Source organism: Sphaeramia orbicularis, chromosome 24 (assembly GCF_902148855.1).
Source record: "Sphaeramia orbicularis chromosome 24, fSphaOr1.1, whole genome shotgun sequence".
Lineage (NCBI taxonomy): Eukaryota > Metazoa > Chordata > Actinopteri > Kurtiformes > Apogonidae > Sphaeramia > Sphaeramia orbicularis.
This window is the reverse complement of record NC_043979.1, coordinates 33,219,581-33,341,476: the sequence shown is the minus strand read 5'-3', so window position 1 is coordinate 33,341,476 and position 121,896 is coordinate 33,219,581. Positions and strand designations below refer to the sequence as shown.

The window sequence follows — 121,896 nt, the reverse complement described above, 5'->3', positions numbered from 1 at the left end:
TAGGCTGATTGCTGTATTAAGTTACTGATAAAGGTGTAAAAGCACTGAGGGGTAGGATTAAATAAGTTTATACATCTTCCTACTCCTTTTCGACCATGCAATATTCAGATTTGTATGTGCTCGAGGATAGATTCTGTCCATTTGAATGTTATTTTGTTTATGTCTTGATTTGCTTTGTTTTGTCTTATTTTTCTTTGCATGTTCGAAATATAATAAAAAATAAAAATAAAATAATTATTTCTACAATTACCAAATATCATTATTTTTGTCTTGCTAAGATGTAATGATAACCTGTTTCTGTCAAACCACATTTTAAGTTTGTTCATTTCTATAGTAACTTCCTCCTGCAATTTTTGCAAGTTATCCCCAGAGCAGAAAATATTTGTATCATCAGCAAATAACATGAAGTGCAATACCTTAGAAATTTTACATATTTCATTTATATACAGAAGAAAAAAATTAGGCCCTAATACTGACCCCTGGGGGACCCCACAAGCAATGTCCAAACATAATGAATCACAGTCACCCAATTTCACAAACTGCCGTCTGCCACTTAAATAACTTTTTACCCAGTCCAGCACAATCCCCCTTATGCCAGTTGTGCTGAAAAAAAAAGATACCAAACATGGGTATAGTAAACATTTCTTTATATAGTATATAAAGGCAAAATCAAAAGTACTCTGAAACAGCCAAAATAGGCTCAGACCCCTAAGGGTTAACTAGAACACATGGAAATACTGGACATGTTAGATATTGTTGTGTGTATGAAAATCTAATAAAAAGATGTATAAAAAAAAAAAAAATACTAACACAAATTCTGACAAGGCGCTGCAAGTATCAAAGAAAAGGAAATTTAAAAAAAATCCTGAACTCCCGGGAGACTTCTTTTTCTATGCGTCTTTGTTTCTGTTTCAGTATGAACCACTTTATTTTGCCTGAGGAACAGCAGTGAGCGTCACACACATCACTATGCACAGTCCATGTTCTTCCAGTGTTCCTCATGCCTTTTAGTCCCTGTCTTTACTCGTACATTAGATGGATCAACACCTCGTCCTCTGTGTTTGTGTATTTGCCTGAGGTGGTAGGATTCGCAACGCAAGTGTTGTCAAGATGATGATGTTTCCCAGTTGTGTTTTGTCTAGTCCAGGGGTGTCAAACATGCGACCCGGGGGCCAAAGGGTCCAGTTCGGCCCCTGGGATATTTTGCCAAGTGCAAAAATTCCACAGTCTTGAATTGAATTAAGCAAAAAAAAAAAAAAAAAAAGAATAGCTTGAATTAAAGAAAAAAATCTTGAATTAAGCCAAAAAAAAAAAAAAAGAAAAAAGAAAAAAAATCTTCAATTAAGTAAAAAAAAATCTTCAATTAAGCCCCCCCAAAAAATCTCAAATTTAGCAAAAAATCTTGAATTAAGCCAAAAAAAATCTTCAAATTAGTAAAAAAAAAAAATTCTTGAATTAAGGAAAAAAAATTTCAATTAAGTAAAAAAAATCTTGAATTAAGCAAAAAAAAAAAAATTAAATTCAGTAAAAAAAAATCTTGAATTAAGCAAACAAAAATAAATAAATAAATAAAAATCTAGAATTAACAACTTAAATTTTTTTTCTTTGTTTTAATGCAAAAAATAACATGAAATTATGCAAATATTTACATTTACAAACTATCCTGTAACACTAAAATGTGAATAACCTGAACAAATGTGAACAACCTGAAATGTCTGAAGAAAATGAAGCACAATTTTAACAATTTTTCTGCCTGTTCCTCAGTGTTTAATGTCTTTATAGATCTGATCCTTACAACTTATCTTATTTTGTCTTATCTTATCTTACTTTCCCTTATCTTATCTTATCTTATCTTATCTTATCTTATCTTATCTTATCTTATCTTGTGTTACTTTACTTTACCTTATCTTATCTTTACTTATCTTATCTTAACTTGTCTTATCTTATTTTACCATATCTTGTCTTATTTTATCTTATCTTATCATAACTTGTCTTGTCATGTCTTGTCTTATCTTAACCTGTCTTATCTTATCTTATCTTATCTTATCTTATCTTATCTTATCTTATCTTATCTTGTCTTTTTTCTTTTTATCTTTTTTCTTCTCATCTCATTTCAACGTATCTTATCTTATCTTATTTTATCTTATCTTATCTTATCTCATCTTACTTTCCCTTAATTATCTTGTGTTACTTTACTTTACCTTATCTTATCTTAACTTGTCTTATCTTACCTTGTCTTATCTTATTTTACCATATCTTGTCTTATTTTATCTTATCTTATCATAACTTGTCTTGTCATGTCTTGTCTTATCTTAACCTGTCATATCTTATCTTATCTTATCTTATCTTATCTTATCTTATCTTATCTTATCTTATCTTATCTTATCTTATCTTATCTTATCTTATCTTATGTCTTTTCCACTCATACAGTTATGGGGGGAGTTCACTGTGAGTCCAAACCCTTTAAAAAACACAGGGTTACTCTGGGATACTGCACAATAATTCTAAATCCTGACATGGCTCCAAACCTCAGTGGAAGGTTACGGGGGTGGTGGGACGGACGGGGGGCGGAGGGTAGAGGGTGGAGGGTGGAGGATTCCTGTAGTGGGTGGGAGGACTGGAGGGGTAGGGGGAGGGTAGGGGTGGTGCTGAATGAACAGCTCCTCTGCTCCTCATAAAGTCCTGTCAGAGCTCGTCCGCTCCGTCAGAGCAGACACAGCCATGAGCCAGCCCAGCTCCCCGTCCTCCAGACCCGAGCTGAACCTCCGGCCGTCCCCCTGACACACAGCACGACACCATGAAGAGGCAAAACGTGAGGACCCTCGCCCTCATCATCTGCACTTTCACCTATCTGATCGTCGGAGCCGCGATTTTCGACGCGTTGGAATCCCAGAAGGAGACGACCCAAAGGAGGGAGATGGACCTCCGGAAAGGGGAGCTGCTCAGGACCTTCAACTTAACCCATGAGGACTTTGACGAACTGGAGAAGGTGGTGCTGCAGCTGAAGCCGCACAAAGCCGGGGTGCAGTGGAAATTCGCCGGCTCCTTTTACTTCGCCATCACTGTGATCACCACCATAGGTAAGAGTCCAAAAGAACTTCAGGGGAAATGGGATGCATGGTGCAGATGTGCAAAGTGGGATATAAAAAAAACTTTTACAAACATCAGAATATTTATAGTGTCACGCAAGAAAATCAAAGTTTTTGCTTTTTTTTTTTTTTTTTTTTTTACCCTTTCATGCATGAATTATGAGAACTTTAACCCTTTCATGCATAGTGGACAGCTACTCAAAGCTCCTGTTGTATATTCATGGATTTTATTGTTTTACACTCTCAGAAATAGAGGTACATGATCAGAACATTTATGTACCTATAAGTACATTTTTTAAGAATGTTCTCTCAAAAGTACAATATTGGTCTTTAGGAGGTCAGAATTGCACCTTTAGACTATGAAAAAGGGTCCAAAGTTATGTAAAGTACAAATTTGTACTATAAGGTACCCTGCAGCATTAAAAAAATGTGTGTAGACCATGAGAATAGGCTATAGGCTAGGAGAACTGAACTGTAGGACTAATTATAGTTCAAACATTAGGCTTAGCACATTATTTATTATATATCATACTGTAATTACTCTAAATTATATTTAACCCTTTCATGCATACTGGTCACTACAGTGGACAGCTATTCAAAGATGTTCTCTCATATATTCATGGATTTTGTTGTTTTAGTTCCATATCAGCCAACACAGTGGACGCTTATGCATCATCCCATACACTGAAATTCATACCATTACTGTAACTTTGCTGTTCTTGATAAACCTGATCCACAGTAACCTGTTTGAGTGTGAATCATTTGCTTGTTATTGTTAATAGACTGTAATTAACTTTTTTTTTTAAACAAAAGGTTTTTTTTTTGCATATTATCTCCATGAAGTGAGTAATGACCAGTACTAGAGTATGATAAAATATGAGAAAACATCAGATTAGCTGCATTAGAAATTTTTTTTTTTTTTTTCAGTTTAGTTTGCACACAATACATCAGTAAATCCATTTTTCTTTGCTTCAAATATTAAACACATGGTGTCCAGCTGAGTGGACATTTTTGCAACTCCATGAAAAATAGGTTCATAAGAAAATGTTCAATTACATTGTTTTTTTCATGCCTAAAGAGGAATAAAAACACTCAGGAAAACGATCTTGATTAAGGTTCTCAAAATTCATGCATGACAAATTTTTTTCCTGAGTGTTTTTACTCCTCTTTAGGCATGGAATAAACAATGCGTTCCAAAAAATTTTTTTATGAACCTATTTTTCATGGAGTTGCAAAAATGTCCACTCAACTGGACATCATACATTTAATTTTTGAAGCAAAGAAACATGTATTTACTGGCATACTGTGTGAAAACTATGAACAGTTTTTTAAAATGCTGCTAATCTGATGTTTTCTGATGTCACATTTTAACATACTCTGATACTAGTTATTAATCACTTCATGGAGATAATACGATAAAAAAAACAACTTTTTGTGTAAAAAAAAACAAAACATGTTAAATACAGTTGAATAATAATAACAAGCAACTGATTTACACTAAAACATGTCAGTGCAGATGAGGTTTATCAAGAACAGTAAAGTTACAATAATGATATGAATGTCAGTGTATGGGATGATCCACTGTTTTGACTGATATGGAACAAAAACAATAAAATCTGTGAATATATAAGAGAACAGCTTTGAATAGCTGTCCACTGTAGTGACCACTATGCATGAAAGGGTTAAATAACTGAACTGATTTCAAACATGATGCAACAGTTTTTTCCAGACACATTTTTTGTCCTTTGCAGTTTCTGTATTTTGTCTCCTACACTGGACAAAAATATATTGAAAATTGTTAAATAAAGACAAAAAAAGAAAAAAACAACAACATATTCACACTAAAAAAAGTACAACAGGTAATAATAATAATAATAATAATGATAATAATAATAATAATAATAATAATAATAATAATAATAATAATAGCTTTATTTGTATAGCACCTTTAAAAACAAAGTTTACAAAGTGCTTTGACAGACAAAGCAGAGGGCACAACAGCAGGATACAAGACGCAAGTAAAAACACTAAAACAGAAGCAACACAATAGGAGAGATGTGTACAACAAATGCAAAAAACATGACACTTTGTATAAATTAAGTGAATCGGAGTAAAGAGGGCATGGATAACGTAGCATGATGCTGTCAAATCAGTGCAAAAAATGAAGAAATGAAATAAAAAAAACATCTTGTATGAGAATATAAATTAATAATCAAACAGGATAAAAATCAGATTTAAGAAATGAAAATTAAAAATTAAAAAGGGACAGACATCACATAAAAGCAAGTCTACAAAATGTGTTTTAAGAACAGGTGTCATAACAGCCCCTCACACCTGTATTTTATGGTCTAGAAGCCATAAAAACCATAAAAATCTAATATTTAGCCTATTTACAAGCCCACAATGTGATTATAGTAAGGTTCCATCGTGTCATAAATGTGATAACATAATGAGACTAGCTTACATAAGTCCAGTATCCTCCAGAGACCCAGCGATGAATTTTTGTCCTCGGTAGGAGAGAAGAGTTTCACAGCTTTACTTTAATACTGTCCACTGTAAAGGACATTTCATAAAAAATGAATAATGTATTTGTTGTATTATATGGTTTAAAATCAAAAGAATTATTTAATGTGTATAAAAAAATAACCAGGAGGGTCTCAGGAGGACACTGAACACAGAGTCCCAGAGGAGCATTTTTGCAGCATCATGAGGCGTCGGTAGCGTCATGAAATATGTTACAGCTGCACATTTTTTTTTTTTTTTTTTGCAACCTCTGCACAAATAAAAATAAAATCTACAAAGATGCTGTTATTGGATCTTATCTTAAAAGAGGTGTTTTATTCAGATGAAGCGTGACAAAGGGCTGGGTCAAAGTCAAATACACAGAAACGAAGGCAAAACTTAAGGTCAAGGATGTGCAGATGTGATTCCAGCTCATGAGTGGAGACTGTCATTAGAGAAGACGCCTCAGGAAACTGAAGTTATGACACATTTGCTTTCTCTTGTGCTTTTATACTCATTATTCCTGCTCCAGAGGGCTCCACATACTACAAAGCCCTCAGCACTTTTACTCAATGTGCAGACTTAACTTTATACACAGACTTAAAAAATGAGCTTGTTTGCTTTAGTGATTTCATTACAACTTCCCTTTAGGTGTTTGCAGCCACTCTGCTTTTAGTTATAATCGCTCTGAACATGTGTTTTATTAGATGAGATATTGTAAATACAAGACAATTAAACAACAACTAAATGATCCAATCCAAATGATCTAACCCTCTGGTATCCCGTCCAGCAAGGCCCTTACTAAGCACCAAGTGTGCCATTTTGGCACACTTGTGGAATAATGTCAAAACAATTTTCATACAGTTTGTTTTTAATTCTTTTACTCTTTTTTCTGTTTCATCAACTTAAGCCGTAAATAAAAATACCAAATACTCAATAATTGTCACATTTTTTTAACCCTTTAAATACTGTGTTTGTAATGTAAACAAACCATTTTTTTGGATGCAAAAAACACAAAAAAAAATATTTTTTTTCAATATACTACATAAAAAGTGGATCACACATTATTTGATTTTTGCATCCTGGCATATGTCAATTAACGCCAACATTGGTTAATTTGCATTATTATTTTTGGCGCTAGGTCAAATGTTCAAAAAATACTAGCATCTGTCACCAAGTGTGCCAAAAAGGCACACCTGTAAATCAAACTATTAAATATTATATATTGATTTATTTTTTTTTATGGAAGAAATAGTGTGTTTTAGGCACACTTGGGAGACAAATGCTAGTCTTGTAATTTTCTTTTGTTTACAATGTGCACATTTTAGTTGGTGGCCAGAATTTTAAAGATCACGCAAAAATGAACAACTTTTGAAATCTAACCTTATTTAACCCTTTCGTGTATGAATTATGAGAACCTTAATAAAGATTTATTTTCCTAAGTGTTTTTATCCAACTTTAGGCATTAAAAAAAAAACAAACAAACAAAAACAATGCGATTGAAACTTTTCTTATGTATCCATTTTTCATGGACTTCCAAAAATGTCCACTCAGCTTGACACCATGTATTTAGTTTTTGAAGCAAAGAAACATGTATTTACTGATACATCATGTGAAAACTGTGAAATAACTTTTTTAATGCCGCTAATCTGATGTTTTCTCACATTTTAACATACTCTAATACTAGTCATTACTCACTTCATGGAGATAATATGCAAAAAAACCAAAAAACCCAAAAACCTTCATATAAAAAAACTTTAATAATAATGACAAACAATTGATTTACACTCAAACATGTTACTGCAGATCAGGTTTATCAAGAACAGCAAAGTTACAGTAATGGTATGAAAGTCAGTGAATGGGATGGTGCATAAGTGTCCACTGTGTTGGCTGATATGGGACTAAAATAACAAACCCCATGAATATATAAGACAGCAGCTGTAGAATAACTGTCCACTGTAGTGACCACTGTGCATGAAAGGGTTAAATTGTGAAAAATAATATGAAGTTTTTTAACAGGAAGTGCAAAGTGTGCCTAAAAGGCGCACCCGGATACCAGAGGGTTAATTCATTTTAGCCAAACTTAAGGTTTTTTTTGTTATCTGTGTCTCTTATCTGACTCTTCCTCTTGTAGTTCCTGACTGCGACTGCTGTCAGTAGTGACCTGTGACTTGTAACCCTATCAGATGTAGGCGACTAATTGCAAACAAACCCAACCCGGGTGTGTGTAACCGCATTCTGTAATTGTGAGCCCAGAGGCTGCTACAAACACAGTGATTGGCGTTTCAGCCTGCCATTAAGTATTAATGACAACACCAGACCCACAGTGTTCCACTGGCCTCCTGGCACACAACATGAATACTGTAAATACTGTACTGCATGCACAATCACGCAGAAATGTCATGTTTTTATGAAGCGAACAGGAGCTACACCTGTGATTTATTTCAGTTCCGTTGAGAAAAGTGACATTGAAACAGATTCCGTCACCGGCAAAAGTCTAAAAATAGACATCGACGTCTCATTTCCGGTCATATTCTTTGAAATTATAATTAAATCAAGCATAGTCATTTTAGAAATGAGGCCTCAGGACATTCATATCCAACACAGGACACCCCCAAGGACCAGAGCTGGTGCCAAAACAGTGTGTAACAGAAGAAGGAAGTATGTTTGGAAATTCATATGCTATATAAAAACATACTTGCAATTTCAGGAGGACAAATATTATCCTGGAAAGCTATGAATAAATATGCAGTTGAAATTCCATTTGTGAACTGAGATACCGCCTCTTGGAGTGGAAACAGCAAACACATGATAAGAGGTGGCCCCAGCATGCTCTACTAATAATTTAACATAAGTGAAGAAGGGAGGAGAAGCCACCATCAGTAATCAGTCATCACTTAGGGCGGAGGAAAAAGGGGATGCTGAGGGCAGGGTGTCCATTTACCCGACAATTACAGCAGGGGAAGAATGTGAGAAACAAAGCAGGGGAAAATAAAGGAGCTGGGAGGAAGAAAGCGCTCTGAGACTCCTTGTACGGGCGCCAGGTTTGATAAAAAAATCCTGCATCTCAAGGGGGGGGGGGGGGGGGTGTCTCCTGGTGAGTAAGATCACAATCATCCTCCCATTGTTCGCCCCCCTCCACCTTTGGGTGAACGTCTTGTAAATGTCAGTCACTACCCACGATGCAGTTCAAGGTCATCCGGACAAACACACGACACGAAACATTGTCTTCCCGATGATGCGGTTCATATCATCTGTGTGTTATCTGATGTGAAAAGGCAGAGAACATGTGATTCCGGAACATGTGAAGCAGCTGCGCTCTTTATTTTACACCTGTTGACATACAGTACTGTACAGTCTTACTCTACCATGCAACATGATATTCCATTATGTTGACACAAGCTGAAGTAAAGGGCTTGTCCACTAAATGAATAAAAGCATCTGTAGTGCAACAATTCTCAGGAGAGGATACTTGGTTGTATTAGTACGAGGAAAGAGCAAAGAAACACTGCACACTAGTTAGCAATAATATGTAAAATATATGTATTAACCCATAAAGACCCTGTGGTACTTTTGTGGCAGTTCCCAAAATAAATTTTCTTTCTATCAAACCTTTTCCGAAGTGATTTATCACCCTTTATTGTAATATTATCCTCTTTAGTTTGAGCTTTTTCAGTGCAAATCATATATTTTCCCATATTTAATTCACTGATCATGTAGATGTTCATAAAAGCTCAGATAAATCGAAAAGTTATTATATTAAAAATAGAGAAAACTGGAGAAAAAGTGACTTTTTGAGCAAAGATATCAATAATTGAGCATAAAAATAAGTGTCTCCATCCACTGTCCTTGATCCAACTCCATGGGTTTTACTGGTGAATCAATGTTGTAGAAGATGACGGTGTTTCCACGTTCACTACAGAGCCTCTGAATGTCCAAATGAGTCATATGTGATGACCACGCAAAGATGACGAACTGTATTTTACACCAATTATTTACATGTATTAATAGGATTAGTGGATCAAAAGATACTAAATGAGGTCATATTTTGCTAAACCCACTTCTATTAGTCTTTGGCTCATTGATTTGTGTATTTGGACCCTAATAGTTCATAAAGTTTGAATTTGAACTTCCGACGAATATTTCTCCAAGTACGACATAATTGTTTGTCAGCAGCAGTGGTTGTAGTAAAAACTGAAAATATGTCCAAACTTCGAGCCGATTACGTAAAATATTCAGTTGTTGGTTGTATTAACGAAGACAAGTGGTTGAACAGGACAGAGAAGCACAGTCAACAACCTGGAGGGGGCGGGGCCTGAAGTGGCTCATGTGCATTTAAAGGGCCAGCGCTCAAAACGTCCTTTCTGGTGTCATTACTCAGAAATAGGGTTGAAGACGGACCTGTGGAGTTGAATTAATGAAGAATTCAGACCCAAGCAGAGCATTTACAGTTGATGTAGACCACAGGGAAATGTTTTAAAATGCTTAATTCCATTTAAAAAAGCAAAATATCACTCCTTTAAGTGATTTATCACCATTTATTATATATTATCCTCTGTATTTTGCATTTTTCAGTGTATATCTTGTGTTTTCCTATATATAATTCACTGATCGTGTAGATGTTCATGAAAACGCAAATTAAAGTTGAGAGTTATTGAATTGGAAACAGAAAAAAACTGAAGAAAAAGTGACTTTTTCACATTAGTGTCGCACTAACCCATGTGTTTGTATCATTGTTGTTAACACAGGTCACTATGCTAGTTTATTTCTGTCTGTTTTATAGGGATACTGTAGCATTTGTCTGCACTAAAATATTCAGATTTAGTTGACATTAACTTGCAGATTTTGAGTAGTTTGTGTTTCTAAGTGGATCTAAAGATAGATCCACTGTGATCTGTAAGTTATGTAAATAACACTGGGTTACAAAAAATGTTTTTTGCAAGTTGTCTAGGTTTTTTCAACTGAATTAGGACCATTTTGCACCGCTAAATCCAAAAATGACATCTGTTTTTCTCAATCAGGTCAGGTTTTTTTTGCTAATTTGATTTTGAAAAATTTGATCTTCTCAGAAAATTGATTACATTTTTGTGACTTTATCAGTTGATTTTTTATATAGTTCTCACCCAAAATAGGTTTTAAGAGACAAAAAATCATTTTCTAACAGGACTCCTGTTAGGTACAATGGTGTATTCACTGCAGATGTAGCAGAATACGTCAGGCTTATTTTTGCAAGATCTTCTAGTCGAAGCCATTTCATTCACCTGTAATATTAAAAAACCTATTAATCATAAATTGGCAAAAATAAAAACTTCAGAACTCGTTTATTGCAAGAAATATGAAAGAATTTTGTATCATATGATGTGAAAATGCCCATAAATGTAAGCAAAAATGTTAAAAAAAACCAATATGTAGCATAGTTCAGAAAGTTGACCTGATTGAGCAAAATTAATGTGATTTTTGGATTCAGCACACCAAAATTATCCTAAATCAGCTCAAAAAACGTAAACAATGAATTTGTTGTTGACCAGTGTAATTAGCTGAAACATAATATTGTTGAGAAAATTTTGGAATATTATTCATGGTTCACAGATCATGGCTCCTGAACTAAAATGAGGTTAACACCCCGGCTTTATGGTCTCATATCATTACTATTATCAACTTTTACCATTACTTACAGCAATTTTATTAGAAAGAAAAGACATTAAGTGAGTATATGTGAATAAACATAATGTGAGCTATCAATAGTGAAGCAGTATCTTATCAATATTGTTCTTAACAGGTAGTTTTCTTCTATTTATTTATTTATTTTTTAAAGAACCTGTCCACATACTGAGATGATATACATTATATTTATTATACATGATATTCTCTGTTCACACAACAGCACAGAAACAACTACACACTGACACAAACATTTGGACAAATCATTGTTTCTTTTGAAAAACATTAAATGAAGCAGATACAGAGGCTTTAGTCTGTCATGAGTTCATTTAAAGTTATTATAAAGTTAACTTATAACCACAATATCCTACAAATGTTGGTTCAGGTTGTGTATGCTTTATAGCGTGTAGATTACATCATAACACTGGTTCTTTGTCTGGTCTGGTCCGTGCCCCAAATGTGTCCATGCTGACCTTGATCTCCTGCAAGTACTACACCTATATGACCTATATTTGATGTTTCAGATTTGCAGATTTGTAACACAATGCAACAGTCGTCATGTGTTAATTGGGGTGTGGCGCCCTTGTTTTCTAATCTCTTTGTTTTCCACATGGATAGATACAAACCACAGTTAAAAATCTCCCTGTTTGCAACCTAAAATGACATTTTAAGTTGCAAAAAATGACATTGCAAAATATGTGCATTAGTGCCAGTTGGTGGTTCTTTTTTTTTTTTTTTTTTACTTATTTAACTCTCTCAAGTGTGAAAGAGAAAAACAAATCATGGATCGGCTCCAAAACTGAATGGGTTTGTCTTTGGTCCTTGTCTCATTGTCCCTCCAAAATTACATAATAGATGGACAGACAAGCAGAGAAACAGATGGGAGTGATCACATAATGTCCTCGGTGGAGGTAATAAAAATTTAACACACTACCTCGTCTGTAAACATGTTTTTTGTCTCGATTTTCATCTGTAGTAGCGGTGAAAACATCAACTGTCATGATTCCAACTGAGAGAAAATAAACACTGTAGCTTTAAACATGTAATTATTAATATTACATACATTATACAATGTTTGTGCTTGAGAGGAAATCAACTCTCAAATGCATGATCATATTAAACTGTCACTTTAGAAAATCTGACATTTTCTGTGTTTTTTTTTTTTTTTTTTTAAATTAAAACTTTATTTAAACTTGGGAAATGTACAGAACTAAAGTTTTATGTACTTCTAATTGCGTAAAAAAACCAAAGTAAAGTATGAAAATGCTGGAATAAAAAGTGACAATGCAGAAAAAACCCATCATTAAAATGCGAAACAAAGGATTCTTCCATAAAAAGTGATAATGCAGAAAAAACCCAATATGCGCCATCATTAAAATGCAAAACAAATGAGTCTTCTATAAAAAGTGATAATGCAGAAAAATCCCAATATGCACTGTCATTAAAATGCAAAACAAAGGATTCTACTATAAAAAGTGATAATGCAGAAAAAACCCAATATGCACCATCATTAAAATGCAAAACAAATGATTCTTCCATAAAAAGTGATAATGCAGAAAAAACCCAATATGCACCATCATTAAAATGCAAAACAAATGATTCTTCTATAAAAAGTGATAATGCAGAAAAAAACCAATATGCACCATCATTAAAATGCAGAAAAAAACAATATGCACCATCATTAAAATGCAGAAAAAACCCTATATGCACCATCATTAAAATGCAAAACAAATTATTCTTCCATAAAAAGTGATAATGCAGAAAAAACCCAATATGCACCATCATTAAAATGCAAAACAAATGAGTCTTCTATAAAAAGTGATAATGCAGAAAAAAAAACAATATGCGCTGTCATTAAAATGCAAAACAAATGATTCTTCCATAAAAAGTGATAATGCAGAAAAAACCCAATATGCACCATCATTAAAATGCAAAACAAATGATTCTTCCATAAAAAGTGATAATGCAGAAAAAACCCAATATGCACCATCATTAAAATGCAAAACAACTGATTCTTCCACAAAAAGTGATAATGCAGAAAAATCCCAATAGGCGCTGTCACTAAAATGCAAAACAAACAACTCTTCCACCATTTTGTCCCGAGTTGCAGGTGCACTGTAACTAAAACTTGATTTTCCAGTCTCTGTAAACCTGACACCATCATCTGAGCGAGTATGATAAGAGGCCACATTAAAAGACAATAGTGATATGATATACAGGGATATAAAACCAGTAAGAGCCTAATGAATAAATAAAACCTGTTGACTATCATGTCCGACAAAGATGGAGGGCCCCTGCACCTGAACATACAGCTCACAATGATGAGTGGTATAATCATAAGGCTGAAATATCCAGCTTTTGTCAGCGACACAAAAGGAAAAATACAACTCAAATAAGGCACGGCAGCTCTGTTTCACATGAATTCACATCTTTTCATTTTATATTAGAACAAAATAGCTTTAAACCATCATATTTTTGATACAATGAAGGGGTATAAGCTGCTGATTGGTGATATTTGGACTGTTGTTTGATGCCCTGTCCACACTGATGCAGAAATTTTGCAAGAGACTGTAAAACAACCACATTCTACACATTTTTGCGTACTGAACTTGCACCTGAAACATCAAATCAAGGTGTATAATTCAATGTATGACCTGCAGTAGAGCGAGGTCAGCATGGATACCTGTGGGAGACTGGACCGGACCGATGTTATGGACAAATCTACATGATGTAAAGAATACACTTACACAACCTGAACCAACACAAGTAACTTCAGTTTATAAATGGACCTATTATTGGTGCTCACGTCCAGTATTATCCATGTTATCCACAGAAACAGTGGTTTGTCAAGTTTGTTGTCATTTTTAAATTGTCATGTAGACAGACATTTGGTAAAAACAAGGACTTTTGTACATAATTTTTGTTTTTACCCCGGGAGGCAAGGGGTATTGTTTTTGGTTTGTTTGTTTGTTTACACTCTAGCAGCAAAATTATTGGTTGAATTCATACCAAGTTTGGTTTAGAGATTGTCAGTGACCCAGAATAGATCTCATTACATTTTGGGAAAAGTTGGTCAAAGTTTAAATTTTTATTTATTTATTTATTTATTTATTTATTTTTTACTTTTTTTCCCCCATTTACGTATAACCGGCAAAATTCCACATATCTGTAGCAACAAAACTATTGGTTGAATTCATACCAAATTGGGTTTATAGATTGCCAGTGACCCAGGATAGATCTCATTAAATTTTGGGAAAAGTTGGTCAAAGTTCAAATTTTTTATGATTTTTTAAAAAATATTTTTTTCCGCCATTTACTTATAACGGGCAAAATTTCACATGTCTGTAGTAATAAAACTATTGGTTGAATTCATACCAAATTGACTTGAGAGATTGCCAGTGACCCAGAATGGATGTCATTACATTTTGGGAAAATTTGGTCAAAGTTTACATTTTTATTTTATTTTATTTTATTTTATTTTTTTACTTTTTTTCCCCCATTTACGTAAAACGGGGAAAATTTCACATGTCTGTAGCAACAAAACTATAGGTTGAATTCATACCAAATCTGGTTTATATGTTGCTAGCTACCCAGAATAGATGTCATTACATTTTGGGAAAAGTTGGTCAAAGTTTACATTTTTTATGAATTTCTTATTTATTTATTTATTTATGTATTTATTTATTTATTTATTTATTTATTTTTTTTACTTTTTTCCCCCCATTTACGTATAACTGGCAAAATTTCACATGTCTGTAGCAACAAAACTATTGGTTGAATTCACACCAAATTGATTTTATACATTGCCAGTGACCGAGAATGGATCTCATTACATTTTGGGAACAGTAGGTCAAAGTTTAAATTTTTTTGAATTTTTAAAATGTTCCCATTTACTTATATTGGGTGAAAAAGTAAAATTACATGAAAATGGTAATATTATATAAGCTTTCTTCACACACACAAAAAAAAAAAGTGAACAACATGAACAAATATGATCAACCTAAAATGTCTTAAGAGAAGTAAGTGCAATTTTACCAACATTCTGTCTTTTACTAAATGTTTTGTGTAGTTTTAGATCCACTGTAATCTGGAGGTTGTAATGCACGTGTGTCAATGAGAAGCAGAGGCATAAAATTGCTAAAATTGCACCTGTTTTTCTTAATAAAATTCAGTTTGTTCATAGTTGTTCATGTTATTCACCTTTTTTTAAAGGCTAATTTATAGATGTAAACATTTTCATTATGGAATTTTACTTTTGATTTACTCTAAAACACAGATAAAAGTTTAAAGTTGACATTATTTATATATTATTGTGTTATTATTTTACTGGCTTCCAATTATGTTGGGCTGAATGTGGCCCCTAACTAAAATGACTTGAGATGACAGTGTTTCCACATTCACTCCGAAGCCTCTGATGACCATGAAAACACAACAAACTGTATTTTACACCAATTATTTACATGTATTGATAGAATTAGTGGATCAGAAGTTATTAAACAGTTTAGATCAGTAGATGGTTTTGGTCGTCGGTGACTGTTTGGGTTTTTATGGGTTAATCTTGCTCTGGGACACACTCTAGACTACCTTATGAATAAATTTGAGTTTATCTGAGTTGAACTGAGGAATTCAATACCCCATATTGTATTGGTTGCAGGTAGAAATCTCAAAGTCACCTGCAGTATAACCTGCGTAAACAACACTGATATCTGTATGGCTACACCAGAGGCTAGTGAGAAGATATGTTTTTTTGTAATACGAGCGATCCGATTCTTTAACTATTGATTGATTCGTATTAGTTTTCCATTTTTATTAAATCTAGCTGTTTTGTGATAGCAGTGAAATAACTAACAATAACGTTACATCATTTCTCACCTTTATCTTGGTGACAAATGTATCCTGATAAAACATAAACTCACCATATGGCGACAGAAACACATTTTTTTTCATTGCAAATCACCTCCTGTTGCATCATTTGGCGTTGTGCCTCTTGTTGATTCAGAGGATGTAAGCTCAGTGACAAAGTGCACCGCTGTGAAGCTATACACTTATCATCTGAAGTCTATGAATCCGTAATCTGTAGAGCAGACGGGAGCTGAATATAAATACGTACAGGACATGCAATCTGGACAGTGGGTTTTTAATCCTGACGTGTAGCATCCGGTCATGGTTAAAGCCTGAGACAGGTGAAGAAAATCTGCTCTTCCATCACATTAAAAATAGGCAAAGCAAGGCAAGGCAGGTTTATTTCTATAGCACATTTCATGTACAAGACAATTCAAAGTGCTTTACATAAAACATTAAAAGCATTACAGCAGCAGTATAGGCGTGAGGGAAAAAGCAAACATAAATAGATAAAACAGATAAAAATTTTAAGCTTAAAAGAAACAGTGCAGGTCTGAACTGATGAATAAAAACTCTGTTCAAATGCAGCTGAGAACAGGTGGGTCTGTCACCTGGATTTAAATAAACTGAGTGTTTCAGCTGATCTGAGGCTTTGTGGAAGTTTATTCCAGACATGTGGAGCATAGAAGCTGAACACAGCTTCTCCATGTCTGGTTCTGACTCTGGGAACTGAAATACCCCTTACACTGTAAGCCTTTGTATTTACTGCAAGGCTTTAATTACAATGTGTAATGATGATTGATGAAATGATTTAAATTTTATTACATTACTATAAAATGTTAAGTATATTCTACTAATTTGTAGACACAGTCGAAAGTACAAAAAAATTTAAGCTGAATGGATTTAAATCACTAAGTTTAGTCATGACCACACCTTTTTATCTCTGCATTGCATTGTGGGTATTGGGCATGTTGTTGAAAATGTGTTCTTTTTCTGTGCAGGGGTTCAGTGGGGTTGTGGTGTTAGTGTTAATTTTGACTTAATGTGTGTATGTCAGTGTTCATTGGCCTTTTTGTATTTGTTTTTGTATTTTTGTAGAGCTGCACCATGAGTCAGAGCCATAGGAAGAACAATGGCTTTACTGTTCATCTGTGATTTACGTAATTTTTGATGACTTGCCAAATCTAAGGCATTACCTGTACTGGAATATCACATTGAACAAACTTCTAACCTTATGCTGCATTCTAGGCAACCTGTAACTTGTGTTTGTCCAACCTGCTATTGGTGAAAATGCACTGGAATGTCAGTCAAACCTGTGACTTCCCACCTGTGAACTTGTACTAGTGATGGGACTTTTGACTCTTTGAAGGGAGCTGTTCGATCAGGAGCCGTTCACTGAAAAGAGCCGTTCAAAAGACTGGCACTTTTATGTTTTTTTGCATTATTTTGAAACACCAATGTTTAACTGATTAAATAGGCTACATGTGATGATTGACATTACATTTTAAAGGTGTTTAATTGGCGCGGCAGTAAATATTATCTTACTGTAAAAAAGAATAGTTAGTTCAAATGTGTGGGCTAAATACATGACATGAGAGGTGACATTAGACAAATGCTGGAATTTGACAAAAAAAACATCACAGTACATTATGTGGACTAGTCTGTAGCCTACAAACGAAGAAGAAAATAAAACATTTTCTGATGAAATAACATTTTATTCTCCTCAAAACAAGAACAATAAATGTGTGTAAAAATTGCACAAAACACAACAGTGATTAATCACTGCAATTACTTAAATACCTGAACTATAGTGCATTTCTCAGAACAAGAACAGTATGTTCCACGAGTACATTCAGGAGCTGAGTTTTCAAATGGTGGTGCAAATTATTCGTTGACCCAGACTTGAAAGTTATATTTTTTTGCAAATATTGCCAGTTGCATGTCCATCTTTTCTTTCTGAAAAGTGCATCCAAATACTCCTCCTTTTTCTTTGGCTCATTACTCACAGGTGCTCACTCACTCACTCATTCACTCTCAAACTTCTCTCTGGTTTCGACCAGTCTTCCAGCTCCTCCTCCTCCAGTATGCTCACCTCACGCTTCAAACTGTTGTTTTTTTGCTAACTTCTTGCCATGAGACATGCACAGTGCACTCTTTTTTTTCTGCTCAAACATTCTCCTCCTGCCCACTGCCTCCCCAGTGACGCTAAATTGACAGGCAATCGAACACTCCCTCCTTAAAAAAAACCCCAAAAGAACGGCTCTTAACAAAGACTCGGTTCCCATCGTTCATTTCAAAGAGCTGTTCAAAAGATTCGATTTCTTCGATAACATCACATCACTACTTTTGGCAAATTTTACAAGAGAAACAAAAAAAACTGTTTATGACAAAAAAAATATCTGTTCCTTTAATGTTGGTACTTATGATGAAATGTAAACAACTTTCACAGGAGACTGAAATTTGAAGCTATAATAGGGGAGAAAGCAGGTTTTTATTCCCAACCAAAAATGTCACTTGGCAGGTTTTATCAGGAAGCTGACGAAATTATATTGCAAAAGATTTTAATTTGAATCAACTTGGAATGAATACAATGAACTGATGATATTAAGTCTAATGATTATACAAAGCAATTGACATAGCAACAAATTTTAAGTTAAATTAACTTGGCATTTAGTGTGTTGTACTTAAAATAGCAATTCCATTCAAATTATGCACTTAAGTTTAATACGCTCAAGTTTTCATTACTCATCACTTACATTTTTTAAGGCAACCAGTTTCCTCAAATTTTTGAAGTAAACTCAACTTCTCTGGTCTTGAGGTGTATTTTGTCACCATTTGTACATCAGTTATGCTTGTGTGGAAACATTTCAGCTCCTAAATGTGAGGTTGGGGCTGTTGGTTGAAGCAGACAAATCTTCTCTGGGTCAGTGAATGTAATGTTTCTATAAGTGGACTCACAATGAATAAAATATCAGCTCTTTTTTTTTTTTGTGTGTGCGTTTTTTGACACCAACTTTGACAGCAGGCATGAATCCATCTCCAGCAGATACATAAGCAGAGGGAACATCCTGAATTATTAATGGTAATTACTTACATTAGTATAATCATTATTATTCAGTTGGCTTAAAAGGCTAGCGCATAAGTGGTTGAGTGCACATGGACGATAACTTTCACCAGTGATTCAACACCTATCGTCAGATAGATGGAGATGAATACACACAGCAGAGATGGGAGGATGTTGCCACCAAAAAGACAAACAAATACATAAATTAAAAAAAAAAAAAATCACGGCAATTAAGACGGTTTAGTACCGCAGCTGTGAAACGACGATGTGTTTGGTCAGTGTGATGATGAAAATGGGGGTAAATTGTGACTGATTGAGGGGAGATGTAAACGATTTTCAACATTTGTGCTGAAAATAGCTCTAATGGGCTCGGGTCAAACTGTAGCTTTAATTAGAAAGGTACAATAAGTGCTTTCATAGACATTTTACGGTCTCTGGCGTCCTGAGTGTATTTGTTGTATTAGTTGGCACAGCGTCAGTGTTGTTTTACTCATTTATAGTACAGAAATAGCAATCATTATGCACTATTTTCTTTATTTATCCTCTTTTACCATCTTTTACCATCTGAGAAAATAAAGAGTCTCATCCACGACTTCCACAAAAGACTTCAAACTGTTATTGATGTTAAAGGGGCCGATACAGAGGATTAAGAACTAGGGGATGGAAACTTTAGATCAGGGTCATTTGGATAATTTCTGTTGTCAGTATAATTTAAAAAGAGCAAATGCATGTGTTGGATAATAAACGTCTTCATCCAATCACTAGCCATGAGTGAAAGAAAAGTTTTGGTGACACTTTATAATAAGTACACACTATGAAGCATTAGTTAAACATGAACAAATACTGAATTCATCATTTATAAAGTATATTTTGACATGAATGCTCATTAATATATGGTTTATCAGCACAGTTATAAATGTTTTACTAATCATTCATAATCATAATCATTCAATCATGCAGTTTGTTTGATAATCCCATGTGCTGTGTCTTTCCTTTGTTAGAATAACTGAGACTTTTGTGAGTCTTTAGGCATTGCCAACCTTTAAATCTCATTTGTAAATGCTTTATATGTCATAGATAGTGCACACTTTAGATGAGCTCACACCATAGACTTAATTAATGAGTAGTAAGTGCTTTATAACTACCTGAAATAATGAATTCCTGTATTAATAACTGTTTATAGGACATCTATTGGAAAATAAATGTGTGAGTTAGTATAAAATACCCACGAACATATTCACTAACCATTAGTACATGTCTGAATAGTGTATGTGTGAGCATAAATGCACATCATAACTGGTTTGTAAGTGATGCAATACTAAATTTTAAATGCTGAATCCATCATTTATAAAGTATGAAAATACAATCATTAAGCACATTGTAGATGAGCTTGTTAATGAAGAGTAAAACCATTATAATTGTGTTTATAAACCATATACTAATGAGTATTGATATCAGAAATATGCTTTATAAATGATGAATACAGTATTTGTTAATCCATAACTAATGTTCTTATTAATGATGAGTAAAACCATTATAACTGTGCTTATAAACCATATACTAATGAGTATTCATGTCAGAAATATCCTTTATAATTGATGAATGCAGTATTTATTAATGCTTAACTAATGCTTCATAGTGTCTACTTATTATAAAGTGTTACCAAAGTTTTTTTTATTATTATTCATATTCTCTTAAAAATGGCCAAAGAATCATAATTTCTGCTAGGGTACATAAATTTATGAGCATAACTGTACATGATCGGTGAATTAACCCTTTCACGCATAGTTGTCACTCCAGTGGACAGCTATTCTCCAGCTGTTCTCTTGTATATTTGTGGGATTTGTTGTTTTAGTTCCATATCAGCCAACACAGTGGACACTTATACACCATCCTATACATTGACATTTATACCATTACAGTAACTTTGCTGTTGTTGATAAATCTGATCTGCACTAACATGTTTGAGTGTAAATCAATTGCTAATTGTTATAAGACTGTAATTAACATTTTTTTTAAAACTTTTTTTTTTTTTGCATATTATCTCCATTAAGTGAGTAACAACTAGTATTAGAGTATGTTAAAATATATGAAAACATCAGATTAACAGCATTAAAAATGGTTTTATTTCATAGTGTTCACATAGTATATCACTTTCTGATGATGGATTTTAAATATGTTTCTTTGCTTTAAAAATTAAACACATGGTATCCAGCTGAGTGGACATTTTTGTAAACCCCATGAAAAATAGGATCATTAAAAAAAAATTAAATCGGATTGTTTTTTTCACACCTAAAGAGGAATAAAAACACTTAGGATAAAAATCTCAAAATAGGTTCTCATAATTCATGCATGAAAGGGTTAAATACAGGAAAAAAAGGATGAATTTCACTGAAAAATGCAAATTGCAGGCAATAATATTATAATAAATGGTGATAAATCACTTAGGAGAGGTTAAATGTAGGGGGAAATTTATTTGGAAGTCACCACAAAAATAGCTTGATGTCTTTAAGGGTTATATTCTTTAAAAAAAAAAAAAAACATTAACTAAGTGGACATGCGTTAGATGTGTTGTGATAAATATTCAGAATGACTAGTTTACAGTCAACCAGAGACGTTTCACGTTACAGTTTAATTGAATTAAGGGTGATCTGATCCTGTGTCTGCTCTGGAGCTGCTGCTGTAATTTGTGGGATAAGGTAACTCTAGCTGTCCCTGGTGTTAGCATAAAAGAGCCCCAAAACAAAGCAAATTATCTTGCATAACCCAGTCTACTCCGCTGCGAGGTTCAGCCCTCATCGCTCATCATGGATGCAGTTAAACATAATGTGACAGAGCTGCCTCTTTTAAAAAAAAAAGAGGCAAAAAAAGTGCATATTTTTGTAACTGATCCAGGTCTTTTTTAAGAATCATCCAAAAAAGGTTGCATAACCCTGTACGACATATAACACAATACTGCCACGGGTCTGAACCCAAAAGGAAGAGCAGTGTTTTTAACGGGTTTTCTAAGTAAAATATTTAACAGCAGAGTTTATTTTCCACATTAACCCTTTCATGCGTGAATTATTAGAACCTTAATCAAGATTTTTTTTTTTTGTTTGAGTGTTTTTATTCCTCTTTAGGCATGAAAAAAAAACCAATGTGATTGAATTTTTTTTAAATCAACCTGTTTTTCATGGAGTTACAAAAATGACCACTCAGCTACACCATGAATTTTATTCTTGAAGCAAAGAAACATGTATTTAAAACCCAATATCATAAAGTGATATGAAAACAGTGAAATGAAACCACATTTAATGCAGCTAATCTGATGTTTTCTCACATTTTAACATATTCTAATACTAGTTATTACTCACGTCATGAAGATAATATGCAAAAAATAAATAGTAACAATTGATTTCCACTCAAGAACCAATCAACAACAGCAAAGTTACAATAATGGTATGAATTGCAGTTTATGAGGTGATGCAAAAGTGTCCACTGTGTTGGTTGATATGGAAATAAAACAACAAAACCCATGAATATACAAGATTAAAGCTGTAGAGTAACTGTCCACTGTAGTGACCACTATGCATGAAAGGGTTAAATAGTACAAGGATGTTCTGTGAAAGAGTTCGTAAATTATGCCACATTCAGAGGTAAGAAATGTAACAAAAAACAGTGACTGAAGCTGCAGGGTGAGCATCATTTTTAACATCATGGGTTAGAAAGGAACTCACAACAGCTTTATTTCAAATAAAAAAATTGAAAAAGCGTAAAATATTATTGCGTTGTGCTCATCAGAAGCGTAGTTCGATCGCCCTGCAGTGTTTCGGCGGCTCCAAAAGGGCAACAAAGGCAAACTGTCTCAACATCACTTGCTGAGAAATCATGAAATGCAGTGTAGTGGCAGTAAATGTCAGTGCACACATGAATGTTTGCAGATGTCTGATTGTTTTATGACAAATGAAACAGCAGGAATTACACAGATCCTGTTGTGATGATGACTCTGCTTCTCTCTGGATGGATGGAGCGTTTCTTCACAGCTGTTTTAGAGGCAGTTTGCATTGTACTCTTCATCCTGTATTATTTATATCATCAGCTAATATCCCATAAAAACGCCAGGTAGTAACTTTGTCACTGATACACAATACTTTTCGACTTCCTTAAAAATTCAAACCAGATGTAGACTAATATTATGAAACAAGTTTGGAAGTTTGGTTTATTTTAAAAAGAAATGTAATGTGACTGTAAATACTATAGTCCTCCTACAAAAACGAGCCATACGTATTATTAATAAGGCCGGTTACTGTGAATATACTGATGAATTTTTTATGAAATCCCATATTATGAAATTTAATGATTTGGTTTACTATAAAATAATGCAAATAATGTATAAAGCCAAATTAAAGTTACTTCCCGTCTGTGGACAAAGGTTCTTCTCAACACATGAGTCTAAATATGATTTGCGAGATGTTGGTAAATTTGTTGTACAAAAAGCTAAAAAAGAGACTAAAAGAAGACGTATATCTGTTGTTGGAGTTAAACTATGGAATGAGGCCAGCATGGATTTAAGAATGTGTAGCCCATTTTGATATTTAAAAAATGGTACGTAAGGTAATGTTTGAAAGATACAATTGTTAAGATCTAATAAGTAATAGGTAAATAATTTATTTTTGGTTCTACAGGGTGGGGAAGCAAAATTTACAATGAACATTTAGTTGTTTTTTCTCAGCAGGCACTACGTCAGTTGTTTTGAAACCAAACATATATTGATGTCATAATCATACCTAACACTATTATCCATACCTTTTCAGAAACTTTTGCCTATGTGAGTAATCAGGAAAGCAAACGTCAAAGAGTGTGTGATTTGCTGAATGCACTCGTCACACCAAAGGAGATTTCAAAAATAGTTGGAGTGTCCATAAAGACTGTTTATAATGTAAAGAAGAGAATGACTATGAGCAAAACTATTATGAGAAAGTCTGGAAGATACTATTAAAGAAGAATGGGAGAAGGAAGTTGTCACCCAAATATTTGAGGAACACTTGCGCAAGTTTCAGGAAGTGTGTGAAGGCAGTTATTGAGAAAGAAGGACACACAAAATAAAAACATTTTCTATTATGTAAATTTTCTTGTGGCAAATAAATTCTCATGACTTTCAGTAAACTAATCGGTCATACACTGTCTTTCAATCCCTGCCTCAAAATATTGTAAATTTTGCTTCCCCACCCTGTACATTAAATTATCATTAATTTGGTGGGTTAAGTTTTCTATTTTTCTGGTTTAGTTTCACTTTTTTATGTTTTTGGTTGTTTGTTTGGTTGTATGCATTGTTGTTTTTTCTTTTTCCTATATTGAATGCTGGATAGCTGAATTTGTTCTGTAGGACAGACATTAGTATAAGCATTCTGCTTCTGCCTGTGCCTTTTCAGTCACTAACCTGTTGGTAATGTTTGTAGTGTTGACACTGGTTGTATTATTATGTGATGACTGAATAAAGAATTTCATCATCATCAAAAAATACTTACTGAGATAAAAGAGAAACAATTTTTCAGATAAAACATATTTTATATTATTTTACATTATATGTAATACAAAAATCTGCATGTAACACGGCCAAAAGGAAACGAAAATTACGCACTACTTTTTTTTTTTTTTTTTTTTTTTTTTATCTCTTTATTTTCTCACAAGCACATTTTGGGAATTGAACTAATTATGCAAGGCAGAGTGTTTGACAAAAATGACCGCTGTTGCAAAATCATGTCATTTATTTGTGTTTAAATGGGCAGGTTCTGCATGTAACGCAAGTGGACACGATGGGTTCCATACAAAACCTGGAATAAGACTGCTGATTCATGAAAAATGTGCATGTCTGGGTTAGAAAAAAAACTAGGATCATCAAATTTAACACAGTGTCTTTATTTATAGCGGTATATAAGACCATTTCAAGCCATGTTTTCCAGATCAAATGCACTGACACCTAGGTAGCTTTTAATGTCTCAATTTTGGTCCTATTTTTGGCCCTAATATTTATTAAAAATTCATTAATTTGGGATGGCTCAGAGCAAGAAAATATATATTTTTTTCCATTTATCTGAAGTCATCATTAGGTACATCCTGGGGGAAAATCCTACTATATAATGCACGTTGTCCGTCCGATCGATGTTGCAGCAGGGGAGGGTGTTTGTACAGATTTTCCTCAGCCTTCACCGGCCCGATCGCTGCCAAACTCGTCAAATGAATAGAAACATTACCTGACTATCTACTACGAACAATTTTATATCTGTATTCAAATGTTGGGAGGTACTCTGAGCGATTTTGGGAATTGAACTAATTATGCAAGGCAGAGTGTTTGACAAAAATGACCGCTGTTGCAAAATCATTTGTCATTTATTTGTGTTTAAATGGGCAGGTTCTGTATGTAACACAAGTGGACACGATGGGTTACATACAAAACCTGGAATAAGACTGCCGATTCATGAAAAACCTACGTGTCTGGATTAGAAAAACCACTAGGATCATCAAATTTAACACAGTTTCTTTATTTATAGCGGTATATAAGACCATTTCAAGCGACTTCCTACCCTATTTGTCACACTCAGCTGTAGCCATTAAAAGAGAATCATTTCTTAAACAATTTTCAGCCTCAGCCACCTTAATACCCATTTATACACACACATGCACACATATACTAGTATTATTAGCAGCGATCAGAATTACAAATGTGGGAAAATGAGCAGCTGCACAGACGTTTAGTCCGTCAGAAGAATGAAACGGACAGGAAAATACATCATAAGCAGATGACAGCTATTGAATAACCTCCTCTCTTTGTTTTGGCGAGGCAAATGTTGCTGTATTGATCTTTAATGTGCTTGATGAAGATTGATGTTTTGCTCTCAGCGGGCTGCAAACATGGCTGACGAGGATAACTATCTGTCTTCATACTGCGGCCGGTGCTAACTGTGATTACATAAGACTGAAATATTCTCCCTGAAGCAGATAAAATCAGATAGGAGTGGAAGATAAATTCAGCTGATGCCTCTCCAGTCGGTATTGGGTCCTGTTTCCGAGTGGCTAAAATCCCAGAACGTATTTATTTCCATGCACTTGGACATAGAAAAAAAAAGAGCATGGAAACATATTTAACCCTTTAACCTCTGAGAAATTATTCCAGGTAAATGTGCTGCTGAGAACTTGTGTCATAAAAGCTGCTGTGAGTATGTACTTGTGATTTTTTCCTTTGTTTTAGGGTCAAAACAGGGTGGAATAACAGAAAAAGACAAAGAGAGGAATTGAGTTTGACAGGTTTTTACTAAATAAGGCACTGAGAATGTACAGCAATAAGAAATTTAATATGTTGAGCATGAACTGTGAACTTGAACAAACTGAACAATAACAAGTATTTGAATTTTGGCCCAGTAGATTTTTTTCAGTCCAGCTGCTTTTCAGCATCTGGTTGAACTCCAAAAACCAGTTACACGGTTAAAACTCGATAAAAACACAGTAAAAAAAAATAAAAATAAAAAGGAAAATCACATGAACACTGCAAACAACAGTAAAAACAAAAAACGACAGGAAAACAGTGGGAAAAAAAAGCCCAAACCGTCTATTTTTATAGCAAATCAGTCTCACTCACTGCTCTGTGTTTTGCCCCCCCCCCATTCCACAGGCAGCAGGGGTTGCACTGAGCATGCTCAGATGTCTATGAAAAGAACAAGGCCTATTCTATCAGCCCGTTTTGACATTTTTCCTACTGAGCAACCAGTTGAATTTTTATGAATATTTAAAATTAATCATACATTCAGAATGCTCACCACAGACACGTCAGGAGCTAAAGAGATAAGCAACACAGTGCAGTTAAAACTTTTTTAGTGATGGTTATTATATGGGCACTTCTATGAAACTGGTCCCCGAAAACAGGACAGAGGGGCTAAAAATTCAAACCAGATGTAGACTAATGTTATGAAGCAAGTGTGGAAGTTTGGTCTATTTTAAAAATAAATACTTACTGAGATAAAAGAGAAAGTATTTTTCAGATAAAACACATTTTTATATTATTTGACATTATATTTAATACAAAAATCTGCATGTAACACAGTCAAAAGGACACGAAAATTACGCACTACTGTTTTTTTTTTTTTTTTTTTTTTTTTTTAAATATCTTTATTTTCTCACAGGTACATTTTGGGAACTGAACTAATTATGCAAGGCAGAGTGTTTGACAAAAATGACCGCTGTTGCAAAATCATTTGTGATTTATATGTGTTTAAATGGGCAGGTTCTGCATGTAACACATGTGGACACGATGGGTTCCATTCAAAACCTGGAATAAGACTGCTGATTCATGAAAAAATGTACATGTCTGGGTTAGAAAAACCACTAGGATCATCAAATTTGACATAGTGTCTTTATTTATAGCAACATATAAGACCATTTCAAGTCATGTTTTCCAGATCAAATGCACTGACACCTAGGTAGCTTTTTCTGTCTCAATTTTGGTCCTATAAAAATCCTATAAAAAATCATTAATTTCGAGATGGCTCAGAGCAAGAATATAATTTTTTTTGCATTTATCTGAGGTCATCATTAGGTACATCCTGGGAGGAAATATGTCTAAATTTCTCTTTTCTTATTGGGTCTAAAAAGCTGGAAAAGTGTCAGGTACTAAAATGTACCCAGTTTCATAGAAGCACCCATATGTCCCACAGTTGAAATTGCACCAACAGACACGATAATGTTATATGTTTATCACCTGGAGGTTGAGTTTATTTCTCTGATTCACTGCTAACTATAGATGGCTGATCGTGTTGTTTTTCATTTCTGCATATTAAGTACAGAACATGAGAAGTGTGGATCTTCAGGCTTTAGTTTTGACAGACTTAAGTAACAAGGGGATGTAATTTTATACCCTTGTTAATAAATACTTAACAAAGTCATATAAGTAAGTTGTTTTTGCTGTTTTTAAGCTACATTTCAGTCAGCATGTTGGTCTCATTGAGCTATAGTGACAGTGAGATCACAGTTTTAATATTTTAATTTTCTTATTTTTTTATTTTTGTGTTAAATAACTGTAAAAACAGCACTTGAATCCAAGACACATTTCCCCAATGGGACCATAAAGTGTATTGTATCCTGTCGGAATCAGTTTTGTCCGCACTAATACTGATACTTTACATGTTTCTTTAAGTTTGCTTCTCTTGTCCACATGTAAATAATGTTTTAAATCACTAAAAATTCCAGATTGTGTGTACCCATTTGGAAAATTAGATTAAATTAGAAAAATAATGGTGTCATGCCCTAATTAGCACATGCATATTGTTGCTTTGTGTAATGAACAAACACCTGAAATATCACATGTAGGTCATATAGGTGTGGAATCTGGTCTAAGCTGCAGAGGAGTCTTGGTGAGATACAGTTACAATTCATGTTTTGTATTCAATACATTTTTACAGTTGGAAAATTCGATGATTTTCCCACAAACTCTGACTTCTATGTATAAAAGCCTTTACACACCAGAGGCTTTTTTTATGCAATTAATTCCCATGGGTGGAATGTTCAGGTCGTGAGTAGTTTCACACAAGCTGTAAATATTATGTAGTAATCATCCTACATGTAATATATATCCATGTGTGAATATTAATCACCCTGTGCACTATAATTATTCTGTATCTATTCAACCATCCAGTGCAATACATTTTAACATTTTTAATATTCTCATTTTTATCCTTTTATCTAATTATTTGTATAAAACACTAACTGCACTGTCTTGTAGGACTTTATCTTGTACATATTTTGCACCTTATATTTTATATATAGTTAGGAGAGAAAAAGGAGAACCTCTCCAATCTTGTACATTCAGTATAATGACAATAAAGGCTATTCTATTCTATTCTATTCTATTCTATTCTATTCTATTCTATTCTATTCTATTCTATTCTATTCTATTCTATTCTATTCTATTCTATTCCAATTTATTCTATTCTATGGATATAAATCTTCGTCAGAGGTAGAATGACAGCACCTTGATAACATGGAGTATTCTTGCATCACCAGTAAATATTATTGCAGCAGTAAGGGTAACATAGGTTCCCATCTTTTAGTAAATATGGTTTTCTGAAAATAAAAGCATTTTTAATGCTGCTAATCTAATGTCTTCTGGCATTTTAACATATTCTAATGCTAGTAATTACTCACTTCATGGAGATAACATGCAAAAAAAAAAAAAAAACTTCTTGTCTAATAAATAACAATTGATTTACACTAAAAAATGTTAGTGCAGATCAGGCGTACAAGAACAGCAAAGTTACAGTAATGGTATGAATGTCAGGGTATGAGATGGTGCATAACTGTTCACTGTGTTGGCTGATATGGAACTAAAACAACAAAACCCATTAATATACAAGAGAACAGCTGGAGAAGAACTGTCCACTGGAGTGACTTATGCATGAAAGGGTTAATAACAGAATGCTGGTAAAATTGCATTTACTTCTCTTAAGACATTTCATGATGTTCATATTTGTTCAGGTTATTCAAATTTTTTTGGAAAAGTATAGTTTGTTAATGTAAACATTTTCATGTAATTTAACTTTTTTACACCACAACAAAGAGAAAATTTGCAGCTGTCATTATTTATAGGATATTATGATAATATTTTACTGCTCTGATCCACTTGAGAACTAACTGGTCTGTATGCAGCTGCATGTGGAACCTGAAATAAAATGATTTTGACAGCACTGATTGTTAATTTCTTCAGTGTAATTTTTGCATTTCACAAATTCATCCCACGGGCCGGATTGGACCCTTTGGCGGGCCGGATTTGGCCCCCGGGCCGCATGTTTGACACCTGTGCTCTAACACATTCATATCTCAAAATCTGTACAAATAATTCGACTCATTTATGTCTGATTATTGTATATTCTAAGGGGTTTCCAGCTCTTGCAACAGTCTGGTGGCTGTTTAATTAAAAGCGCCTCACGGTAATGCTTATATTTTTAGGATCAGTGGCCCCGATAAGAATGAGACTGCATCGCTCTGAACTTAAGATGCAACGAAACATCCACTAGTTTCAGAGAGTCTCCTGGTTTTGTGGATGTGAGGAGGGTGGTGGTGGTGGTGGGGGTAACGTCTGAGAAAGTTGATAGAAGTGACTCTCATTGCCGCTGGCGCTCGGTTCACATGCCCAGAGTATGTTTACCTATTGTACGTCTGCTTTATACTGCGTGGCCTCAGTGGAAAGTTGAATGCTTGCCTGACTCACTAAACAAAACATTACTTTGTATTTATTAGACTTCATAATCCAGAGGGGGGCGGACTGGACTGGGACCAAATAAAATAGTACACAGTAGTGAGATCTGAATCTGCTTCACTTAAACGTACTCAATCCATCCCACGAATGTAAATATACACTGCACCGTGACGTGAGTGTAAGCAACATCGGGGTGAACTGAATGTTGAGGTTTATTTGATCAGGAATAAGAGCTCTTTTCTGTATTTTTCTCTGAATGGAAGAATGCCTATAATCCTAATAATGTCCTGCAATATTGAATTATGCACCTCTCCACAACCCGGGGCTTTTAGTGAGGGCGGGACTCGGCCGTTCGATTAATGTCCTAATCCTTCCAGTGGAAATTTGAGATTAACTGAGATGTGTCCCAGCTCTCCAGATGCAAAAGATGACAAAAACCCCATCAACACTATGTAAAAAGCCAAAGAAATTGGATGATACTGAGTTATTTTTAGTGTTTTTTATGGTTAACTCTTTAACCCCGAGATATTATATTTCAGGGCTGTTTCAGTGTCATAAAAGCTGCTGTGAGTATGTGCTTGTGTTCTTTTTCATCAGTGGTTTTGTTTTACTGTATGTTTTACGCTGGGGCGCCGATAAGTGGGGGTGAACATGACAAATTCATGGGGCCCAGCATTTGTGGGGGGCCCATAGAGCAGAGGAGGTCCAGTGGATACAGCGTAGAAGTTGTGAAAATTTCATGTAAGATCCGCTGTATAAGAGAGACATAGAAGTCGGGAATCGGATGTTGAAAGCATGTTAAGTTTCAGTTATTTATTACAAAATGCACTTGACATATTTTTATTTTCAGGAGAATGTAATGTGCTAAATTAATCTTTAAACTGTGTGGTTAAAGTTCTGATTACATTACCTGTAGCTCCTGTGACTAATTTCTTCTAAATTGCTCTGAAATTATATTAATTTGGATTGTTATTACATAATGAACCATGTTATTACATTTTTTTTTAATAAAAATGTGTCGAGTGCATTTTGTAATAAATTTCTCGAATTGTAATAACTTACTACATAATGTGAAAAAGTTTACTATATAATGCGTTGATGTAGTTTATTACGAAATGCGTCAGTTTATTACATAAAGCGGCTTTATTACAAGGTGACGTGACATTCTTATTACATTTTGAACTTTTATTACATAATGGGAATTTATTACACAATGCGGCTCAACAGGAGCACATACTATATAGCTTTATGTTCAAGCACCGGGGAGTTGATAATGACCCCCTGAAAAATGCCTCAAAACGCACTTAAATACATCAGAGATGATTTGTTTACGTCTTGGAAAGTGTCTAGAACTGTTTTAAAGTAAAATAAAATTTTTACCAAAATTTCACTTTTTGGAGCACATACTATAGCCATATGTTTGATCACCGGGGGACTTAAAATAACCCCCTGACAAATGGTTTAAAACACACTTAAATACGTCAGAGATGACTCTTTGACCGAATTTTATGAAAGGGCCCACGACGTTTAGCTTTCATGGTGCCCATAATTGGTAGCGGCGCCCCTTTTTTTAAGGGTCAAAACAGGTGGAATAACAGAAGAAAACAGAGGAATTCAAGTTTGACAGGTTTTTACTAAATAAGGCACTCAGAATATACATCAATAAGAGATTTAGGATGTTGAACCCACTGAATAACAACAAATATTAGAATTGTGGCCCAGTAGTTTTTGTTTTGGAGCTCTTTTTTTTTCTAAATCCAGCTGCTCTTTGGCACCTGCTGAACTCCGAAAAACAGTTACATGGTCAAAACTGGGTAAAAATGTAGTTAAAAAAAAAAAAAAAAAGGAAAATCATCACACCACTACAAACAACAGTAAAAATAAGAAAAAAAGACAAAGAAAATGGTGTAAAAAAAAAAAAAAAAAAGCCCAAACCATGAACTGTGAAACAGAACACACTGAACAATAACTAACATTTGAATTATGGCCCAGTAGTTTTTGTTTTGGAGCTCTTTTTTTTCTAAATCCAGCTGCTTTTTGGCACCAGGTTAAGCTCCAAAAAACAGTTATATGGTCATACCTTGGTAAAAGTGTAGTTAAAAAAAAAAAAAAAGGGAAAATCACTATAACACTACAAACAACAGTAAAAACAAGAAAAAAAAAGACAAAGAAAATGGTGTGAAAAAAAAAAAGCTCAAACCATGAACTGTGAAATAGAACACACTGAACGATAACAAGTATTTGAATTTTGGCCCAGTAGTTTTTGTTTTGGGCTCTTTTTTTTCTAAATCCAGCTGCTTTTTGGCACCTGGTTGAACTCCAAAAAGCAGTTACATGGTCAAAACTTGGTAAAAATGCAGTTTAAAAAAAAAAAAAAAAGGAAAATCACCGCAACACTACAAACAACCGTAAAAACAAGAAAAAAAGACAAAGAAAATGGTGTAAAAAAAAATAATAATAAAAAATGCTCAAACCATGAACTGTGAAACAGAACACACTGAACAATAACAAGTATTTGAATTTTGGCACAGTAGTTTTTGTTTTGGGCTCTTTTTTTTTTTTAATCTACCTACTCCAAAAAGCAGTTACATGGTCAAAACTTGGTACAAACACAGTAAAACAAACAAAAAAAAAGGGAAATCACCACAACACTGAAAACGACAGTAAAAAAAAAAAAAAAAAAAAAAAAAAAAAAAGGAAAACAGTGTTTAAAAAAAAAGTCTCACTTACTACTCTGTGATTTGCCCCCCATTGCATAAGCAGTGGAGGGGTGCACTGAGCATGCTCAGACGTCTATGGAAAGAACAAGGTCTATTCTCTCAGCATGTTTTGAAATTTTTGTAATTGGGCCAACGGTTGAATTTTCATGAATACTTAAAATAACTCCTACATACAGAACGCTCACCACAGACACATCAGGGGTTAAAGGGTTAAATAGTGACTGATGCTCATGTGCGGTTTGACTCAGTCCTTTCTGTGGAATAAGGCCGTGTCTCTGTGTGTTTCTGCTCTGGTGACCTGAAAAGGAAAGGTATTGGAAACATTGAGCAGACATTTGGGATCTCATTCAAGAAACAATGCTAATAATAAAGCTGTGGCTACTGCGGCTCATTGTTTTTGTAATGATGATGACGCTGATGATGATGCTGATGAGGATGATGATGCTGATGATGATGATGATGATGAGAAAGCCTTTACAGGAAAAAGGTTGAGCACATTTCCCACTGGTCATTATTCAGAAACATACTGAAAAGTACAACTTACCACATATCCAGTCCCTGTTGAAAAGCTATGACATCATTACATATTTCGAGGAAGTATCCAAAATAACAATAATAATCAGTGATTGAAGCGATTGATTGATTTTTTTTCTCTTTCGTTATGGCATTAGGACACACTACTCTGTAACGTGAGGAGGTAGATTTAGTGGAATAACAAACCTGCTGATTTAAACATAAGAGACTGGTGTTTGTGTCCCATTTTTGGCCATGTCTGTGTTTGTTCCTGTATCCATGGCATTGTGTGTCATTTATCTTGTTGCTTGTAGAGTGCTGATTCTAAATTAAACAGGTTGAAGGTTCCAAGCTCATGCAGTTAATTAGCTTTAACTTCATGTGTACCGTTGTGAGCAAATGTTCTCCGATATCACCTAACATTCTCCTGATATCTACGACAGTCTAGTGTTGTGATTCAGCAGACCTATCCAAGGCGGTGTGTTTGGTTTCAGTGATAAAGTAAGCAAAAGGACGTAAAAGTGCATGTGTGGTCGGATACTTGGCGGGCGGTTGATCTGCTGTAAATGGGCCCCTTATGTCGGAAACATACCTTAAGCTGTCACTTGACTCATAAAAGTGGGATTCTGTTAGTTTCCAGGTCGTATCAGGCGACATCATAGTTCGGGAGTCTATGGATAAGACGTTAAAGGTCGTTACAGAGGTTGTGTAACTGATAGAAACGCAGTAGTTTTCACAGAATAGTTGTTTATGCGCTGGTTCCTTCATCCTGCACAGACTTAGGCTACGTTCAGACTGCAGGCAAATGTGGTCCAAATCGGATTTTTTTTACCCATATGTGACCTGTATCCGATCTGTTAAAGACAGTTTGAACAGCACAAATCCGACTCAGGCCACTTTCATATGCGGTCCTAAATCTGATATGTATCTGATATTTTGCAATGAGACTTCAGTCATTCCTTTTATCCGACCTTTATGTCATTGAAATGCAACAAATGTCACTAGTCTGCATCCCGGGGGGAGAATCAGCGTGAAAAACATATTTACTTCTGTAAACACAGTGTGGTCATGTATTACGTCAGGACCTCTTTTGTGCATGTGGGTCACTTCAGGGTCATATTCAGGTCATACTCAAAACTGATATAATTCGCATTTAATGTGAAACATGAATGAGCACACAAAAAAAACGATAACCGAAAAATCTGAATTGTGCATTCAGACCTGCTGTCTGAACATAGCCATGAAGACACTGATGGGCTTGGACTCTGTAGTTGCATTGTTTTTCCTCATCCGTTCTCCAAGAACAAGAAAACTGCAAACAATTATACATGTCATTTTAGAGTCACTGCTTATTGACCTGTTTTATTGTTACCCTGCACGCTAAAGCCAAACAGTGTTTTATTTTTGCTCCATATTGGTTGTGTAAAAACGTACTAACATATATGTGACCTGTATCCAATCTGTTAAAGACAGCTTGAACAGCACAAATCCGATTTTTTCAAATCCAACCCAGCCCCCTTTCATATGTGATCCTAAATCAGATACATATCTGATATTTTGCAACGCTACTTCAGTTTGAACGGCCAGGTCGCATTTATCTGACCTTTACGTCATTGAAATATGACAAATGTCACTAGTCTGCATCCAAGGAGGAGCATCAGTGTGAAAAACATACTTCTGTAAACACAGTGTGGTCATGTATTACGTCTGGACCTCTTTTGTGCATGCGGGTCACTTCAGGGTCGCATTCAGGTCATACTCAAAACTGATAATAGTCACATTTAGTGTGAAATATGAACGACCACACAAAAAAATCAGATTTCACCAAAAAATCTGAATTGTGCATTCAGACCTGCCGTCTGAACATAGCCATAAAGACACTGATGTGTTTGGACTCTGTAGTTGCATCGTTTTTCCTTATCTGTTCTCCAAGAAAAAGAAAACTGCCACCAATTCTACATGTCATTTTAGAGTCATTGCTTATTGACCTGTTTTATTGTTACCCTGCACGCTAAAGCCTAACAGTGTATTGTTTTTGCTCCATATCCATTTGTGTAAAAATGTACTAACATATATGTGACCTCTATCCAATCTGTTAAAGACAGCTTGAACAGCACAAATCCGATTTTTTCAAATCCAACCCAGCCCACTTTCATATGTGATCCTAAATCAGATACATATCTGATATCTTGCAACGCTACTTCAGTTTGAACGGCCAGGTCACATTTATCCGACCTTTACGTCATTGAAATATGTCAAATGTCATAATTCTGAATCCCAGGAGGAGAATCAGTGTGAAACACATACTTACTTCTGTAAACACAGTGTGGTCATATATTATATCAGGACCTCTTTTGTGCATGTGGGTCACTTCAGGGTTGCATTCAGTTCATATTCAAAACTGACAGAAGTTGCATCTAATGTGTAATATGACTGAGCACACAAAAAAATCGTATTTCACCGAAAAATCTGAATTGTGCATTCAGACCTGCTGTCTGAATGTAGCCATAAAGACACTGATGTATTTGGATTCTGTAGTTGGGTTGTTTTTCCTCATCTGTTCTCCAAGAAAAAGAAAACTGCAAACAATTATACACGTCATTTTAGAGTCACTGCTTATTGACCTGTTTTATTGTTAACCTGCACGCTAAAGCCGAACAGTGCGTTGTTTTTGCTCCATATCCATTTGTGTAAACACTTACTGATATATACATCAGTCTTTAAAAAAATGTCTTTATAAAACTGGTTTGTAAAATTATAATGTTTTTCTAGATATATGGGAAGTATGTACAGCAGTAAAAACTAGAATTTCAGGAAAAAAACAAAACAAAAAAACAGCTTCTCTAAACCAAAGTGGTAGTATTTAGTGTGACCTGCCTTTGCAGTCAATATGTTTTTAACCCTTTTGTTCAGATAATATGAGATTTACTGCATTAATTTTCATACCAGCTTTCATTCGAATAATTTTTTTCCACGACTATAAATGTCTTCAGGGTGATTCAAGTCCTGTTTCAGCCTATCTTATTTCACAATAACAACTGTTCACTGTATATTATCTCTTACATATCAACACAAATAGCTTCCTTCGTAGCAAAAACTACTTCCAGCTGTTTCAGAGTTCAAGAAAACACCAGATGAAGCTCTGTGTCGGCTGTGCAAAACCAAAGAGCCAAAATTACAACAAGCTTCTGCTGCTATAAAAAGGCAAAACACATCAAGTCACACAACCACACCAGAGAAATTCTCCCTGGGGAGCGCACAGTGTCATGAAATACAGCCCTCACACATTTCTTGCAGATGGGAGGGGGCTTTGTACCAGCCGGCTGAGTGTTGATCATATGCCCAGAGCAGTGAGCTGTCTCCCCATGCAGCGTCCAGAGGTGGTGCAGCCTCAGTAGCCTTTCTGCCTCAGTACATACAAACGCCAGAAGACAAAAAAAAAAAAAAAAAAATCTTTCCACATCAAGCGTAGTAGGCTCCTCAGCAGTGTGGAAAGTGTCTAAACACTGAGGTGAGAGGTGAGGAGCTAATACTGTATGTTTATGGTTCAGCAAGAAAATGGAGAGAGTCCTTATCATAACAACCTCAAGTGATTTTCTCACAACTTACTAGCTCTGACGGCTTCTGCAAGTCCAGAAAGGAAAAGGGGGGGGGGGGGGGTTGAATGCTTTGGTAACTGGGTGTTTTGTTAACCCTTTATAGGATACTCAGAAATACTCTGAAATTCAAGATTTCAACCTTGATGTGTTGTTGAAGGACCTACAAGACTTTATTATTTTGGTGACATTTAAAAAAAAAAAATTATTAGATAAATCTCTCCCCCTATTTAATGTTTGCAGAAATTACCAAAAATAGTCACTTGCCCAATAAAGGGTTAATGAACATCTACATGATCAGTAAATTAACCCTTTATAGCACACACATTGAAATACTCTGAAATTAAAAATGTCTACCTTAGTGTGTTATCGGAGGGCATAACAAGACTTTAGTACTTTTGTGAAAATTTTTAAAATTCTTATTGTTATGTGGAAAATTAAGTTACCATATTTGGTTCGTTACCCATAAGTGGCAAAATTAAATAAATAAAATCTTCAAAATTCTTTATTGTTATGTAGAAAATTAAGTTACCATATGTATTTCACATATAAAAATTATGGATAAAATTCCCTTCGTTTTCGTCTTTGTCAACGTTAGATTGATACGAAAGCGATTTGTTTTGCTCTAGCGATTTTAGCTAGTGGCACCATACGGTACTTCACGGTCCATCACTTCTGGTCCCCACTTTACTTGAAAACATGGAGACTAAAGTTGGGAGAAGGCAGCAGAGTCCTGTATGGGATTTATTTGAATAGACGGCGAAGAAGATAAAAGATACGACAAAACTAAAATTAATATTAAAACTAAGCATTCAGAAAAAAATTAGTGCTGGGCAGCGATTACAATTTTTAATCGCAATTAAGCTCATGGATTTCTGTGATTAATCATGATTAATTGCATAGTTATGGGGGGGGGGTTGCTGGCATCAACAGTATGTATTGCCTTTAAGTGATATTTCAGACTGGAAGTACTCCGGTGATAAAAAATAATTCCACACTGCAGTGCTTACAAACAACTTTGTCCTTCTCAACCCCACCATCTGAAGACATTTCAAATGAAAATGTCCATGGAAAAGACCGGTACTTTTCTCCACGTTTATGTCCACACCAGTTTATTTCCGCTTGTGAGTGACTGACAGGAGTCTTAAGCCCACTAATAAGTACTAATACTAATAAGCCCAATAATATGTGATGTTCAGTTGTTAAAAGCAAGCAAAGGGGGCCCTGTAGTAGTCGGAATAAATTGCACTAATGTATGTTTTGTCCTTGCGGTGTTACCGTAGCCAGTTCGGACATAAGAAGGAACTAACAGACATTTTTCTTTCTCTTTGTTTGTATGGCCCGAAAAACGTTTGCCTGTGAGTATTTTATGTTCAGTTTTTGTAAGAATGAATAGTATAAAATATCTCTGATGTGAACTTTTGTTGCTGGATAAATAGACGTAAATCTTAAATTAACCTGTAAATGCTAATCGTTAGCGTGTCTTTGGATTTTCCCATTCAAGTTAGCATCGAGCTAGCAGTCTTTTCCCATTCATTTAAATGTATAATGCCATGTAAATGTACTAAGGCAATGAACAGAACTGAGACATATTTTTTATGTATGTTGCAGTTTTACAGTGAGTCTCAAGTAAAAAATTTGGAGAGAAGTTTTGGGCGTCTGGCTTTTCCTTGGAAACCTGTTGTCTATCTGCCGAGCTAATCACTACACGCAGAACACAAGCAGAGGCAGAAGAATAGGAGTTAGAATGAAACGGCATTAACGGGAGATAAAAAAAAAACTGACGGCGTTATTTAATGAATGCGGTAATAATGCGTTAACTTGCCCAGCCCTAAAAAAAAAAAAAAAACGAATAAAAACTAGCAAACCTGCTCTAAAAACAAATTAAAACTAACTGAATTGGAGAAAAAAAAGTTAAAACTAAATAAAACCAAACTATAATGAAAAATCCAAAACTATTATAACCTTGGTGGAAATGACCAAAAATAGTCACTTGCCCGATAAAGGGTTAACTGTACTGTAGCCCAACTGGCTCCCAGCTCAGGCATGATTCAGCCAAAGGACTCTAACTCAGTCTGGCTTTTACACTGTCTCCCAGGGGAATTTGTTTTCCAATTTGTTTTCAGCATCTGTTTAATCTCTCAACAAGCCAACCTGGATGAAGTGGACTGTCACACACGGCGGCCTAATGATAATAACAATAACAGTGATAGGTGAGTCGTGTTTACCCCCGAGGGCTGTGATCAGAGCACGAGCTTATGAGGGCACATTTAATATCTATACAAAAAGCAAGCACCCTGCCACAACCTTGGGCTAAAACAACAAGCTGCTAACCTATTTTCCCTGAAATAATCCTAATATCACAGCTGTCACAGGTGATGCATGCATTGGCTGTGTGTGGTGGAATATAGCGTCGGTGTATTTATTGTTCACAACAGTTTACATTATTGGATATCAAAGCAACCTGATTTGTTTAACATGCAATTAAAGCTTTTCAACAGTGCTGATGGGAGCAGTGATGTATTTGGGTGTCATGTTATTTTTGGTGAAGTCTCTGATTATTTTCCCATAGTTCACCTCTATATGAAGGTTTACATTGTGTTTTTAACCCTTTCATGCATAGTGGTCACTACAGTGGACAGCTATTCTACAGCTCTTCTCTTGTATGTTCATGGATTTTGTTGTTTTGTGTTTTTGCACATATCTTTATTAAAGTTTTAACACATTACATATCTTTTCTGACATGAATTGGTAACACTGTGTAGATCTCCCCTGAGCATAATAGTTATAGTTTTCACACAATTTATCAGTAAATACGTGTTTCTTCGCTTCAAAAATTAAACACATGGCGTCCAGTTGAGTGGACATTTTTGCAACTTCATGAAAAATACAGGGTGGGGAAGCAAAATTTACAATATTTTGAGGCAGGGATTGAAAGACAGTGTATGACCAATTAGTTTATTGAAAGTCATGAGAATTTATTTGCCACAAGAACATTTATATAATAGAAAATGTTTTTATTCTATGTGTCCTCCTTCTTTCTCAATAACTGCCTTCACACGCTTCCTGAAACTTGCGCAAGTGTTCCTCAAATATTCGGGTGACAACTTCTCCCATTCTTCTTTAATAGTATCTTCCAGACTTTCTGGTAATAGTTTTGCTCATAGTCATTCTCTTCTTTCCATTATAAACAGTCTTTATGGACACTCCAACTATTTTTGAAATCTCCTTTGGTGTGACGAGTGCATTCAGCAAATCACACACTCTTTGACGTTTGCTTTCCTGATTACTCATATGGGCAAAAGTTTCTGAAAAGGTATGGATAATAGTGTTAGGTATGATTATGACATCAATATATGTTTGGTTTCAAAACAATTGACATAGTGCCTGCTGAGAAAAAACAACTAAATGTTCATTGTAAATTTTGCTTCCCCACCCTGTAGGTTCATGAGATTTTTTTTTATTACAATTTTTTAATGTATTTTTTAACTTTTTTTGTTATTATTTTAAAATGTATTTTATTTATTTTTCATAAGAACATTTTCAATCACATTGTTTTTTTTTCATGTTTAAAGACAAATGAAAGCACTCAGGGAAAATCTTAAGGTTCTCATAATTTGTGCATGAAAGGGTTAATGTATTATTTCAGGAGATATTCACTCAGTGGTTCCCAATCTTTATTGGCTTGTGACCCTGTTTCAACATCACAAATTTCTGGTGACCTCAGACATTCAAAATGGAGACTTTTTTTTTTGCTAAAATTAATTTGTTTTTGATCATGTAATAGTTTGTTACAATATGTTGCAAATAGATGTTAATTTCAGAGGACATTTAGTCTAGATAATATATATTATTATGGACGGAGGCAGAAAAGCCAGGTTGAGATTACTGCACAAAGTGGATATGTACAGTCAGTCCAGCTCGTATTTACAAGGCTGACAATTAATACTGAACAAACAATAACTCAAACTATGAATTATGAAAGAGCTGCAGCATCTGAAACTGACCACAATGAACATTTGACAGATAAACAGAACCACAGTGCTTCAGTTTCACACTCACAGTGTGTCATGTCTTTTATGTTTTGTGATTGTCTCTCTCAACTCACTATATATGTTTTTATTAGTAAGTTTTTGTTTTATTTGTATTAATTACTAGAAATTTCAGGCCACCCCATTTGAATTCCAGGCGACCCCACGTGGGGTCCCGACCCCAAGGTTGAAAAACACTGTATTCACTTGATCACTGGATCTGACATGATATTGACATTTGAGCAGACAATTAACTGTATATTGATTATGATTCATTCAATACTACAACTGTGTAAGTCTGATCATAGTTGAATTATGCTCTTACATATGCAGAAAAATATACATTTGGGTTAAGTCACACGCCTATTGACTTTGAATCAAAAAATCTGAATTGAGATAATGATTTCAAACTTCTTGCAGTTCAATAGTAAAACATCTTAAGTTTCTAAATCCATTCAAATTTTTTCCAAAAATGGATTTTCAAGAAAATTACAGAACTTTTTATATGAACTAAATTCAGTCCCTCAGAAAGTTCTCTAAGAATGAATAACAACATAACTTATCATTGCTATAATTTGAAATCTCAATCATATATTTCTATTTTCAATATAGTATTATGACCTCTTATACACCCTTTAATCATTATAAAAATCATTTTGTCTGAAAAATTGGTGTGAATTGCTTTTTTAAGCATTTTAATATCAGATGGTGCCGGTTATGTAGGGAATTTCACTTTTCTTAAAAAACATTTTTTTTTAAATCACAAATTAATCAAAGGAGCTAAACCAGGGGTGTCAAACTCATGTTAGTTCTGGGGCCACATACAACCCAATATGACCTGCAGTGGGCAGGATCATTAAAATAATAACACAATAATACAAAAATAATATCAATTCCAAAATTTGTATGTCTAATTTCTATGTTTTAGAGTGAAAAAAGTAAAATTATATAATCAAAATTTTTACATCCTTTAAAAAAAATGTGGAAATACATGAACAACCATGACCAAAAGGAAAATTATTCAGAAAAAAAGTGCAATTTTAACAATTTATGCCATTATTGGGCCTCAGCTTCTCATTTTCACGTTCATTACAACATACAGATCACAGTGGATCTACAAATGCACAAAATATTTAATAACAGACAGAATATTGGTCCAATTACTCTTAATTCTCTTAAGACATTTCAGATTGTTCATATTTGTTCAAGTTTTTCACATATTTTGTAAAAGGCTAGTTTGTAAATGTTAACATTTTTGTGTAATTTTACTTTTTTTTTTTTACACTAAAACAAAGAAAAATTTGTGGTTTTCATTATTTATAGGTTATTATGATGGTGTTTTACTGGTCTGACCCACTTTAGATGGAACTGACCTATAATTATTTTGACATCCTTGATTGTTCATATCTTCAGTGTAATTTTTGTGTTTCACAAATTCATCCCAAGGGCCGGATTGGACCCATTGGCGGGCCAGATTTGGCCCCCGGGCCGCATGTTTGACACCTCTGAGCTAAACCAATGGAAATTTCTGAAAGTAATCTTTGAACCCTCTGCTTAAGCATGTCTTCATTGGAATTCAAGATTATTTTGCCACTAATCTAAAAAAAAGATTTATTTTTTTCCCTACATAACCAAAAATAGGTCTCGACATGAAATAGCTAGCTTGAGAAGGATTTTTTTCTTTCATTGTATTGATTATTTTTCTTTCTTAATAAAAATCTAACATCAAAGATATGACATAACTAAAAAATACATGTTGTGGAATTGGTGTTAGGTTCAAGTGTTTTTATACAGTTGAAAGAATACAATTATCGCGATTCTGGAAATGATTTTTAAAAATAATGTGATAGTTGTGACGGGCCTGTTGAATGCCAGGATAAATGGAAACAGTTCTGGCGGCCAATGATTAAGGCCACTGTGACCTCATGTCAACGTCTCAGGAACATTTTTTCCATTTTTCCTAAAGATTTTTCTTTCTACACAAACATTCAACAGACTTAATGATGAACTGCTTTGATTTCGATGGCAAGATGTCAAAGATCAAGGTTACTCTGACCTCGCAAAACACATTTCTGACCGTAATTTCTCATACTTGATAGATCTGCAATAACAGATTGGGATGCAGGGCCTGCGGACACATCTGATTCTAGTTTCGAGTTTATTAGATTCAGACCGTCAACATTTTCCAAGGCCTGCAGTACACATTTCCTCTGGTTCCATAATATTATCAAAGTGTACAGAAACAAAAAATTAAAAAAAAAAAAAATCCAAAATGACAGAGTTCTATTTTTTGTGATGCAGTGTTTTTGTCACTTATCAAAAGCTAGCCGTCACTTTTTATCAATATAATTTATTTGGCAATAGCAAAGATTAAAGAACTACTTTGAGTACATAATGAAGGAAAAGACGCTCTGTTTCTCCGTTGCCTTCAAATAATATATTGAATTTCAGTCCTTTCAGTCCTAAAGCACTAACTATAACTAAAGTTTTCCTTCTTTTGTCAGTTTTGTTGTCAGTTGGCGCTGCTTCATTTAAATCACTTCATTACATACAGAGTTCTGTTTATTACTATTTATTCACCATCACGTACTTTCACTGTCACTTTACTCAAATTGTTACTGTTATTGTTTTATGTGATCGCACTTTAATGTTAGTTTTTAATCTTGTTGTACTGCTGTGCAATGACAAATAAATAAATTCAGATTCTGACTGCTTAAACTGTAACAAAGATCTAAGTAAACCTTGGTTTAAACTGCACCTTTTTTTTTCCAGTCATTTTTATGAATCTGTTCTTACGCTGAAAGGGCTTTTGTCCAAACCTTATCTCTCAACCAAATTAAAGTAAATCGATGCATTAGTTACCACGTAGCCTCACTGGCAGAGGTAATTTGAGTTATAATATACACTGAAAAAAATATCCTGTTATTTTTACAGAAAAAAAAAACAAAAAACTGTCAGCTGTGGTTACCAGAACAATACTGTAAAAAACACATCAAACTGTAAACATACAGTATTTATGGAGAAATATGTAGATTTAACATTAGAAACAGTAAATAGACTGCACTTATATAGTTTATTTTATACACCTTCATGATGCTCAAAGCACTGGAGCCAGGAATCGAACCGATGACCCTTTGGTCATTGGACGACCTGCCGTAAACACCTGTTAATGTCCATGTTTAAAATGTTAAATTATTAAATGTTTATTTTTTATTACTCTTATTTAAAAAAAGAAAAAAAAAAAAAAGAAAAAAAGCACATACCATGAAGCACCTTCACACAGATCAAAGACGCTGTAAGGGACGGTCTGCGGGCAGTCAAGAATGCCATTGAAGACAATCTGTTTAAAAATGATATACATATGTGTGTGTGTGTGTGTGTGTGTGTGTGTACATGTAGCACCTGAGTATTCATAAAATATTCTCCAGAAAAAGAAATCAAAATTAAACTGTCCTTTTGCATTATTTTAATGTATTCACACATCATACATAAAGGCTTAATTCAGATCCTGTATCAATAATGTTACAATGACATAACCATCTGGACTATTGTTGCTTAACAACTGAATACTGATTACATATGTACAGGGTGGGGAAGCAAAATTTACAATGAACATTTAGTTGTTTTTTCTCAGCAGGCACTACATCAATTGTTTTGAAACCAAACATATATTGATGTCATAATCATACCTAACACTATTATCCATACCTTTTCAGAAACTTTTGCCCATATGAGTAATCAGGAAAGCAAACGTCAAAGAGTGTGTGATTTGCTGAATGCACTCGTCACACCAAAGGAGATTTCAAAAATAGTTGGAGTGTCCATAAAGACTGTTTATAATGGAAAGAAGAGAATGACTATGAGCAAAACTATTACGAGAAAGTCTGGAAGTGGAGGAAGCAACAAAAAATGTACCAAAGCTTTTATTAAAGCTCTCAAATCCAAAATCCTAAAGGATCCAACCAAATCCATGAGAAAAATGGCAACTGAACTTGAGGTAGACAACAAGAGCGTTAGAAATGCAGTAAAATATGATTTGAAGTTAAAATCTTACACAAGAACACCAAAACACTTGTTGACAACAGCAACAAATCCAACTTTAGCAATTTTCGGGAATCATGTTTATGGCCGCCTTCCAGCCCAGATCTAAACCCTCTGGATTCTGCTGTTTGGGGCGTTTTAGAACATGCTACCAATAGAACATCACACAGCAATGTCGACTTTCTTAAAGATACTATTAAAGAAGAATGGGAGAAGTTGTCACCTGAATATTTGAGGAACACTTGCACAAGTTTCAGGAAGCGTGTGAAGGCAGTTATTGAGAAAGAAGGAGGACACATAGAATAAAAACATTTTCTATGATGTACATTTTCTTGTGGCAAATAAATTCTCATGACTTTCAATAAACTAATTGGTCATACACTGTCTTTCAATCCCTGCCTCAAAATATTGTAAATTTTGCTTCCCCACCCTGTAGATATCTGCAGTACATATGTACTTAAAATATCTGCAGTATTTGCATGCTTCATATAGTTCCCCCATTGGAATAATGCCATACTACAAACTGTGGGCATTTGTCTCTTTTTTCATTAAGGTTGTGGGCATTTGTCTTGTGGGCATTTGTCATGGAATCGGAATTTGTTCTGCTGTACAGAGATAAATTAGGCCAACTCAAAAAGATTAAGGCAACACTTGTATGGCCATTTTTGAATAGACTAAAAGTAAAACAATAAGTCAGTATAACTAAATGGAGTAGTTTTAACACAATTAAAATTAAGTTGGTTCAACTTAATTAAGCTTGTAGAGTAAAAAGCAAATCATGTTGTTTGTACTAAAGTAATAGTGTTTACCTAACTAGAGAAGTCTTGTGGCATTTAAGCAATTTACCAAGTTGAAATAACTTAAAAAGATTAATGGAAATTGTTGCCTCAATTTTTTACGTTGAGCCAACTTATCATTTTTTAGAGTGTATGGTCTTAAAGTTTTCATTGACTGTGAGTGTACATCCCCGTCACAGGGAGAAGGTCTCAGGTTTGACTCTCCTCTGGACCAGAACCTTTCTGTGTTGGGTTTAACTCTTGGTTTTCCTCCTGTTCTCCGGTTTCCCTCATTCCTGCCACGGGTTCATTCTCATTTAGCGCTGATGAAAATCTAGAGTTCGGTAGCAGCTCACATCTCCTAATGTGCTACATGATAATGCTAATGCTAATGTTAATGCAAGACACCGTGTGTGTAGTGGGATGGGTAATTAAGGTGGACTAAATTTCCCTATGAATAAGATAAAGCAAGAGTAATCTCCTCTTTGGGTTCATGCAGTAAGTACAGGGTATTTGAGCTGATACTATATAATACACATGGTAACAGTGGTAAATATAAGGCAGTTCTTTAAGTTCAAAAACAGTGTGTGGGATTTAGTGGCATGAATCAGAGAAGTTGTAGATTCCAACTAGTCCAAGAGTTTCTACTTGTCTTTTCTGGCGTAATATAAAACCCTCAGGTGTTAATACTCAAATACAGGCGTGTCAAACTCTTTTTAGTTCAGGGGCCACGTTCAGCCCAATACGAGGAGGGTCTAAGGACGTGGGATGCCCAGGACATTAATCCATTCCCTTCTTCTACTGTTTATTTGACTGTTGTTTGTTTTCATATCTAACTAATTCTGTAAAGCCCTGTGTGTCTTTTTTAATTTTTAAATTTTTTTTTAATGTTATATACCCATTGGGAAGCACATTGATTCTGCCTTGTGCATGAAATGTGCTCTATAAAGAAAGTTGAATTGAATTTAATTGAATGATGTGAATTTGGCTGAACCAGTAAAATAATAACAGTGAAAAAAGTACAATAATATTATGAAAATGTTTACATCTACAACATTTACCTAAATATGTGAATAACATGAACAACCTGGAATAACTGCAATTTATCAACTGCAAGTTTATCATTTACACATGTGCATTACAACTGATAGATCAAAGTGGATCTAAAAATGCACAACATTTAGTAACAGGCAGAATATTGTTAAAATTACACTGACTGATCTTAAGAGAATTCATGTTCATATTTTGTTCAGGTTATTCACATTTTTTTGTGAAAAGATAGTTTGCAAATGTGAGTATTTTCAGGGAAGTTTACTTTTTTTGCACTAAAACAAGCAGTTTTGATAATTTTTAGGTTATTACAATAGTATTTTACTCATCTGACCCATTTTAGATCATATTGGTCTGTATGTGGCCCCTGAACTAAACTGATTCTTAATATCTTCAGTGTAATTTTTGCACTTCACAGATTCATCCCAGGGGTTGGATTGGACCCTTTGGTGGGCTGGTTTTGGCATGGGCCGTATGTTTGACACCTGGGCTTCAATGAAACCTCCAAACTGTAAATACTATATCCCTATTTCTGCTGATAGATCATCCAAAATCTTACACACTGGCCTTTTAAGCAATTTTTTCCCCCTAACTTTGGTCAAATCCAATTTTGAGAAAGCCTAGTAAGTATTAGTTTTGACTCCAATGCACTAATAAGGCAGCACCTTCACTCGGTATGATTCAAACAAAAAGCAGAGAGCTTTTGAATTCCTTCTTTGGTGCTGAAACAAAAACACATCACCATCAAGACATTTACACCAGTTTGCACGCCTGTGATGTAAAAAATATAACAAAGACTCAGAGCATTACAATGAAAACTAATACTAATCCTTAGGAAAGGTAACTCTGGGTGAGCTTTATGTAACCTCAGCTTATGTCCATGTATTGTTCTCTTGCAGACTCTTCAGGGGAACAGGCTGACACCCAATATTTTACGCGTATATGCGAGTACCTGTCGCACTGACTCAGTATCTCCAAATAAATGCCATACTAAAACATAAACTTGAGGAAAACGTATCACTCGAGCTGTGTTTCCCATCATTTGAATATCAGTGAACATGTTTAGATATCACTCACACACTTTTTTTCTAACATTATGTACATTATGATTTCATTAAAATTAACCCTTTAACCCCCGAGACATTTTTTCAATGTGTCTGTGAGTATGTGCTTGTGTTCCTTTTCTTCAGTGGTTTTGCTTTACTGTATGTTTTAGGGTCAAAACAGGTGGAAAAACCGAAAAAGACAAAGAAAGGAATTGAAGTTTGACAGGTTTTTACTAAATAATGCACTCAGAATGTACATTATTAAGAGAGTTAGGATGTTGAACATGAACTGTGAACTGGAACACACACGAAAAACAACAAATATTTGAATTTTGGCCCAGTAGATTTTGTTTTTTTTATTTTTTTTTCTAAATCAGTCCAGTTGCTTTTGGGCACCTGGTTGAACTCCAAAAAGCAGTTACATGGTCAAAACCTGGTAAAAACACACACAAAAAAAAAAAAATTAAAAGGAAAATCACCACAACACTGGAAACAACTGTAAAAACAAAAAACGATAAGAAAAACTGTAAAAAAAAAAAAATTAAAAAAAATTGCCTATTTTTATAGTGAGTCTGTCTCACTCACTGCACTGTGTTTTGCCCCCCATTACACAGGCAGCAGGGGGTGCACTGAGCATGCTCAGATGTCTATAGAAAGAGCAAAGTCTATTCTATCAGCACACTTGAAAATTTTTCCTATTGAGCAAATGGTTGAATATTTATAAATATTTCAAATAAATCATTGATTCAGAATGCTCAACACAGACACGTCAGGGGTTAAAGGGTTAAAAATAAACACTACCATTTTTTTTTTTACTGATAACTGAGGTGTTTCTCACAATCTAAACAACTCTATATATATCAGTCCAGCTGCTATTTGGCACCTGGTTGAACTCCAAAAAGCAGTTACATGTTCTAAACAGTGAAAAAAAAAAAAAAAATATACACAACAAACAAAAAGTTAAGGAGATATATATATATATATATATATATATATATATATATATATATATATATATATATATACAGGGTGGGGAAGCAAAATTTACAATATTTTGAGGCAGGGATTGGAAGACAGTGTTTGACCAATTAGTTTATTGAAAGTCATGAGAATTTATTTGCTGCAAGAAAATGTACATAACAGAAAATGTTTTTATTCTATGTGTCCTCCTTTCTCAATAACTGCCTTCACACGCTTCCTGAAAGTTGCGCAAGTGTTCCTCAAATATTCAGGTGACAACTTCTCCCATTCTTCTTTAATAGTATCTTCCAGACTTTCTCGTAATAGTTTTGCTCATAGTCATTCTCTTCTTTCCATCATAAACAGTCTTTATGGACACTCCAACTATTTTTGAAATCTCCTTTGGTGTGATGAGTGCATTCAGCAAATCACACACTCTTTGACGTTTGCTTTCTTGATTACTCATATGGGCAAAAGTTTCTGAAAAGGTATGGATAATAGTGTTAGGTATGATTATGACATCAATATATGTTTGGTTTCAAAACAATTGCCGTAGTGCCTGCTGAGAAAAAACAACTAAATGTTCATTGTAAATGTTGCTTCCCCACCCTGTATGTATATATATATATATATATATATATATATATATATATATATATATATATATATATATATATATATATATGTATATATATATATATATATATATATATATATTTTTTTTTTTTTTTTTGGTCTTTTTGTCTTTTTTTTGTCTTCTTTTGTCATTGTTGCCATTTCTAAATGAAACTATGTCTGGTCATTAAAAAGTGTGTTTAAATTCAATTCATACACATAAAAGTAAAAAATGCTGTGCAAGAATCCCAACTGAAAAAATATAGCACAGAAATCAAAAAAATATCCTTAACTTTTGTTTGCAGTGTATAAAGGAAAGTCATATCCACACTGCAAACAACAGTAAAACCAAAAAAACAAAAAAAAAAAAACAAAAAAAACCCCCCAAATCATCTATTTTTATAGCGAGTCGGTCTCACTCACTGCTCTGATTTGACCCCCATGCCACAGGCAGTGGGGGGTTGTACTGAGCATGCCCAGATGTTTGTGGAAAGCGTAAGGTCTATACTATCGGCACGTTTTGAAATTTTCCCTATTGAGCAAACGGTTGATTTATTTATGGATATTTAAAATAAATCATATATTCATAACACTCACCACAGACACGTCAGGGGTTAAAGGGTTCGATCAGGTAACACAAAGAAAGTATATGACATTTATGAAAACACTGATGCAATTCACCATCATCGTCATCATGTATGTTCAAGCAAAAAGATTTCGATGCATTTTGTGATTAAAATCCAGTCTGTGTCGGGTCTGTCGAGGCGAGGCTGCAGATTGAGTGGAGGTGGAGGTGGAGCTGATGCTGTCTGTCCGTCCACTGCTGCCATATGGGCCGCCCGAGGCTGCTGTTACCTCACCAAGGTGACAAGGAGAGCTGACACAACAGACACTGCCCCGCTTAGCTGTTTGCACAATTTAATTTTTTTTTTATATATATTTAAATGGTTTAATTAAGTTTTTTCTAACATATGTACCACAGGCTGTCAAGGTCATTTTGACAAGGATTAACATTTGTTCTGGAAAATGAAAATTAAACTTTAATGGTGTACAATGTCTGTTTCAACAAGAAAGTCCAGTGATTTGCACTTCAAAAGAAAATGGGTTTTTCTACAGCCTCATTTTGATTAACTTTTGGCCACAAGGTACAATTCATTCCTGCAGTTTATTAATTCTTTCCCACGTCGAGATAAATGTATACAAACAACAGGCCAGCCTTTGTCCCTGGAGCATAAAGCGAACCTGCATCAAAGTCGGAAATATAGTCGAAGAGTCAAATTTTCCAGATCGGTAACTAAATAAAACTTTGTTGAAACACCTTTTGTCAACTGTTTTAAGCTACAACTTGATTCTCATTAAAACTATCTCACAAACAAACATTAGAAACATTAGAAACAGGACCATCTATATTAAAAAAACTGTTACTAAAAATTATGATGAGGCAGTAAATGAAAGACTAGTAACACCCATATATGTATTAATAAATGACCGTGGTTGTAGATGGTTGTTTTTATGTTCAGTTAATGATATATTTTGCTGAGAAAAGGACACTTTTCTTTGGTTTTCCCCGTTTTGATTTAACCCTGTGAAGCCTGAACCATTAAATCATTGACAGAAAATTCCAGTTCTTTGAAACTGGAGCCTTTATTGGTCCTTCTGAACAGCAAAAAATGTGTTTTAAAGATTAATTTCCATGTATGAGTTTCAATTTTGTATCATATTTGATACGTCAGGTCTCAATGCTTAAATGTTATTCTTTTTGAACAAACAAAAACATAATAATTTCATAATTTCAAACATAATTTTCACATGATCCGTTGGCAGGTTTTTTGCTTAATTCAAGATTTTTTTTTTTTTTTTTTGCTTAATTCAAGCAAAAAAAAAAAAAATCTGCCAGTGGAACAAGTGAAAATTATCTTGGTAAGATTTCTTGAAATAAGATTTTCAAGATCTATTGTCTAAAAATAAGTTCTTATATCTCACTGAAAAGTTACTCTTTAGGTGATTATGTCTTATTTTAAGTGTGATGAGATATTTTGACTAGAAATGAGAAAAACACACTTGGTAAGATTTAAATTTTTTTCCAGTGCAAACCTGTCTAAAAAATTGGTAATTCTTTTTCAAAATTGGCAAAGTTCTTCCTCCTTCCTCATTAATGACAATCTTGTAGTGTCACTGGAAAAGCCTCTGGAAAACGAATTCCTCTCCCTGGTGGAATATCCATTTATTGCATGTATCTAATTGTATACATCAGGTTTTTCAAGATAAAAAAAAAACCTGGGGGGACAGAGCTTTCTCTATTGCAGCCCCAACCCTCTGGAACTCTCTCCCACCTACCATCCGACATTTCTCCGACCTCAACACTTTCAAATCCCTTTTAAAAACTCACTTATTTAAGATTGCTTTTAATGTTTAACTGTTTATATTTATATACCTGTCTTCTGCACCTGCTTTTATCTGTCTTTAATGTGTTTGATTTCTGTTTTTATCTGCTGTATGTAAAGTGTCATTGAGCTTCATGAAAAGCGCCATACAAATGACATTTATTATTATTATTATTAGTATTATTATTATTATTAATAATAATAATAATAATAATAATAATAATAATAATAATAATAATAATAAAAAAGATAACACTGATCAAGTAGAGGGCTTCAAAACTCATGGATCAAATATGATACGTTTGGTGTTACAAGGTTAATAACCTTCGAATTTGCATTGAATTTTCATGAACGCTAAATAAAATATATGGAAATATCTGCTTTTTCCTAAAAAAAAAAAGCAAAATGCAAAGAATAGTATTAGAGTAAATGGTGATAAATTGCTTTGGAAAGGTTAAATGTAGACAAAATTTTTATTTGGACGTTGCCACAAAAATGGATCCAACTACAAATCAGCAAATAAACATCACATCATGTCCAGTACAGAAGGTCTCCAGGATCAGCGAGTAGCACAGTGAGGGGCTCATATAACACCTTAATAAGATCCATTACTTGACTTAATTGCATCTGGTCATTAAGTCAGGTGCCAGCATTAGTCTCATGCATCACATGACATGACATTTGATCGCTTTACAATGCGGCAGCGAGTCCAGGGAGACGCTCAGACAATATGATGATGAGCACACGTCTGCTGTGGAGCTACTGTCCTCATCCAATACTGCACTACTGTAGACGGAGACCCTCTGGACTTTATTGGACTATTCAGTTGAACACAAATGGAGCCGGATCAGGTCATCGACTCGAGCCGCTCTGCTCCGTCGACACGCTTCACAGCCCCCCCACCGAGACACACACACCATCCACCCAATGCAAACTCTCAATTTGGTGGTCCATTTAAACTCCACAAGTTTCCCAGCTCTGCCTTTAAGCCTCTTCCACCATCGCAGCATCCACCTGGAGGCTCCGGGGGTGAACATATTTATCCCCCCACCCCCACCCCAATATCTCCATGTAAACATACCCCACGGGAAGTGAGGAGCTTGGAGCCTAGAAGCCAAACTGCCAAAAATAAATATATTCTGCAGATGTAATAAGACCTCAAATGTGACTTCTGCTCCTCACATTTTCTTATTACTTTGGCTTTAACCCTTTCATGCATGAATTATGAGAACATTAGTCAATATTTTTTTCTTGAGTGTTTTTTTCCCTCTTTAGGCATGAAAAAAAACAACAAACAAACAAACCTATTTTTCATGGAGTTACAAAAATCTCCACCCAGCTGGACACCATGCATTTAATTTTTGAAGCAAAGAAACATGTATTTAAAACTCATCATCAGAAAGTGATAAATTGTGTGAAAACTATGAAATAAAAACATTTTTAATGCAGCTAATTGCTAAATTGCTAATGTTTTCCTCACCTTTTATCATACTCTAATATTAGCTATTACTCATTTCATGGAGATAATATCCTCCTGAGACCCAGGAAATTGACAGTTTTAGCTTTTTTACATAAAAAAAAATAGTCTTGATTGGAAACTGCATAATGCAACAGTTATTTCAGATACATTTTTACAATTATTTTTATTGATTGATTGATTTTTTTAATGGAATGTCCTTTGCAATGCACAGCATTTTTAAAGTAAAACTGTCAAACTTTTGTCCCTTACAGAGGACAAAATGCATTTGCTGGGTGTCAGGTGGATGTGCTCTCCGAGTGCTTCTACAGCGCAGACCTCCGCCAAGGCTGATCAGTGGCCCCCCCCGTGGGCCCCCCCACCCCCGATCACCACCAAAATTTAATCATTTCTTCCTTATCCCATTTCCAACAAACCCTGAAAATTTCATCCAAATCTGTCCATAACTTTTTGAGTTATGTTGCACACTAACGGACAGACAAACAGACAGACAGACAGACAGACAGACAGACAAACAAACAAACAAACCCTGGCAAAAACATAACCTCCTTGGCGGAGGTAATAAAATGTATTATTATTATTATTATTATTATTAAATACAGGAAAATAGCTGAATTTTATTGAAAAATGCAGACAATAATGTTATGATAAATGATGATAAATCAGTTTGAAAAGGTCAAAAGTAGAGGAAATTTTATTTGGAAGTTACCACAAAAAGAGTTAGATTTATTTATTTGACAGGGACAATGCAGTCAAACATAGTGGTGCACATAGCGCTTATGGCAAATTATAGATAATATTGCAATTTTCAACTCTTGTACCTGGTTGGGCTTTTCTACTGCACTACAGTACATTACAATATTAAAAAAAAAAAAAAAAAAAAAAAAAAAAAAAGCAATGTTCTATGTAAAAATCCAATTAATTCTCTATAATTACTACAGTGCATTCACATTGTATAAAACATTCATTCACTTACTCACCTACACATAATACATACTATTTAAATGGGTACAGTTTTGTTTTTTCTTTAGCCAAGATTGAGCTCTGGTGGTGAACAGTTTAAACTGGAAATGGATTTTATTTCTAGTGGCAGTGAGTTTCAGAGTTTAGAGCTTTTACAGTCTGAATGTTGTTCTGCAGAATGGGATTTTCAATGATGTCTTTAAGTATTAGATTCTTCCAAAAAAAAAAAAAAAAAAACATTAACTAAGTGGAGATGCATGAGGTTGCAATAAATATTCAGAATAACTACTTTACAGTCTTTCAGAGATGTAGTAAAACTCAAATAGTTTGTTTATTTATTTATTTATTTATTTATTTTGAATATCGCAATAAAATCAACAACAAAAGAATTATATAAAAAGAAAGTAAACCATTCAAAAAGGAGCAGGATGAAGTTTAACTTTTAATCTCCCACCCCTTTTCTCCATCCTTCACCTACCCTAAATTCCAATGTTAGATTCCCAGAGTAAGTCAAAAATCCTCACATAGTTAAATGACAGTGGATGTAGATGCTTGTTTTTATGTTCAGTAAATGATCATTTTGGATGAAAAAGTCATTTTTCCTTCTTAACTTTTGAATTTACTCTGAGCTTTTCGGAACACATACATGTTTTAATTTACCTGCAACAATGTGATGATGAATGATATTATAATAAATGATGATCAGTCACATGGGAAGGGTTAAATGTGATCGCCACAAACAGTTCTCTGTCTTTAAGGGTTAAACCGGTGTTTTTCAACCTTGGGGTCAGGACCCCACATGGGGTCATCTGGAATTAAAATGGGGTCACCTGAAATTTCTAGTAAATGATAAAAATATAAAGAAAAATGTACTAATAAAAAATCTTTGGTGAGTTGAGAGAGACAATCCCAAAACAGAATTTGCTTGTATACTATAAATGCTCAAAATAAACAAACAAAAAAGAAAAATAAATAAATAAATAAATAAATAAATAATAAAAACATAGTATAGGAAACTATTACATGATCAAAAACAAATTAAAAAAAATTTAAAAAAAATAGGACCAATAGCCCTGTAGCTTACCGGCCAAATTAAAAGCTTTGGGAAATGTATCCAGATGCCATTTATTATCACCCAGTTATGTGTATTTATTATATGACAGAAATAGTCCATGTTTTGGTCATATTCCAATCAGATCTGTACAAAAATGAAATTCCAACTTGATATCATTGATACTGATTTATTGGATCAATCCACTTCCTATCTGTTATAATGGGAAAATTTTTCAAAGTGGCACCAAATCCAGAATCAGATCCGGATCAAAATAATTTCAATACCTTGTGTTGACATCATCATACAGAAGCTGTATACCAAGTTTGAAGTCAATCAGAACTGGAGTTTCTGAGACGAAGACGATTGAAATTTTTTTCCCCATAAGAGCCCATGTTAAATTTTCCGTAAGTTCCCAGATCCAGAAAAAGATCCTGATCAGCATGTGGACATTATGCTTTGGTCATCTCCCCATCAGGGCTGCACTGTAGAAATTTACACTGGATATCATTTATCATTTATATTTACTGAGTTATTGAGTCAATCCACTTCCAATCTCTTATAATGGGGAAATTTTTCAAAGTTGCACCAAATCCAGAATCAGATCCGGATCCAAATAATTTCACTAACTTTTGTTGACATCATAAAGAATCTGTATACCAAGTTTGAAGTCAATTGGAATTGTAGTTTCGGAGAAGAAGACGATTGAAATTTTTGTAACGGATGACAGACGCCGATGACGCCTGTCGGCCGGTAAAGCTAAAAATGTGTCAGTTTTGAGTGTCTGGGGTCGCCAGAAATTTGTGATGTTAAAACGGGGTCACGAGCCAAAAAAGGTTGGGAACCACTGGGTTCAACTCTTAGATCTGGTACTTTTTCACATTTACTTGATTGCTCGAGTGATTGAATCCTACTTCTACTTTTACCGGTGTGTACTCTGTGTACACCCACTTGCATAAAGAATGCGTGTACATCTGCCACACCCGTTTGTGCAGCCAGGTACGGATGGCTACTCTAATGTAATCCAGCGTTTTTTCCATACGGCCTTCCGTTTTTCTATGTAAGCTGATCTGTGTGTGTTGTGTGGCGGACCAGAGTGCCTCCCTTTGCCAGCACATGTCAGTTTAGGACAGCATCTGCTCCCTGAGAGCAGCTGAACGAGCTGAACCCAGGCCAGAGTGTGTGCACATATATCAGCGGAGTCAGGTGACAGAGGCAGGTGAGATGGGCTGAAAAACGAAAAAGGCAAATGCATCTGTTCAAATTTCAGTCAGAGGGGCTGAGAAATATAGAGGATGGTGGAAAGAATCTGAAAATAAATGTGAGAGTCAAGGAAAAGTACCCAGATAAGGAGACAAGCAGCAGCTATTTATAAAAAGAGCATTCAGCTGAATAAAACATCACCCGGCTCCAGTCCAAATTACCAGAAATCACACGGCAGGCGTAAAATAAGCGTAAGTCAAATTATCGCAGGCTCGTCACATATGTTTTGTTTTTTTTAATAAGCTGTCATATTTCCATGTGCAGTTCCTACAGAGCTGGACTGGAGAAGCCTGCCTCCGATGTGTCAGGATTAACAACCAGAGAATGTTATTTGTGATTACAGCATCATCTGCCTCTTCACCGTCACGTGTAGCAAAAAACAAAACCAACGCTCCGAGCGCAGATGGATCAAACGCAGTTAATAGTGTGTGAATTTTAGCAGTCGTCTCCTGATTCACACTTGGCCCAGTTCCTAGCCTAGATGGAAATGTGTCTGTGCTTTTTATATATTTCACCGAAAAACCAGCCTCATCATCCTTACCAACATCATCATCTAAGAGTAATTATGCGTACTGTGGACTCACTTTGTGGTCAGATAATAGAGCAAACAGCCTAATCTGTCATATTTTTCAGATTCCAGTGTCGTATTACGCAGCGTACTCTCTCTTTCCACTCATTCTTCTCTCTTCATGCCCACACAGGCACACGTTTAAAGCAGATAGCCCAAATGGAGCACTTGAAACAGATACAGCTGTTATTCGAGTTGACCTCCTAAAAGCCTGAAAGAAATCCCAACTCTGGGTTCCTACATTAGCAATGACTACAAATTAAAGACTTCCTTCCAGCTGAATTAGGTTTTAAAGTTTTAAATGCACCAGGTTTAGACTAAAGGACATTTATTCTGTGCTGTGTTTAGGTTTTATTAAGTAGATCATTTACGTTGAAATACACTTTTAGATTAACACACAGTGATGGAAAGAAATTTGGTAACACTTTATTTGAAGGTCTAGTTTACACTGCATTAAGTGCACATTCATAAGAAATTATAATGCATAATAAAAGTCATTACAACAGTTGATGATCATGTACAACAACTTATACCAAGGTTAATAAAGTATTATAAGTGTAGGCATAATGTATTCTAAATTCAGCTTTCATTATGTTTTATACATCCATACCAAAGTGACAACAGTGTTTGAAGGAAGAATCTCCAGTCCTGGGATATATAACACATTCTAACCATCATAATTCTAGCCACTTATAAAGACAGAGAACAGCTCTGACATGTAGTTTCTGGAACTGAATAATGCCTTAGAAACATCAATAATAAGTTACAGGAGGACTTTAAGAGCTTTTAGTAAAGTGACAACACTGTGTAAGTTTATTAGCAACTGTATGATATTATAACACAAGTATGATGACGTACGAGCAGTATCTGCTGGCTCTAAGTAAAGTGTAAAAATTATACATCAAAGTGTTCTGAGTAACTCTTTATTTTGCAAAAACAAAACATTATAGGAAGAATCTCCAGTCCTGGGTTACAGAACACATTCTAACCATCATAACTCTAGCCACTTATAAAGGCTTACATAACATGGTGCTTTACTGCTCATTGCACATTAAATGTAAATTAAGCTTATGGTTTGTTCTTGAAAGTGCATTGTTTCGTTCCTCAGACGCTTGATTTTAAGTTAAAAGTTATCGGATAAACATTGAGGGATTTGGATTCTGGCACAGAAGCAGTGTGAAGGAATTTAGTTTTTTAGGTGGGGAACTTTTATTAAGTTTTGTCACTGGTCTCTATATCCATCTATTTTAGGGATTTCATTTTTATTTAAAAAAAAAAAAAGTATGTGTTTGAATTAACAAAGATTTAGAGCTGCCACATTATTTTTTATTTATGTACAAAGCAACATGTAACACTTCTATTTATTGTCTCTGTTCTTTTAATGTTTTGTTTTTGCAAAATAAAGTTATTCAGAACACTTTGATGTATAATTTTTGACTTACACTTTACTTAGAGCCAGCAGATACTGCACATACGTCATCATACTTGTGTTATAATATCATACAATTGCTAATAACCTTATACAGTGTTGTCCCTTTACTAAAAGCTCTTAAAGTCCTCCTGTAACTTATTATTGATGTTTCTAAGGCATTATTCAGTTTCAGAAACTACACGTCAGAGCAGTTCTCTGTGTCTTTATAAGTGGCTAGAGTTATGATGGTTAGAATGTGTTATATATCCCAGGACTGGAGATTCTTCCTTCAAACACTGTTGTCACTTTGGTATGGATGTATAAAACATAATGAAAGCTGAATTTAGAATACATTATGCCTACACTTATAATACTTTATTAACCTTGGTATAAGTTGTTGTACATGATCATCAACTGTTGTAATGACTTTTATAATGCATTATAAATGCATTATAATGTCTTACGAATGTGCGCTTAATGCATTATAAACTAGACCTTCAAGTAAAGTGTTACCAGAAAGTTTTACTCAAAATATTTTTCTCTTTTATGCAACACCGAACTTCTTCCACTCCATTTGTCAAACAGCTTTATTAGTTTTTGAAGACTTTATTGAAGAATGTAACAGCAATACAATTTTAAAATACATTATGAAATATTAAACTGGGGCTTTATAACATTTTTGTCTTAAGATGTCTTTAACCAAAAAAAAAAGGTACAATCGTTTCATTTTGATATAAATGTGAGTTGAAAACAGCTCCGACTAATACTGATTTTTCCCTTAAACTTCTCACTTTCATTTTTATAAAGGTTTCATTCAGTTATATCAACAAAAAATAAAGATTAAAAAAGATGGTTATACTAACAACACACTTGTGCGTCTTAACTTTATTTCTTCGTCTTTCTAATCCCATAAATTACATACTGATCCTCTGATTTTTCTATTGTTCCTGTTTATTAAACTCAATATAACAACAGTTATAACACGGATGACACTGACGCTTCAGTATGAAATGCTCTGCAATTCTTCAGGTTTTTTTTGTCTTTTAACCCATAAAGACCCAAACATCCATGATCGTCCAGAACTATACACTGATCTAAACTGTTCAATACCTGTTGATCCACTAAACCCATCAATACATGTAAATAATTGTTTCAAAAAGTAGTTTGTCATCTTTTTGTGGTCATCAGATATGACCCATTTGGACGTTCAGAGGCTCTGTAGTTACCGTGGAAACACCGTCATCTTCTACAACATTGATTCACTAGTAAAACCCATGGAGTGGATGGACCAACCACAGTTGGTTTATGTTCAGTTAATGATATATTTTGCTGAAAAAGTCACTTAATCTTCCATTTTATCCATTTTTGATATAATAGCCTTTGAATTTACTCTGAGATTTTATGAACATCTACATGGTCAGTTAATTATAGAAAAATACCTGATTTTTACTGGAGAAATGCAAAATAAAAAGGATAATATTACAATAAATGGTGATAAATCACTTAAGAAAGGGCAAATATAGAGAAAAATTAATTTGTGAATTGCCACAAAAGTCGCACCGGGTCTTTATGGGTTAATGTAGGTATTGTGATATTTTGTCATCTTTGGCCTGGGAAGAGAAGCAGAATCTCATCCTAGAAAAAAATGACACAATGTAATGACATTGTGGATAAAAACAAACAAACAATTGAACAGTGATGGAGGTTCACAGACCACCGGTGACCTGTAGTCAAGTGTGTTTTGACAGAAATCTACTTGGACCATGTCACAGTATCCTCCTGAGACCGAGCAATGCATTTTTCCCCTTCAGTTCAGTTCAGTTCATTTTGAATATACAACTAAACAAAAGTAATCTTACTTAGTCCTTAGAAATAAAACAGATTGCAAGAAAACATGAAAAAAACCTATACATATACATTAAAACAAAGTATCACTTCATTCGCACATCCAAAAAAGAGTAGGAGGAAGTTTAACTTATTTAATCCCAGCCCTGCTCCACACAACAGTCTATCCTTTAGCTTCCTATCAGCAGAATATGAGAAAAATCATCTGTAGGGGACAAGAGTTTCACAGCTTTACTTAAAAAAAAAAAAAAAAAAAAAAAATGTCCTCTGCAAAGAATATTAAAAAAATCAATCAATAAATAAAAAAGACGTCCTCTGCAAAGAATATAAAAAAAATCTATCAATAAATTCTAAAAAAGATGTCCAGTGCAAAGAATATTTAATAAATAAATAAATAAATAAATAAAGACGTCCACTGTAAAGAATATTAAAAAAGAAAGAAAGATATAATTAAAAAAAAGAGGTCCTCTGCAAAGAATATTAAAAAAATCAATCAATAAATAAAAAAGACGTCCACTGTAAGGAATATTCAAAAAATAAATAAATAAATAACAAAAAAGATGTCCACTGCAAAGAATATTTAATAAATAAATAAATAAATGAATGAATAAAAAAGACGTCCACTGTAAAGAATATTAAAAAAAGGAAGAAAGAAATAATAAAAAAAACTTCCACTGCAAAGAATATTAAATAAATAAAGACATCCTTTGCAAAGAATATTCTATATAAATAAATTAATTAAAAAGACATACACTGCAAATAATATTCAAAAAATAAATAAATAAAAAAGATGTCCACTGTAAAGAATATTAAAAAAAAGAAGAAAGAAATAATAAAAAAAAAAAAAACTTCCACTGCAAAGAATATTAAATAAATAAATAAATAAATAACGACATCCTTTGCAAAGAATAGTCTAAATAAATAAATTAATTAAAAAGACATACAATGCAAATAATATTTAAAAAATAAATCAATAAAAAAGACATCCACTGCAAAGAATATTAAAGAAAAGCATTTGAACATCTGTGGCATCATGCCGTTTCTAATTAAGGCAATTATTTAATGTAAAAAAAGCCCAAACTTTTACTTTCCTGGGTCTCAGGAGGATATGAAACTCCTAAAATCCGTGCCTTATTAACAGCCAATCTGATTGTTAAGTCCTTTCCTATTTCCTATTTCCTGTTTCCGATCATGTTCATTAATTACTCTGTACCCATGATGCTCCAGTGTTGTATCCATAAAACACATCCAGTTTTCAATCTACTATTTACATGTGATAAAACAGAGCAGTGGAAGTGGATGAAGGTCATAGGTACAAGTTATGAAAATGAATGATGAAAAAATAAAGTTTGTCCTCAGCTAATGTGACCAGCTAAAAATACAAACCTCACCAGTCTTTACTAAATTGTCATCTCAAGTTGGTCACGACCGGTTACTCATTCTTCTCCTCCTCCTTGAATATAACTTAATTTATTCTCAGCTCTATCAGTACAGGTAGATGACGTGCGATCACGACTTTTTCTTCCTGCAGATTTACTTTTGTCATAGTCTGAGATTCTGTAAATGTTACACATCCGTCATACCAAATATTACTAGATCCACCTCAGAGTCTGCAGGAGGCTTTCATCAAAACATTAATAAAAGATATAGTAGTAGATGCAGACGGAATCTACTGGATATGAGTCAGACAGAAGTCATGTTTACAGAGGAAATGTATTAAAGTTTTAGTCATAATATATTTACTGACATACACTATTATAACCACACAGCTATTAGTAACATTAGACATTAGGAGCAACAGGGAACAGACTATTATACTGAATAAAATGACAGATTTCCCTGAATTTCAAGACTGGACATGTCGAGATAATGTAAGAACACATAAAATATATAATACAGACATGCGTTTACAAGGTTAAATGTGCAAACATTACATGCAGTAACATAGCTTTATTCATCTACTGATGTTATAATATGCAACCTACGTCCTGAACTTCAATCAACAAATTCTTTATCATTATTTAAAAAGCATGTGAAAAGGACTCTAATTTATGGAAAAATGTAAGGCTTTATATCATTTGATTTGTATTTTTATTTTATTAGTTTTAATTACTTTTTCAGTTAAATTATATTTTTATTCTTTGTTTCTTTTTGTGTGTTGTTTATTTCTGGGAAGTATTTACATAAGCCTTTTTTGGCTTCTATCCTGTCCTGCACAATGGTGTTACTTGCATGATAAATATTTTGTTCTTGTTGTTTGGTATGTGCAAATAAATAAATAAATAAATAAATAAATACTAAAATCATCATCATAATCAGCATAACTGACCGAAGCAGTCCTTCATCATTACTTACATACTTTTACTTTTTTCATCCAGAACTTTTACTTAAAATATAGTACTGTATGTTATTGGTACTTTTACTACTATCTTTTACTAATATATGTTATTGGTACTTTTACTAATATCTGCCTTACTTTGCAGATTGTGAATGATACAGGTTGAAATCTGTTCTATAACAATTCCAAAAGACCAAATTTTCAAAACATATATTTAACTCAAAAAGACCCAAACATCCACCAACCTGAACTATCGACTGATTTAAAAGATTTAATCACCTTGGATCCACTAATCCTGTCAATACATGTAAATAATTGGCATAAAATACAGTTTGTCATCTTTTCATGGTCATCAGACATGACCCATTTGAACGTTCAGAGGCTCCGTAGTTACCATGGAAACACTGTCATCTTCTACACCATTGATTCACCAGTAAAACCAATGGAGTATCACAAATGACAGTGGATGGAGACGTGTTTTACAATCAGTTATTGATATCTTTGCTGAAAAAAATCAGCTTTTCTTTAGTTTTCTCTGTTTCTGATGTAATAACCCTCAACTTAAGCTGAGCTTTTATGAACATCTACATGATCCATGAATTAAATATAAGAAAATACCACATTTTCACTGAAAAAAAAAACAAAACAACAACAACACAATATACAGTTGATAATGTCAAAATAAATAGTGATAAATTACTTAACCCTATAACGCCAAACATATCATATTTGATACATGAGTTTTGAAGCCCTCTACATGATCAGTGTGATTTCTTTTTTCTGGAAAAACCTGATGTATACAATTAGATACATGCAATACACAGATAATCCACCAGGGGGGAGGAATTTGTTCACCAGAGGCCTTTCCAGTGACAAGAGTGACATTAATGAGGAAGGAGGCCGAACTTTGACAGTTTTCAAAAGGAATTACCATATTGTTAGACATGTTTGTGTTTGTTAAAAAATAATAATATTTGAGCATTGAGACCCAATGTATCAAATATGGTACACAATTGAAACTCATACATGGAAATTGATATTTGAAAAAAAAATTGTTTTGGTCGTTCAGAAGGACCAATAAAGGCTCCAGTTTCAAAGAACTGGAATTTTCTGTCACTGATTTAGTGCTTCAGGCTTTACAGGGTTAAGAAAGGTTCAATACACAGAAAAATTCATTTGGGAGCTGACATAAAAGTGGGTCTTTATGGGTTAAAGCTGAAGTGTTTTTATCTGTGTTTAGACCAAATTCTTCCATTTTACTCCATCTAAGTGTGTAAAAGGTTTCCCTTCAGTGTTTCTCTTTTATCTTATTGTATTTCCTGTTATATTTCAGCTCCCTGTCCATTTTCACTCCCTTCTCCCCCTCCCCCTCCCCCTCCCCCTCCCCCTCTCCCTCTCCCTCCCATCCAGTTCCCCCCGTTGTGTCTGTATCTGTGTATGTGAGCCCCCTTTTTAGTCCAGCTGTGTTGTTCGTTTTACAACAAGTCCATATCAACTGTGTATCAGGTACATAAATCACGTGATTTATTTAATTAGCTAACCCTCCCAGAGATCTCACACTCTGCTTGGAATGCCTTACTTACTGACCTCATGGAAAACTGCGGCCTGCCAAGGTTGCCTCTCATATCCCCTAAAAAGGAACCTAAGGAGTACGTTTGGAAATAGACCCTGATAGGGATTTTTTTTTTTTCACGGCGAAAGCAAAACATAAAGCTGGGATGGACTTAAACACACAGACACACACTTGTTTTACTCCATGCATGTGAATGGTGTGGGTGTACTGTGTGATTTTACTACAAAATCTGTAGATCCAGGGCACTGGTCTGTGATGTAAGCCCTGGTTAAGGTCTTGCAGGCTTGTGATGCTGTAGTGTTTGGGTCTCAGCTGTGAGTTGGATGAGAGCACATGCTCCCAGGCCCGATTTGGAGCCCACACAGGGGTAACCGAGTTAAAGCGAACCCAGACAGACACTTTGCCAACGCGTTGTTTCCTCTGGCGTTACATCAGATTGCCTGTGATGAATATATATCCCTTCGTCTTTCTCTGGTCTGCTCTCTGTTCCTCCTCTCTTATTACAGGCTCGTTGTTCACTGTCGGAGCAAATAATGAAAGTTTGATTCAAGGGATTATTGTCACTATTTTACAGTCTGCTGACAGTAACAACAGAGTACAGCAGAAGGCGACTGAGCTGATAACGTTACAGGGATTGAATTCAACAACGTAAACTTAATGATCCAAGGTGAAAATAATAGTGGCTTCTCATTATTCTAATATCATGTTCTAATGTAAATACTCTGTTGTCTGTAAAGTTGGAATAAAACATTTTTACCTCTTGTCATAATATAACAAATACAAACAAATGATTTTTACAAAATACAGAGAGGAAAGGGCTGGGGGGGGGGTCCGGTTGTTTTTCATAGTGGGGCTTGGCCACAAATGTGCTGATAATATCTAGTTTAAATATGGAAATATGAATACATTATTACTATATCATTATATAGGACAATATAGAATATTACATGTATTTATATTATATATGTATATGTGTTTTTGTTTGTTTTGGTTTTGCTTTTTAGTTTTTATAATATCTGGTATTAATATCTGGTAGGATACGCAGTAAATGGGTATTATCATATTAGTGTATATGGGAAAAAAGATGTGCGATATTATTATTATTATTATTATTATTATTATTATTATTATTATTATTATTATTATTATTATATTGATACTCATACAAAGTAATAATTGCTATATAGTGATCATAAGGAATAGAAATTGGGGGTAGAAGTACATCATAAATGATAACAAATGATAACAGCCTCCAGCTGAACTCCAGCAAAACTGAGACCCTCATCATTGCCCCGGACAGTGCAATCCCAGGGATCAAACATCACCTTGGAGACCTGAGTTCCTCGGTAAAGACAAAATTGAGGAATCTGGGTGTCATCTTTGACCAGGACATGTCTTTAGAATTCTACTCCAAACACCTAGTCAAAAACTGTTTCTTCCACCTACGCAACATCTCCAAACTCAGATCAATGGTGTCCACAAATGAGCTCGAGATGATCGTTCACGCTTTTGTATCTTCTCGCTTAGACTACTGCAACAGCCTGTTTACATGCTTAAACAAGAAGGAGCTGGCCCGTCTACAGTTTGTCCAGAACTCTGCTGCAAGGCTCCTGACCCGCACAAACAGAAGAACCCACATCACTCCCATCCTTAAATCTCTCCACTGGCTCCCTGTTCTATATCGTCTTCATTTCAAAATTCTTGTGCTAACTTTCCGGGCCCTACATGGCCAGGCCCCTGCATACATTGCTTCCCTGATCCAGCCCTACAGCTCAACTCGTAGCTTGAGGTCTTCAGGACAGCACCTGCTGATGGTTCCACGGACCTGTTTTAGCACACGCGGTGACAGGTCTTTTAAAGCTGTGGCACCACGTCTATGGAATGACCTGCCTCTACACCTACGGTCCATGGACTCTGTAGAGAGCTTTAAGAAACACCTCAAAACCCTCCTGTTCAAAAAGGCTTTTTAGTCTCCCACCTGACCCAGGACCACCACAGACTGATTACACTCTATGTATTCATCATAACGTACTCCATGTGTCATCCCCCCCCCAGTCTCTCTATATCTCTATCGCTCTCTCTTTTCTCCTCCTTTACTCTCTCTCTCTCTCTTTAACCCCAACTGGTCAAGGCAGACAGCCATCCTTCAGGAGTCTGGGTCTGCTCCAGGTTTCTGCCCGTTAAAGGGAAGTTTTTCCTCGCCACTGTCACCAATCACAAGTGTTTGCTCCTGAAGGATTCTGTTGGGTCTCTGTAAACTTAATTTGATTCTGATTTGAATTGATAAAGCACTTTGTGACTGTCTGTGAAAAGTGCTCTATAAATAAAATCTACTACTATCAGTTTTTACTTCTTTCTACTCCTTTTCGAGCATGTATAATTCCATTTCATTTGTTTTATTCATCTTATTATTATTATTATTATTATTATTATTATTATTATTATTATTATTATTTAGTAGTAGTAGTATTATTTAATTATTTATTTTTTGTGGCTTGTTTGCTTATCAATCATTTATGTACCAGTACTTATATTTTGCTGGTTGATTTTGTTTGGGTTTTTTTTACTGTCTACATGTTCGAACTAAAGATTTCATTCATTCATTCATTCATTCATTCATGATTTTTTCTGGATATATTGTAACTGGGACTACTGGGAATAAGTGATTGCTGATGAATTTAACCCCTAAAGACCCAAATATCCACTGTTAACCAAAAGCATCTACTGATTTAAAATGTTTAATACCTATTGATCCACTAATCCTATCAATACATGTAAATAATTGGTGTAAAATACAGTTTGTCATCTTTTCATGGTCATCAGATATGACCCATTTGGACGTTCAGATGCTCTGTCATCTTCTACAACAGTGATTCACCAGTAAAACCCATGGAGTTGGATCAATGACAGTGGATGGAGACACTTGGTTTATGTTCAGTTAATGATATATTTTACTGAAAAAATCACCTTTTTTTCCCCCCAGTTTTCTCTGTTTTTGATAATAACCTTCAACTTTAATCCGAGCTTTTATGAACACCTACATAATCTGTAAATTAAATATAATAAAATATTTGACTTTTACTGAAAAAATGCAAAACACAGAGGATAATAATATAATAAATGGGGATAAATCACATAAAGGTTAAATATAGAGAAAACTTCATTTGGGAACTGACACAAAAGTAGCACTGGGTTTTATGAGTTAAATAGGAATTAAAAGAGGAATGTGTCTGAAAAATAAATTATTTCCACTTCATGGGCAATAGTATATGTTTGAAACTGACATGTCCAGGTGTGGAAAAATAAGAGGTGTGGATTTTTGTTTAGTGTATTTTATAGTAAAACTACTGACAACATTCATCCCAAACTTCAAACTTCAAATTCAAAAATTCTGTCATTTAATATTTATATGACAAAAAAAAGCTAGATTTTAATATTGTATAAAGCATTTTATTCTATTCCAATTGTAAATTTTCACTACATAAATACATCTTATTTTGACCAAAGAGTCACTGGTTCGATTTCCTGGACCAGTCATTAGCTGATATGCCCTTGAGTAAGGCATTTAACCTCCCATTTTGCTCTCCAGATGCCTGACATGGCAGCTCATGTCGGTGTGTTCCTGCATGTTTAGCTATAGATGGGTTAAATGCATGGGGTACATTTCAGAGTGATGGATTAAATAAAGATTTTTAATTCCTAAATTTATAAAAAAAAAAAAAACCAAACAATTAACATAAAATGAAGTCTGTAACTAAGAGAAGAAAAATATACATATGGGATTTTAAGCTGTATAGATGTATATAGACATATTCAACATAAAAACACAGATGTCGATTAGGCCTTTAAAAAACCTGGTTCCTTTAACACAAAATAATTTAAAAAGTAAAGAGTTAATCATGCATGTAAAACTAAATCCAGCGTTCTAACTGTTCACATTTGAGGTCAGTGACTGAAGGAAGCCCTGTGGTAAAATTAACAGATGTTTTAACTGTAGGCACAAATATTATTATTTTTATTTATTTTGGTGTATTCAAGAAACTACTGATATAAATACTGTCACTAAACATTTAATATCTGCAGAAAATAATACACTTTGCACTTCCTGTTAAAAAAACATCATATTATTTTTCACAATTTAAATCAGGTTAGAATTCAAAAGTTGTTCATTTGTGCATGATCTTTAAAATTCTGGCCACCAACTACAATTTGCACATTGTAAACAAAAGAAAATTACAAGACTAGCATTTGTCTCCCAAGTGTGCCGAAAACGCACATTTCACATATTTCTTCCATTCTAACCACTGTTTTTGATCTGAAAGCCATTAAGGCATAAATCCTGCTTTTACTGATATCTGGGCTTCATTTGAGAGGTGAGGGACTAAATTAATTTATTAATGTTGTTAATGTTGCTGTTAATCATTGACATATGCCAGGCTGAAAAAATCAAATAATACTTAATCCAATTTTTATGTAGTATATTGAAAAACAAAAAAACTTATTTTGTGTTTTTTGCATCAAAAAATGTAGTGACATCATGATGAAAAAGATTGTTTAAAAGGTTAAAAAAAAATCTAAAATGAATGATTATTTGATATGTATGATGATTAGGGCTGACCTTGATTTACAAAAATACAATCAAATTAGAGCAGAAAAATAAATCAATATATAATATTTAATAGTTTGATTTATAAGTGTGCATTTTACGCACACTTGGTGACAGATGCTAGTATTTTTGAACATTTGACCTAGTGCCAAAAATAATAATGCAAATTAACCAATGTTGGAGTTAATCATTGACATATGCCAGGCTGAAAAAATCTAATAATGTGTGATCCACTTTTTATGTCGTATATTGAAAAAAAATAATCTTTTTGTGTTTTTTACATCCAAAAAAAGTTTGTTTACATTACAAACACAGCATTTAAAGGGTTAAAATATGTGACAATTATTGAGTATTTGGTATTTTTATTTACGGCTCAAGTTGATGAAATAGAAAAAAGTGTAAAAGAATTAAAAACAAACTGTATGAAAAATTTTTTGACACTATTCCACAAGTGTGCGAAAAAGGCACACTTTGTGCTTAGTAAGGCCCTTGGTGGACGGGACACCGGAGGGTTAAATGTGTTCTCAATCAACCAGTGAAAAATGAATGCACCAGTTGGAATCCAAAAATAACAGAAACAAGGAAAGAATCATGAAACCGGTTGAGTTTCTTTATTATTCTATTATTCTGATAAAAACGTGCTGCCTTCACAGACACATGGAAATTACACAGCAGTTGTCAGCGGGGGCTTATGGGTCAAAAGCCGGACGGAGTAATGGGGAAAGATGGGGCGTCCAGAGCTGTGTTTGAGAGCCTGAATAAACAACCGTGGGGTCGTCTGGAGTTTGAGGTGTCTGTGATGGTAAATTGATGGGGGTCTGCGAGTCCAGGTTTCAGATAGAGCCGGTGCGTAGTTCGTGGGAAATGGGAGCCGGCAGTTCACTTTCACTGTCACGTGTTTGGGTGTTATCTGTGGAAACGCTGGATACTTGGAACTGGACGTGAATTACAGTTTGTTGGGTCATGTAATATCTCCGGTCAGACGCAGCTGGAGATGAAAGAACGCTGTGCTGGAGGCATGCTGGGAAACGCAGTGTACTAGCTGCCTGGACCAAACAGATGACATGCTTGGTGTTTATTTGCACAGTTTAACAGAACATTCCTCAATCTGCGCAGCATTTTTGGGATGGCGTAAAAGGACGATAAGGGGAACGTCACGCGGCTCAGGCCACCTGTACGGTGAAGAACCCCCCAGACCTTATAAGGCTGAATATTGTGAATTAGTGGAACACCTCTGGACATACTTCAGCAGATGGAATTTGTTTACTGACCTCAACAATATTACAAGATGAAGTTATGTCGGCTCAGCTGAGCAGTAAATTATTACAAGGGAGTCTGAATTAGTTTTCGGAAGTTTCCTAGACGTTTCAGACCGTGTGCTTTCACTTCAGATAAGTTTACCCTCATTCATCATTATGGACGTTTTTGTCCATTTGGGCAAATTTTCCCTCTTCACTTGGCATGATTTAGTCTGTGTTAGTGCATATGAAACAAGTTTATTGTTACCATGTCTCTGTCTTGAAATAGATTAACAGAACACTGTTAAAAAAATACACCACCCTCTTGAATCAGATCTGGACTAAAAAGCCCACTTCCAAAAAAACTGTAATAAAAACTTTACAGATTAATAGTTTTTTTGCTTCTTTTTTTCATATAATACATTTCATCAAGTTGTTCAAAACTACCAAGCATTCAATAATTTTAAGGATTTTAACCCTGAAAATTCTAGTCTGATTACATGATGCTAATATTTTTATTAAAAATCCCACAAAAAATGAATTGTTCTTTAACTTGACTTAGTTATAATATTTACATTTTTATACTTTAAGTCTGTTTTGTTTGTATTCATACTTGTGACAGAGATTGCTGTAAAAAATGCCATTGTATAATCATATGCAATGACAACAAGAAAAGCACTCAGAGAGCGCAGACCTCCGCCAAAGCAGATCAGTGGGCCCCCGTGCCCCCCCCCCCCCCACCAAAATTTAATAATTTCTTCCTTATGTCAGTATCAACATTTCCTGAAAATTTCATGAAAATCCGTCCATAATTTTTTGAGTTATCTTGCTAATAAACAAACAAACAAGCACGCACGTACGAACGCAGGCACGCACGCACACAAACACACAAACACACAAAGCAAAGTGATCACAACACCTCCTGGTGGAGGTAAAGAAGAATCTATCCATCTATAAAATGCATGGTGCATTTGTAGTTTGTGTGTAAAATAAGATTTAACATTTACTCCCCTCTTGAGACAAAAACAAAAAACAAAATAGCCAACCTCCAAAAAAAAGTTATAAAAACTCATATTCATATTTTTTCTGTTTTATTTCTGCATAAATCTCTTAAATAACTTAAATTCTGTACAAAACTACCAAACATTCAATCATTTTATTTTAAGAACTTTAGCCCTGAAAGGCCAGTCTGATTACATGATGCTAATATTCTTATAAAAAAAATCACACAAAGAATAAGTTATTTTACATAAAGTAAATGTTGGTGCATTATTAGTTTGTGTAAAATTCAATTTAACATGTACTCCCCCCTTGAGAAAACAAAATAGCCAACTTCCAAAAAAAATATTATAAAAACTATACAGATTCATATTTTTTCTATTCTATTTCAGCATAAATCTCTTAAATAACTTAAATTCTGTACAGAACTACCAAACATTCAATCATTTTACAGACTTTAACCCTGTAAATGTCAGTCTGATAACATGATGTGTACTTTTTTTTTTTTTTTTTTTAAAAACACACAAAGAATGAGTTACTTTGCATAAAACAAATGTTGGTACATTATTAGTTTGTGTGTAAAATCTGATTTAGCATTTATTCCCTCCTTGAGAGAAAAAAAGCCCACTTACAAAAAATTATTATAAAAACTATACAGATTAACATTTTTTCTGTTTTATTTCTGCATAAATCTCTAAAATAACTTAAATTCTGTACAAAACCACAAAACATTCAATCATTTTAAGGACTTTGACCCTTTAAATGCCAGTCGGATAACATGATGTGTACATATTTTTTTGAAAAAACACACAAAGAATGAGTTCTTTTGCATAAAACAAATGTTGGTGCATTATTAGTTACCTCCCCCAAGGAGGTTATGTTTTTGCCAGGGTTTGTTTGTTTGTCTGTCCGTCTGTTTGTTTGTCTGCCCGTTAGTGTGCAACATAACTCAAAAAGTTATGGACAGATTTTGATGAAATTTTCAGGGTTTGTTGGAAATGGGATAAGGAAGAAATGATTAAATTTTGGTGGTGATCAGGGGTGGGGGGGCCCACGGGGGGGCCCATTTCCAACAAACCCTGAAAATTTCATCAAAATCTGTCCATAACTTTTTGAGTTATGTTGCACACTAACGGACAGACAAACAGACAGACAGACAGACAGACAGACAGACAGACAAACAAACCCTGGCAAAAACATAACCTCCTTGGCATGGGGGGGCCCACAGGGGGGGCCACTGATCAGCCTTGGCGGAGGTCTGCGCTCTCCGAGTGCTTCTAGTTTGTGTATAAAATATGATTTTGCATTTACTCTCCCCTTGAGAAAAAAAAGCCCACTAGTTATAAAAACTATACAGATGAATATTTTTCTTTTTTTTTTTCTGCATAAATCTCTTAAATAACTTAAATTCTATACAAAACTACCAAACATTCAATCATTTTAAGGACTTTAACCCTGTAAATGCCAGTCTGATTACATGATGTGTACATATTTTTTTTTTAAAAACACACAAAAAATGAGTTACTTTGCATTAAACAAATGTTAGTGCATAATTAGTTTGTGTATAAAATATGATTTAGCATTTACTCTCCTCTTGAGAAAAAAAAAGCCCACTAGCTATAAAAACTATACAGATTAATATTTTTTCTGTTTTATTTCTGCATAAATCTCTTAAATAACTTAAATTCTGCACAAAACTACCAAACATTCAATCATTTTAAGGATTTTAACCCTTTAAGTGCCACTTTGGTCTCTGTTGTTATTCCTGAAAAATGCATAAAAATGAATTATTTTTCATATAAAAGTGTGCTTCTATTTTTATTGCAGTTTTTAAAAGTGGATATTATTGTTATGAGTAGCTCAAGAGGGTAGTACATTTTAAATCTGATGCTTCACAAAATCTAACAATGCACCAAAGTTAATATTTTGGCTCATCTTTGACACATCCAAGATGGATTTAAAACAACACTCCAGCCTTCCAACACTTGTTATATGGAAAATAACTCATTTTTGTGTAATTTTCACAAAGAACAAGAACAGTGACAAGCTTTAGCATGTGTCATTTATTTTTCCTACCCTATAAACTAATCTCTTCAAACACCAGCTCCTGAACGTGTGCATATTTCTCTGTCAAGGACACATTTTTCTGCTGAGAATGAAGGATCGTGTGTACATTGCGGACTCCAGTCTCTTCCCTGACTTCTGCAGTTTCAGCCTGATTTAGTTGCTCAAATCTCCTTAAACAGTGTCCTCTCTGACCGACCTGCTGCTGTAATCCAGATGAGAAGGGCGCTGACTTGAACAAATGTCCAAACGCTTATCTGAGTTACCTTCTTTAACTATGACAGCTTTTCATGCAGCAGGAAGTGCACTGCAGATTTTTTTTTTTTTATGCCTTTTAACACAGTTATTTTAACTGAGCAATCATAAGAATTTCCAAGCATATGTGGTTAAATTCTAAAATGTTGTAGCTCATCATTATAGAGGTTTCTGCAATATTTCCCTTCGTCGACTGAATGATTGAATATATTACATGATATATTCACAGTCAAGATTTCACCTTTTTTCAAACTTTTTTCATTCTTACATCATGCAACGAATTTTAAAATTTCAAGATAGATTTTGGTTTATTTATTTATTTATTTAACAAATGTAATTAATTTACAACCTGACTAACTGCCTGGAAACTTTTAGATCTTCATTATTTAACCCTTAAAGACCTACAGCTATTTTTGTGACAGTTTCAAAGTTATTTTTTCACTACATCTATTATTTCTTGTGCCATTTATCACTGTTTATTATATTATCCTCTATATCAACATATATATTATATGTACATTATATATAAAATTTTCTCTTTGTTTTAGTATAAAAAAGTCAAATTACATGCAAATGTTTACACTTATAAACTATCACAAAAAATGTAAATAACCTGAATTAATATGAACAAACTACAATGTCTTGAAAGAAATATGTGCATTTTTAATAATATTCTACCTGTAACTAAGTGTGTTGTGTATTTATTTATCCACTGTGATCTGTAAGTTGTTACATAAATGATAAACTGAGGTTTAATATTGTTAAATTTGCACTTCTTTTTCATACTTTTTTCATTCTTACATCATGCAATGAATTTTAAAATTTCAAGACAGATTTTTTTTTGTTTGTTTGTTTGTTTGTTTGTTTTTACAAATATAAGTCATTTACAACCTGACGAATTGTGTCTGGAAACTTTTAGATCTTCATTATTTAACCCTTAAAGACCTACAGCTATTTCTGTGACAATTTCAAAGTTAATTTTTCACTACATCTGTTATTTCTTGTGCTATTTATCGCTGTTTATTATATTATCCTCTATATCACAGGTGTCAAAACCAGCCGGATGAATTTGTGAAATGCAAAAATTACACTTAAAATATTAACAATCAGTGATGTCAAAATCAGTTTAGTTCAGGTTCCGCATTCACACTAATACCTATAAATAAGGACGACCCCAAATTTTATTTGTTTTAGTATAAAAAAGTAAAATTACATGCAAATGTTTACACTTATAAACTCTCCTTTCACAAAAAATGTAAATAACCTGAATTAATATGAACAAACTACAATGTCTTGAAAGAAATAAGTGCAATTTTAACAATATTCTACCTGTAACTAAGTGTGTTGTGTATTTGTTTATCCACTGTGATCTATAAGCTGTTACATAAATGATAAACCGAGGCTTAATATTGTTAAAATTGCACTTCATTTTCATACTTTTTTCATTCTTACATCATGCAACGAATTTTTAAATTTCAAGATAGATTTTTTTGTTTTTTTTTTTACAAATATAAGTAATTTACAACCTGACAAATTGTGTCTGGAAACTTTTAGATCTTCATTATTTAACGCTTAAAGACCTACAGCTATTTTTGTGACAATTTCAAAGTAAATTTTTCACTACATCTATTATTTCTTGTGCTATTTATCGCTGTTTATTATATTATCCTCTACATCACAGTTGTCAAAACCGGCCGGATGACTTTGTGAAATGCAAAAATTACACTTAAAATGTTAATAATCAGTGATGTCAAAATCAGTTTAGTTCAGGTTCCGCATTAACACTAATACCTATAAATAAGGACAACCCCAACATTTTCTCTTTGTTTTAAAATTACATGCAAATGTTGACACTTTTAAACTATCCTTTCACAAAAAATGTAAATAACCTGAATTAATATGAACAAACTACAATGTCTTGAAAGAAATAAGTGCAATTTTTATAATATTCTACCTGTAACTAAGTGTGTTGTGTATTTGTTTATCCACTGTGATCTATAAGCTGTTACATAAATGATAAACTGAGGCTTAATATTGTTAAAATTGCACTTTAAAAAAAAAAAGACATTTCAGTTTGTTCATGTTATTCAGATTTTTAAGGTAACTTTGTAGATTTAAACATTTTCATAATGGAATTTTAGTTTTTTCATCATTATTATTTATACTTGTTTTGCCCACTTGACATCATATTGGGCTGAATGTGTCCCCTGAAGTTAAATAAGTTTGACACTCTTACTCTACATTTTGCATTTTCCAGTGAAAATCTGTTATATTCTTGCATTTACTTTATTGAATATATAGATGTGTATAAAACCTTCAGGTAAATGCAAAAGTTATTAAATCATATCAGAGAAAACTGAAGCAAAACTGACTCTTTCAACAAAAAATATCATTAACTTAACATAAGACAAGCATCTACAACCAGTGTCATTTGTCAGACTACATGGGTTTTCTTGGCGAGTCGGTGTTGCAGAAGATGACAGCGTTTCCACGGTAACTACGGAGCCTCAGTGGGTCATATCTGATGACCATGAATAGATGAGAAACTACATTTTACCTGAAGGATTTTATGTATTGGTAGGATTAGTGGTTGAAAGGTTCTTAAACATTTTAGATCTGTAGATGTTTTTGGCCTCTGGTGGATGTTTAGGTCTTTGAGGATTAAATGAGTCTACTATGTATGAAGCATATATCACTTAATGTTTATGAAAAAGCAATTCAGTGTTGGCCCCTGTTCCATTGCTCAGAGAAAGAAGTGATGAAGGGAAAGTAGGAAGAACAGAAGTAAATACAAAGCCACGCAGTTATAAAGGGTCGTAAGTCATGACAGAGAGGGTTCTTATTGTATTAGTCTGTATAGAGTTTGTCATTTAACCCATAAAGACCCAAATATCCACTGCTGGCCAAAGCCATCTACTGATCTATAATGTTAACTCCGTAAAGCCTGAACCACTGAATCATTGACAGAAAATTCCAGTTCTTGGAACCTGGAGCTTTTATTGGTCCTTCTGAACTAAGGTTCTAATAGTTTTGGATTTTTCATTACAGTTTAGTTTTAGTTAGTTTTGACTTTTTTTCCCTCTAATTCAGTTAGTTTTTTATTAGTTTTTAGAGCAGGTTTGCTAGTTTTTATTAGTTTTTGTTTTCTTCTAAATGCTTAGTTTTCGTTTAGTTCTAGTATTAGTTTTAGTTTATTCATATCTTTTATCTTCCTCACCGTCGTATTCAAATAAATCCCGTATAGGACTCTGCTGCTTTCTCCCAACTTTAGTCTCCATATTTCCAGGTAGAGTGGGAACAAGGAGACGACTCTAAATGACAAGTGATGAGAAGTGACGGACTGTTAAATATCATATGGTGCCGCTAGCTACAATTGCTCAAGTAAATCCATTTCATATCAATCCGACACTGAAAAAATGAAAACAGAGGGAAGTTTATCCATAATTTTTATCTATTTTAGTTAGTTTTGTAAGCACACAATACAGTTTCAGTTAGTTATCATTTTTTTCTTTTAATTATAGTTTTTATTTATTTCAGTTAATGAAAATGTTTTTTCAATTCTATTTTTCGTCATTTCGTTAGTTTTCGTTAACGATAACAACCTTGTTCTGAACAACCAAAAAAATGTTTTTTCAAATATCAATGTCCATTTATGACTTTCAATTTTGTATCATATTTGATACATCAGGTCTAAATACTCAAATATTAGTATTTTTGAACAAACAAAAACATAATATACCACAAAAATGTCTAATACATTGGTAATTCCTTTTCAGAATTGTTAAAGTTCTGCCTCCTTCCTCATTAATGATAATCTTGTAGTGTCACTGGAAAGGCCTGTGGTGAACGAACCCCCCCCCCCCCCCCAGGTGGATTATTTGTGTATTTGTGTATTGCATGTATCTAATTGTATACATCAGGTTTTTCAGTAAAAAAATATCACGCTGATCATGTAGAGGGCTTCAAAACTCCTGTATCAAATATGATACGTTTGGCGTTATAAGGTTAAATAACTGTTTATCCATTAATCCTATCAATACATGTAAATAATTGGTGTAAAATGAAGTTTGTCATCTTTTCATGGTCATCAGATATGACCCATTTGGACATTCAGAGGCTCAGTAGTTACCATGGAAACACAGTCATCTTCTACAACATTGATTCACCAGTAAAACCCATGGAGTTGGATCAATGAAAGTTGATGGAGACACTTGTTTTTGATATCTTTACAGAAAAAAAGTCACTTTTTCTTAAATTTGTCTGTTTCTGATATAATAACCCTCAGTTTTAATCTGAGCTTTTATGAACATCTACAAGATCTGTAAAATAAAGAAAATAAAATACCTGACTTTTACCAAATTAAATGCAACATACAGAGGATAAGATTATAATAAATGGTGATAAATCACATAAGAAATGGTAAATATAGAGAAACTGACACAAAGTAACATTGGGTCTTTATGGGTTAAGGGAAATCTTGTATAGTACACACTGGAAGCTCTTTAGGAGGGAAGGCATTAATATTGCACACTGTGGGTTTGTTGAGATAAATGCATGTAAGACATTTGTTTATTATTTATTTATTCAGGGACAGTGCACATTAATAAACTATTATCCAGCAAACCAGGTGACAGTAAAAGTTAGCAAAGAAGAAGCAGATAAAACCGAATAAAAGCCTATGTAGCCTTCAAAGCAATATAATGTTAATTAAACTAAAACAGTTTCATACAGACAAAATTTGAGTGACATCAGGAAAAAATATCACATTGCAAGAAATGGATAATATATTATTTTACAGACAAAACTTAAAGAATCAGACACATGACGCAAAGTAAAACAATGCAAACCACTGATAAAGAGATGCTATTAAACATCACATGATAAAATAACAATGAAACAACAAAAGGGTGAGTAATAATGACTTAAAAATGACATTAATGAAACTAAAAATGGCCTAAACCTGATCTATTTCAGTCACTAAACTAATAATTATCTTCACTGATTAAACTGTCACTTACTGTATATTCTCAACCAATCGATGAATCATTTTGTCTAAAAAAAAATAGTCAGAAAATAGTGAAAAATGTTTCCTAAAGCCCAAGATGATGGCCTCAAATGTCTGGATTAGTTCACAATTCAAATACATTCTAACAATACATGTAAATAATTGGTGTAAAATGCAGTTTGTCATTTTTTCACGGTCATCAGATATGACCCATTTGGATGTTCAGAGGCTCCGTAGTTACCATGGAAACACCGTCATCTTCTACAACATTGATTCACCAGTGAAACCCATGGAGTTTGATCAATGACAGTGGATGAAAATGCTTGGTTTATGTTCAGTTAATGATACATTTTACTGTAAAAGTCACTTTTTCTTTGTCAATTTTTCTTCAGTTTTCTCTGTTTTTGATATAATAACCCTCCACTTTAATCTGACTTAAACCCTTTATAGGGCATTCATTGAAATACTTCAAAATTTCAACCTTGTTTGTGTTATTGGACATCACCATCTACCCCCAGCTGGTTGCCGTGACAACAGTCTACATCCTTTTGCCATAAAACATCCGAGCAGCACTTGCTTAAATGTAAACACATGCAATAAACTGACAAAAATCACTCATATTAACTATTTGCTGCTTCAAAATGTCCATAAAATCTCTCCCCATATTTAATGTTTGCAGAAATTACCAAAAGTAGTCACTTGCCCAATAAAGGGCAGTGGTGTAGTCCAGGGCATACAGGTATACAGCGTATACCTTCTTATTTTCAGTCATCATTAGGTATACCCACTTCTAAATCCCCCTGATGTGCACTATTCAGTAGTAGCCTATCTGAGTCAAATTGCCCGTGTTTTCCCCCAGGATGGTGAAGCCAAGACCCGCCCTACTCTGCCTCTAATTGGCTAGTATTCAGTACCTTCACTGATTAGATTGGTTAACTTTAGGCATGAGGACTGATGAGCCAATCAGAGGCAGAGTAGGGCGGGTCATGCCAAGGAAAATATTGCTAACTAGCACCAGAGTCAGGGCTCTGCTTAGTGCTGGTCACCTCTGGAACCTGATTGGACACCTCCTCAGGTGCTAGTGCCACCCCAGTTGATTGACAGGTCACTGCACGTCTCATTGAAAGATGCACGATTATTGGAAACACAAACAAGAAAGGCAGAATAAAAGTATTTCAAGTGAACGACATATCGAGAGAACCTACTTTCATGGAATGCATAATTCTGAGGTAAGTTTTAAGGTGGTTTCAGAATGAGTCACTGTTTTAAACTACTGGACATATGACTGCACATTTAGAGGAAAGATTTTGTCACTAATACTTCAACTATGCAAGTAGGCTAACGTTATGAAAGGCTAACGTTATCCTATGTTTGCCTCATGCTGAATACATTTACATTCATGCAGCTGCTTGTGTGACCAGTAAAACCTACAAACTGCTCCTGATCAAGTCATGATAATTTTATAATAGTGAGCAAATACTACTGATGGATTTTGGGGTAAAGTAAATAGAGTAGTCTTATGTCATTCATTCATTCATTCATTCATTTTCTGAACACGCTTTATCCTCACTAGGGTCACAGGGGTCGCTTGGAGCCTATCCCAGCTACATAGGGGCGAAGGCGGGGTACACCCTGGACAAGTCGCCAGTTCATCACAGGACTGACATATAGAGACGAACAATCACTCTCATATTCACAACTATGGGCAATTTAGATTAACCAATTAACCTATTAGTGCATGTCTTATGTCAAATTATTATTATCTTATTATTATTATCTTATTAGTCTTATGTCACTGTTTCTAAAATGGCGTTTTTCTGGATTACTTAAAAAAAAAAAAAAAAAAGGGCAAAAATATAGGGTATACCCACTTCTCCAGGCACCACTATAAAGGGTTAATGAACATCTACATGATCAGTAGGGGGTGGCCATTGCTCAGGTGGTAGAACGGGTCGTCCAATAACCAAAGGGTTGGCGGTTCGAATCCTGCTCTATCCTAGTCAGTCCGTTGTGTCCTTGGGCAAGACACTTCACCCTCCTTGCCTCCAGTAGCACCCACACTGGTGTACGAATGCGTATGAATGTTTGGTGGTGGTCGGAGGGGCCGTAGGCGCGAATTGGCAGCCACGCTTCCATCAGTCTGCCCCAGGGCAACTGTGGATACAGGTGTAGTTTACCACCACCAGAGGGAGAATGTGAGCGCGAATGAATAATGAATCAATAATGTAAAACGCTTTGGGTGTCTAGAAAAGCGCTATATAAAATCCAATCCATTATTATTAGATTAAATATAGGACCTGAAATATAATACCTGATTTTCTCTTAAAAATGAAAATTACAGAGGATAATATTACAATAAATGATGATAAATCACTTAGGTAAGGTTAAATATAGAGAAAAAAAAATTGGAAAGTGCCACAAAAGTAGCACTGGGTCATTATGGGTTAACTAATAATGACTTTCTGGTACCGTACATATACAGTCTATAATCCTATCTATATATTGATGCTTTCTGCTGCTGTTTTGACCTTTGTCCTCAGTCGTGAGTGCAGCTCTGCTCCACATACTGAGTGCGTTACAGTTCGTGACACTGCAGGTCTTCAGGCTTCAGAAACGTCTGAGGACATTAAGAATCAGCGCTGAAGCCCACACACTCGCTCTGCCAACAGAATTCTATGTCCACGTCTGGACCCTGAACAGCTTCTCCAGAGACACATTATCCTTCTTATTAGACACAGCGCATGTGCTCATGACGTATCGTGTTTGCTGATATCATTTGAATTTATTTATGCGCTTTCCCTTGTGAAAACACACGTCGTCATATTATGGACACTAGAGTGAGTTTTTTTTTTTTTTTTTTTAGCCACAGCCCTTGATGAAAGCACGGCCTCCTTGAGATTCCTGCCCCATTAGGTGGGGCGATGTGCTTGATGAATAGGTTGTGTTCCTCATCTTGTTGGCGAGAACAAATTGTGCCTGGTAATCAATGGAAATTTAATTGAGTGACAGACAACTGAAGCCCTAACAGCCACATTATGCCATTCTTTGATGTATTTTCAAAGCTGCTTCTTACCTCTGCCTAATTAATCAGGGTAATGAAGACTTTAGATGCGGTGGGTGACGTGGGGTGATGTTGTGTTTCACAGACAAAAAGGATCTGTGTATGGAGCTGTCATCTACCGAACAAAAAAGGGAAAACAACAAGCACCAGTGGAATTATTTACAAGGCTGCGAAAGAGTTGTGTTCGAGGGTATCAGACGTTTAATTTGGACGATATGAGTGAAGAGAATTCAAACCGGAGTAATGAGAGAGTTAAATAGACAGCAGATTTTAAGATTAGATTTGGAAATTACATAACTTTCTAATTTGGAAGACTAAACTGTTGGCGGGGGCGTTAGTTAAACGTTCGGCTGTAAGTAATTATTTGCATTATGAGAGGCATCAGTAGTCGCTTTTCCATTGACCCTCAAATTGCGCAAATATAACTTGCGCATTAAACTTTACCTAATGGAAAAACGACTATTTCGCCAAAAGTCTCATTTTTCAATTAAAAGTTTTTGCGCTGGCAAGAGGTGGTTTTTCGGGGCGTAGCACAAATGGTATATCACGCAAAACTGCAAGGGAAAGACCTTATTTCGCAAATTATATTAATATTCATCTACTGTGAAAATATAATAAATCAGGACAATGGATGTTTTTTTCAACTTTTGCTCAAAGTTTAGACCCTAATGTTAATAAAAGTACGTCAAAAGTGTATTTTAGTGCAAACTTTAATGTTCAAACATGATTTTTAATCTTTGTGGGGTGAAATATACGCTATTAAAAATCTCCGACACGAACAATTAATTTATGCATATCATCGCCAATCCAGCCGGAAAAAAAAACAGGCGAGGATAAAAAAAATTCTTATTTCTCTTTTAGTTTGTTACAGTTTACTCAGGCATAGTAATAGATACCATATTTTAGACAATGGGAATAGATTCTGTGAGGTCTCTAAATGTCCATAGACACCAAGAACATCCATATGAACCTTATTATTGTAGAGTAATTCTTCATTTATTTTGGGTATGTCTTTTTCGGTGTTTTTCCCCTGAAAATATGGTCAGGGTTAAACAGGTTAAAAAAACGAATGTTGATGTACGTTACAACAAGTGAAGAAGAAGAAGAAACATGTCGCGGTATGTGTGGACACACCAAGAAACCCAATCATTTTTGAATTTAGTACGAGATAGAGGGGTAATACATAATAATATTGAATATATCTGTAAATCAACATCATATTTCCATTCGTCGCCATGTTTATGGAATGACTTCTCGTATCATCTCGCGATAATAAATAAACAAATCATCGCATTTGTGATTTAATGGAAAAACCCTTTTCGGACATGTAAATGGAACCATTGTGCTTTTCTTCTGTCTAAGATTGTAATGATTCTTGATATTTGTATTATTATGTATGTTTTGCTAGTGCATATATGTTAAATTTTATTGCATGTTCGGAATAAATCACTAAAATCAAAATCAAACTGACATTACTCACTTCTATCTTTTGACATTTAGTAAATATTGGTAAAGTTTTGCGCAGATGTCCAATGGAAAAGTGACTAGTGAGGAATTTACGGTGCACCTATGAGAACCTCTCCTGTTTGTTAGTTTTTCCTAAGAAGTATTTTAAAGGCTCTTATTGCTTCGCAGAATTATGCAATTTTCTTTTTTGCTCACATGATAATTACAGAAATTAGGTTACGAGACAGTCGGCCTCAGGGCACAGGCCGAGTCTGTGATTCTTCTTTTATAAATATTGCAACGATCTTTACACAAATGGAGAAACTGAGCTGATTTAGAGGGAATTTGTATTTCCTGAAGAAAAACTTGATAGTCTGTAATTTCCCAGATGTCTCCTCTCTGCTTTCACCATCTTTCTGTGAAATATGTGCAGTCATTCCTCTATAATGACAGTGCTGTTTTGAAACCAAACAAATTCAGTATTAATGCAGATCCCGTCCAAGTTTCGGAGGTCCTTCATATGTCAAAAAAAAAAAAAAAAAATCAGCAACTCTGTGGTTCATTGTTTTCTTCTTTCATAGCAATGAGCTGCACTTTATTTTTCTCTACCACCGGCAATGACTGTAATCCATGTAAACAGAGGGAGCGGCCCTGGTGGCTTTCTACATCGTGCCAAAACAAGCCGTGGTGATGTCCTGTCTCATAATAACTTCCTTGGCGAGCTAGGGAGGAGGAGGGAGGATGAGCTTGTCGTGCCGGCTTCCTCGCTCCCTCACATGGCGGCAGAACTGCTGGCCTTGTCGCCTCCAGCTCCTGCGTCTGATGGTGACGAGCGCCGCTGTCACTCCGCTCATCCCGGCGGTTTTGATAAGCCGCTGACAGCTCCTGACAGCACCACGGCTCATCTCTGCTCACCTGAACACACTGTCCTGCTCGCTGCATAATGAATAGTCCCAGGGTTTATGTGCTGATATAAGAAGGGGCAGTGATATTATGAAACTGTGGAGCTCTGGCATTTTATGGGAAACGACAACAAAAAGTCACAGTAACTGTCGGATACAAACGAGTCGAACTTTCTTTTTGACCCGTAGGTCGGTTTTCTGAGTCTAATATTGGAGAAAAGTCCTGTATCCTGCATATAAAACACCTACTGCATGCCTGTCTATGAAGGGGAAGCTCTTCTCTGTGGCTCTTCTCAAGGTTTATTCCGTTATTTTCCATGTTAACCCTTTATAGGATACATTGAAATTAGGGATGCACCGATACGAGTAGCGGGCATCGTCTCCGATACTCAGTGTGTGTACTCGTACTCGTAAAAGATATCCGATACAAATCCACCGATACCACTTACAGCCATGTGACATTCACAGTTCAGTGCAGCAGGTACGAGGAGGAGGAATAATGTGTGAGGAGTGTGGAGATTTTTCAGAATAAATGACAGTGATAAAAGTAACACTGACTGTAAGTGATAGTGATGGGACTTTTGGCTCTTTGAAGGGGGCCGTTCACTGAAAGGAGTCGTTCAAAAGACTGGCTCTTTCATGTTTTTTGCATTATATTTTTTTTTATTTTTTTGCATTTATCTCTGGGGGCTGTGGCGCCTTCTCTCACTGGGGTCTGCCCCTTTCTGGTGGGTGGGGGTCCCAGTTGGCCCTCTCCCACTGGTTGGGATGCGGCGCTGTGTCGCTGGTGCCTGGTTGCCCCCTGGTGCGGATGGCTCCCTGAGACAGCGCCTCCTCTTTTACTTTTACATTTTTGTTCTGGTCTACCCATGCTCAGTCAGTCTTTTTAAGTATGTGTGAGCTTGTGTGTTTGCATATGTGTGTGTGTGTGTGTGTGTGTGTGTGTGTGTGTGTGTGTGTGCGGGTGAGTGGGTGGGTGTGTAGGTGGGGGGGCGGTACTGATTTTTAAACTGATATGTAAAGCACTTTGTGCTATAGTCTTAATGTATGAAAAGTGCTATATCAATAAAGATCATTATTAAAGATTATTATTATTATTATTATTATTATTATTTTGAAACACTAATGTTTTAATGACTAAATTGGCTACATGTGATGATTGACATTACATTTTAAAGGTGTTTAATTGGCGTGGCAGTAAATATTATCTTACCGTAAAAAAGAATAATTAGTTAAAAAGCGTGGGCTAAATACATGACATGAGAGGTGACATTAGGCAAATGCATGCATAATGCTGGAATTAAGGGTGAAAAGTATGTTGTAACGCAAGCGCTATTGAACATGTATCGCGTAAAATATTAGTGAAAATTAATTAGTAATGCCTTACAAAAAAGTAATCCATTACTGTGATGCATTAATTTCGTAACGCAGTATTCCCAACACTGGTTATTGCACATCGTCATCTACCTCCTCGTCAGTTGCCATGACAACAGGCTCCCTCCTCTTGTCATAAAACATCCAAGCAAAACTTGCCAAAAAGTAAACACATGCAAACAAACAAAAAAAACAAACCAAAAACTGAATGACCAAAAATAGTCACTTGCCCGATAAAGGGTTAATAAAGTGAATTTTTATGGGAAATTTTCCTCACCCGAGCAAAGGGTCAAAGGTCATATGGTAGTGTATACTGTACAAGTGAAGCCGATTTGTGATTTGTGGTCTGGGGCTATATAAATAAAATGAATGAACCCCCATTAAAGCAAGATGTTTTGATAACTTCCCTGATGAAAAGCAAATAGCAACACAAATCAAAATACTAAAAAGCAGCCATGACAAATTATATTTATTTTGGATAGCTTGAAGTGGTTATAATTCATAAAAGCTTGCGGGAGCCTTCTTGAAGTAAATCCAATTTAGGATTCAGGGCATTTTTGAAATGTTCATTTAGATACGGATGAAAAAATAAATAAATAAAAATAAATGGTCTGATATTTAAATGAATGTAGAAGAGAAATAATACCGTAGCTTTAAAGAAAGTAATGTTACACATGTAAATTTCATCTCATCTTCATGTAACAAATACATTTAAAACATATATAGCTTGACAAAGTGGTTGTAGATGCTTGTTTTTATTTTCAATTAAAGATGTATTTTGTTGAAAAAGTCACTTTATTTTTCTGTTCAGTTTTCTCTGTTCTGACAGTTTTTATCTAAAAACTTTTGGATTTACACTAAGATTGTATGAACATCTACATGATCAGTGAATTAAATACAGGAAAATATTGGCTTTTTACTGAAAAATGTAAACAATAACGTAATAAATGGCGATAAATCACTCAGGAAAAGTGTAAAAAAAAAAAAAAAAAAAAACGTCCAGAATCCAGTCACACTAAAAATAAATGTTGCTGAAATAGTGTTAAATTATAGTTTTGAGCCATTGTCTTCACATATAGATGTTGATACAATGACAATGCCACTTCAGTATAAAAAAAAATTATTTAATGTCTGACTAAATTATAGTTATGTAACGTGAGGGTTCGTTGGTGGTTAATGGTTCATTCTTTATAAAATGAGACAGCAGGATGGAGACAGATTTCTTCTTGAACAGTGCTTTACTTGTCACACATGACGACTACCAACACAACACTTCCTGACAAAGATCCCCACATGACTGAATTAACCAATCAGAAGCTAGCAGTACTTAGATAGGTAAATGTAAGTGATTTAGAAAGGCAGATTCAACAGATTATCTTAGCTGGCTTGTACACTACAAATGAGAACATTTAAATGTGTAAATCTGTAAATAATAGGCCTGTAACGGTACACAAAATTTTCAGTTCAGTACATTTTCAGTTTTGAAAGCCACGGTTCGTTTTTTTTTTTTTTTTGGTTTGGTACGGGAAGAAAGGGAACCCCTCAAAATGTCTTTAATACATTTATGAATTTTTGAAAAATTTTCCCCCAGTTTTTGGACACAATAGAATATAGAAAAAGAGGAATATAATTCTGCTGCTATAAATCAAATAGAAAATAAAATGAATTATTAATATTACTAAATGTATTTTAAACATTAGTATTGCACTTTTCCCTGACTGGTAGTTTTGAACAAACAACAAAACTCAAATCACAGTTCTGTCAGTTCACATTCTGCATAAAAACACCAAAAAAATTCCACATGAAGTACAACATTAATAAGAGGACAAACTGGTATTCTGTTTAAACAAACTGGAGAGCAACATTGACAACAAAAAATTAACCAAATTATTTATTTTAGGACAGAGAACAAACTGTTTAGGACACTTTGTGTACATGTGTGCGCGCATGCAGGGTGCGGTTTGTCGGGGGGGTGTTTTGTTTTTTTCTTTGGTCAGAGCCGGGGGGTGGGGGGGTCCATAACTAACGTAACTAACGCTGGCGTGAAACAAAAGTGAAACTTTTTATACTTTCAGCATCCAACTCCTGGGTTCTATTCCTTTGTTATACAGCGTGAGAAAGAGAGAGAGAGACAGACAGAGTTGACAGACAGTCAGTGTTTTAGAACTACAGGGTGTCCCATAAGTCTCCATACATAGGAGACATAATACATATGGTTCTAACATGTATTTCTTTATATTTCTTCTTTATAGTTCTTCAGCAGTGGAGGACATGCATTGAAATGTGTTCCCGACAAAATGGCAGTCATATAGAGCATATTATATAAATAAAAATGGTTTATCTCAAGAAACGTTTATTTTTCCTATGTATGGAGACTTATGGGACACCCTGTACTGTAGTTCATAGGCAGTAAACAATGTTCGTCTAATTAACGTCTCTTTCCTCGTTGTTGTCTTTCACCGGGACCTGAACTGATCCCAAACGGGACTGTAATGATGGTGGAGGGTCTTCAGTCTCTTCCTTCCAGGTTCACATCATATTTGTTTTTTTTTTACCTTATAACAGCTGCTCTTTCGTATTTTGGGTCAATGTGCGCGTCCTTCAATATGTCCGTGTGGAACTTGCGCGGATTCAAAGTTCCGCATCAAACAACGTGTTTCGTTCCTTTTTCTTTTTAGGGGCTCGGGCATCGACACGAGCACCTCTCTCAACATACTGCGCAGTTTCGGTACAGCTGTGTACTGAACCGAACAGGTGTGTACCGAAACGGTTCAGTTCGGTACGTGTACCGTTACAGGCCTAATAAATAATAATTCTGCAAACATCAATGTAAATAGTTAATTGGGTAAATACTGTCAGTATATTTTTAACAAACACATGAATTCCCTTATTTCCTGTAATATAGATTTACTTCACTGTTAAACCTTACATTTCTTCAACATAAATCACCTTAACTTCTGAGCCTTACAATTCTAAACTTCACCATTATGATGCCTCAGATCTTTTCTTCAGACACTCAAAACTTTTCTTACATCATAATTTATTACTCCTGGACAAAAGGAACATGAATAGTCCTTGACATGTCTCAGCTTCATAATGAATTGTTCTTTAATGCTCATGTTTTCCATAAAGATAAAGATACATTTGGAGAATGTAAAGCTTTTGATTATATGTAGCATGCCTGGGGGTGGGGAGGTGTCTATGATTATGCTTATAGGGGTCACTACTGCTCATTCATTTGGAAGTTCCCATAAAAATAGTTCTAGATCTTTAGGGGTTAAAATATTCTGTAGAACAAGTAAAAAAAAAGACATTCACTGATTACATTTATATTTATTATGAATCAACAGCAACATTTTCACAGAAAGTAGGAAATGCAATCATGTAAACTTTCTTTGTTTTTGATTAGTAGTGTCACTTTAGAAGATGCAAACCCACTGTCACTCATAACGGTTCCTGTTTGTTTTAAGAATTGAACATAACACAGACTCATTATTTCTATTTAAATGCAAAAATCAGAGCTAATCAGAGCCACTTTGTCATCAGAAACAGTTATACTGCTCCAGAAAAAAATGGAGGAGGGGGGGTATCCAGGGTTGGAGTCCTGGTGGGGGTTCAAGGGGGTGAAGCAAAGCTAAATTAACTTTATAAATGCTTCAAATCACATAAAACTATATTTTATTAAATTATCATATACTAATAAAAGGAATACTATTTAATCCCATTAATGTGACCACTTTTGGACCCAAAGCAAAGAGTTGGTTTTAATAAGATTGTCCTCAGTTATGGCATTGAATTTCATTACATTCCAAATAATTAAAAAATTAAAAACAACAGGATACAGTAGAACATGGGTGATAAACATAAGGCCCGTGGGCCATAACTGGCCGGCCAAAAGTTCCAATCTGGCCCTCAGGATGAATGTGTGCAAAAAATGACACTGAAGATATTAATAGTCAAGTGTGTCAGACTAATTTTTACTTTCAAACTCCAAATTCCAACAATAATGTAAATATTGTGTCTGTTACTAAATGTTTTGTAGATCCACTGTGATCAAAATATTTAAATGATAAGTTGACGCATAATATTGCACTCATTTTTCTTAAGAAATTTCAGGTTTTTCACATTTTTCTGAAAGAATAAGGTTTGTAATGTAAAAACTTTTATAATTTAAATCTACTTTTTTTTCTTTTTTTTTTTTCACTTAAATACAGAGAAAAATTATGCTATTATTTTACTGGTCCAGTCCACTTGAGATCAAGTTTGGCTGCATGTATTGAGATGGCAACCACCTCTTACTTTATCACGGCAACAATGGATAAATTACACTGGGTTACAAAAAAATGTTTTTTGCAAGTTGTCTCGGTTTTTTCAACTGAATTAGGACCATTTTGCACCGCTAAATCCAAAAATGACATCTGTTTTTCTCAATCAGGTCAGGTTTTTTTTGCTAATTTGATTTTGAAAAATTTGATCTTCTCACAAAATTGATTACATTTTTGTGACTTTATCAGCTGATTTTTTTATATAGTTCTCACCCAAAATAGGTTTTAAGAGAAAAAAAATCATTTCACCATTGTACCTGTTAGGTACAATGGTGTATTCACCGCAGATGTAGCAGAATACGTCAGGCTTATTTTTGCAAGATCTTCTAGTCGAAGCCATTTCATTCACCTGTAATATTAAAAAAACCATTAATCATAAATTGGCAAAAGTAAAATCTTCAGAACTCGTTTACTGCAAGAAATATGAAAGAATATTGTATCATATGATGTGAAAATGCCCATAAATGTAAGCAAAAATGTTAAAAAGCCAATATGTAGCATAGTTCAGAAATTATTGATTGAGCAAAATTAATGTGATTTTTGGATTCAGCACACCAAAATTATCCTAAATCAGCTCAAAAAACTTAAACAATAAATTTGTTGTTGACCAGTGTTATTTTCTAGATACAGTTATGATGGAGAGGTCAGTGGCCCGGATGAACGAAGCCAGTCAAAAAACGCTTAGTATGTGGGATGGTGTTTATTTTATGGTTAAAGAAAGAGTGCAACATAATTGTCTATGACTTTCCTGATCACTATTCTGTTTATGTTTGTAAATTATATTCTCTTTCATCTATATATATATGTATTTGTCTTTATTAGCTGGTTTTCATATTTTGTGGTCTAGATTGGGTTGGTATGGGGGTCGCCACTGGTTCTGGGGGGTACGGTTTATACTTTGTGTGTCACAGAATCTTGTATTATAAAATGTGAATTTCTTTCTTATTCTTTTGTATTATACTTCTGAGATGCACACTAAACAAATTAAAAAATTGATAAAAATAAACAAATAAATAAATAAATAAATTTGGCTGCATGTGGCCCCTGAACTAAAATGAGTTTGACACTTCTGCAGTAGAGGTATCGGCCTATGTTTGACCACTTTGTGTGAGTCACTCAATCACTGGCTGTGTTCAAAGATATTTAACCCTTTCATGCATAGGTCACTACAGTGGACAGTTATTCTACAGATGTTCTCTTGTATATTCATGGGTTTTGTTGTTTTAATTCCATATCAGCCAACACAGTGGACACTTATGCACCATCTCATAAACTGCAATTCATACCATTACTGTAACTGTGCTGTTCTTGATTGGTTCTTGAGTGGAAATCAATTGTTAATTGTTATTTTTTGCATATTATCTCCATGAAGTGAGTAATAACTAGTGTTAGAATATGTTAAAATGTGAGAAAATATCAGATTAGCAGCATTAAACATGTTTTTATTTCATTGTTTTCATATCATTTTCTGATATTGGGTTTAAAATACTTGTTTCTTTGCTTCAAAAATATAACGCATAGTGTAGCTGAGTGGATATTTTTGTAAATCCATGAAAAAAACCCCCAACTCAATTGTATTGTTTTTTCATGCCCAAGGAGGAATAAAAACACTCAAAAAAAAAAAAAAAAAAAAAAAAAAAACTTAACTAAGGTTCTCATAATTCATGCATGAAAGGGTTAATATTCAGTCCATGCAGTTCTATAGTTCCAATACATTCCATACTTTCTGTGGCTGCCTGTTTGTTTTTCATGCAGACCCAAATGCTTGCTGCTTGAATAGACAGTTGTTTTTCATGATCAGACTTTAGTTTCGATTTAACTCCCTTTATCATATAAGGCATTTTCACACAGGGTACCTGAGTCCGTGCTGTACTTGGATACATTCACATCTTTCCTGCAGATGTTGCGTTCACACATGCGTACCGCGGCCCGTGCCCAAGTATGAGTGGGTGTTACAGGACCGAAACAGTAGGTGGCGGTGTGGAAGGAATTCTGTCACTATCCTATAAACACGGAAATCAGAAGAAGACAAACCCTTACTATCTGTTAGCCTGTTTGAGGCAAAAAGAAGCACAGCGACCTTCGTAGTCCCTGATATATCACCGAGTGGTTCGGTTGGTACGGCGAGCCCAGGCCGGTACTTATCCAAGGCTTTTCCAGGAGACAACAGGAGCGCCGTCTATGGTCTCGTGGTGCTTAACCCACTTCCGTTGTCGGAGTGGTGATTAGGTCACTTCCGGACTTGGGCACGGATCGCATTTACACGGCGACGTACTGTGCTGGAGCCCGGGCAGTCCAGAACCAGGACTACCTTCTCAAGTGGACTCAGGCACGGTACTCGAGTACGGAACGGTTGCATTCACATGGATAAAATTAAGTGGACTTGGGGATCATACGTACTCGGATACAGACTTGAGTACGCAGAGTGAAAACACCCATAGACTCTCGTAATAAATGGCGTGTGTGCAGTAGACCCCTCTACAATACAAGAGCTAGAACAGCTTTAGGACCAAGGTTATAATAGTTTTGGATTTTTCATTATAGTTTAGTTTTATTTAGTTTAGACTTTTTTCTCTCTAATTCAGTTAGTTTCAGTTAGTTTTTAGAGCAGGTTTGGTAGTTTTTATTAGTTTTCATTTTCTTCTAAATGCTTAGTTTTAGTTTAGTTTTAGGGGGTTTTTTTTTATATCTTTTATCTTTTTCTCCATTGTATTCACATAAATTCCAGACAGGACTCTGCTGCTTTCTCCCAACTTTAGTCTCCATGTTTCCAGGAAGAGTCGTGACAAGAAGACGATTGGAAACCACAAGTGCCGTACGGTGTCGCTAGCTAAAATTGCTAGAGCGAAATAAATCGACCTTGAATCAATCCGACATTGACAAAGACTAAAACTAAGGGAATTTTATCAATAATTTTTATCCGTTTTAGTTAGTTTTGTAAACACACAATACAGTTTCAGTTAGTTATCGTTTTTTTCTTTTAATTATAGTTTTTATTTATTTCAGTTAACGAAAATGTTTTTTCAATTCTAGTTTTCGTCATTTTGTTAGTTTTCGTTAACGATAATAACCTTGTTTAGGACGCATAAATTAACGCGGTAAAGAACTTACTGATGGATCGCTTAGTAAGTATAGTTACAGTCTAGGATGCAGGAGACTGGGGTTTGAATCCCGGTATGGGCAGTTTACTTTTTTCAACATTTGGCACCAAGGTAGGGGTGTGTATTGGCAATAATCTAATGATACAATACAAATCACAATACTAGGATCACGATACGATATATCACGGTATATCATGATACTGTTAAAAAGGCAATTTTTTGTTCGTTTCTTTTTTTAAAAATGATTATTTCCTTGAAGAATTGAATTACACCCAAAATATGCACAAATACTAAACACGTTTTTATTTGATCAGAACAGGATCTAATGTTATATCACAAAATGTTCCTGTGTTAAAACTTAAATTATGTTTTACAGACATTACAGATTAAGATCCTGTTCAAATGTTTATATTCTATTAGTTCAGAACTAACATCATAACATTTTTTTTGTGCAAACCCAGGAAAGGAGCTAACATTATTTAATAAAAGTGTTAATTAATAATAAATAAAATATAAACATAAAAGAAAAACAAAAATGAACCTCCACAATATCTGCATTTAATTAAATACCTAAAAATATCAATACAGTACTTTTTAATATCGATACAGTATCATGAAATGAAATATTGCGATATATTGCAGAACCGATATTTTCTTACACCCCTACACCGAGGGTGTAGGTAAATACACCATTACTGGTGGAATAAGAACACATTGGATAAGTCTCATTCCAATTTCTATGAAATGCTATTAGACATTTTTTGTTGATTTTCATGCGGCGTTTATCTTTTTTCCGACAATTAGCTTCTGTTGGTCACTGAACGCTGTGCCTATCAAATAAATCAGTAAAAGAAATGAAATGGAATGTAAATAGACAGTGTTACTGGGCTAAACGTCTGCTTGGTGGGCGCTGAGTGCTTGGTGAGCAGGTCAGGTTTTTCCTTTCACGAGGAGATACATCAGTTGTAATGGCTCTCACTGAGGCGACACAACTGGGAGAGCTTTAAACAGATTTGGCACCAGGCAGACAGATGGCTCAACCGCACAGGTCGGTGTGACAATAAAACCAGAGCTCAAAGAATTAAATCATCCCCCGGAGTAATTACATTCAAACTATTGGTCAACCTTTTCCATTTGCTGATCCTGTTGTTATCGAGGACATCATCTCTCAGCTTCTGTGTGCAACAGGTCCACACGTAGGAAATATATTTCAGTCAATAATGATGTTGCATTCAAGGGCCTCGTATCCTGTGGGACAATAGTAGTGAGATGATGACGTTATCGAGACAAAGGTCGACGCTTAAACCGAAACGTAATGGGAGGAAGGCCGGATCTGCGCTCTAATTCATGGGATTTATCATCATGACAACGAGTGCGTACAGAATCAGTCAGAAAATATGAGTCATGTTGATTCTCAAATGAGTTTTAGTTTTAGTCTCTATAAGTGTACACTTCCAGTCAAAAGTTTGGACTCACCTGTTTTTTCTTTATTTTCATTGTAGATTCTCACTGAAGGCATCAAAACTATGAATGAACACATATGGAATTATGGAATTGAAAAAAGTGTGACATAACTCAAAGCATGTTTTATAAATTAGATTCTTCAAAATAGCCACATTTTTGCTTTTATTGCTGCTTTGCACATTCTTGGTATTCTCTCGATGAGCTTCATGAGGTAGTCACCTGAAATGTTTTACAAAAGTCTTAAAGGAGTTCCTAGTAATGCTGAGCACTTGTTGGTCATCTGTGGTCCATCTCATGCCATTTAAATTAGAAGGTGAGTCCAAACTTTTGACTGGTAGTGTATGTCACTGACGAAATGTTTATCATTAGTGGTTTGTCACACATTTGCTCAGGCTTTTACTTCATTTTTATTAGTTTCAGTGCTATTTTTTGTCTTTTTTTGGTACTATTTTTAGCATCAGAGTTTCTGAAGTGTAGCAAAATGTATTATTTTACCGTTTATCATTAGCAGTATTTTCACACGATAAAGTTATGATCACGTTGTAAGACTTTTCAGCATACAAACTTATAACAAGAAACTTTTCATGTTAGTGACACAGATGACATGTCAGCCTGTTCACTAATAAAAAACATTTCACTGCCATAATATTATGACTAACTTTCTGTGGGTGGGATATATTAGGGAGTATGAGGACGTTTAGATCTCAAAGTTGATGTGTTGAAGTTGTAAAACAGGGGCAGTTTAAGGATGTGAGTGACTTTTACAAGGGTCAAAATGACTGGGTTAGAGCATCTCCAAAACTGCACGTCTTGTTGAGCATTCCTGGGTCTGCAGAACCAAAGGTGGTCTGATGAAGTGCAACCAGAAGTAATTGTGGTTCATCTACAGGTCTTAAAGCATCTCAATCAATCAGTCGATCAAGTTTTATTTAGATAGCGCCAAACAACAAAAGTTATCTCATGACACTGCATATAGACCTGGTCGAAACCAGACTCTCGTATCACTTGCTGATGTCTTGGTTCCAGATACCACAACACACCTTCAGAGGTCTAGGCCTCAAGTCAAAGCTGTAAAAAATGACCTCCATAGTATTAGGCAGGTGGAAATAATGTTATAATGCCACAGATGCTTAAATAGACTTACCTTCCTCAGGTTACATTTTACTAACCACTGCAGACTGAATCACCACACAAGCCCTGTAGTTTCTGGGATGATACAGTTTGGCCCTGGTCAAAGTCAGATCCATACTTTTGGCCATTTCGCTGCTTCCAACACATCACATTCAAGCACTAATGTTCACTTGCTAGGGCTGGGCATATCAATCTACAGGGGTTGGACAAAATAATGGAAACACCTTCACCTCAAGATGATAATGCCCCAATCCATACAGCTAGAATTGTCAAAGAATGGCATGAGGAACATTCTAATGAAGTTGAGCATCTCGTATGGCCGGCACAGTCCCCAGACCTCAACATTATTGAGCATTTATGGTCAGTTTTAGGGATTCAAGTAAGACGTCGATTTCCACCGCCATCGTCTCTTAAAGAGTTGGAGGGTATTCTAACTGAAGAATGGCTTAAAATTCCTTTGGAAACAATTCACAAGTTGTATGAATCAATACCTCGGAGAATTGAGGCTGTAATTGCTGCAAAAGGCGGACCTACACCATATTAAATTATATTTTGTTGATTTTTTAAGGTGTTTCCATTATTTTGTCCAACCCCTGTATATATTGATAGTATTGATACCGAGGTGAGTATTGGTATCGGATCGATAGTAGCATGATGAGTTCGATACTTTTGTTGCAGTTTCTCTTCTATACGTCCAGCAAATTACTTGAATTTCGTCACAGAGTTCATGCGAGCGCAGCTTCTCTCCCACTCTGCTGGAGAGCGGAGAGTCAGAGCACTGACTGCGAGCAGTATGTGATGGTGGAGAGAAAGAGAAGCGCTGTGTGGAGCTTATTCACTGCAGCTGACAGGGAAAGTGTCACATGTGATGTGTGCAATAAAGTCATTCACCACTGTGGTAATATCACAAATTTAAAAGGGGAATTATTTTATTATTTTTATACAGTTAAATTGTTTTATATTGTCATTAGTTAATAAAAAAAAAAAAAAAACATGTTTACTTGCCTAAAATCTTTGTGCTGTGTTTTATCATAATCATAATCAACTAAGTAAAGGCAAAATCACGATCATGACATTTCAAGTAAAAAGTAACAGTATCGCCAATACCACTGGTCTACAATTTTTTAGAAATGATTTGCTTCAGACATTAAATGTGCTAAATGTTACGTATTTTGATAAGATTAGTTGGAAAATAAATGACAAAAGTACTGGTTTGCGGATGTTTTCAAGGTATATGATAAAGTGTTATTACACATATATATTGGTTTATGTACATTTATATAATAGTTTTAGAAATCTTCCACTAAATAGAACCTGTAAAGTGAATGTATGCAGACAGTGTTTTGAAGTAGATCTTGTAGCTCTGAGACAAATATTCCTGTTGAGTCAAACTCATTCTCTCGTTAATTCTTGAATTTCACATTTTGACCCAAGGCTGTATCTTGGAAAGTTCAGCCAACCAACATTTTTGACTTGATTTTTCTTTATCAGTGACTCTCATGTGGTAAAATTTCATTACTTTTATTCTGGAAGCATTTTCCTTGTAGACCAGTGTACTAGCCCTGAATTTACTTGGTGTCAGATCGATACCAGAATCCTCAGTATCGCCCCTCCTTATCACTTTCTGCTAAATACAGTCTATCCCTCCCACTGACATTGGCATTGTAATGAGATAATCAAGATTAACACTCAATAATCATAACTTTATAACTGATCAGTGTGTGTTTCTGCAAAGCACAGATATATTTGTCAAAAAAAAAAAAATAAATAAATAAAAAATTGATATGTTGCATTTACATTCATGTATAAATATATTGTGTTTTTAAGATTAAGCTTATGCATGCATTTGGATAGGTTTCTCTTTTTTTCCCAATATGTTATCAGAGTTGGGACTCAAATTCTGCTTTTTAAATATAATATTTCTGCTAAGCATTCCCTGACTTTTGATGTACAAAAAAAACAAAAACAAGTATTGAATCCGTCTGTGACAAATTCCACTGAGGTTACACAGACCTGTGGTTTGCAGAAACGTACAATGGCAATATGTTTTTCTGGTGATCGAGTAGCTCGGGAGAAATAAATCACCTACAAAAAATGATTATTAAAAATGCATGGGAGTGTGTTTTATTGTCCTACATATGAAATAAATCAACAAAGATGAAAACTGAAAATATTCTCTCTTTATTTTCATTAATTTTGTAAACAAACACACATTACAGCCTTTTGCATTGCTTCATTTTCATCTCTTTTAGTTAAAAATGTGTTATTTTTGTATTTTTCACTCCTGCTTTTTGCTAAAGAATAGGTTAACCAGAGCTGGTGTGGTTTTTTTAGTCATTTCTGGTTCTGTTAGTGATTTTGATGTGTCAGCAGAGTACAGATTAAACCACACAGCACGTTTTTCCATCGAACTAGCCGAGGAATTCTAATCCAAACATTCAACAGACCCTAGGACGAAAGCAATGAGGAAAACAGTGATTTAATAACAAAAATAGAATAAGAACAAACATACCCTATGGTGTCTGGTTTATTTGATCTGGAAAAATGTAGAGAAGTAATTAGGTGCAAATGCACTCATTAGTTGGAGCCACTCTACAGAGACCAGTGGTCAATGAATTATTCAAGCTCTCTCTCCCATACACGACATCAATACTTGGCCATTCCTGCCACACTGCCGCGCATTCTCATCTCCAATTGCATTCTGTCGCTGCAAAATGAAGAGTCTTTGAATTTATCAGAAGTGCCGCTCAAAGAATACAAATCACTTATATCTGTCTGATCCAGGTTTGACTATCTTCCAGCCTCCAGCCCTGTTTCTCAGACCCCTGTCCTGTGCACTGTAGATTTAATTAGTTCTGCCCCAGTAACCCTGTGCCTTTCTCCTTTCTTTCCCTCAGGATATGGCCATGCAGCCCCTAGCACAGATGGAGGGAAGGTGTTCTGCATGCTCTACGCCCTCCTGGGTATCCCTCTCACCTTGGTAATGTTTCAGAGTGTGGGTGAGCGGATCAACACCTTCGTCAGGTACCTGCTCCACCGACTGAAAAAGTGCATCGGCATGACCCACACCGAGGTCTCCATGGTCAACATGGTGACCATCGGGTTCATATCCTGCATGAGTACGTTATGCGTGGGAGCGCTGGCCTTCTCGCACTTTGAAGGCTGGAGTTTTTTTCATGCCTACTACTACTGCTTCATCACTCTCACCACCATTGGCTTCGGGGACTATGTGGCCCTGCAGAGCGAGCACGCTTTGCAGACCAAACCGGAGTACGTTGCCTTCAGCTTCATTTACATCCTGACGGGTCTGGCTGTGATCGGAGCCTTCCTCAACTTAGCAGTGCTACGGTTCATGACCATGAACGCCGAAGACGAGAAACGAGACGCCGAACAGAGGGCTCTACTGGCTCATAACGGTCAGGCGGGCGGACACATCCATTGCTCCGCAGTCCCGGCTTCCAGCTCTTCCACGCCAACTGGATGCGGTGGCGGGAGCGCAATCGCCGGGAGCGGGGGAGGAGCGGCGAGTCGAGGTCTACGAAACGTTTACGCCGAGGTGCTCCACTTCCAGTCCATGTGCTCCTGCCTTTGGTACAAGAGTCGAGAGAAGCTGCAATACTCCATCCCCATGATCATCCCACGTGACCTCTCAACCTCAGACACCTACATGGAACAGGGGGAGGCTTTTTCCAACCCCCTCCACTCCAACGGCTGTGTGTGCTGTCTGCAGCGCCACTCAGGCATCAGCTCTGTGTCCACTGGTCTGCACAGCATCAACACTTACAGAAGACTCAATAAACGCAGAAGCTCCATATAAAGACCTGGAGGATTTCGTGCTTTTAGTCTCACTTGTGTCTGCCACGTGGAGAGGAGGGGCCGCCTCGCTGTGGTAGATGAGCTATAGACATCAGGGGAACATAAAGACACTCAACCCTTCTGATGTTTACTTTTTCCTGGCACAGACGAACCTGTCTCTGCGCTGTGTTGCAGCCTTCAGACTCTAGCCATGTATTTGAAGTCCTTTAGCTAAGCACAAACAATTTAGGACTAACATCATTACCGATGTCAATAAGTAATAATGCTAATGGGGCTTAAGGAGCATTAATTACATAGACTTTAAACAGTTGCATGTAGAGCACAGGTGTCAAACATGCAGCCCGGGGGCCAAATCTGGCCCGCCAAAGGGTCCAGTCTGGCCCTTGGGATGAATTTGTGAAATGCAAAAATAGATATTAAGAAAATAATCATTTTAGTTCAGGTTCCACAAGCAGACCAAGTCAATCTCCAGTGGGTCAGACCAGTCAAATACTATCACAATAATCTATAAATACTCACAACTCCACATTTTTCTCTTTGTAAATGTAAATATTTTCATGTATTTACACTAAAACAAAGTATAATTAAAAAAAAAAAAAAAGTGAATAATCTGAAATGTCTTTAGAAAAATAAGTGCAGTTTTAACAATATTCTGCCTGATACTAAATGTTTGTGTATTTGTAGATCCACTGGGATCTGTATGTTATAATGTACATGTGGAAATGATAAACTGAGGCTGAATATTATTAAAATTACACTTATTCTTTCAGTTTGTTCAAGTTATTCACATTGTTTGAAAGGACAGTTTGTAGATGTAAACATTTCCATTGTTTAATTTGACTTTTTTCACTGTAAAATATAGAGAAAAGTTTGGAGTTGACATTATTTCTATATTATTATGTTATTATTTTAGTGGTTCGGCCCACTGCAGATCAAATTAAGCTAAATGTGGCCCCTGAACTAAAATGAGTTTGACACCGCTGATGTAGAGAATGTGCAGCTCTCTCTACACCTCTGAGTTCTAATATTATATATGATATTATTAGCATTTTCTTCTTTCCGAAAGGGACAAAATACACTGTGAGAGGTGTTTATAAGAGTGATTGTGTATAAACTGTATATACGACCCCAGTGAGAAAATTATTTTAATGAATAATCTTAATCTACTTTTCCAAAAAAGGCTTTCCAAATGGAGTCTCTCATTGTAAATATTATAATTATTATACATACATCAGGCAAGTGTGTAAATATTATGACACTTCACTCGTAGGTGTTTTAGAGGGAAAGCATATTTTTTCAGTGAAACTTTTCAAAAGTAACGACACTGTCTTTTCCTGCGTGTCCAGGTTCAAGCCGCACCTGTTCATCTGTTCCGTCTTTTTGTTTTATTCCTTCAAATTAACAGCAATTCAGACGACGCTTTTTGATTCAGAGTAATGGGGCAGGTATGGATGGATTTACCTGCTGACGGACACTTTGACCGGACACTTAATCCTCGGACAGTGTCTTTAACCACTACACCTCCTGCCGCTCTCTTCAGACCTCACTGTTGTATTTTGTACAAATCTCTGAATTTCCTTTTCATAGGTTCCCGTGCATCCAACTATTTTACGTACCTGTTGCTTGTCATATGTTTTCATATAGCACAAACTATATTCTGATAGTAGGAAATCATATCTTAATCACTGCTGCACCTTAGAAGATTGTTGTACGCTCTAGGACACTGGAATTCAGTGCACGTTTTATTTTTTTAATAACATTATGTTTTGTTATGTAAATTATAAGCCCTAACTAATTCTTTCTTGTGTTATCAGTCTGAGATGTTTGACTTGATGTTATTTAGAATCATAGCAGTACACCTCACTAATAAATGGCCTCAGAGTTTGCACCTCATGCACTTACGGGGTTTGGCTTTAACCCCATCAAACACACTTGATACAGCCAACTGAGGTCTTTATGCAGTGTTCATTTCTGTTCTTATTTTAGTCTTCAGAAACACTGTTATTTTTTTTTTGTTGTTGTTTTTAGTCTTCTTTTTACCATAGAATGTCTCAATAATTCAACAATTCATTTCAATCACATTCTCTCTCTGTTTTTCTACTGGAAAATTCTGATTATTGCAATATTCCTGTTAACATTGTTCACCATCTCTCACCATCCAACAGAGGGACTGCTGTCAGCTATGTTTGTGGCTGTACATTTACAGTATGCTTTTTCTTTAACCATAATAAAATATTATTTAATTTAAAGCAATACTTCAGTTGTCGGAGTGCTTCTGTAGTGTTGGTTTTCCAGGGGCTTGTAGAAAACAACTTTTAAAGGGGTCATATTTTGCTAAAGCCACTTTTATTAGTCTTTGGTTCATTTATTTGTGTATTTGGACCCTAATAGTTCCAAAAGTTTGAATTTGAACCGTCCGGGTACTGCAAAGCTATCTTTATATTCATTCTGGCAAAAAATCAAGTGGATTTCTACAACCCGTTTCAGTTCCTTCTTAATTTGTTACGTTTCATAACTAGTTGTGTCATGACATTTGCACATGGAAAAGAATTCATTTTTATGTGTTTTTCATAAATAACAGTCACTGAACTGGCATTTAAAGGGTTAAAATCCTTAAAATGATTTAATGTTTGGTAGTTTTGAGGAACTTGTTGAAGTGATTTATATGGGGGGAAAAAAGCAGAAAACATTTTAAAGGGGTCATATTTTGCTAAACCTACTTTTATTCGTCTTTGGTTCATTTATTTGTGTATTTGGACCCTAATAGTTCATACAGTTTGAATTTGAACCCACCAGGTGCTTCAAAGCTATCTTTATATTCATTCTGGCAAAAAATTGGGTGGATTTCAACAACAGTTCCTTCTGGCATTTAAAGGGTTAAAATCCTTAAAATGATTTAATGTTTGGTGGTTTTATGCAGAATTTCAGTTATTTAAGAGATTTATCCAGAAATATAACAGAAAAAATATTAATCTGTATAGTTTTTAATAGCAGTTTTTTTTGGAAGAGGGCTTTGTGTTTTTGTTTTGTTTTGTTTTTTCAGAAGAAGGGAGAAAATATTAAAACAGATTTTACACATAATGTAATAATGCAATAACATTTGTTTACGGAAAATAACTAATTCTTTGTGTTTTTTTCATGAAAATATATGCACATCATGTATTCAGACTGGTATTTTCAGGGTTAAAATCCTTAAAATGATTGAATGTTTGGTAATTTTGAGGAACTTATTGAAGTGATTTATATGGGGAAAAAAGCAGAAAACATATTAACATATTTTGCTAAACCCACTTTGGTGCATTTATTTGCGTATTTGGACCCTAATAGTTCAAAAAGTTTGAATTTGAACCGTCCAGGTGCTGCAAAGCTATCTTTATATTCATTCCAGCAAAAATCAAGTGGATTTCTACAACCTGTTATAATTCCTGCTTAATTTGGTACGTTTTATAACTAGTTACATCATGACATTTGCACATGGAAAAGAATTCATTTTTATGTATTTTTCATGAATAATAACAGTGACCGAACTAGCATTTAAAGGGTTAAAATCCTTAAAATTATTTCATGTTTGGTAGTTTTATGCAGAATTTAAGTTATATAAGAGATTTATGCAGAAATAAAACAGAAAAAATATTAATCTGTAAAGTTTTTATAACAGTTTTGTTGGAAGTGGACTTTGTTCTTTGTGTTTTTCTCAAGAGGGAAGAAAATGTTAAAACAGATTTTACGCAACAATCGAATAATGCACCAACATTTATTTATGGAAAGTAACTAACTCTTTGTGGTTTTTTTCATAAAAATATATATACATCATGTAATCAGAGTGGCATTTACAGGGTTAAAATCCTTAAAATCATTGAATGTTTGGTAGTTTTGTGCAGAATTGAAGTTATTTTAGAGATTTATGCAGAAATAAAACAGAAAAAATATTAATATTAATATTAGTTTTATAACAGTTTTTTTGGAAGTTGGCTATTTTTTTTTTTTTTTTCAAGAGTACATGTTAAATCGGATTTTACACACAAATTACTAATGCATCAACATTTATTTTAAAGATGGATAGATTTTTTATTGTCATTGCAAATGATTATACAATGAAAATTTTTTTTGACAGCAATCCCTGTCAAGGCAGATAAAAGTATAAATACAAACAAAATAGACTTAAAGTATAAAATATCAATATTATAAATAAGTCAAGTTAAAAAACAACTCATTCTTTGTGTGATTTTTTAATAAAAAATATTAGCATCATGTAATCAGACTGGAATCTTCAGGGTTAAAATCCTTAAAATGATTGAATGTTTAGTAGTTTTGAGGAACTTGTTGAAGTGATTTATATGAGGGGAAAAAAGCAGAAAACATATTAAAGGGGTCATATTTTGCTAAACCTACTTTTATTAGTCTTTGGTTCATTTATTTGTGTATTTGGGGAGCATAATAGTTTAAAAAGTTTGAATTTGAACCCTCCAGGTGCTGCAAAGCTACCTTTAAATTCATTCCAGCAAAAACCGAGTGGATTTCTACAACCCGTTTTAATTCCCGCTTAATTTGTTATGCTTTATACGTAGTTACATCACGACATTTGCACATATAAGGTCAAGACTTCCAATGAACGTTTCTCTGAGTACGACATAATTGTTTATCAGCAGCAGCGGTTGTAGTAAAAACTGAAAATATGTTTAAACTTTGAGCCGATTAGCTAAAATGTTTTGTTGTTGGTTGTATTAACGAACTCAAGTGATTGAACAAGACAGAGCTGCACCGTCAACAACCTGGAGGGGGTGGGACTTTTACATTTAAAGGGCCAGCGCTCAAAACGACCTTTCTTGTGTCATTAGTCAAAAATAGAATTGAAGATAGACCTGTGGAGTTGAATTAACCCTCCGATATCCCGTCCAGCGAGGCCCTTACTAAGCACCAAGTGTGCCTTTTTCACACACTTGTGAAATAATGTCAATAAAATTTTCATACAATTTGTTTTTAATTCTTTTACCCTTTTTTCTATTTCATCAACTTGAGCCGTAAATAAAAATACCAAATACTCAATAATTGTCACATTTTTTAACCCTTTAAATGCCGTGTTGGTAATGTAAACAAACCATTTTTTTGGATGCAAAAAACATAAAAAATTATTTTTTTTCAATATACTACATAAAAAGTGGATCACATATTATTTGATTTTTTTCATCCTGGCATATGTCAATGATTAACTCCAACATCGGTTAATTTGCATTATTACTTTTGGCGCTAGGTCAAATGTTCAAAAATACCAGCATCTGTCACCAAGTGTGCCAAAAATGCACTCCTATAAATCAAACTATTAAATATTACATATTCATTTATTATTCTGCGCTAATTTGATTTTATTTTTGTAAATCAAGGTCAGCCCTAATCATACAGATCAAATGGAAGAAATAGTGCGTTTTAGGCACACTTGGGAGACAGATGCTAGTCTTGTAATTTTCTTTTGTTTACAATGTGCACATTTTAGTTGGTGGCCAGAATTTTAAAGGTCATGCACAAATGAACAACTTTTGAATTCTAACCTTATTCAAATTGTGAAAAATAATAAGAAGTTTTTTAACATGAAGTGCAAAGTGTGACTAAAAGGCGCACCCGGATACAGGAGGGTTAATAAAGAATTCAGACCCAAGTATAGCATTTACAGTTTATGTAGACCACAGGGAAATATTTTAAAATGCATAATTCCATTTAAAAAAGCTAAATATCACTCCTTTAAAATCACAATAAAAGCAAAGAAAGAAGCCAAAGGTGACAAACTTTTTGTTAAAACACATAAAGCACGTGTCTATTTTTCCAGTATAGCTTCTCTTTGAACACAACCCTGACCCATAAGAGAATAATGTGATGCTGAAGAACTGCAGTACAGCCTGTTCTACATGGGGCTTTAATGGTGTCAGTGGGAGTGGACGGCTAAATGCATTATTAAGAGCACTACTGTGTCTAGTTATGTGTCTACATCTCATGAATTTATATTAAAGTACAGTTTGATGTACTTTACCGTTCAAAGTTGTGCTGCTTATCCAACTACATTTCAGTTTCATTTACTTTTAATAGCACAACCCTGTTAGTCTTAGATATATTGATAGAAGTTTCCAGGATTTTAAATCAATGCTTGGACATTAAACATATTATAAGATGCATTATTAAAGACTAAAACGTACATATTTGAATAAATGTCACAATAGCCCCTGACTGACCCCATTTTTCACACCTAGTTCTCTTGTATGTGTTCTCTTCATTTGCTTTTATGGTTCTGCGAAGTAGCTGACATTGCTTTCTAAATTATAAAACATACCATACACTGTCTATTAAAGTGCAGTGTTTAGGATTTGCTGGTAAAGTTGCAGCAACTGAATACTATGCATGCAGGAGAACCTGCTCAGGCAACCTATAGGACAGGGTTTTTCAACTTTGGGGTCGGAACCCCACATGAGGTCACCTGGAATTCAAATGGGGTCGCCTGAAATTTCTAGTAATTGATAAAAATAAAACTAAAAATAAAAACTTACTAATAAAAAATACATGGTGAGTTGACAGAGACAATCCCAATACATAACAGACATGACAAACTGTGAAGCTGAAACTGAAGCACTGTGGTACTGTTTATCTTTCAAATAGGGCTGGGCAAGTTAACGCATTATTACCGCTTTAACGCATTCATTAAATAACCCCGACAATTTTTTTTTTTAATCTCACGTTAATGCCGTTTTATGCTAACTCCTATTCTTCTGCCTCTGCTTGTGTGCGTGTAGCAATTAGCTCGGCAGATAGACAACAGGTTTCCCAAGAAAAGCCGGACGCTGAAAACTTCTCTCCAAATCTTGTACTTGAGACTCACTGTAAAACTGCAACATACATACAAAATATGTCTCAGTTCTGTTCATTGCCTTAGTACATTTACATGGCATTATACATTCAAATGAATGGGAAAAAGATCGCTAGCTCAATGCTAACTTGAATGGGAAAATCCATAGACACGCTAATGATTAGCATTTACAGATTAATTTAAGATTTACGTCTTTTTATCCAGCAACAAAGGTTCACATCTGAGATATTTTTTACTAGTCATTCTTACAACAACTGAACATAAAATACTCACAGGCAAACGTTTTTCGGGCCATACAAACAGAGTGAAAGAAACATGTCTGTTAGTTCCTTCTTATGTCCAAACTGGCTAAGGTAACACCACAAGGACAAAACACACATTAGTTCAACTTATTCCAACCACTTATTCTGGCCCCCTTTGCTTGCTTTTAACAACTGAACATTGCATATTATTGGGCTTATGAGTATTAGTACTTATTAGTGGGCTTAAGACTCCTGTCAGGCAAGCGGAAATAAACTGGTGTGGACATAAACATGGAGAAAAGTACTGGTCTGTTCCATGGACATTTTCATTACCTCCGCCAAGGAGGTTATGTTTTTGCCAGGGTTTGTTTGTTTGTTTGTTTGTCTGTCTGTTTGTTTGTCTGTCCGTTAGAGTGCAACATAACTCAAAAAGTTATGGACAGATTTGGATGAAATTTTCAGGGTTTGTTGGAAATGGGATGAGGAAGAAATGATTAAATTTTGGTGGTGATCGGGGGTGGGGGGGCCCACGGGGGGGGCGCAGACCAGAAAATTTCATCCAAATCTGTCCATAACTTTTTGAGTTATGTTGCACACTAACGGACAGACAAACAGACAGACAGACAGACAAACAAACAAACAAACCCTGGCAAAAACATAACCTCCTTGGCGTGGGGGGGCCCACGGGGGGTGTCACTGATCAGCCTTGGCGGAGGTCTGCGCTCTCCAAGTGCTTTTCTAGTTTGATCTAAAATGGGCCGAACAAGGAAAATAATAACATAATAATATATAAATAATGTCAACTCCAAACTTTTCTCTATGTTTTACAGCAAAAAAAAGTTAATTTACATTATGAAAAGGTTTACATCTACAAACTATCCTTTCATAAGATGTGAATAACATGAACAAACTGAAAAAATAAGTGTAATTTTAACAATATTCTGCCTCAGTTTATCATTTACACATGTACATTATAACTTACAGATCACAGTGGATCTACAAACACACAAAACACTGAGTAACAGGCAGAATATTGTTAAAATTGTACTTGCTTCTCTTAAGACATTTCAGGTTATTTGCTTTTTTTTTGTTTTTTTGTTTTGCAAAATTATACTTTGTTTTAGTGTAAATACATGAAAATATTTACATTTACAAAGAGAAACATTTGGAGTTGTCATTATTTCTATGTTATTATGATAGTATTTTACTGGTCCCTGCCCACTTGAGATTGAATTGGTCTGAATGTGGAACCTGAACTAAAAGGATTGTTAATATCTTAGTGTAATTTTTGCATGTCACAACTTCATCCCAAGGGCTGGACTGGACCCTTTGGCGGGCCGGATGTGGCCCCCGGGCCTCATGTTTGACACCTGTGTTCTAAATCATGTCCCCATTTGGACCATGGAACAGGTTTTTTAGATACACCATCAAAAACAGACTAGAACTGCTCTTTGTGGTAGATGTAGTATGTAGTATGATCTATTAGGTTCCTTTGTCATTTTTGTTTGTTTGTGTTAACATTATTTTTGTCACTGTTCACATTTCAACAAAGCCTTGACGCAGCATTACGCAACCAAAGTTAGGATGAGGTGACTCCAAGTTTACTCATCCCTGCTATATTTATTATGTAACCGTCACAGTTGCTCCGTCATAGCTACAAACCATATACCATGTCTTCTTCCGCTCTATTTCCACAAACCTGTGTTCACCGTCCATCAGTTGATACCTTGATGTCTTTCATTACCTGTCATCACTCAGCCTGTAAGCCTTGGCCTGTGGGAACACTCTAGTTCACAAACACAGTGGTCCTCATCTTTAGCTTAACATCACCTGTCACTGAAGTGTACCATATACGTACATAACATATATATCTAAAAGAGCTTTTAGAGGTTAGACATTTTTCACTGTTATTTTAGTGACTGAAAATGCAGTTACACACATTATTTAAGCCAAGGAGTTCCACAAGGAAGCTTACTTGGCCACATCAAGGTTATAATTGAAAACTAACAAAATGAAATGAAACTTCTTGCTTCTTTTCACTCCTTTTCAAATATGTATTATATGTCTTATGTTTAAGTGTTTTTTTTATTTATTTTCCTCTGTTTTGACATTCATATTCGAAATAAATACATCAATCAATCAATCAATCAGTCAGTCAAAACTAGAATTGAAAAAACATTTCCGTTAACTGAAATAAATAAAACTATAATAATTAAAAAAAAAAAAAAAAGATAACTAACTGAAACTAAAACGTATAAAAATTATGGATAAAATTTCCCTTGTTTTTGTCTTTGTCAGTGTCGGACTGATATGAAATTGATTTATTTTGTTTGAGTAATTTTAGCTGGAGGCACCATATGACACTTCATGGTCCGTCACTTCTCGTCACTTGTTGTTTCCTGGTAACATGGAAACTAAAGTTGGGAGAAAACAGCAGAGTCCTGTATGGAATTTATTTGAATACGACAGCGAGGAAGATAAAAAAAAAAAAAAATGTGAGAAAAGCTAAAACTAAACTAAAACTAAACATTTAGAAAAAACAAAAACTAATAAAAACTAGCAAACCTGCTCTAAAAATGAATCAAAACTGAATTAGAGTCAAAACTAAAAAACAGAACTATAATGAATAATCTAAAACTATTATAACCTTGGGCCACATACTGTTTCCTCTCAACATGTACAACAAAATCAGCAAAATGTTACTACTGTATGTTGCTGCAAACCTTACATATATGTATAATCTCAATATTTGTGACGTAAAAATACACTTCTTGTCAACATCTCTGTGTGCAGGTGCATCTATGTTTTAGTCCTAGCTTTGTTTGGTCCTGCATTTCCAGTTTAATTTGGTCTTGGACTGGATCAAACTGAACCATGATTCAGTTTATGTACAGTATGAAAACACTTTTTGGATAGTTTAGACTTTCAGACCAATTACAAGATGCTTACACTTAAAAATATACATAATGATTCTACATTTACTGTGATAGTTATTATTAACAGCTGACATGAACATTTTTATCATGATACAACAGGAATGAGAATACAGAAATAAACACAATCTCAGTATTTTGAGTATTTTTGTCAATATAGTGTATTGATAAAAAATATTGTATTTATTTATTTATTTATTTATTTTAAATCTCACTTTTCATGTATTAATCCAAACACTGTTCTCTCACTAACCATAACCAAATGTTCTTAGTACCAAACTGAATCATTAAACTGATAAATATTTAAAGAATTTCTACTTTACAGATAGGAGACAAAATGAAAAAAAATTAAAATAAAATAAAAAACCTTGATGTTAAATATATCCAGACTGCTATTTTCAGGTGACTGAGTTTATTTTAAGTGAATACATTTTCCAGTTTTTTAAATGGTGTGATATTTTGTTTGCTTTTTTATTACATAATCTGTCTTCTGACCTTTGGGAATCTTTCCCCCAATGAATATTACAAAACGGACTAAAAATAACACATTGAAAAGCAGTTAAAACCATTAAAGGATAATCAAATACTGGAATATTCATTTGTATTTTTGGTTTGGAAATGACACATATCCATTGTTTACAGAAACCTATGAAGATGAACTGTATATTTAACTTTGACCTGACAACCCCAGACCTTGAATGACAAATGAATTCACTGTGTGAACATGTTAACAAAGACAACAGTCCAGGATCCCATAAGAAATAACACTTCAGTGTACAATCACTAACAGTACAAAGGGGAGTTGTGCTGTACCTGGTGCACTTTTCTTTTTTCATGATTCATTTTAGTTTTGTAATGGAAAAAAAGCACAAAACAGCTGCTGATGATTGTCTTTATTTAAAGCTACACTACCATTCACTGAATCTTTAGTTTTAAATTCTTCGCTTAATATAGATTTTAACGACTTTTGGGAATAACCTGATACATTTTTCAGATTACATATTACATTACATTACATCACATTAGGCAGAACTTTATTGATCCTTTGGGCAGAACCCCTGGAAATTGAGGTTCCAAATGAAGCACAACACAGAATATACACACGAGAAATGAGTGATGGGGACGAGACCGCCTATGTCGAGACCGAGTCTTTGAAGGATGAAGACCGAGTCGAGATTGAGTCTTTAAGGAAGCAAGATTGAGTCGAGACCGAGTCTTTCAGGAGTCAAGACTGAGTCGAGACCGAGACCATTGCTTTTCAAATGCAGTTGAGACTGAGTTGAGATTGAGTCTTTGAGGAGGGAAGACCGAGTCAAGACCGAATCTTTGAGGTAGGAAGAACAAGTCGAGACCGAGTCTTTGAGGAAGGAAGAACGAGTCAAGACCGAATCTTTGAGGTAGGAAGAACAAGTCGAGACCGAGTCTTTGAGGAAGGAAGAACGAGTCAAGACCGAATCTTTGAGGTAGGAAGAACAAGTCGAGACCGAGTCTTTGAGGAAGGAAGAACGAGTCAAGACCGAATCTTTGAGGTAGGAAGAACAAGTCGAGACCGTGTCTTTGAGGAAGGAAGAACGAGTCAAGACCGAATCTTTGAGGTAGGAAGACCGCATCAAGACCGAGTCTTTGAGGAAGGAAGAACAAGTCAAGACCGAGTCTTTGAGGTAGGAAGACTGAGTCGAGGCCGAGTCTTTCGGAGTCAAGACCAAGACCGTAAAATCAAGTTAGTTTTCATAACCATGATTTAAAATCAGCCCAGTTAATAATCAACAGTTAGGCCTGCAGACTAAGCTAGACTGGGAACTGTTTATAGGAGCAGTCTGGCACACTCTTGTCTACTTAACCTCTTCATATGGACTTTTTAGTATCATTTCATAGTTGTTTTTTTTTTTAATTATTTAAATTTATTTGTAATGATGGATAATTGGATTTTTTGTTAAACATGAACATTTAAAAAAATCTGTTGGTCTTGAGGACTCACTCTGAAATTACGAGTCCTTCTCCTCCACTGTGGTCCAAGACCGAGTCCTTGAAGGGTCAAATCCAAGACGAGACCAAAAAAGCAGAAAATGATCTCGAGACCGGACTTGAGTACTACAACACTACAAGAAAAAAGCAATACAATAACTATTAAAAAAAACTATTTAAAGCATTTAAGTACTGAAAAAAATGCAACTGCACATGGGAAAGTACTAGTAGAAATGAGTCGCAAAGTAGTAATAATAATAATAATCATCATCATCATCATCATCATCATAATCATATTATGTTATATAATATTATAGTACGCACAATTTTTAATACTGAAGATCTTCTCCTTTCTTAGACTTAAAACAATCTGTTGTGGTTTGTGTAGAAAAATAATATTCCAGACCAGTTTGAGCCTCATACATTTACTTACATGGATTTTAATTACACAGACATTTAAATAAGTATTCCCTGCTGCTATGTGACTGTTATGGATCAAAAAGTTATTTCTTTTAATAAGAAACCAGCTGATAAGCCCATGTTTAGCGTGCCTTGTTAGAGTGGAAAATCCATACTACAGTCTGTAATTGGCATGTGGTCAAATCAGTCCATTGATTTGAACAGAGGGGACAAATGCAAGGAAAAAAGCTGTCAGAGGTTTAAAGGTTATATATGTGAATTATCTGGAATATGTTCTATTTTTTTACCACCACCTTCTTCTCCATCTCTTTCACATTTTTCTACTTTTGTCTGCAGAGATTGGAAACCTGTAGAGTGTGCTGTCATTACGCCGCAGAGCAGTCTTTTTCAGAGGATAGTCATAGGAATAAATGTAAGTGTGGAGGTTCACACCGGTCGTTTGGCGGATGATTGGCTTCTTCTGCTCAAATCTTTCCAAAGCCTCCACCTGCATGAGGCACTTTGCATCGCATTAAGCCGATTCATTCTTCAGTGGAAACAGAAAATACTCACCAGGACCTTTATCTCACAAGCAGAGAATGCCATTAATGGACCGTTCTGTGCTCTGCTGTTAATCACACAGACAGGAAATGTCTTTTTACGTGCTGAAAACCCTCTGTCCCGATGAACGCATCAAGATGTTGTGTATTACTAACTGACATGTCGGAGTTACAAATTGCACACTTTCTCATCAGTTTTTTTTTTTTTTCTCTCTTCTTGTCAACAATTGCATTTGATGTTTTTGTGCACAGAGCCATTTTATTTGCTTCCCTTGGATTGACAGCAAAGAAACACTTAACCTGAATGTCACAATAATTGTTGCAACTCCCTGGAAAAAAAAAAGGAAATGAAATGGGAAAGACGTCAATAAGCTGTCAGCCAATAAACAGAGCTGCACATGTCTCAAAGTTTTCTTAATTTATCTGAGTGTTTTTATCTTCTCTCAGGGGCACAAACCACTACTCTTTTTTCTTTCTTTTCTCCTTGAGGCATTTTTTCCTACTTTTTCTTTTACAGATAAACGATACAACATTTACAATAAACAACAGTTCAGAAAATCTGATCAAGGACAGTAATATTTAGAATACACATTCCTCAGTGGTGTAGTGGTCCCTGGGGAAGTAGGCATACTCTCAAGTTTTGCCCCCCCCCCCCCCCCCACACACACACACACACTTTTTTTTTTTTTTTTTAAGTAGTCCAGAAAAATGCCATTTTAGAAACAGTGACATATAAGACTACTCTATTTAGTTTACCCAAAAATCTATCCGTAGTATTTGCTCACTATTATAAAATGATCATGACTTGATCAGGAGCAGTTTGTAGGTTTTACTGGTCACACAAGCAGCTGCATGAATGGAAGTGTATTCAACATGAGGTAAATGTGACGACCACAAAACTATGGTACGTTTGTGTTTTGAAATGTTTAATTGTGAATTATTGTCATTTAAAAAAAAAAAAAAACCTTGAAATGTATTTTATTTCGGAGAAAAAGTTATCCTCCAGAGATCAAGATATTTGTGTGTTTTAGTAAAATTGGTCTCAATTATATGAATAAACAATACTCGCTGAAACCAGCAGGGGGCGCGGCCATGTAGTGAGTCTCTGTATCTGCGCTGTGGACTCTCATAACTGCAGAGAACTCAGAGAGAACGACACGCTGTTGCCCTGCCTCATCCTTATTATCCTGTTTTTCAGGAATATATCTGTTTACACGGTGCTGCCGCTGCGGTACCCGTAACATAAACATAGGATAACGTTAGCCTTTCATAATTATCCTACTCGCATAATTTAACAATTGGCGTCAAAATCTCTCCTCTAAATGTGCAGTCATATGACCAGTAGTTTAAAACAGTGACTCATTCTGAAACCACCTTAAAACTGACCTCAGAATTATGTATTCCATGAAAGTAGGTTCTCTAAATAAGTGTCACTCACTTGAAATATGTTTATTCCACCTTTCTAGTTAGCATTTCCAAAAATTGCGAATCTTTCAATGAGACGTGCAGTGACCTGTCAATCAACTGGGGTGGCACTGGTACCTGAGGTGTCCAGTCAGGTTCCAGAGGTGGCCGGCACTAAGCAGAGCCCTGACTCTGGCGCTACATCAGCAATATTTTCCTTGGCATGACCCGCCCTACTCTGCCTCTGATTGGCTCATCAGTCCTCATGCCTAAAGTTAACCAATCTAATCAGTGAAGGCACCAAGTACTAGCCAATTAGAGGCTGAGTAGGGCGGGTCATGGCGTCACCATCCTAGGGAAATTTGGTGACAGATATTACAGAATGGAGCACATTAGGGGGATTTAGAAGTGGGTATGCACAATGGTGACTGAAAAATAAGTAGGTATATTCTGTATATCGCCGTATACCCGGGACTACACCACTGCTTTTATCCTTAGTAATGTACATTGGTATTCAGCAAAATATACCTGTTACCTAAACCACATTATGTTTACTTCCACTGTTATCCAATGGAAAAACCATTTCCTGCATAAGGTTAGGCCAGTGTTTTTCAACCTTGGGGTTGTGACCCCACATGGGGTCACTTGGAATTCAAATGGGGTCACCTGAAATTTCTTCTTTTTTTTTAAATTACTAATAAAACATATTTTTTAATGATTCCATATATATTTCATTATAATTAAAACACCACACACTTTTCCTAATAAAAATCAAGTTCAAATGAAATGAAGGATATATCTGAGTGGGCATATCTTGATTGACCTGATCATGTGACCCTGTGTGTTACTAGGCTTCAACCTGCCTGGACACAGTCACAGTCAGAAAACCAGACCAAACAGAGAATGGAAAGATTTCTTCGCCCACCTGACCCCGCTAAGACATCTGCATGAGAAACTGAGAAGCAGACACCAAAAAGGTGCATTATATACATTATAAAGCCGAAATGTCGTCTAAAATTAACGTTTATTTGCAACATAGTATAGCCAAAACAAATTAATTTTAGCAAAGAAATGTCTCCTTTTTGAATGTCTAGAGTCGCCAGAAATTTGTGATGTTAAAATGGGATCACGAGCCAATAAAGGTTGGGAACCACTGGGTTAGGCTGTAATATTAGAGTATGGTGTTATGACAAAAGAGAAAAAAAAGGAACATTTGGAGGTTTAAAACACTCCAATTACCATTAAAAGCGTATAATAAATTTTAAAAAATGTTGAAATGGGTATATAATCAGCATTTCAGAGTTTTTCTCATAAAAGTAGCAACATTTCCTTTTTCCTGCACCAGTTATTTGTCAAAAGCTGCTGTGATTTGCCTTTTTTTTTTTTTTTTTTTTTAATAGTGCAATGATGTCTCTTCCCCTCCTTCACATTAAAGTAGCTGCTTATATCACACTAAATATCTGCCTTTTAAACAAAGAAAGACTTGGTCCAAAATCATCTCTCTGGTTCATGTCGGCTTCACGGGCAAATGAGGAGAAAAGGAACAAGACAGGAGAAAAGAGAAAAGAAGAAAAGAGGAAAAGGGAAATGTGATTAAAAATAATGAAGATTGTGGCAAGAAATACATTCAATTTTAGAATGTTAGCAAGAGAGATGTATTTGTAAAGGCAGTAATGTCCATAACACTGAAATCAGAAGAGGGTGATATTTTCAGCCCAAAATATGGCAAAAATTTGTTAATGATCCCTTTTGAATTTGTGACATTTACAGACCGAGGAATCGAACGATTGATGATGTTTGGTGTTTGTTCCTCCAACACCTGCAGCTTTTGTCTCTCCAGAGGTAAAGATGAAATGAATGGATGTTTGTCATAAAGGCACATGCCTCCTTTTCCTCCTTTTTTTTTTTTTTTTTTTTTTGCCTCTTATTTCACTCTGATTTCCTGCTGGTGCTTTTATGTGTTACCTGCCAAGTGTGCAGGCAATCATATGAGGAATCAGCATGGAAATGGGCTGTACAAGTGCACACATCTGTCACAAATACAAGCTATGAAAAACATAAAAAAAAGATGTAGTTCCACCTGAAATCAGAACACATCGGTCCTGTTCCGTCTCTGTCTTCTACCTGAATGTACTGGACACTGTGGTTGGCTTTTAGACCAGCTCTAATGTGATTATTTTAACTGATGGAAAGAGAAAACGGCATCTAGCAACAGGGACGCTGGGGAGGGTCTCATCTTATGTGATGGTCTGACATTAGCGCTGTTACATAACCGTGACCTCCGGCTCTGCTGCTGTTGCTGCCGCCCGACTCTGGTACAGTCCCCCCCCCCGCCTCCTCCTCGCCCCACCTCCTTTCTCCTCTGTAATCATTCTGCTTGCATGGCTTCAGACTTGAACCCAGCTTTGTGGACAAACAGGCTGTTGGCACTTGCCGAGATGTTCTTCTGATCAGTTGAAGCTGTCAGCTGTGACGAGGACGAGCAGGATCCGACCGGGGGCCATGTCACTGTTTTCCCCACATCTAAAGGCTGCAATACAGTCATGTACTGGAGGAAACTATGACCTCTGATTTACATGCTTCTGAAGGTTCAGTGTGTGATATTTGGTGGAATCTAGACAAGCTGCAGTGTTCGACTAAAGTTGAAGTCTGTTCTCAGAGCAAGCGCTTGTTTTAGACTTTTCACAAAAAGAGATGTGAACTCTGTTTAAAACACACACCTACACACACACACACACACATAGTAGTGCCCTGTGATGCTTGTTAATGATTAATGGCACCTGCCGTAAAACAGAAAAAAGACAAAGGAAAAGCATTTTTAGCCTAAAACTTGAAAAATCATTTTTTTGTTTCTCCCCCAAGTACCACAATGTCTAAATGAGTCTTTTTAGATAGATAGATAGATAGATAGATAGATAGATAGATAGATAGATAGATAGATAGATAGATAGATAGATAGATAGATAGATAGATAGATAGATAGATAGATAGATAGATAGATAGATAGATAGATAGATAGATAGATAGATAGATAGATAGATAGATAGATCACTTTATTTTCACTCCAGGATGCAAAATAATAATGTACTTGAATGAAATTTTGTTGTATGACTTTTGAAAATAGTATAAAAAAATTACAACAGTTGTCTAATATTTAGTCTCAATATGTAAAAAGTGCTATGTTATATAAAAGCGCTGTGTGCATACTATTAAAAATCAGTTTTAAAAGTCTGAAATCTGTTTAAAATCTATAGATCGTTTCTAGCAGTTGATTTTTAGTCTTACATTTCTCTGGGAGTGTTTATCTTCCCTTATCAGGAGTCAGGAGGAGTTTTTTTTTTTTTTATATATATATATAAATTATTAGTTTTTTACCTAATTTTTTTATACTTTTTTTTTTTTTACATTTTCATCTTGGTTTTATGTGATTGTTTTCATTTTGTTATATATTTAAAGTATTCTTGTATCCTTTAACCATTTCCATTGTGTGCTAATGTTCATGTTGCATCTTTTGTTTTTTTCTGGCTACATCTTTGACTCCTCAGCATTTTTCTTATTTTATCTTTATTTTTTGCATCTTCTTGTATTTTCTGTATCTTTATCTTGTAATTGACCTGTTTTTATCATTTATTTCTGCTCTACATTTCACAGAGCTTTAGTGATCCGGCCTATAGTCTCTATTCCACAGACCACTTAAGAAAATGGATTCACATGTGGTATTATTATCTCTTTTACTTGGAAACAGTTCTATGACCCATTTAGTGTTCCAACCCTGGCTTTGTGAAACACAGGTCTAATACAACCACAACTGTTCTTACTTTCATGTGATGTACACTCATCTAACCATAATTATGGCTATTATACTCCATTCCATCTGGAATTAGAGACTCTTAAGTCTGGACAGTTAAATATAATTGACAATGTATTCTATTATATTATTCAAGTTAACATAATAAATACTAAATACTTTGCAGTTCATTCTTGTTGCATATAATATTGTGAATGAATGCAGAATTTACACAATACTAGACCTAAATAATCACTATTATTTGAGCCAAACTGATATTATTATGTTTACGCTACATCATCTACATCTGTTCTGTGTGATTTTTGTTCATAAAATCCTAAACGAGAATTGGTTTGTGTTGCATGTACTGTATGTGAATGAATAAATCATACTATAATAATGGCATAAAATGAACAGAAACATTCAATTATTAATCTTATGTATTTGTATGACAGTTAATGTTCAACTACAGTTTTGTTTTCAGGACAGCTTCAGTGGTCTCAGTAGACATGAGAAATAAAAGCAGTACTTGGAAAAGAGGATGAAAATGCAATTGTCTTTCACTTTTGTTTTCCACAGCATCGTGTTTGAGCGAAAATCAGGAAATAAAGATGGAAAAAACGTAAAATGTATAGTTCCTGTTAGGGGTTATTTTAGTGTAATTGCTAAAAATGGCACCAGAAAGGGTTGTTTTTACCATCTCTGTTTTCCTACAGTGTCAATTTGATGAAAAAGATGAAAAATATTATTAAAAAAAAACAACAATGTTATATAGTGGTGTGCAAAAGTCTTAGTTCAACATTAGGTTTAATGGTTTAGAAAATTTATAATGTCCACACATATTTGTTTCCCAGTCTATGTATTAAAATACAACCTGGATATGTGAAATTTGTACAGTAGTAAAAACAAAAGTTTCAGGAAAAAACATTTAGTGTGACTTGTATTTGGACTTAACATGTCTTTAACCCATTTTTTCCATTTTATTGCATTAATTTCCTGATGTTTTATATCTTGTTTCACTCAACACTTGTCAGATGTTTCTAATTGTTTGTGCTGCTTCTTATTATGGGGTCAGGGGTCACATTAAATAGTCAGTTTAACCTTTACAATCCATTTAATTCAGTTTTTTTGTGCATATTTTAAGAGACATATAGTATTCCCTGTATTTTCTTGTTGTATCTGAACAAAAGAGAATGAGAAATAAATATGTATATTCATTTTAACCCTGCAAAAACAAAAAAAGCTAAAGGTGGCCTAGGACTTATACACGGCACTGTAAATTTAAGGCTCATTGTTTAGTATTACAACTCCTTTCATGTCATATGTACTGTTTGCATGAACTATGGGGGATGAATTTCAGACTGAATCATGCAAACTTAGTCCCTTTAAATCACGGGTGTCAAACATGCGGCCCGGGGGCCAAAACCGGCCCACCAAAGGTTCCAATCTGTTCCGTGGGATGAATTTGCAAAGTGCAAGTTAGGGTATCAAACTTAAAAATAAAATCATAATAACCTATAAATAATGACAACACCAATTTTTTCTCTTTGATTTAGTGCAAAAAAACATTAAATTATAAAAATGTTTACATTAACAAACTATCTTTTAACAATAACGTGAGTAACTTGAACAAAATGAAGAAAATTAAGTGCAATTTTAACAATTTTCTGCCTGTTACTAAATGTTTTGTGCATATGTATAAATGATAAGTTGAGGCATAATATTGATAAAATTGTACTTTTATTTCTTAACAAATTTCGTTTTTTTCAAGTTATTCACATCCTTTTTGTTTGGATAGTTTGTAAATGTAAATATTGGCATAATTGAATGTTATTTTTTGCATTAAAACAATTTGGAGTTGTCATTATTTATTGGTTATCATGCTATTATTGTAGTGAATAAACTGGGCTGAATGTGGACCCCAGAAGAAAATGTGTTTGACACCCCTGCTTGATATAATCAACTGATTTGTGCAACTATGATTACGACACTTATATGACTAGATATAGCTCCAGATATTTTGCGTTTCAAACACATTTTCTAAATCACAATCTATGCACTATATTATTTCCAGGTAACCATATATGTTATATTTTCAAATAAATGATCATTTCCCATTGCAGATTTTCAGTAGCCGTGTTAAACTTTAATACAATGGCAGTAGACGTCTATATCATAACTTAATTCTTTGTGCAGGTCTTTGTCTCACCAGACCACACCTGCAGGAGGAAGGTGTAATAAATCACGTCAGACCGTTTCTGTGAAGCTCCACATCAGGCTTGTGATGATTAAGGTATCTGGTGTTGGATGTAGTTTGAACAAATACATGCCTAATGGGAGTCCTGCCAGGGTGATTTGATAGAGCGGCGCTGCACAGAGACAATCAAAAGAGAGATTAGCAGCCATTCGAGATCAAAAAACATGTCCTGAATTAATACAATCTCATTGAGTCCTGTGTCAGAGGGCCGCACATTCATTAAAAAATCTTAATCATTGTCAGTCATGTTTTATCTCCATTCATGGCTGTGGTTCTTAAAAGGGGTGCTGCTTTATTTGAAATGATTAATGATGATTAAGTATGTTTTTTTTTGGGGGGGGGGGTTTCAGCTCTGAATGAGTCCTGTTTGGTGAAGACAATCTTGGATGTCAAATTTTCCAGATGTAGTGGGTGATACTAATGTTTTTTTGGGTTTTTTTTTTTTTCACTTTTTATTTAACCCTTTCATGCACGAATTATGAGAACCTTAATCAAGATTTTTTTTTTCCTGAGTGTTTTTATTCCTCTTTAGGCATGAAAAAAACAATGTGATTGTTTCTTTTTTGTTTATTTTTATGGACCTATTTTTCATGAAGTCACAAAAATGTCCACTCACCTGAACACCAAGTGTTTAATTTTTGAAGCTCAGAAACATGCATTTACTGACATACTGTGTGAAAACTATGAAATAAAAACATTTTTACCCTCCTGAGACCCAGCAATTCATTTCTGTCCTCTGTAAGGGACAAAAGTTTGATAGTTTTACTTGCTGTCCACTGCAAATAACATTCCATTAAAAAAAAAAATAAATAAAAATAATAAAAATAAATAAATTAAAAAAAAAAAAAAAAAAAAAAAAATATATATATATATATATATATATATATATATATATTTATATATATATATATATATATGCTTATATATATGTTGCTTCTTTTATCTAAATCAATTAATAATTGTTATTAGACTGTAATTAAGAGATTTTTTTTTCTTTTAACAAAAAAGTTATTTTTTTGCGTATTATCTGAATGAGTAATAACTAGTATTATGGTATGTTAAAACGTGAGAAAACATCAGATTAGCAGCATTAACCTCTTGAGACCCAGGAAAATGAAAATTTTAGCTTTTTTTTCCATTAAACAGTTGTCTTGATTGGAAACCACATAATCCAACAGTTTTGTTTTGGTTTTTTTTGGGTTTTTTTTTTTTTCCAGATATATATATGTATGTGTATATATATATATATATATATATATATATATATATATATATATATATATATATATATATATATATATATATATATATATATATACATATATACATACATACATACATATATATATATATATATATATATATATATATATATATATATACACACATACATATATATATCTGGAAAAAAAAAAAAAAAAAAAAAAAAAAAACTGTTGCATTATGTGGTTTCCAATCAAGACAACTGTTTAATGGAAAAAAAAGCTAAAATTTTCATTTTCCTGGGTCTCAAGAGGTTAATGCTGCTAATCTGATGTTTTCTCACGTTTTAACATACCATAATACTAGTTATTACTCATTCAGATAATACGCAAAAAAATAACTTTTTTGTTAAAAGAAAAAAAAAATCTTAATTACAGTCTAATAACAATTATTAATTGATTTAGATAAAAGAACAGGAATGTTACAGGTATGTCAGTGTATGGAATGATGCATGTGTCCACTGTGTTGGTTGATATGGAACTAAAACAACAAAACCCATGAATATACAAGATAAAATCTATAGAATAACTGTCCACTGTAGTGACCACTATGCATGAAAAGGTTAATTTTTTTAATCACAAAAAAGGACAAAACAACAAGGGAGGGGATGCTTTTCCTTATGCACTCGTCTGCTTTTCTGTATCAGATCTGGTAACAAGAATTAATGTCCTTGAATGTGGTTCATTTCTTCCATCTTGGATTTAAAGTTCCCACCTTAATCCTCAGATAAAATGTTAATTTTTCCATGGTATATATTTCTTTCATAATGTTCAGCCATTGCTGTGGTTGAAGAGGGTCACCTTAATAATGGTTTTTACACACAAATATATTATAAAATAATGT

The 121,896-nt window shown here is 34.7% G+C and overlaps 1 protein-coding gene across 1 annotated transcript; it reads left to right on the top strand.

Moving 5' to 3' along the window:
- The first annotated feature begins 2,695 nt into the window (after positions 1-2,695).
- On the top strand, positions 2,696-99,707 carry kcnk3a (potassium channel, subfamily K, member 3a). Its single transcript, XM_030128929.1, has 2 exons — positions 2,696-3,080; positions 98,475-99,707. Exons 1-2 carry the CDS (start codon positions 2,798-2,800, stop codon positions 99,392-99,394), a joined length of 1,203 nt encoding a protein of 400 aa, XP_029984789.1. The 5' UTR covers positions 2,696-2,797; the 3' UTR covers positions 99,395-99,707.
- Positions 99,708-121,896: the final 22,189 nt, after the last annotated feature.

Coding starts and splice junctions, on each gene's coding strand:
- kcnk3a (XM_030128929.1), top strand. CDS start 2,798: ATGAAGAGGCAAAACGTGAGGACCCTCGCCCTCATCATCTGCACTTTC. Junction 3,081..98,474: donor CACTGTGATCACCACCATAG/GTAAGAGTCCAA, acceptor TCTTTCCCTCAG/GATATGGCCATGCAGCCCCT.